The 138,435-nt window shown below is 46.6% G+C and overlaps 1 protein-coding gene and 2 pseudogenes across 4 annotated transcripts; 2 read left to right on the forward strand and 1 right to left on the reverse strand.

Moving 5' to 3' along the window:
- Positions 1-18,747: 18,747 nt before the first annotated feature.
- Positions 18,748-20,616, reverse strand: LOC115320135 (annotated as a pseudogene).
- Positions 20,617-22,783: 2,167 nt separating this feature from the next.
- LOC115320134 lies at positions 22,784-23,576 on the forward strand (annotated as a pseudogene).
- Positions 23,577-35,587: 12,011 nt separating this feature from the next.
- On the forward strand, positions 35,588-97,145 carry LOC8030956 (pre-mRNA-splicing factor SLU7). 4 transcript variants are annotated; one of them, XM_029980251.4, is made up of 15 exons: positions 35,588-35,718; positions 67,880-68,081; positions 68,165-68,312; positions 68,402-68,482; positions 70,431-70,595; positions 70,682-70,747; positions 74,988-75,122; positions 75,221-75,318; positions 78,110-78,177; positions 86,170-86,366; positions 86,449-86,553; positions 86,674-86,784; positions 92,505-92,672; positions 93,875-94,048; positions 96,621-97,145. In XM_029980251.4, exons 2-15 carry the CDS (start codon positions 67,927-67,929, stop codon positions 96,780-96,782), a joined length of 1,833 nt encoding a protein of 610 aa, XP_029836111.1. In that variant the 5' UTR covers positions 35,588-35,718; positions 67,880-67,926; the 3' UTR covers positions 96,783-97,145. The 4 variants fall into 4 exon arrangements, with proteins under 4 accessions (XP_029836111.1, XP_029836108.1, XP_029836110.1 ...); XM_029980248.3 differs by lacking the exon at positions 35,588-35,718 and adding an exon at positions 67,053-67,158; XM_029980250.4 differs by lacking the exon at positions 35,588-35,718 and adding an exon at positions 67,081-67,154.
- The last annotated feature ends 41,290 nt before the right edge of the window (positions 97,146-138,435 follow it).

Genomic DNA, 138,435 nt, shown 5'->3' on the forward strand with positions numbered 1-138,435 from the left:
AATCACACGCACCCATTCTCCCTATTTCTGTTTACCCAGTCATAGTCGTTCCCTCACGATGCAATACGAGTACAAGTAACGGCAGTTTATGCAATGTTGACGATACACAGCCGTGATCGCACGGTTTTTAGAAGCGCTATAGAACGAGCACAAGCGTCGAATTTCGGTACTCTGATTGATTTCTGTCTTCCCGCCGTGACACCACACGAGAAAAGCGATTTCGTTCTGTCTGTGAAACTAGGAACAAAGAAATCAAGATATAATCCCGTAATAAAACAACGCGAAATGGATCTCTGCAGCCAATACCCAACCGTTCGCGAGGTGACTGGGCAAAAGCATATATTACCTCCGTGCCTTTACCCTCTGCGCACCGCCAGAGAGAGTCATACAAACTCCTTTGTGCTATTATCAACACGATTGCGTTTGCAAGCCGGTAGTTTGACTCGGCTGGGATTCGTCCCTTCTGACTTTCATAGCTCTCTATGAAACCAGAAAGGTAGATACTTTTCTCCACTGGGTTGGTTTGCCCGGGGCCTCCAGTTATTTACGGCCAAAATCACACTAGAGGCGCTTCAGCAATGTTTACTCTGGTCGACACACGTGCTCCTTAAAGATGCCTGTCGTCAACTCTTTCCCAAAAGACACTTGAAGAGCCAATCTTAGAGGCCGACGGATAACGAGGCCTTAGACCTCAAAGAAATTATAACAGAAATTTGGCGTCGTCATTCCCAAACTGGTTGCCGGACGAAATCCAGGGTTGGTAATAGTAACATAAGATACGTACGGCAGAATTCCCTGCCATAAATAAAATGATTTGGCTAACGCCAATGTAACGCGAAATAGGTGCAAAGAGTTTTGCGATAGGAAGCGTAAACCGAAAAAAAAAGGAAAAAAGAAAGAAAGAAAGAAAGAAAGAAAGAAAGAAAGAAAGAAAGAAAGAAAGACCGAAGAAAAGGAGAAATTAGAAAAAAAATCTCTGGTGACTTGGCCAAAAAAAATTCTGTTCATGTGATTTTTCTTGCCACGTGACCAAACAAAAAAAAAAAACAAAAAAAAACGAAAAAAAAAATAACACGAGAAAAAAAACCATCCCCTGCCCGGTTTCGAAGCTAGGCCCTCTTGATCGTGAAACTAGCGCGCTATCCGTTGCGCCAACATAACTTTTTTTTTTTTTTTTTTTTTATTGCAAGTTGCGCCAACATAACTTTGCCAGTAATGCTCACGCATTCCCACATCATAGGCGAAAGCTTAGGTGCCTTCGCAGTTTTTCATGCATGTGTTATTTTTATTTGTGGCAAGGGTTCACGTCCAGAATGCTTTTAGAGTTTTCGACCAAAACGAGTTTTCTTCATCCGAGTCACCTTCTAGAACCAGTAGACCGCACTGGGTCGTCCGGCTAATCAAGCAGCTATTTTCAAATTCTCTGGCGTGCCCGTCCTCGGATCCGAGGTCGCCGTTTGACAAGCTTAACTTTCTTCCACCTGGTAGCCGGAACCACCACGGCCAGCTTTGTTCCGTCTCCACTCCCTCTCGAGAGGATGGCCTCGCCCCGAGGCTAATCCCATTCTCTAAACCTCCTTCCATCCAACGCTTGACCTTTCCCTCCCCGTCCCCCAGCTTCGGGAGAGAAGGTTCTTCTCTGCAGAACGTCCCGTTTGTACAGCGGCTTAAAAGTTCAGAGATTGTCCTGTCTTTATCGTCCCTTTTGTGTCTCCACTTTTTAATGTTTAAAAAGTATCAACACGCTAAAATAGGACAATTTCCGGGATTTCATATTCATCCCCCAAGTGTGATGCGGGAACCGCGCCATAGAGCCACGGTCGTTTCCGCACTTTGTTATCGCTAGGATTTGACAGTGCTCAATCACAATGCAAGACACGCACAGAGCCACGCTCGCTTTTGCAATGCGCCGCATAAAGGAATGTCCAAACAGGACACGACTCCGACAAATCGTGAAAATTGAAGCGGGCTTGAAGCGGGCGCGTCCGCTTCAATTTTCACGATTTGTAGGAGTCGTGCGTTTTGTAGTGTCCAGTTTGGACACCCCTTAATAATGATATACCTTGTTGAGACGTGCGCACATCCGTCTTGCGCAGTGTTAGCTCAATAGCAGCACTTTCTGTAAAGGCGGATTCACACCGGGGATAGCAGTCGCGCGATCCAGCTAAATCGCATCGCAAAAAAAAAAGAAAAAAAAAGTAATTAGTTGGTCAATTTGGCGTGCGCGATGAGCGAGTCCAATGCCTTCGTTGGCGAGTCGCGTCTCAAAAACTCTCGCTCCGAACGCCGTTGGTTGGCTCGGCCTCTCCGCGACTAAAGTGCATCGCAAAACGTCGGGTCAGCAAGCGACTGCTCAAAACCCGTCACTTTTTGCCCGCGATGGTCGCTTTTGCGATGAAAGTTATGGCGCGACTAGATCGCATCGCCGGTGTGAACGCGCCATAATGTCGAACGAGTCTCACGGCGCGTCCCGATATTGGCTTCTGTACCTACGCGCGAGTAAAACATCTGGCACAATTTGCGTTTGCAAAGCCTGCTCCAGCCGCGTCAAAACATTCAGCCAACCTTTGGACTGCAGAAATCAAGAGACAACCAAAATAAGATAAAGTTGCCAGCCGAATAAAACTTGATTTCTATTTAATTAAGATGAAAACCACCCGCGTACATCAAATACCTCATCAGCCGAACTCCAAGGCAGTAAGCCTAGTTCTGGCACTTGTTTGGCACCTTTGGCCCGTCGCTGCCTGATCACAGCCAAACTATCGGGAAGCGAAGCCTAACTTGGGCACTCGCTTGGCGACTTGGGCCCAAAGATGCCAGATCTCAACCGAACTACAAGGTAGTAAGCCTAACTCTGGCACATTTGTGGCGATTTTGGCCCGAATGTGCTAGGTGACAGCCGAACTGTCAAAAAGTGAAGCCTAACTTTGGCATTAGTTTGGCGATTTTGGCCCGAAAATGCCAAAGCTCTGCCGAACTACAAGGTAGTAAGCCTAACTCTGGCACATCTGTGGCGATTTTGGCCCGAATGTGCCTGGTGACAGCCGAACTGTCAAAAAGTGAAGCCTAACTTTGGCATTAGTTTGGCGATTTTGGCCCAAAAATGCCAAAGCTCTGCCGAACTACAAGGTAGTAAGCCTAACTCTGGCACATCTGTGGCGATTTTGGCCCGAATGTGCCAGGTGATAGCCGAACTATCAAAAAGTGAAGCCTAACTTTGGCATTAGTTTGGCGATTTTGGCCCAAAAATGCCAAAGATCTGCCGAACTAACGGGCAGTAACCCTAAATTTGGCATTTGTTAGGCGATTTAGGCCCGAAGATGCCAGATAATAACCGAACTACCCGGGAGCGAAGCCTAAGTTTGGCACTTGTTTGGCGAATTAGGGCCAAGATACCCAGACTGTTGCCAAGGGAGGTCAGGTTTGGCACTACTTTGGCTTCTTCGGGCTTTTTAATGCCCTAAACTGCCAGACGCAAGCCAAGTTTTGGCCCAGAACTCGGTGCTGCCTGGGTGTACTGCAAACAGGCGTCCTTCGCATATGGCAGCGTGACGTTGGGTGCGCAAACGTATCATGATTTGAAACGCTCGTTGAGGCAAGTGACAACATAGCTTCCACTGCATTAATAGGGCGCTTGGTACCGAGGTACGGTGGTAAAGAACGTCGTACGTCACGTGCAAGGAATATAAACAATTAGATATTGTGAGAACCACGTGTTTCCCGTCTCCCTATCTAGGCCTAGCACACGCAGGCCGTGGGAGCGTTATGGCGACGTCATCCCGGATACGGGGGCAAGGCCGCATTCCTCGAAGAGGGCGTGTCTACCCTTGCCCTTTTGGGTGAAAGTGCCTCCGGCGCACCCTTCGGAAATGATTATGGACGCGGCCCATCTGCGGGATAAGCCACACCACCTACCCCGGGCGCGTCCATTTTCCGCTGGCTTGATAAGCGGCCCGCGAGCGGCGGCCGGGCTCTCGTCCGGGGAAGGCTCCGGGCCACGGAGCCTCGTTCTTTTTGGAGCTTTCCCCTTTCCACGAATCTGCCTAATACGGCAGCGTGGGCCCCCTCCAGGTGAATCTGTCTAATGCGGCAGCGCCGACCTTTTTCCGTTCCTTTCTTTTATTAGTTTGGGCGACGGGCATAGCGTGGTGGCACAGCAGCCAAATAAACCCGCTTCTTTAGTATCATTGTGTTTTGGAGTGAATCCTCTCCTCGGGAGTCCACGGCAGCCTCCGGACGGGCCAGGCCGTAGCAGTCCTCAACATCGAGCAACGGAGTGGGATCGACCTCGTGGTGCAGTAAGGCAAGTCGAATCCCACATTTGACGCCCAACGTGGGGCGCCAAATGTGGGATTTCCCCTTTAAGGGTGTACCACCACAAAGAAGGTTCCTTGGGTCCGGATAAAGACATGTTTATTGACTGTAATGCCAACACGCTTCGCTCTTAGACAAGACAAGTCTGGGCGCTGGCTCTTGCCAGTATCACCCGGTCGGTTTCCCGCGCTGCCGCATTAGACAGATTCACGGGAAGTCGGAGGCCCACAAAGAAAAACCGAGCTCCGTAGAGCCAGGGCCTCCGCCGACGAGAGCCCCTGGCCCACATTCGGGGCCAGCTTATGTAGCCTCGGAGAATGGACGCGCCCAGGGAGGCCACTAGCAGTCGCGTCCATTATAACTCTCAAGGGTGTGCCGATGGCGCGTTCACCAAAAGGATCAAGGGAGAACCGGCCCCTTCGGGGAATTCGGCCTCGTGGTTCCTTGTATCCGGGAGGCCGGTGCCAATTGGTGTCAACGACTCCCACGGCCTGCTTGAAGCGAGATAGGGGGAACCTCATGGTTCCCACAATATAAGAAATCCAAACCAGAATAGGAGAGTCGTGCAAGAGAAACGCCATGATCAGTGTCTCAGCGTACAAGGCATTGTGAAGTTTAATGTTATTCCAATCTTAGTAATTCGCTAGAATTGTTCGGTTGTTCGAGGTGATTTTCTATGTAACCATCATCATAATAATACGTTTATTTGAGACCTGCCTTCTGGTCGGTGAACCCCCGCTCTTCGTGGTAGTGAACGCTGTGGTTTTTATATTCATTGCCTATTATTTTATACCTATTCTTTCCCTGTAAGTTGTGTTGAAACATGTAGCGCTTGGACAGTATAATCGAAGGAAGGTCGTCTTTTGCAAAACAACAATTAAGTTGCAGCGCGACGTGTGCAGCGCTTTTGAATCCGAAGGTTGCAACGAGAGAGTGGGTCATTCCAACCCTTTAACTATTTACTGATGTTCGCCTCAAACACATTTTTCTAATAGGATGTTGAACTGAGGTTATAGAGGCGAAAAGCAAATACTAGAAAATCATGAACACTCATTGCCACTGCCCAGTGGTACGCACATAGATTTTTCATCAACGCCGCGCAGCGACGACTAGTGATAGCGTTAGACTGGGATATCCACTGTATAGGCCGATCATCATATACTCGTGGGCAGGTACGTAGCCAGGATTTTGTTTCGGGGGGGGGGGGGGGCGCCCATGACAAAATGCTGTATGGGGGGAGGGGGGAGAGGAGGTCCCAGCAAAATGGAAGATTTCGGGGGGGAGGGGGGGGCCGGGCCCCATGGCCCCCCCCCCCCCCCCCCCCCTGGCTACATGCCTGCTTGTGGGCCACAGTTTTTAACTGTTTACGTCCTCGTGTGAATTATATAAATTAGTAATTACCTTTTTCGGTGCGTATCGGGTCGGTTCAAAACGCTTTATAGCGTCTAAGATTTTGGCATTGCGCAGCGGCTAAGTGCGGCTGAAAGATTTCATTTCCATGCATCCACCGAAAAAGGACACGACCTAGTAAAATCGATGGATGCGTGTTATGTGAGATTAACACACTACATCACAATGATCTCCCGAAATAATAACCTCTAAGTCACGCAAACACAGAGCTCCAGACCAGCTAACAAATTCCTCTTTCCCTGTCGGCTTTTCTTAATATTTCTCCCGAGTTTGTAAACATGTGTCACCTCACCATCCTGCGGGCTCGACGCCGCATGCGCACAAAGCTTTCGCCATCGAAGGCGCCTTGTCAAATTTGGGAGCTCGTAGACTTTCGCGTTTTCTAAAGGCCCTGTCACACTGCGGAAACAGTCGGAGAACTTTGTCCTTCAACACGAGGAAAACATGTTTTCGGGGACCCTGTCACATTGCGGAAACCGCAACAGTCCGGAAACATGTTGCTGTCGTCCGAGAACCATGTTTCCCAACTTGTTCTCCGACACTCGGGGAACATCCTGTCACACCGGGAAAGCGTGTCGGAAGAACACAAATTGCCTCCTCTCCTGCGCGCTGCGCCTCTCTCGCCCTCGTCTGCCCGGCCGGCTCGGTCCAGCTTCGGTCCAGACGCAGCCAAGGCTACAAGCGCGAGCTCCGGGCTTTCAGCATCCCTGCTAAGCACGCGCGCTTGTAGCATCGGCTGCGTCCGGACCGAAGCTGAAACGAAGTATAGGCGGCTAGGCTCAGATCCGCTGGCTCCGCTCGCCCCTTGAATTGTCGCCATTTTGGATCGCCGTCTCATCGCCGTCGCTCTACCGTAGTCGATTCATCAGCCGCGCGAACCATCTCGTGTTCTCTGGATTTGGCGGTTGCGTTCTGCTACAGGGCTATACTCTGTTTCACCTTATGATGTACCGCAGGAAAGGCTACAAGCGCGAGCTCCTTGCTCTGGGGCACATCTCGGCGGCACAAGCTCTCGTGACTTAAAGGGACACTGACAGGGTATTTATGCTCGCCGAGGTTTTTAGTTGTACGTGACATATGAGAGCTCAACTACCCAGAACAGAATTTGCGGCTCGAAATTCGGTTTCTTTCCGCCCGAAAACCGCCGATCAAGAACTGGCCGGTTCGAGTCTCGCTCACTCTCTTTTTCGCGGTCACGGGCCGTTTTCTAAGGTATCGATGCGACCACCAAATTTAATCAAAGTCGTGGGTCACTGAAGGCACACACTTAATATTAAAAATAGAAAAAAATATGAAACCCATTTTTTGTGGCTTCTAAAAAGCTGCAAATACGTTGATTGAAAAAAGAAGTTCCACAGACAACCGGAAGCATTCTGTGCGTTCGTCGTTTCGCGTGTCGTGGGACTCGCGGGGACGGCGAGGGCAGCGGACGACGGGCGTAGGACCTCTCTTTCAGAACTGTCGTTCGCGGTACCGGCGAATTCTGTCTAACTTTAAAAGAGAAATTTGGGACTGATCAAAAGAATTGGTATTCATCCCGTGCGACACGCCCGACCACCAAGCCGATTTGCACGAAGACGTCGCCGAGCCGTCGCTCCCTTCTCGTGGCTGAAGACATCGCTCGCGCAAACGTCAAGCACGACGTGTCTACTTCGAGTTGAATATGCACGCCTACGATTTCTTTATTAGCTGCGAATGTCGCCAATGCGTGGTGCTTCCCGACTTCGACCCGGGAGTGCTTTTGCTAGAGGAAAATCGACAGCAAACTTTCCAACTTACAGTTTACCGGCTGATTTATTACTAAGGAAAGAGATCCGCCAGTAAACAGACGCCCTAGTAGCTCAGTGGGAAAGACGTACGCTTCACACGCGGTAAAACCGGGTTCGATTCCCCGTAAAACTGTTTTTTTTTTTTTTTTTTTCAAACATTTTCCGATGTTTACATATTTCTTTTTTTTTTTTTACAATTATCACTGAAGAAACAAACAAAAAAATAACAAACAAATGTTGTGGACGACACTTCGCTGAATTAAGTGGTATGGGATTTCCTTTTTGACACCTGCGAACTCAATGTAGTCACTTTCCACAAAATGCAAGGAGCATTTAAATCAGGTAGCGTCCGCTTTCCGAGGTGCCCGTAAATGTTCTACAGGAATTGCAGCCAGCCATTGGTCCCGATCCCGTTGATCTTTCGGAAACTTTGTCGCACAATGCCCCTTTTTTTTCGGACGCAGGACATGTGAGCCAGCTCTTCACGCAACACCTTGGGTGTATTCTTTCCGGAGCCGATCATGGAAATTCACCACGGGCACTCACTACTCATCTCCAACTCCTCAATGTACAAAACAACTCATCTTGGAGTACAGAACAACGAGCGGAAAAAAACGTAACTGCAAAAGAATCGCACGACGAGCAGTTCCTGCACGCCGCATCGCACGCCGCATGTCGTGTCGTCTGCTACCGGAGAGGAGAAAAAACAAACAAAAAAACGCACGGTCACGGCATAGCCACGTGACTTCCGCCACTCTCACTCTTCTCTCCACTTCACCGACCTCCGTCGGGTTTCGGTTTCGGTATCGAGCAGTTGCGTCTTTCGACTTTATTAAAAAAATACGCGACTCTGTTGCAAAATATTAATTGGGTAGTCCTCCGACACCATAATAAAGCGCCTGGCAAAAAATGCAAAAAAAATTTTGGGGGGTGTCAGTGTCCCTTTAAGAGCAGCTGCCAACGCTATGAGCTCGCGCTTCTAGCCTTCGCTGCGGTACAACATAAGGTGAAACGAAGTATAGACCCTTGCAGGATGGCATACGCGCCGGCCACAGCAGCAGCTTCTGCTTTGGTGCTTCTTCGTGCCATCGATTCAGATGATTCTGACGATCAGCTGCCGCCGCGCAAGAAGCCGCGTTCAAAATGGACCAGCGAGTGGCTCGCACAAGGTGCCTATGAGAATTTGATGCGGGAGCTGGCTCTGGAAGATTCCGAGGCCTACCGGTGAAGGGTTCGACGGCATCTCGAGCGAAACACTGAACTGATCGAATAAACTCGACCGCTCCGACAAACCATACAGTGCAAGAAGGGATGTGCTAATGCAATAGTGATGGGGCTGCTTAGAAATGGGGAGTTGTCAATTATTGAAGTATTCTCGTGTGATTATCTGTACTGAAAAATATAGATGTTGCCGTGTTGCTTGAAAAAAATTCGCTCAGCCACTGAAATGTGCAACACGTGTCGTCCGACACAAGTTGCCGAGGTTTCCGTTGCCAAAAGCTGTCACACCGAGACAACATTGTCGCTGTCGTCCATGTTGTGTTGCTGTTTCCTCAATGTGACAGGGTTGTCGGGCAACGGAGCCGACAGCCGACATGTTTCCCGACCGTTGAGAAACATGTTTTGTTGATGTTTCCGCCGTGTTTCCTCAATGTGACAGGGCCATAAGCACTCCCAAATCCCCGCTCAAGCTCACCAGTTTCCCCACCCCCTCCCTCTCCTAATGATGGCCTGTTTTGCCCGTGGCCAGAAGCACCGGGGCGCCGCGGATTGTCCCGCCTACCTGTTTTGCCCGTGGACCAGGCCGTGGGCCAGACGCACCATCTTCTGGGCTTCTTGCCTCCACACGGGGGAGGCAGACAAACGCCCGCCGACGTTGTCTTGTCGGGCTCTATTCATTTCTCTCTCCCCTCTTTGCTCGCTCTAAACTTGTCAGTCAGGCTCATAAGTCCTGCCTGTCGTTTTCTTCTGGTTTTGACTTTTCAAGCAAGCCTCTTCGACGCCCCGGCGCTTTTTGGGCTTGGCGGAGGTGAGGAGAGCGGTAGGTCAGCATGTATAGAAGGGTCATTTTCATTTTCATATCGGCTCAGGAGAGACGGGGGTACAGCGGATAGGCCGAAGGCCCATACCAGGTAACCTGCAAACACCCACACTAAAACAAAAACAAAAAAGGAGGGGGGGGGGGGGGTTCGGCAGCTTGGTCTTGAAGACAGGAGCACCCCCCCCCCCCCCCCCCCCTTGCGCTTCCGGAGTTCCTGCGAATACGCATGAAGTCGTGATGTTTAACGGTAGACGGCTCCACGCCAATACATGCGACTCAAGGGTAGGTTGTTTTTTTTTTTGTTTCTTTTTTTTACTTATTTGAAATGTTACTTTTTTTATATATATATATATATATATAAGTGTGTGGTTCTTCTAAAGGATACTGTGCTCTGGGCAATATTTTTTAGGCTTTTAGAGAGCTCAAATTGGTTTCAGATAGAAGTGCATATTATATTTTGTTAATATTTTTTTTTTGTACTTTGAGCTAAAAGTACGCCTCTGTGTATATATTTATTTTGCCTGTACTGTTGTGCATTAGTGCATGTTTGACTGTTGTCGAATGCAAGCTGCCACCTTGGAGCTGGGGCCTCGTCAAGCTGCACTTGTTGCAACTATTTGTCCCAGCTGCCATCTTTCTTGTGAAAGAAAATAAAGTATTGATTGATTGATTGATCGATTGACCTCAAGCACAGTTGACGGATGTTGCACTAATAATGAATAAAACTCGTGCGTGCCTCCTCACAGAATACGAGGCGGGTAAATCACTTAGATCTACAGAGCGCTCCAAGCGAATGACGCAGCCCATAACAGTGTTTAAATTGAAAACGCGCGCAGAAAAATATTTCCTTTTCCTGCGCCTATTCTAAAAAACCGCGCAACATTTGTTGTGCGGCATTTTGACACTTGGTGTTGCAGTAATTGGCTCAAGCTGAAATAAATTCATATTCGAATTCTATGCATCACCTAAACATTTGCCCGCTTCGTACTGCCTGTTCACTCCATCTTATGATATGTGACCATTTTGTGAAAGGCCTCAAGTGTCTATGCAAAGTTAATGGCCAGCAAACATCGAATTCACTTACGTGACATCAAAAGACAAATTATGCACTCACACAGCGTACGGAAGCAGACAAACTCTGATTATTATATCTAAACATGAAAAATAATAGAACTTATAATCATGACCCATATTTGCGTACCTTTTTAATTGTGATAATTTATTATATTGCAGCTTCCAGGAGAAATATACCCTCATCCGACGGTCGTATTCTCTAGAGAGGACGCCTTCTCATCTGCAGCTGTTCAAGTCCAGGTGGAGGACCTGTCGGTGGATACTGGCGACGTCATCCATGGCGTCAGCCTCATGATCGCGATGTATTGGAGTTTTGATAATCAATATGCAACGGGGATCAAGTCCACCTTGGCTCTCTTTGAGCGCACGATTGGGGTGAAAGAAACACCACTGGAAATGGTTGCCCTGAAGCTTCTTGGCAGGCTCCCGGTTTTTCTTACTTACTATTTCTTGGTGTTCTTGACTTGTTCAAGTTTTCGATTTTACAATAAAAACGTGGTTGACATTACTGTTGACTGACATGACTGGCATGACTTTTTTTAGATGTCTAGATTATTTGTTTCTAGAAGTTCTCAGTTAAATTTTGATGCCGGTAAATTGCCAGTGAGTATTATTCTGTTCTCTCTGAAACCTCCTCGAAGTGCCTCCTTAAAGGGATACTTCAACGAAGTTTGAAATATATCCGTCGTGTTCAAAAATAGGTTGAATATGATCCACAATATCCGTAAATGGCAATGACACGTTTGTATTCTGAGCCTGGCGGCTGTATTTTTTGTTATAAACGGCCCAATCTGGCAAGCGCCCGGAGAAGGCCCAGCTTAGAGCACGTGACATCCGACACAATTGTGACGTAGTTCGTCTCGGGACGAGCAAAGCTACGGCGAGGCTGACGTCGAGAGGAGTCGTTCCAGCTACCGAAGCGGCTGCTTTTGTACGAATTTTGAGTGACGGGTTAATCTTTATAATCTTGTAGGGGGACAATAGCGACTTCTGGGTCACACAAAAGGGATTCTCGTGAAGGGGGGAGTTCCACCTTCTCCTCTTCTCTCGTCGGGGCCGGAGGCGAGACACTCACTGTCACTAGCTGTCAAGGTTCCTAGACGGGCATTACAAACGAGGCGTTAGCGACATCCACCAGGTGCTTTTTGCTAATCGTTTAATTCATTTTAAAATTCCTTTTCATGTCTTTTTTAACAAGATATTGGGGTGTCCGATGTGATACTGCTCCTTTGAACACATATAGACCTTAAAATAAGCTCCGAAATTTCGTTGTAGTATCCCTTTAAAGGCCCCATGAAGCGAATTTTGGGTTGGTATAAATGATTTTATATTGGGATTTTACTAATAGCACATCGTTCAGTGGGCCAAAAGAAAAAAAGGGAGAAAGTCAAAAGCCTGACTTTCAGTGCGAAAATTTGAAAGCACAGCGGACTATTTCGTACCTCCTCCCCTTCGTAAGCTCTCTGCCTTTTCACTGTGATACCTCCGCGGTCCCAAAAGCGCGTCATCGGGTCCAAACGCACGTCACACGAAACCGGACCTCACTTATTCCCTTCACCCCTAAGCTGACATTGTGTTAGAACCTACGCGCTTGCCGGACCAATCAGCCGCCTCCCTTTCATCACCTGACCTCATTATCTGTGCGTGGGTGCGAATGCGAATGCGGATTGTGAAATCACGTCGTCGTGGCATTCTTCGGCACCGGTGCGATGACTCATAGCTTCCACCGTGCTTTTTATGCACACCATAGAACTTGTCATTCCCCAGTGACGATAAGTTCCGTCAGGGCACTCATTGGCTACGAACGCGAATCCGAATATTCGTCGACGGATTTATTGTTGACGAGCGCATACGTCCGAGTGACGCAGTTATCATGTCCAATGCGTGAGCTGGGCTCGGCTGACGTCAGGTTGGCACCGCTGACGCGCTTTGGGAACCGCGGATTTATCATAGTGAAAAGGCGGAGAGCTTTCGAAGTAAAAAAGGTACAAAATAGTTCCCTATATTTTCAAATGTTCGTACCGAAAAGCTGGATTTTGACTTTCTACCCTCTTTCTTTTGGCCAACTAAACGATATGCGATTAGTAAAGTCCCAATTTAAAATAATTTTTCCCATCCCAAAATTCGTTTTATGGCCCCTTTAAGGAATTTGACACGCAAAGAATTCAGAACTCTCTCATATGACAGCTGGCCTGAGGAATCGTCGCTCCCAGCATACCTGAACAAGCCAGTTAACTGGGTCTCGGGTTCTGAAAAAGGGCCCTCACCATGTGGAGCTCCGCGAGTCCCATGGTCCCATGGGACTCGCGGATGCTCCGTGAGTCCCATGTACAAAGTCGACCCCAAAAGTGGGGAGTCGCGGGAACCCTCGTGGGTTGTGCATAGTTTCCGACAGCACTCGCAATTATGGGGTTCACGCGAGTTCCTAGTTGTAAAAAAGGACACCAAAAAGCACAAAATTCTGAGGGGACCAGGTGATTCCCTGAGAGTTATAGGCGGAGCTAAATAATGCCTTAATTTACGGGTGTCATGTGAGTACCTGGGTGTAACAAATGGCGTCAAAAAGCACCCTATTTCAAAGGGATCCGTTGACTCCCTGAGAGTTGCAAGTGGTTCCAAATAATTCCTCCAATTAGGGGTGTACCATAAGTACAGTCGGGGACAAAAGTCCCCAGGACGCGCGAGCTGCGACTGAAATGCATTGCTCTGCCATCTGCCGGCGGGTCGCCTGGTTTCGAGATAACACAAAAGCGCATGCGCGTCCTATTGTGCCTTTAAACATGTACGTTTTCCCCGCTCTTCTGCGAATCGGCGCCTAACTCGGAATTGGGCGCGTGGTGCCGCCTCAAAGATAGCGCTTACAGAGCGCTTACTGACATGACACCCACAAAGCAAGAAGTCACGGCAGCTCAACTGAGCGATAAGCTCGACTGGTTATAAAGCAAGATGCGCTGACACGGCGAAATGCGGAGCAATGCCGCAGGCGGTATCTCGAGTTTCGGAACGTGTAGCAGACGCTCGTCAGCCGCAAGCGCAATCTCCGAGGCGGTACCACGCGCCCGATTTTGAGTTAGGCAACGCGCCGCAGAAGAGCGGGAACACACACATGGCTGAGCGATTTAGCTCAGCAATGTTTCGTCGACAACATTCGTTTTTATAAGTGTTAATCGTAAAAAAGAAATGTCATAAATATCGCCAAATGCCTCGACAAAACAAAATGTACGAGAAAAAAAAAAAAGAAGTAAGCCCATGCCGGGGATAGAACCCGGATCTGCTACGTATGAGGCAGACATCTGACCACTAAGTTACGCCATAGAGTTATTACAATGTACGCTTGAGGTTCAACTGGCGCTAGTGTCTATGCGACTTCCGTGACGCAAATTGAAGCAGACAGCAACCAGTCTACTTTTCCAGTCTTCCTGTGTATTCCTATGGGAAAGCGCGCGTGCATTTTGTCTCTTCGCCGGAAAATAACACGGAACACTTTGCTTATTTAGGTCGTACCGAATAGTATGTACCTTGATTAACACTGTAAAAGTGTAATTGCTTTAGTTAGCGCATTTTTCTTCATCAGTGACCGATGTTTAACTTCGCTACATTTCAGTCCCAAACGTGTGTTCCGCAGCAGGTGTGTAGAAACAAGCGACGATTCGAAGCAAAATTACAATCGAAAGGAATGTAGAGTGTCTTCAAGGCTCGCCAGCAATCCGGTGACGCTTATATATTGATAATATGCAAGTCCTGTCACTATATAAAAATGACCCCGTCGTGCATGAGCGGATAAAAACATTCAAAACGTAGAGAATAAAGTCCGTGGGTGTTTTCTCTGCCAGGCAGCTTTTATCGGGCACTTGTTCTCAAAGATTTCGAGCGTGCGAGTGATATTTTGAACGTAGAACAAGCAGCTTCGTTTAGAGCGGAAAGAATAAAACGGAACTTACTTATTTAAAATAGGAATAGATTACGTGGCCTTCAATTAATTCTGATCGTATATGCACGTGTAGTTACTGATCCGGTGTTACTGCGTAGTTCTTGCCGTCTTTCTTAATTTCCAGATGTTCTTCGTTCGTTTGGCACGTATATCCCTCACGCTGAAAAGCTCCGACGTCGTGTTCGCGCTAACAGTGTCCGACAGTGCACATAAATACACGTACGAAGCTGTTTTAGCACCGTTTTTAATGCGATGGATTTGAAAGGAAAACACCGTAACTGACCAATTATTTCGTCGGCCTGACTGAGAAATGTTCCAAGCTACCTAGTACGTATGAATTATTCGGGATATTTGATCTTATGATCGAGCGCCGAGAGAAAGTGCACTCACTTTTTTCCATAGAAATGCATTACCGGAAGTCAATTTTCGACTGGTTGCTGTCTGCTTCAATTTGCGTCAGCAAACTAGCGCCACTTGAACCTCTAGCGTACATTATAATAACTCTATGAGTTACGCTACCGCTTCGGAAACTCGCATTGTAACCGCTGTTTATGTTGACGGCGACAGCGCCTATCTCCACGAACCAGCCATTCCGGCGTGAGCGCCGTTGCTAGGGTTTGTATCGTCTGGGCTTTAAAAATATGCCCCCGGGTGCCGGGAGGCGGTGCCCGTATTGTAATCCTTGGGCGCCTCCGGCCAGTGTTTGCCCTGCCCAGTGGCGGCTGTTTCAGGGGGGGGGGGGGGGGGCAAAACAATACTTTGCCCCCCACTCTGAGAACTGGGGGGGGGGGGGGGGGGCAAGCGCCCCCTTGCCCCCCCCCCCCCCCCCCCCCCCGGTTAATACGCCCATGGTTATATCATATCAATGATCTTTGGACCGCCAGGCATCGAGAAACGTGGTTTCGTTTTCGTGCATGTCTCTTTCACGTGTACTCCTGCGCGAGCGCTGGCCGTTAAAAAAAATATATATATTTTCCTGACACCGCCATAGACGGAAGTCTGTAATGTCATTGTAGTATCTGCCTGATTTGTTTCCTTGTATGCCATTGTTGTCGAATTACTGGCCTAAGCAAGTTGCGTAGGGGCCAGCGTTATCTAATGCGCATTGCTGCTACCTCTCACCGGGCACTAGATAAATACACGGTCTTTTTCTTGAGATGCAATATTCCAGACTGAAGAAATATGTTGAAAACAAGTGCTCTATATATATATGAGCCTCGAAGATCACACCGTTAGACACGTATTGACTGGAAATTTTTAATCATTGCAGGCCGACTATTCTTACTTGACGGTGACAGCGCAGGAAAAATCAATCTCACACCAGACACTCAGGAAGACAAGCACACGCGCTGAACTTACAACTCTTGTGTATTCGGCTACTTCATTTTTTCTCTTCAACGTCTGGGTTGACTTTTCAGAACGTGATAAGTAGAAGAAGTAGCACGAAATACAAAGGAAAATTCTAAAGAGAAGGCAAAAGAATAGTAAAAGAGAAGAGACAAAGAAGAAACGGAAAAAAATATATCAACGAAACATTTTTACAAATCGTCCCTCTACCTCATCGCTATCATTTAGATAGAAACTGGAGCTCGCCCAAGCTTCCATCCTATCGACTATTCTTCTCTTTGAAGAAAAGTGCCGTGCCGATTCGCCTAGACGTGCCATTAGGGAGTTTTAGAATAACGTACGCAATTTTAGCGCACGCTAGCGCTAAATTTAGCGCTTGTATTAGCGCACGCGACGCGAGAGAGTTTTAGAATAGCGTTTCTCCGTCGCGACGCAAAAGCCCAAGCATCTCGCGCTTGCGACGCCACCAAGATACAGTCACAATTTTTATTTCACACACGAAATGCTGTAACTTAAGAAAAAAAAAAGTTTTTGGTCCAGAGTATTATTTTAGATTTGTTTAAACGTGAGAATGCGAAGCGAGCGGTTGACCGGTCGTGTCCGCTTGCGTCGCCTCGGCAGGAGAGGTCTCGTGTACTGACCTTCGCACATCGTACCTTCGCCGAGAAATGTTCGCGCGTCACAAGCATCAAGCTCTCGGTGGTCGTTGGCAAATGGAGTACAATGTTGTCCCGTATTGAAAATCGCAGTTACGAGGATGCCGCCGACGTCGCACTCACGACGTCGCCAAAGCAGCCGCTGACATAATCCTGGAAGCCGCCATTTTTTTTTCAACTCTGCTCGTCTTGGCTTTAGCCAACTTCTCATCACGAATCCTCCTTGGAGAAGCGCAAAGACTCTTTGCGTACGCACGCTATATCCGAGAAATAGCGCACGCTAAAATTGCGCACGCAAAGCGCAAAATCTGGTTTGCGTTCGGAGCATGCGCAGTGGCGACGACGCTATTCTTTGCGCACGCAAAGCTTTAGCGTGCGCTATTCTAAAACTCCCTATTCAGAGTTATCTCCAAAATACACAAAGGATGTCTTTTTGGCGAAGACAGGCACAAGACTCAAGAAAAAAAGGCAACTTCATTGGTCAGTATTGTCGTTGAAATGCATGTATTTGAACAATAGTCAGTCATGTCATGTGTGTCCCATATTCTTAACTTTAAAGATATACATTTTCACTGATGTTGCGGAGAAAATAGCAATATTCTTATATATTGTCAAATCAGCTGATCGTACACGTGGAGGTTACTGAGGGCTACTGATACCGATCGGCAAGGTAAAGAGCCTATACTAATTTCTAAGGGACATCGGATGCAACATTTTATGCACTGACCAATCAAAATTGTGAAGACTTGCTAACTGTGTTTTGAGTTCCAAGAGGATAAATGAACAGTTTTATGAACATTAGTAATGACCTCTTTTCCGAATGATTGGTTTGAATGATTTGTAACAGTTTGCGTGCATGTGCAACAATCCAAATGCAATTTTTTGTCGATCATCATTGCTAAACAATTAATTTATATATATATTTAACTTAATTAATTGTTTAGCAATGATGATCGACGAAAAATTTCATCGATCATCATTGCTAAACAATTAATTAATTTATATATATACATAAATTAATTGATTGTTTAGCAATGATGATCGACAAAAAATTGCATTTGGATTGTTACAGAACGTCAGAAAATATGTCCCGCAGTTGCCGAGAATGTTTCATCATTATAAATGTATAACTCGGTTTTAATGAAGAGTATAATGAGAACATTGGGGAAGCTTGTGAGATTTCAGCTGTCGGAGCACCCTAAAAACAACTGCAGCTGCGCACACGTGAGGCCTGAGAGTTCCATATTCCCAAACACGTGGACTGAAACTCATTATGTGAATTATTAGAAGTGTGCCCATCTTTTAGCCTTTAAACAAATACAACAATTTTAGTGGAATCAGATCAGTAGCTGTTCTAATTTCACACTGTACAACTCCCCTACTAAAATAGTTTTAACTAATAAGTTTCCCATTGATGTAATTGATTGATTAATCAAGCGATCAATATAGCATCATCCGTCAACTGACCAATATATAGCACAAATTGTTTTAGCAATGCATAGCTTTTGCAGTAAATTTTGACTTTTTGGAGGGACATAAACAGGTGAAAATACGTTTCCAGTTTATTCTGTCACTTCTCTTAAGCTTCGACCGTCACGTCTGCTGGTAATTGTTTACCTACAACACAGCCTAATATAAAGCAGTGTGCTGCACATAAAATGTAAAGGAGGAAGTATAATGCGTGTGTCCAACCTTTTGGAGTATTTTAAGTTGAATCAGTATGGTTCTCATACATAGTTGACCAATATAGCTTCCTGCGGAACTCATATTAGCTACGAGCAGACAATAACTACAATTTTACATTGTATGTTTAATTCATCCTAAAGTTAATTAAAGTTATACTTCCATGCATAAAACAAAAACTTGGAACAGTTTCCTTTTTTTTATCTCAGAGTAGAGATCAGAGCTTCGAGTGGACTCACAAGACGTTCAGAAGGAGAAAGACCAAATCGCAGGGCACAAAAAAGAAGGGCTGCGGGGCAGCCATGATTTCCAAGTTTCGAGGTAAGTCGCAAAAAGGTGCTTGTATACTTTTTTAAACTAATTGCTATTTGGGTGATGCTTTTACTATTTTGTTCCTTCAACATATAGTAAATATTTTTTTTTTTTTTTTGATACTGGAAGCTGGAGTAGCTTAGCTATGACCAACACATTTTGTGACGTTAATAATTTTCTGCTTTCTGTAATACCCCCTGTTCACAGGTCGAGGCAAAAGACGGAGCTTCACAGCACCAAATCAAGCGTCTGAAGACAGCTCAACTCGCAAAGCTCTCTGAAGCACTTTCTTCGGGACAAGCACTGAATTCACAAAAAAAAAAAAAAAAAAAAAAAAAAAGATCTTGACAATGTCTAGGAAATCATGCCACACGGAACATGACTTTTCCGAAATCATCAACTTCGGGCAGACTGTGGACGTGAGTGTCAGTCAGCGAATCAGGGACCTGGTGCGTGAAGGCCTCACTTCAGTGCCAGAGGTAAAAAAGTGTCTCCGATATTATGTACGGATGTTCTGTTCGCTGGAAAACAGGATTCCCGGAGAAAAGCTCACCGGAGAAAAGCTCACCGGAGAAAAGCTCACCGGAGAGAAGCTCACCGGAGAGAAGCTCACCGGAGAAAAGCTCACCGGACCAATGGAGAAGGCGGAGAAAAGCTCACCACGCTCAATGAGTGACTCGTCTATTTTCACTTCCACATATTATTTCCGCATTAAAGAGCGAAAGTGATTTTGCACAGAGGAGTCATAAATTGAATGATTTGCGTTTATTTTCTCTCAAACATGAATTATTTTTTTCATACACGCACGTTAGAATCGAATACAATTTCCGACCGCTTCCAGAAGGGCTGGAACTTGTTTGTGCTCAAGATAGTCCAGGCAGATGTTCCTGAGGCGGTCCTGTAGGCGCCTTGTCGCCCTTTTGGTCTTCTTCGTCGGCGGTTCCCCACGGCTTATTTGCAGCAGCATTACCTCCGATAGGGCTTGATCTTGTTGCAAGCAGTCGATCAGCTTCCATATACTGGGCTGGCTGTGCCCGACAAGCTTCTTAAACCCGCTGTTCCATCCTTCGCATGCGTTATTTGTGCGGTCTTCGTTGTTTAATGTGGCTTCCAACACGTTCCACACTGTCGTCGGCGCATCGTTGTGGTTAATGCGCCATCGGCTACTCTCGATGACACTGCTCGGAACGTTCCGTTTACATACGTCGCGTCAAAATAGTCGATGAGGTCATCGAGGTCTGTTGGAGCCTGACCACGGATGTAGTCCAGCCCAACTGGAACAAGGTCGGGAGGGAGGAATGCGAGGCCGTCTAGCATTCATCACATCTTCTTGAACCTGTCGTCCGTCTTGTACCTGCTGATGAGGCCCAGCTCGCGTACCTTGAAAAAGAATAGAACAAAAAGAGATACGATGAGATCCTGATGCGGTTGCATTAATTGAGTTTGACGTAGAGGCTATATCTTGGTACTGGGGAGCTAAGCACTTCAAAATTAGTCAAATGCCTTTTCTTTGTTTTTGATGTCATATCATAGGTTTTATGTTGGTTGGCCATAGATGGTTGGTACTAGAGGCGTCCATATTTCTTTTCAAGATTATTTTGGGAGTAACGTTACCTTGCGGTGGGTACTCTGGCAGAGGTGAAAGAAGCAGCCTTTCGTGGTGACATCTTCTCCGAAGACCGCTTTCGACGCTCTTATGGCGGCCATCTCATAGTCGCTAATGATGATCTCAGGGTATGGAGCATAACCGTTCGCTTCACACGTGTCCAAAATCGCTTGAAAAAGCTCTTCGTATATGGAGAAGGTTTTGCCTGGGAGCAGAGCATAAACGCACGCCACGGTGCTCTCCCCAGCTGTACACCTCATAACGTACAACTGTTTAAACAGTCTTGGGCACACCGAGAATGTTCCATCCATGTACCAGGTTCGGCTTGTTGATAGTGCCCGCAGCTGTTCGTGGCTTGCAAAAACGAGCATGCGGTCTCGCCTCTCCGGCCCGTTGTCATAGATCAAAAACGGTTGCTTTTCCGGCCCTCCGGTCATTGTCCAGGTATCTCGTAATTGAATATCAGCAGTGGTCTGGGGTTCCGGTGGACGCACCTTACTTCTTTGCTGGCGCAGGTCACGACGAATAGTCTCGAGGCTACCGATGCTTTCGCGCACGGATGTTGTTGAATTACTCAAAGCATGAGCAAGCAGACGGCTAGGAGGTTCTGCGGTCTCTACAGCTTTCCTTTTTAGCTGGCTCCTTAGTTTGGTGACATCAGAAAGGCCATGATTGTTTGCATGATTGTGCTCCTGCACTGACCAAAAGCGGGTAATCTGCGTTTAAAAATGACAAAAATTTGTGTCAGCAATAATGTATATGTAACTCTAAATGTAAAAACGAAAGAAGGTTTTACGTAAAAACGCTTGTGCAAATAAAGTGAAACATTACTGCAAAACTTGCACACAAGCGAAAAGTATGATATTTCGTACTTACATCAAGATTGGTGGTGATGGCTCCCTTGCAGCAACCTGTTCGTTGGTACCGGCACTGCCAGCGTATCCAGTCGTTTCTTGTAACTTTCATACAATATTCGTACCCATCTAGAAGCACTTTCTTCTTTCCCTAGTTGGTCAGAATGACCTCCATGACACAAGGAAGGCAAGACTGGTCACTTGATAGGAGGTGCTGTTTATATATGCAATTTCCTTTAGCTCCTCTTGCGTAACCATACAGCTTCTGACCAATAAAAAAGCAGACTGTATTTCTCACAAAGAGAGCGGAGAAATACTTGTTCCCAGAAAAAAAATGGGAAACAATAGGAATGCCCTACAATGTCAAGGTCTTCAGCTACAGCGCCAGTCAGAAGGATGTTATACATAAAAAAGACAGAAGAACCATGTAAGAGAGGGTAAAAGCGCTAAAACGTACAACACAGAGCGCTACTTGCAACTGAAGTTTATTCCCAGGAAACACACATATATACACACCGTGAAATCGCGACATGTACTTTAGAAATGCGACATCACCCCCTCATCGCTCGTCTGTCCGCTATCTATTTTACAAAAGATTTCAAAAACGCCATCTCAGAGCCAAACAGGGCTATAGGTGGGGCGATGTTTGGCTCTGAGATGGCGTTTTTGATGTTTGGCTCTGAGATGGCGTTTTTGAGCGCCCCATCTATAGCCCTGTTTGGCTCTGAGATGGCGTTTTTGAAATCTTTTGTAAAATAGATAGCGGACAGACGAGCGATGAGGGGGTGATGTCGCATTTCTAAAGTACATGTCGCGATTTCACGGTGTGTATATATGTGTGTTTCCTGGGAATAAACTTCAGTTGCAAGTAGCGCTCTGTGTTGTACGTCTCTTTAACTTGTCCGTTGTTTTTAGCGCTTTTACCCTCTCTTACATAAAAACGCAACAAACCAAAAGTTTTTTTGTCGTTTCATTCAGTTTCGGCAAAAAAAAAAAAGAAAACAAGTAGGAATAATTATTATTTCTGGCAGTCTTAGTGAACTTTTTTACTTGCACCAAAATCTAAGTGAGCTTTTCTCCGCATTTGACACTTTTCCGGTGAGCTTTTCTCCGGTGAGCTTTTCTCCGGTGAGCTTATCTCCGGTGAGCTTTTCTCCGCTCCCCGGAAAACAGCCCCCTGTTGTTAGCTGCCGTGCATTCTACCCTACCAATGATGACCTTGTCAATCATATACAACTGGCACTAAGGCAAGAAAGGTGCAGCGACCTCGATCAGGAGAACGCAGCTAAACTTTTTGAGGATCTAAAAAAACAAAACCCCCCTGCAGCGCGGTGTGTCTAGATCGTGGTCTAGATGCTACTAGCAAAACAACAGACTATGCCCTACCGCTGTTCCTTTTAGTCGTTAAGACTCCGTTGTGCTACATGACTGTTGGGTCCTTTATGGTTCAGTTTGAAACAAGTTCCTGCATTGCAGAAGCGTTTGAAATGTTCAGGACATGGAACAAAGAGCTGAATCCAGAATATTTCATGATCGACTGTTGCCAGGCGGAAATAGCTGCAATTAAGTCCGTTTTCCCGCAGAGCAAAATAATGCTATGCGATTTTCACCGCGAGCAGGCATGGGAACGATGGATGCGACGCAAAGAAAATGGTGTTACTGACAGGGAAAGTGCACTTTCACTCTTACGGCGTTTGGCACACGCTACCTCATGCGATGAGTTTGAGGCAGCTTACAGGTCACTGAGAGTGTCTGAGTTCTGGGAAAACCAGCGGCTAAAGGAATACATGCTTACATACTGGATTCCTGTTTCACACATGTGGGTTAAACACTATAAACAACAACTCAGTGTCGTCATAACAACAAATAATGGCACAGAGTCCCAGAACAAGCTGCTGAAACAGTTCTACCTGCAACGAGGTCATGGAAGAGTTAAGAGCTTGACTGGGCTCATTGCTGTCCTGGTGCATCAGTTCTTCCCTGATCGTCATCAGCACTTTTGCCAAGAAAACATTCGGCGGTCATCATGCTATAGGAAATACCATGAAGGTATACCGCACTGCCTCCAAAACAGGCCGCCTTCAGCAGTTAATCACATTATGAACCGATTTGAGGCAGCGTTGTGTTACGGAGAGGGAGACGTGACACGTGGACATGAAACTGGCATTTTCACTGTAAAGTCCAGTGTGCCTGGCAAATTTCACACAGTTGACTTCAACGCCCCGTCTTGTTCCTGCCTAGACTTTGCTCAAACAAAGTCGCCATGCAAGCACTTTTGTGCCGTGTTTCAACATGATACAGCTTTTACATTCGATTCACTGCCCGAAGAGTACAAGTCAGGACCGCTGCTAGCACTGGACGGGTTTGATCTGATTTCAGAAGGGGGGTCGGCCATTCCACCACCAGAATCGGAGGCTGAAACACACCAACTTGATTTCAGCAGCCTTCCAAAAAGGAAAAAACATAGCTTGTCCAAAGTCCGAGGGTCTCTACGGGAGAATGCAGATAACGTGAAAGGAATGGCAATGTATTGCACTGATAAAGATAAGCTAGACAAGGCCTATATATGTCTTATTGAAGCGGAGAAACATTTATTGGAAGGAACGCCTACATCAGGTGGCATTGCCGTACGAGGTTCTCCAGGCTGTTCAGGGGAAAGAAAAAGGAAGTCAAGCGGGCCTTCTACATCATTTTGTATTTTTGCACTAAAAAAACCGAAGGGCACCTCTCTATAACACTGGAAGCAGACTTGTACGTAATCCGTTACAAGTAACGAAATTACTCGTAATCCCTTACATTTATCAGTGATTTATTAACGGAATAATTACATATTTTCTAGTGTAATTTTAAAGTAATTCCCTTACATTTTTTATGTAACGGATTCCTTGTAATCCGTTACATTTTTTTTCAGGACCAACCCCCCCCCCCCCCTTTCTAAAGAAAGGGTTGTTTTTACTTTGGTAAAGTCGAGCGCAGTGACACTGCAAAGGGAGGCTTGGCACTCTTCAGTTTCGCAACGCCTATTTTTTTTTTTTGCAACAACAAGCCCCTGAAACTTTTTTTTTTATTATTATTTTTAGACCCTAACAACAATGTCAAAAAATCCATATAAACATTTAAAAAAAAGGGGGGGGGGGGCAAGTTACATTCGTTTTTTTAGTCCTTTTGTTTTTTCTTTTGCGATCGAAGGCGGGGAGAGGAGGACACCAAGTGATTGTGTGCCTCTTCGAGAAGCTCGAGGCGGTAAGTGCACAGACAAGAATTAACAATGTCCTTCTCGGTTATAGTGACTTCGACCATTTTCATAATGTCACAACACGAGACAACGCTCTGTTTACCCTAAAATCCACTGAAAGAGATGTGATAATATGTGAACGTGTTATAGCCACAAGCATCCTCGTTCGTTGCTGCACACTTATCAGCTTCTCTTAAAAAACGGGATGGATTTTATTTTATTGTTTTGCTTCTTTCACCTTATTTGACCGTGTGTTACGAGCTACTTACTTTTTCTTAGTCCAACTTCTAGGGTTGGCCCACTTTATTTGTGAATTTCAGTCAGGTTATCGCACCTCAGTCACCCCTTTTGTGAGTCAGCTCTTTGCGAGCACTTCAAAAATGGTAATAGTCTTCCTTTCTGCTTCTTCCTCTCTTTACCCCAGTAGGACGCATCTTATCTCAAGCAGGTATTTTTACAAATAAAACATAACAGTGGCTGACGTAGACTTGATATTCTGGGCTTGAGGAGAGTGAAACTCGTGAGTGGGGCCATAGCGCAGCTTACTTAGTACTCTGCCCTTCGCTGCCCGTGGCATCAGCGCACGTCTATCTTGAGAACACCTGAATAAACTGCAGTCGGTTCGTGCTCCGTACGTTTTTGAACGGCACCAAGAAAGGTACACACGGCAAACGTGCGTTTAGATTTTCTTGTTTTAACCGACTTACTAATTAATTGTTATGAGTGGCCCTTTTTTTTTCGATTACTTCTATTTACATACTGGAAAATCTTTTTATTCACCAACGTCTCAACCGAGTCTCGACCTGTTCAGAACCAAAGGAAGAAAAAAATCGAGCCAAACCTTATTTATTATTTAACTATCACCTTACTGTGCTTTGCTATTGTCTGGCAATATATGCCGGTATAGAAAAATGGGCATAAATCAATTCTTATTCTAGTTTTGACTAAATGTACGATGACTTCTACAGATTCGCGATTTCGACAATGGAGCATTTTAGTAGATGACTCCGATAACGATATCCGATACTCCGCCGCTGCCTTTGCGCATGCATCATATTGTTATCGGGTACCGTTATCGGAGGTATCGGAGGTATCGGAACGATCTACTAAAACTCTCGAATATCAGGCAACGGCTTCAACGACGAAGCTTTGCCCTATCCTTCGAGGTATATAGTACTTCTATTGATTCGGTGAAAAAGCTCAATGCAGAGCATAAATATTTATGAGGCACAATATGGCACTCCCATACAGTGTCTCAGTTCAGAGGGTGTTCAGCGTAGCAGTCGACATATTGAGTAAGAAATGACGCAAAACGTCTGACGAGACTTTCGAGAGTCAGCTGTTGCTCAAAATACTCAAGGTCATTAAATGGAACAGGTTGCTACAATAAGAACTTCAATAACCCTCTTTAATTGAAGACACTATTATTGAAAGTAACGCCACGAAGATAACGGATTACTTTTTGGGGTAACGGTCACTTACTTTTATGGGAGAGTAATTGTAATTGGAATAAATTACAATTTAGCCTTGAGTAATTGTAAATGTAATTCCTTACTATTTTTCAGTGACGTGTACAAGTCTGACTGGAAGTCACGGGGTAGAGTGGGCATCAAGGCACAAGGAATTCGAGAAGGATTAAACATTGTCCCTTCAGTGTAAGGAGTGTTTGCTTGTGGTATTGTGCGTCTAGCAACTTTTAATTATTTTCTTAAAAGTCATTTCATAGTAGCACTTCATGTCATGAGTCTTTGTTGGTTAATATAAGTTTTAAGGTTAATAATGCTAATGTATTGGTTGGGTTAGTGTCCTAGCAAGTTCAGTGCCTGAACGTGCACCCATTGTTTTGTTTACAAGGTGCATGTGTTTTTTTTTTTTTTTTTTTTAATTTCCCATTAGATGCTGGTTGTGCCTTTATTCCTGCTTGCTGTTTCAGATACTAGTTTTTCTATCAGGCATTTTTGAACAGCCTGTTACATATGTGCTGCTACCCCATTGAGTGTATTTGCGGCACATGAGAGTATATAAAATTCTGTTTAAATTTCGGGCTTTTCTTTGAACAACCCTATGCCCGAGACTGCTAAAGCTTTGTGTTTGGCACCTGTGTATGCGCTAGTCAAGTGGTATATTGAATATGAAATGAAAGTTAAATGTCTTGTTTATAATGATCATGACATTACAGTTGCCAATGCTGGTCACTGGGGCAATAGGTCTTTAATATTAAAAAAGTGAAAGCCGCTTACAACTCCATGTAACGCCGAATTAGAGCGCAGCTCTTGAGGAGGAGGAGGGAAGGGTACTGGGGGGGTTCAACTAACCAGGGGGGGTCACGTGACCTTGGGGTCATGTGACCCCCCCCAATGCCGAAGATGTCATCACTCACGTCACTGATGACGTCATCAGTGACGATGACGATGCGGATACCGATGACGTCATTAGTGACGTCACTGATGACTTCACCAGTGACGATGACGATGCGAATGTCGGTGACGTCATCAGTGACGTAACTGATGACGTCATCAGTGACGTAACTGATGACGTCATCAGTGATGATGACGATGCGGATGCCGGTGACGACATCAGTGACGTCACTGATGACGTCATCAGTGATGATGACGATGCGGATGCCGGTGACGTCATCAGTGATGATGACGATGCGGATGCCGGTGACGTCATCAGTGATGATGACGATGTGGATGCCGGTGACGTCATTAGTGACGTCACTAATGACGTCATCAGTGATGATGACGTCATCAGTGATGATGACGATGGCAATGTTGATGCCGGTGACGTCATCAGTGACGATGACGTCATCGGAGGTCACGCGACATCGGCGGGGGTCACGTGACCCCCCTCGAGGTCACGTGACCTCAGGGGAGTCACGTGACTTCGGGGGGTCACGTGCCCCCCACGAGGTCACGTGACCCCGGTGGGGGGCTCGCGCGGTGCATTATGGGACATTTCCCATAATGCACCGCGCGGTTACGCCGACGGCGACGCCGACGCCGCTCAAGCCGGAAACGGGCCCCTAAGAGCTGCGCTCTAAAATATGTTCCTGTTGTATTGTAAAATAAACCATTATACCAAATACCAAACTGGAGAACTTTCTTTTTGTATGCATGCAGATATGCCCACACTTCACTCACTCGAGAGTTCAATGGGCCACATTATTCATCCCGCGTGCATATTGACCTGGAATAAATAATGGCTTGTGCAAACAGTCAGGTACAATCTCATTTCTCTTAAAACTACTCGGCTTATGTACTTGAGTATCCTTGGCACTCGGGGCCCAGATTGCCAGACTTTATATTTACACAGAAAAATTATTCTCAATCGCACACGCAAGCAAACAAAAAAAAAAAATCTGAGTCGCGAGTCGTGATTAGAGATGAACGTTTGTGCTGCTGCGCCCGGCGGCGGGACGCAGCATACGCATAATGACACATTTCATTTGAGCGCGTTGTTCAAAATTCAGCTTCTAGTGAAAAAATATAAAAACTAAACAGACGCTCCAGTACAGCCCGGACAGTGATGAGAACTCTAAAGCCTGCGTTTGTTGTGACATCCAGTCTCCAAACTTGCGTGAACTTACGAGACAGAAACATGATCAACATCCACCAGCCTGCGGTCAATGTCACGGCAACCGCTGGCCGATGGATATCATCCACCACTTTTGCACACACGCTGTGGAGAGGCAAATCCTGTTCTTTAGCGAATGGCACTGAAACAATAAGACGCCGCGACCGCCGCCTCCCCCCGCCTCTCCCCGCCCCAACACCGGACACAGCAACTTGCAACAAGCACTCCGCTATACGCAACGTTACTGAGACACTCAGTTGGGAAACTCCCATAGAGACAGCTTTGAAAAAGTGGCCCCAATTATATATCCGTCTCCGAGCACCGAGCTCGGAGACATCACGAATCACGAACACAACGCCACCATTTCTCCCGCAGCGGCCACTCGAGGAACTGCACGTGACTTCTATCTTGGCTTTAAGAACAGATACAGCGGTAGACGTTACGGGGTGCCATCCCCGGCGGACGCGCCGCGCCCTACTACCGCAGTTAAAATGCACCTAGAGCGGGACGCGCTACCTGAAAGGCCCGCTGAGGCATGGTTGTATAAAAACAATAGGGAGTTTTCGTAGACCGCGCTGCCCCCTCCGCTAAGCGTTCCGCAACGAAGAAGTTGCTACTGCGCCTGCGCGCCGATAGCCTCGACTGTGGAGTTCCCGCTATTGTAGCGGGTTGCGGAGGGCCTTGCGGGACGCCGAAAACGATCTACGAAAACTCCCTAATATTAATTGTGCCGCAAAACCCTGCAAATTAAAGATTTTAAAAACATAACGCGCCCCTCTTTTTGTACTAAACTCCAATAAATTTCATACGAAACGAGTCTTTCTCGTTTGTTTTTACGCAAAAACAGGCTTTCAAAAAGCTCAAGGTGACCACAGTACAGACAAATGATAAAGAGCGGCGCTGTTGTCGCATTTAGCTCGGTCTCGGTGGACGCCAGCGGCCCAGGTTTCGACGGTGAGTTTCCCAACTGAGTGTTTTAGTAACGTTGGCTATACGTAAAAAAAAAAAAATATATATATATATATATATTTAGTTTTTACGTTTCCGGCAGTGACGTCACGGACGTCGACTGCCCCGTATCGACCTCCGAAAAAGGCGTCCCACAGAAGAGAGTTGCCTCCTGGAACCCTCGCGGCAGACCGCATAAATAAGGGTTATTTATGCGGTCTGCCAATTTCCAGTCAAATAGAAAACATCAAAGAATTGGCGGAGTTCTACCGGTATGTCACAAAACCTCTTTCGGAGCAGAGTAGCGTAGAGTTCCTCGATATGCTCCCCCGAAGGGGGAGCAGAGTTGCGCATTTGTTTTCCCCACGCCGCTATTCGCCGAGATCGATCACGTGAGGAGCAAAGCATCCAGCGCCGTGCAAGAAAGCCACCGCTACGGTCGCTCCGCCGACGTTGCACGCGCCCCGGCGTATGCTCCCGTGGCGCCAATTGCATATATAGTGGCGCTATGTTCCCCTGCTATCGCTAGAGTAGCGCAATCTACAGGGTGATTCAAGGAGAGGCCAGGCTTTTTAAATCGACCGCAAAATTTGGTTTCTTAACCTATCGCGCTACGACTTTGTGCAGCGTTGCCCACAGATGGTGCATTTTTTTTTGTTGTAAAATTTGCAAAGAGCGAACTTACCTGAGGAAAAAGTAAAGAAAGAAAAAGGCTTAGCTCCTATGGAAACGCAGCGACGCCACTGGTCTTCCAACAACACGGCGCCGTTTCGCACGGGAGACAAGAGATGGCGCAACGAACGCCACCAACGAACGAGCATACGGCGCCGAGGACCGGCGTCTTTAGCAGACAATCTTTTCGACTCAAAAGCGGTGCGCGTTCCGCAGGCGGCGACAGTCGCAGAAACAAAAACAGGCGCGGTAACAACAAGGAACTGCAGTTCCTTGTCTGCTAAAGACGCCGGCTCTCGGCGTCGTATGCTCGTTCGTTGGCGGCAGTTGGCGTCGCGACCGCTTGCGCCATCTCTTGTCTCCCGTGCGAAACGGCGCCGTGTTGTTTGAAGACCAGTGGCGTCGGTGCGTTTCCATAGGAGCTAAGCCTTTTTTTTCTTTACTTTTTCCTAGGGTAAGTTCGCTTTTGCAAATTTTACAAAAAAAAAAAAATACACCATCTGTGGGCAAGGCTGCACAAAGTCGTAGCGCGATAGGTTAAGAAACCGAATTTTGCGGTCGATTCAAGGAGCCTGGCCTCTCCTTGTATTGTATTGTATTGTATTGTATTGTATTTATGTGGCGATTCCCTTTGAATCGGGCGTCTACTAAATAGACACGCCAAAAAAATTAATAAAAAGTAAAAAAAAAGGTTAGAAAGCGGAGTGTATCCACTGGTTTCAACAATGTACTGCCCACCAGGCCTCGAGTCTCCGATTCGAGCACTGCACATACGTGTTCTCCTCGGTAAACCCGAGGGCTTGCTCGATGCGAGCGCTGACGTCTGCTGCCGGTGCAAGTGCCGGACACTCAAGTACCAAGTGGTGTATAGTTTCTTCCACTTCCCCACAAGCACTGCATAGGGTGTCGGTCACGTTACTGTCGTATTTTCGTCGGTAGAGGCGTGTACGCAAGGCGCCCCCTCGGGCCTCAGCGAGAAGCCTGCTGCCCAGCGTATTACCCCACCAGAGGATTGGAGCAATGGTGTTCTTGAAAGACGCGTAAAGGTGCATGCTTGAGTGTTCTTGCATGTCTGCTCTCCACCGGTTCACCTCGACGGTCTTAATTTTTTCTCTCACCTTGGCAACCCACTCTTTCTTTGTCGGAGGCTCGTCGGACATTGAGAAAGTCCCGTATTTCGTGCCCAGTCGGATGGTACGGCGTCTCCATGTTGTGTGCGCGCCTCTTAGGTGAATGTACACGAAAATCCGCCGTGCCCAGCGATCTCCATTCATGTGTCGCAATCGGGCGTAGTATTCCAACTTGCTGCTGGCCTCCCGTGCCTCAAAGGAGGACCAGCCAAGGTCTCCTTGGACCAGTTCGTTTGCGACTCTTCCATGGCATCCTAGTGCCTGACGTCCGATTTCCCTTTGGCGCCGCTCAAGGTATTCTCGGATCTCGCTGGGGGCACATGTAACGGCATTGGCGAAAGTCAAGCCTGGCACAGCGACAGCTTTCCAAAGTTCGCGGGTTAATACATACCGATCGCTGCACCAAAGGCTCTTTCGACGTAGCACATTTCGCTTCCTCAGCGCTGACGCCTTGAGAATTTCATGGTGCTCTGCTAGGTAGTCTTCTGCACTGGTCAGGGTCACTCCAAGGTATCTGTAGCGGCTACTAACAGGAAGCGCAGTGTTCTGGATGGTGAGAGATTCAAGGCCCTCGCCCTGCCCGGAGAAAAGCACCACGGCCGACTTGTTGGCATTGAATTGCAGTCGAAGCCGAGCCGCTTCCGCTTCGCAGGCGATCAGCAGTTTCTTCATATCTGAGACGTTGTCGGCCATCAGTACTAGATCATCCGCGAAAGCGAGCGCGGGGAGCCGCCATTCAACCATGTCTCCGTGTTGCATATGTCGCAAAGTAAAGCCAATACCTGTGTGTTCTAGCTCCTTCTCCATGCCGGATGTATAGAGCATGTACAGAACGGGGGATAACCGACAACCCTGACGTAGTCCCCTACGCACCGGAACGTCACCAGAAAAGGCTCCGTTGAACGTTGCCATAACTTGATTTCCATCATAAAGCCGCTTTATTAGCTCCACCCAAGGTTCAGGCATGTCGAGCTGCTGGAGCCGCTTGATCAGCAAGGAATGGGGAACACTGTCGTAAGCCTTAGCAACGTCAAAAAAGCAACAGATAAGGTTCCGCTTTTCCAACCGAGCGATCTCAATGCATTGGGTCAGGGTGAACAAGTTGTCATCCAGTCGACGATCTCTGCGGAATCCATTTTGTAGCTCGGTGAGAGCACCAGCACACTCGGCCCAATATGAGATGCGCCAATTAAGGATGGTTGCAAACACCCTGTAGGCTACAGCTGTTACAGTGAGTGGGCGGTAGTCTCGCAGATGTTGTTTGTTGCCGCCTTTCTTAGGAATGAATGTGACTCGGCCACGCTTCCAGTCCCTTGGGATGGGTTCATCGCCGCAAACTATACGGCTAAACAGGTGCGCCATTTGGGTGCGGGAATCGGGTCTCAAATTCTTCAGCACCTTAGCCGAGATTCCGTCTAAGCCCTGAGAAGTGTTGCCATTCAACCGCGCGAGTGCACGGTCTACATGCACTCGCCCCACTAGGGATACAAATTCATCATTAGATGCTGACAATGGAACGTCCTCTATGATTCGGCTTTGAATTTTCCAGTTTTCTGAGGAAATTTCTACATCCGCAACTCCGAACAGAGTGTAGAGCTGTGTCTCAAGAAGTTGTCCGATATTCTGAACTGGATACCCACTGCCGTAATCTAGCAGTTCTGGAGTACTGTCTTTGCCAGCCAAAGATCCCAAATATCTCCAGAACTTTTCGACGGCCTTTTTTCCTGCATCTTTGATGTCCGCCATCACCTTGCAGTCATGGGCTTGTATTTTTGCTTCCACAGTGTCCTGCGTTTGTATCTTGCACTTGCGGTATTCCTCCCATAATTGCAAGGTCACGGGATGTTTTCCAAGAGTCCTCAGTGCTTGCCTATGTCGCCGATTAGCTTCTTGTCGTACTTGGATGGACCTCTTAATTTCGACATCCCACCATGGGACAAGTTTTCGTTTTCCTCGTGCGCTCTTGACGGTGGAGTGATTAGCGATAATGGTCCTGAGCTCTATTGCAAAGTCGTCGTAGCTTAGTGCGTGCATATGTCGGGTGCTCTCGTCAAAAGTTTGGACGACAGTGGATATGTCGTCTTCGCGTAGGTGAGTTACAGCTTTGCGCTGTGAGCGGCTCGGAGTTCCTCGAACAGTGCCGAAGTGCAGGAAAATGCTGTTGTGATCGCTGCTGACGCTCCACGCACCTTCTTCGTCTACAACCACCTTTTGAAGATTGCTCCCAAGTCTTTTTGACGCGAGCGCATAGTCTATGCACGTCCGGCGGTCTCGCACCATCCAAGTGCGCTGTCCCTCACAATCTTCTCTTAAGTTCAAGATCTCCAGTTCGACGTCCTCCGCCAATTGTCTCATCATGGTTCCGTTATTATCTTCCCGTCCATCCAATTCGACCAGGTGGCCATTAAAATCTCCCATTATCAGCACAGAGAGACCTGTGGGCAGGTTGTGTATATCTCGACGAACACACTCGATGATATTGTTATTCTCTTCTTGGCGGTTGTTTCCCACGGAAAGATAAATGATGCAGACGGCTGTCAGCACGTTACCTATCTTTCCGTGTACCCATAGGTGCTCCCTGCAGTTCTCACATGTCCGAATCCACGCTGATCCGTGACTTGACCAAAGCAGTCCTACGCCTCCCCCTCGCCTCTCTCCTTCAACTCGATTGCACCCAGTCCAGCACCAGGCTGGATCTATAGGTGGTTCTTCCATGTCCCTCAAGTGGGTTTCCGCTACACCGAATATAGAAACGGACTTCGTAAGGAGAGTCGTGTACAATTCAAGCCACTTTCGTTGACGGCGCGCACCATTCATATTCAAAAAACCTACCACAACACTTCCTTGTTTTCGCTTCTTGGTTGTTGATCTTTTCGGAACGTAAGCAGGATCAACTGCGTCTTGTGCTCCCGCTCGCGGCCTTTCTATCACTTCTGATTTTGCATAGCTTCGACCTGCTGCTGGACTACTTGTTGCACGAAGTGTAGCAACTCCTGTGATGGGGGAGCAGGAGGGGGTCGAAGAAAATTCTCGTTGATTGAGAAGCTTGGCCGGAGACCCGGCACTGTCGAAGGTCTGTTGATCTGAGCAGTTGCACGCGGAGCTGGGAAGGACGGAGGAGCTAGGAGGCGGTTGAAGTCTCCGCGGAACAAATTGTTCGGCGAGCTTTCCGACACAGGGGGTGGTCTGTCCCAATAATGAGTGTCCCTGATTGGCGTCATTGTAGAGGCTTGTCTTTGAGGGTGTCCAGGGCATACCGTGCACGCAGGAGAACTCCGCATTTCGAGTCCCGCCAATGGTGGGTATTCCCTCTGGTACTCTGATGCCGATCCTGGGCCGATCAAATGCGGTGCTTGCTTGTGGCCAGGGTCCCCGGGCCGCGTATGTGGTCTCATGGTGTGCAAGGGACGCGGGGTGCCCCAGAAACCAGGTCTGGGCTGCCTTGTTTCACATATTGCGCGCGATGGGCTGGTGCTTGCCTTCTGTGTTGCCTGCTGTTCACTGACGGTCTTATTTGTTGGTTCCTTTGTTGCCGGAACCCTAAAAAACGATTTGCCACAACCCCCAGCCGGTTTTTCACTACATGCACCGCTTGTGAAGAATAGTGAAGACCATCCTTCTCGAATGCACTCGTGTCTTCGAAGTCTCGGGTAAAGTCTAGAAAGCGTGCTTTGATGTTCTTGCAGAGGTTCTTTAATTTGGAATTTAGCATCAAGGTCAGAGCCTGAAGCGCTTTTCCTCTGCTTCGAATCTCCGAAACTGAGCAGATGGCTAAGGCGGCCTTTCGCTTCGTCCACCTCATCCGTAAGCATTCTACTATAGCATCCGGTTCATCACCCTGTAAAATATTGTTCACACCAACATGAATAATATACATTCGTGGAACCGGTCTTGCTCTCTCCTCGTATGTGTCAATCAGGTCGTGAATCTGTTCTACTGTGGCTTTTTTGTTCAATACTATCTCCAGGCTCTGGCGATCACCGACTTCCTCAGAGAGAGCTCGCGCAAAAAGGGCCACATTGCTGTCTCCGGCAACAATAACTTCTCGGTGCACCCCCGTTGGAGGTCGAATTGATTCGTCTGGGATACCCTGCTCTGTAGCGCTACTCGAAGTCTGTGTCATGCGACACGTTAAACTTTCAGCCGACTGAGGAGAGTGATTAAGCCCAGCTTCGTTCTCTTCATCTGCTTGGGTTTCAGCGGACGCCTTCCTGGCTGAGGCGACCTGGCTCGGCGTTCTCTTGGGCAGTGTGTGAGGGCAATTTTTGGAAGCAGACCTATTTTCTTGACATCTTTTTCCCATGTCCGGTTCTTTCACATGCTCTAATGGCTCTGCAATTGTCATGCCCTTTTCCTCCAATAAATTCTCAAGAGGTATGGGCTCCTCGCACGGTACTCGAGATAAAGCCTCCTGGTGACCTTGGGAAGTTTCCGGGGGCGGCACGCGCAAGTTCGTCAACTGCATATCCAGGAGCCTGTTAAGTCTCGTCTCTAGGCCTTCACAGCGGGCCATCAGACCCAGCAGGGCTTCCTGACCTTCCAACCTCTCTCGCTCCTTCGTTTCAAACCTGTCTAGTCTCCCTGATAATTTGGCAATATGTTTCCTATGTATGTCAACTTGGTGCAGTCGTTCTGTGAGTGTGCTTATTTGATTTTCCAGCTCTTGAATACTATTTTGTTGGGATCTTTGCGCACAGTCTACTGAGGAACATATGGGACAGTTACAGCCAGCGCTCTCCTCCAGCTCAACCATGTTCGCATGCGGAACCTCCCCTGGCGTGCTGGCTGGAAACGACATGTTGCAATTGTTATTATCCTGGGTCACTTCATCCACGGGCAGATCCCTAACAGATGTTTTGGATGTGGCCAAACAAACTTCATTCGAGCCGCTGTCCTGGCGCATGGTCGACTTTGTCTTGTCCTGCTGTAATGTAATGTAATGTTTTATTTGCTCAGGAGAGCCGCGGCACCGCAGAAAGGCAAGAGCCCGTACCAAGGAGGCCCGTACCAAGGAGGCTTGCAGCGTTCAGGAGAGGGGTGGTTTCCAACAAAAGCCCAGTGGCCTGGTGTTCCGGCCTACTCTGAGTCTGTGCGGACAGCATGTGGTCGGTCACAGCTCCCTGGTCCTGGAGAACTTGGGACGAAGACGGAAGTCGTAAGGTGAAGTGCACATCAGTGCAATTCATTAACTCTTTCGTGTCGTCCTTCCAAGCCGCCAGGCTCGTCACATTGCTCGCGCAGAACACCTGGTCTTCATTCACCACCGCGTTGTCGCCCTGGTGGTGCTCCACTACAGCAATATCATCCTGTAAACCTGTCAGTAAATTGCTGGGAGCTTCCTTCCGAGATGGCTTGCAGCCGTTCCATAAGCTCGCTCTTATTGCCGGTGGTAGAAAGACCCCTCGATTTCAGCTCCTTTTTCAGGTCTTGCACCTTCATCGCTGCCATCGAGCGGAAAGGTGATCAGGAGAGCACAAAGGGAGCAACCTTGAATCACCCTTGAATCACCCTGTAGAATGCCATCTCTCGGCGATTAGCGGCGAACGCCCGGGGGTTCCAACTCCGGTCTCAAACCAATACTATGTTTCGTTTAAGCTTCGGTTCAGACGCAGCCAAAGCTACAAGCGCGAGCTCCGGGCTTTCAGCATCCCTGCCAAGCACGCGCGCTCGTGCAGTGCAAGCACTGTTCTGGGCCACATGCTCGCGCTTGTAGCATCGGCTGCGTCTGGACCGAAGCTGAAACGAAGTATAGAACACTATATAGCTCCTACGGAGCAGAGTAGAGCAATCCTTTGATCCGCGTGTTTCGCCGACAACATGGCCGACAGAGCAGCTCGGCGCGAGTCACGTGGTACTCAGGGTTCCAGGAGGCGGCCCGCCCTATGGGAGAATACATGGAGATCGACTCCAACACGGCTGATTAAAAAATAAACGCCAAGTTCACACTTTTCAAAACTAGTCTGCCGTGAAGTTGGTAAAACAATAAACACTTTATCAAAGTTTTAATAATATTGGATGCGTGTGAAAATTTTGCGAAGGCAATTTTCAAAGCAATGGCGTTTGAAGCGGACGATTGTTTTATGCAGCGGAGATAGACTTTATGGATTGGCCGGAGCGGGTCACGTGAACGGTGTGACGTCGCCGCGTCGTCTGCTGCATGATGCTGCTCAGGCAATTTTTCAAAAAGAATTAAGTTATTTTATGACGCACAACTTATTTCAAATTATTGTAAACTATTCCCTTATTATGTCAAAAACTATTGTCGTTCCATAGATCGCCAAAATAATCAGGAAGCAGCGATTTACTCCCGTCCCCCATGCCTTTGTGGCCGGAGTTGGAACCCCTGGGCGTTCGCCGCTAGTCGCCGAGAGACGGCGCTCTAGATTGCGGTACTTCTAGAGTTCCTGTATATAGCTACCTACGGTAGCAGAGTTGCTCATTCAGCCTCAGCGAGTGGCCGTAGCGCCGGCTTTCCCGCACGCCCTGGATGCTTTGCTCCTCACGTGACTAAAATTGGCGAATAGCGGCGCCGCGCGCGCCGCCGCGCATGGAAAACAGTAGAGGAGGAAGAGGTGGCGAAAGCAGGGGAACATACGCCGGGGCGCGAGAAACATCGGCGGAGCGACCTTAAAGGTGGCTTTCTTGCATGGCGCCGGATGCTTTGCTCCTCACGTGATGGATCTCGGCGAATAGCGGCGTGGCGGCGCGGGGAAAACAAATGCGCAACTCTGCTCCCCCTTCGGGGGAGCATATCGAGGAAGTCTACGGTGCTCTGCTCCGAAGGAGCTATATAGTGCTCTAACCACTCAAACACCGTTGGTCACAAATGCATGGGCAACGTAAGAAGATTGCTGTTTCTTGAATATTTGGGGATGTACGGAACGACAATAGTTTTTGACACAATAAATGAACAGTTTACAATAATTTGCGCTAAGTTTTGTTCCATGTAATAACTTAATTATTTTTTTCAAAATTGCCTGAGCGGCATCATGCAGCAGACGACGCGGCAACGTCACACCATTCACGTGACCCGCTCCGGCCAATCCATACAGTCCATCTCCGCTGCGTAAAACAACCGTCTGCTTCAAACGCCATTGCCTTGGAAATTGCCTTCTCAAAATTTTCACACCCATCCAGTGCTTTACCAACTTGGTAAAGCACTGGATGACACTGGAACAAAGTGTTCAGTGCTTTACCAACTTCACGACAGGCTAGTTTCGAAAAGTGTAAACTCGGCGTCTATTTTTTTAATAAGCCGTGTTGCGTCGATCTTGATGTATTCTCCCATAGGGCGGGCCGCCTCCTGGATTCTGGAACCATGAGTACCACGTGACTCGCCGAGCTGCTCTATTGGCCATGTTGTTGCATAAGCGCCCCTTCGATTTTGCATTTCGCGCCAGTTGTACGTTGCCGACGCAAAATGGCCGTACGCCGCCGCCGCCGTACGCCGCCGCCGCCCCGGCGCCGGCCAAAAACAACCCCACGCTGCCCACGCTGTCGCCGATATATATCCGGCGCTGCGCCGCCGGTCGAAAAGCGATCGGCGCGCGCGATCAAGTTTTTTAAAAAGCAGCTAAAAAAGAAAAATAGCACACACAGTGAATTGAATAGTGAATTTTAATTTAAAAACAATCTTGTAATCAACGTTGCTTGTAATAAAACAAAAATTATACAAAATACGAAACTACTAAAAATTCCACTTCATTCACTAAACATTACCTATGTCCTTCACACATTGTATTTGTACCCTTTCGCCAGTCTGGACCACGATCAAGAGCAAGAGCCAACTACAAATAATTACTTCTCAATTAGAATTTCAACTATTTACTGAGTTATATTATTTCACTTTTGTGTTTGTATATTGAAAACTAAACGAGGCCCGGTACTATTTCTTTATGCGCACGTTGTAGTACCGTAGTACAAGGCCGGCAGAACACCGGCGACTAGAGAAAACTTCGGCGCGCACTTTATTGGATGAAATTTGGTGACGTCACGACGAATAGGAGCACGGAAACAGACGCGGTCTCCTCAACGCCCGGAGAAACGTCGAAACGTCGGAAACATCGTGCCTGACGAACCGTCGTCGAACGAAAGGTGAGTGGTTTGAGTTTTCCTGTGATGTGATCTCTATGTGTGTTCGTTCCACGCGTCCGAGCTGTTTCTTCGTTTCAGATCTATTTGGCGCCGCTGCCTACATTGTTTCGAGCCTGCGTTCACGATTAAAACAACCATCGCAGAAAGCTGAAAGCCCGCCGAAGAACGGCTGACTTGCGAGCTAAACCTAATTCAACAAAACCATTTGATCCGACAGAATAATGTGCTTGATCTTACATTTCATGTCAACAAAGAACTGCGCTGTCTGTCTTCGTCCCTACATGTTTTATTCTTTCGTGTTTTTCAAATCTTTACCAACCCGCGTCCAATCGAATGCCCCGATCACAACAAATAGTTGGTCGTGCTCCGGTGGCCCTTATCATCAGCCGGTAAGGCAGTTACGTTTATCGTTTCTATATTTTGACCCAAGTAACGTCATATTCTCAAACTGTGAAATTCGATCACCACCTCTAGTTTCACATTCTGGTGCACCGTGCACTTGCAGCTTCCTGCACCCCTGCGAGGTTTCCTGCGATCGTACCCTGTATATTATGGATTTCTCGCCGCACGCGAGTGCTCTCGAAGGCGTGCTATACACTCTGTAACATAGGTTGTGTGCAGAAAAGGCACAGGCCCGAGCACAAAAGCGCCCTTTTTGCACGAGCAGCCGTGCAAAAAGAACATTCTGCGGAGCTACGCCCTCGCACCCGTGCCTCTGCTGCACACAACTTATTAATAACCGAGCCGTTCTCGTTTTTGTTTTGCATATTACTGTGGAAGAAGTGTCATTGTTGTTTTCTTCTCAAACAAAACTCACACGCTAGACAAAAGCAAACAGATAGGAGTCTGCACATTTACACCCTTTTCTCCCTTGTGCGGCAGGTTATAGCTGGTCGCGACTCAACACCGTTTCTTTTGAAGCTGATGGGCACCACAAGGCGTGAAAGAGGTGACTTGCAGCTTTGCCAAGGCAGCAGCAAGACACTACAAGCCTTCGCATTAACTGGCTAGCCAGTGGCGCTCTGTTCTGAACAGCACTGCGTGCCATGCAGAGGGTTTGTGCAAGCTCGCTGGGTGGCGACGCTAGCCACAGTAAGTGCATCCTATGCAGCTTTCTTTAGGGATATATGTGGCTTGCAGGCCATGTCGTGCATGTGCCACCCGAGGGACAGCAGTGCCAGTGGCAAGGCTGTGCTGATGGTAATCACCACTGCACTGTGTTTTCATTCAATAACTACTGAAAAGGAACCAAGTACTTCCGAGAGATTCTCGGTTGTGCTTTGATGAACTCCAGCTCGCTTACGGACTTGATGTCTGTGTTAACAATGCAACGAGACTTCTTTTTAGTTTGGGGCGTTGTTTCTGCTGCGGATGACTAGCGTTGCAGTAGAGAAATATGCAAAATAGTGTAATGCTTGCATTAGTTACCTAAATTAATGGCGGGAATAACTGACCTACATTTCCACCAACTGCCTTTCTCAAGAGGAATAGCCTAGACTAGATAGCTCGCTGCACTATGTCCTTCCTCCTTAGCCTGTACAACTCGGCGTCTTTTCCTGATTGTCTTATGTGGCTGCTTCTGTGTTTGCCTAGGCACTCGGTTGAAATAGTGAAAGCTGTCTGCATCGCACATAACTGCCATGAAAGCCAGTGTGGACGTAGCTGGGGTAGCCCCCAATATGGCTTTTCTAGCTCGACACAAGTAATGTTCCTACCACTGTCGTGTATGATGCCAATCCAAGATTGAAATATACTTGTGCTTTTCATTGCCGTGACGTCACGCAGGAACATAGCCAGGATTTTGTTTTGGGGGCGGGGGGCGGCAGCGGCGGGGCGGGCCGGGCCGGGCCGGGCTCCATGAACCCCCTCTAGTTACGTGCTTGCGTCGCGGGATGACAGGCTCACGGTTGGAGCGGCTGTGTAGAAATGAACTATGCCGAGCATTTGTTTCGTGCTGCTGGGTGGGATTTGGGGCGACCTTCCAAAGCATTCTTTTGACACAATGAAACTGTTTGTGATCAGTTGTGAACAAAGTCTACAGCCCTAAGAGTGAACCTTTGCCTTCCCATGACGACTCAATTTCAATGTTGCCAGTAGACCTTTTCACTTTGAAAAACACAATGATGACCAAAATTGTAAATTCTGTAACTTTGCGAAAAAAAGCTATTTCGGCCAGATATTTCGGTTACTATTTCAGCGATGTTTGTTGATGTGCTTAGCAAGTTTTTAGGCAAATCGGGGACAATGAAGAAAATGCCGGAGTACCCCTTTAAAACATGAAGTGCACGTAGTACACGATGGAGAAGTTGCTCGCCAATCATTCTCTTAGAAGTGTGAGTTGAGCCCCTTCGAGGCAGTTTACTGCCGCAACGTGCACTTTAATCCGCCCGAGAAGAGAAAACGAGATGAATGACGAGTAGGATATCTTTGTTCCAAGGCTTGTAGAGACAGGAAAGGCTAGGGAACCAGTATTGTTGCTTCTTACTACCCGGTACGAGACTCAAACCCGACATGCAAGGAAGTCGAAAGGCCTCTTCATGTGCCCTCTTTCTGCTTCCTTGTGCCTTGAGTTTTAGCTGTGTCTACAATTCACGCTCGCCTGCATGCCTACTCTTTTGGTCTCTTTTTTGTTCACTGTGTTACTGAAGTTTTCTGTCGTTGCTGTCCCAGAAATGCTTTGTGGATGCACAGAAATACAAGGTGCTCGACGCCTGCGGCTAATTGGTATCGCTTTTCCCGGTACCACGGCATGAAGGAGGTGGCCTACTACAAGCACTGGGTTACAACTGCAGCTAGCCCATGGGTACTGTTCTGCATCCTGCACTGAATGTAGTTCCGAGAGCCATGTGAAAAGGCAGGTGTGACCTTTTTAGGCACTGTCACTTTGTTTTGTGCATTTTCTGCCACTTTTTCGGGGCAACTTCTTTTTAAGATTCAAATATTAGAAAACGGACTCAAGTGAGAGAGGGGGTTTTCTGAGAAGACTGGCTTCTTTGCTAAACCATTGGGACTGGTATTATATCTATAGAGTTCATGTACACCTTACGTTATGTACTTTTTCTTTAGTTTTATTTTACTTGGTACTTATACTTTGATGTTACACGACAGCCACTAAAAATGAAGAAAAAACAAAAAAATGTTGACTTGTCGGTTTTTTTGTTTTGTTTTTTTTGCAATATGTTGGAAGAGTCAATGATCTAGTCGGTCATTCATATGATTTTTCCTACACGCATGTCCAGCCTATGTTTACATAAAGCCCCGATTGCCCCTTAGCAACGGAAATAATCTGTGCGACAGACTAGGTGGCAGCATTGTGGACGGAAACTGGCCTGATTATATCTGCCATGTTTAGAAACTACATTTGATGTCAGGTTAATTCAGTGGCAAATTCCCTTCAAAAGAATCTACATCACTCTGCCAGCCAATCGCTGCCGTCAGTTGTCGTGACGTCACGTCCAGCAAAGAAACTGCAAACTAGTATTTTTTTTTTTTAATGGCAGGCCTCTGCTGTTGATGCGACATAGCACGTCAACACTCAAGCAGTTCTTCCGCTCTTGACCTCTCTGGTTTCACCTTACGAAGTCGTGACGGTGTCTGCTTTTGTTTGCGGTATTTCCCATGTGTGGACGTGAGAAGGCAGCGGTTGTATCGCCAAGTAGCAATCAATCTGTGCATTTGCTCCAGCGGCACAGTGTTACAAACAGGACTCTTTCACCAAGGGCAAAGTTTAACGACTGGCCCTACAGTTGCCAGCATCGTGCAGCCGTGAATGCGTAACTTGTCCGAACGCTTTTATGCTTTCGTCTGTGTACAGTGACAAAATGACTCGCTGAATGCGAAATGCCGTACAGCAAACTACAGTAGAGTCTCATTAATTCAAACTCCAGGAAGTCACAGATTTTAGTTTGAATTATCAGAAATTCATCTAAATATGATACTGGACAGCATTATGATTTGTTACATGGATAGCTACTCATACAAAGCAGATTTTTGCCAGTTTCCTCTACATAGGCCTAATTATAAGCAAGTACAGGCATAACACATTAGTGAAAGAGCTGTGACATTGAGTTTATTCATCCGGCAAAAAATTTGTCGATTGTGGACTGTTTAGTCAGCACATACAATCTCAAAATAAAATTTTCAATACCAGCCAATGCAAGTAGCTCTTTACAGGACTCTTCCTTTGCAGACAGAAACTTCCGGAGCTGAGCGATGTGCTCAAAGCTATGGCTGTGACAGTTGGTAGCAAGTCATCCCTTTCTTCATCGTCATCTTCACTCTCACTGCTGCACTGTGCTGGCATTACTTCCTGTACTATGTCCTCTAATGAGTCATCACGACAAACACACACATCATCGTCAAGACTAGCATATTCCGCCTGCTCGGCGTTCACATTATGTGCTTCAAGGCCAGAAGGCATGATGCCAGTGAGCTGGTCCTCATCCTCGATGTCGTCTTGGTCATCATTGCTAGTCTTGAAGCACATAATGTGAACGCTGTTTTCCGCTAATGTGTGCCCGCTTGAGCCCCGTTGAGTGTGCTTCTTTATGAGCACCGGTGCACTGCGGAGAAAGAACACTCATGAAAGCACGCTCCGCAGGTATTGCTTCTCTGCGGTGCACCGGTGCTCGGAGAGAAGCATACTCAACAGGGCTGCGAGTACAAAAGTATGAATTAAAGGAGTCATGAAACGCTTTTCCAACTTTTTCCTGTTTAGCTTTCCTCTTCAACTCATAAATCGCGCATTCTACCAAACAGTTCAAGAAGATGGAAACGGGGCAGTCCCCTCTTGCTCGGACTCTCGTTTGAGCACCGGGACACAGCCATTGTCCCCCTAAAAGATTAGCCCATCGCTCAAAATTTAGACAACAGTTGCTTTCCCCACCTCAATCACCCCGAAGCTGACAGTGCTGCGGAAGCTACGTGCTCGTTGGGCCAGCCACATTTTTGCCACGTGATCACGCTCTCTCGCGCATACCCACGCGCAGAGAATGAGGTCAGGTGATGAAAGGGAGGCGGCTGATTGTCCGGCAAGCACGTAGCTTCCACCACAATGTCAGCTTAGGGGTGAAGGGATTAAGTGAGGTCCGGTGCCGTGTGACGTGCGTTTGGACCTGGTGACGCGCTGGGGGGGGCTTTGCAACGCGCTGCGGGGACTGCGGATGTATCACAGTGAAAAGGCAGAGAGATTATGAAGGAAAGGAGTTACGAAATAGTCCCTTGTGTTTTCGAATTTTCGTACCGAAAGTCAGGCTTTTGACTTTCTACCTTTTTTCTTTAGGCCCACTGAACGATGTGTTATTAGTAAAATCCCAATATAAATTGATTTATTCCAGCCAAAATTTGTCTCATGGGCCCTTTAAGCGAAAACGCCGTTTGAATTAAGTGGCTTATAAATACATTAAAAACATAGCGGGACAACCAAAATTTTCAAGTCTGTTTGAATGAACCGGAAGTACGAAATATCAGTTTGAATTATCACAAACCTATTGTATCAATTACTTTCTGCAGCAACTTTGCGCTTAAAATTGCAATAAAGTGATTTTTAGGCTAAATTCATTTTTCTGGACTGCTCGATTATTCTGAGCTTTGTGCGACCCCTTCATGTTCCGAAATATTGGTCAGTGACTGTAAAACTTAAACACGATGGTTACATACCACAGGTCCTGAGGACCATGACATCAATGAGCTGGCTTTCACCTTGTTCAAGGCAGCAACGGAACACTATGGGCGGGACCCTGGGTCGACGCACCGGCCGGCTCATGGATGCCGTCCCGTACCCTGCACGGCACTGTGTGTGGCTTAACTGGCCAAGCAGAGGGTCATCGCATGGCTTTTATGAGGCGTCGCTAGCCATTGTAAGTATATTTTTTGACACTCATGTCTGGTGATGTACTTTGGTGCTGTACAACGGAACACATTTGGTGGCAGTTCAGTCTTGCCAACTAGGCCATTTTGAAACGGAACACATTTAGTGGTGACTCGGTTTAGGTTTCCTGGCTCGCTTGCAGCAGTGTCTAGACTCAACACAAACCTTTTTGTACTTCATTGTCAGGGATAGTGTAATTTCTGCAATACTGTCGAAGCAACTTCTGCATGCGAACAAGATGCAAGACAAAGCCACATGCTTGTGCCTAGTGTACTTCACGAGTTCATTTCGGCATTGCCACTCCACGCGTCCATGCACTCGCTGCACCTTGAGAGTCAAGTGTGCACCACAAAGCACTCCCGTCATGCAGCACTCAGGAGAGGAACGAGAGCAGACAACTGGGGTTTTTCCGCCATAAGAGACGGGAGAACTGAAAAAAAAAAGGAAGCACGTCCCACGGGCAACAAAATCAGATGCGAGCTCTGCTATTCATTCTGTAAAGCAAGCAATCGATAACCTGTGCTTCATTTGCAAGTTTTTAGTCATTTTGTTGCCAGACAGACGTTGAATTACATCAGCGGATAAAGATAGGTTCAGAACAAATGTCAGCTACCGCGAGATCTGTCGCAATCCGTGCAAGGGTGAAAAGTTGGGACGTTAGTTGACAAACCTTGCCCGCTCCCCTGTCCGTCACCTGACCCCATTCTGTGAATGTGGCTATAAGCGAGGGAGCGTGATCATGTGGCAAAAGATTCTCAAGCGCGACTGGCCCAAAGAGCACATAGTTTCCACAGCACTGTTAGTTTAGGGGTGCACGGAGGATATTTGTGCGTAGTACTGTAGAAGCTACAGGCCGGAGTGAAGGGGGATTGTCAATTTTTGTTCGAATGTTGAGCGAAGAGCATCAAGGGGCTAATTGTCCAAGGGATGAATGGTGATGTGCGGGTACAAAAATAAGGGTCTAAGCACTGTGAGCAAGAGGGGAGTCCTTTCTTTTCCTCCTCTTGAACTGCTAGCCGTATACTACCTTTAGGTCTACCCACTAGTCATTCCAACCAGAGCTCTGTGTTCTGATGTCCACACACATTTTCGTCTCCCCCTCTCCCTCAGTGTTTTGGTGCATACTCAAATGCTCTGCATCATTAGCAGATTTTTTTTTTTTTTAAAGGAGGGGGAGTTGTTTCTTTTTCAGGTTAACTTTTTCTTAATGAAAAATCATCATACCCCAGCTTTTCTTAGGAAGAGATTATTAGTTTTTGGTGACATAACAAATATTAGGTCAACAAAACACATCTGGGCTGCATTTTGCCCGTGAAATAAGTATCTCCTTGCAAACTCCCCCTTCTCCCCTCTCCACCCCACCCAGCCTGACCTATAAATTCGCCCCTGCTCTTCATTGCCCTGCATGTTTCGGTCAGATATGTTCCTGTTGACCTGATGGACTCCTTTGTTCTCTTCATTCATCATAGGTTTCAAACCGTCCTGAATCATGGACCAAGCCTTGCAAGACTTCACTCTTATGCCCTGTCCTTTTTGGTGGATCGGGACTTGCCATCTTCCCCTCTCGTGGCTCCCTGTCGTAATTAAATAAATTGTATTTTTTTCTCATGACAGTGCACACCTACTGGTACACGTCACAAAAAGAGTGTGGTAAATCCATGCCACAGATTACTGTGAAACATGCGAGAAGGTAATTGTCGTGTTCCGAGGCGAGAGGAAGGTCAAGGCCCAGGAGCCGCAAACCAATACCCGTGAGTCCTTTATCGAACCTTAAGCGTATCTGCCAGTCACGCGCATCTCGGACCCTTACGCGTGGCCCAGCTAGCTCACCGTCTCACATGCCGCCAGACTTCGTCTTCTTTATACGACACCTCCCCCTTTCAGCCTCATTGTCCATAGAGTTCCTGTGGTCGTGAAATTCTCCCACTTCGTGTTATGGTTGCTTGAGGATCGTCCTCCCGTTAACCGGCCGGCTGGCTGGCTGTCGCTGTCGGGAATCATAGGCTGGAGATGGTGCCGTGTGCGTCGTATCGTTCCTTGGTCGGTTTCTACAAGGTAAGACTAAAATGGTCCGGCCGCTCCCGCGTGAATCCACACTGCTGCGTGTGGGTGTAGCTCCCTGCCATTTCTTGTACGGTGGCGCCTATTATAGTTAGACGCCTCTCTTGTCTTCCGTTTCCTGTATCATTGCCGATACCTCCTGGAGTGTTGCCAGAGAGGTACTAAGTGCCGTTGGAAGAGTGGAGCGTAACTTCTGCCCCATCAAAAGTTCGGCAGGGGAAAACCCTTTGGGCCCAGGGATGGTTCGGTGGGCCAGAAGAGCTTGTGCTGAATTCAATGTTTTCTTCGCAGTCTGCACCGCTCTCTCCGCTTCTCCGTTACTCTGGGGATAATACGGGCTTGAAGTAACGAGTTCGACTCCCCACTCTCTGGCGAATCACCGGAACTTGGTTGAGCCAAACTGGGGACCGTTGTCGGAGCGGATGACTTCTGGGCAACTGTGTCTAGCGAAGTTCTGGCAGAAAACCTTGATAATGTCCTCTGTGGTTGTTCGAGGTATTTCTTCAAGTTTGAAGGACTTCGAGTAGTAGTCAACGATGACTGTATACTTCTTCCTGAACTGGAAAAGGTCCATTCCAATTTCCTGCCAGAGATGATCGGGTAGTGGAGTCTGAAGAAGGGGTTCTGTATGTGGTCGTCTATATTGCTGACAGGTAGGACGGCGACTCACATAGTCATGTATTTTCGTGCTTAAGCCAGGTCACCAGACAAAGTCTGGCTCTAGCCCAGCATCGGACAACACCCTGATGGCCGCTGTGCAATCGCTCCAAGACTTCTCCTTACAGACTAGGCGGGATCACCAGCCGGTCGTTACGCATTAGTAATCCCTGCACAACCGAAAGGTCTGCGGCGAGACTCGCGAATTTGCTTAAGTTCGGAGGAAGTTTGTTCCTTGCCAGCCATTGTTTTTCACAGTATTCCATAACCCTTGATGTGGTTGGGTCTTTGGAAAGCTCTGCCTTCAGTCTGGACAAAAATGAGGTAGAGGCTGGAAGGAGCTCCACTGTTAGCATTTCATACTCGTGAACCAACGTTTCACTGATCTTCACGGTGTGCCTTGAGTCTGTAGACTGGCGTGTGGTCAGTAGGGGTTTCCTGGAGAAGACATCCGCGGTGAACATCTCTTTGCCCGGTACGTGGGATATCGCAAAGTCATACTCAAAGATGCGCATCCTCAGACGCTGTAGCCTTGGTGTCATTTCGTCAAGACGTTTCGTTGTGAACAGTGGCACCAGAGGCTTGTGGTCTGTTTCGATGTGGAATACCTTTCCTACCAAGTGGGTCCGGAAATGTTCACAGGCCCATACGATGGCCAAAGCCTCCTTTTCAACTTGGGCGTATCTCTGCTCCATTTGTGTCGTGGCTCTCGATGCGTATACCACTGGGCGTCTTTTGCCGTTTTCCTCTTGGAGCAGAACCGCCCCCGACGCAAACGAAGACGCATCCGCCGACAATGTAAGTTGTGCATCCGGTTTATAGAGTGTGAGCACAGGAGTCTTGCATAGGAGATCTTTGATGTTAAGGAATGCTTCTTCCTGAGGCTCGCTCCAGAGCCAGCTAGCATCCTCGTGTAGCAGATCTCGAAGTGGCTTAGTTTTCTTGGCTATGTCGGGAAGAAATTTCCCAAGGTGGTTGACCATCCCCAAGAATGATCGCAGGTCTGCCAAGCCTCCAGGTGCCGACATCTGGACGATCGCTTCCGTTTTCTTGGGGTGTGCCGCAATGCCCCTGCTGTCCAGAAGGTTGCCCAGAAACGTGATGCTCTTTCTGGAGAACGGCTTACCACAAATGCGAACACTAAAATGAGCAACAAGCTAGCGTTGCTATTTCCGATTGTCTTCAAAAACATGCTGCCGAACGAAGATCCGAACAAGGCGCTGTGAGAACGGTGTTCAGGGTCACTCCGGAGTAGTGGAGGCGGCGGAGTACCAACTCAAGATTTTTGTTGTGTTCCCTTTTGTCACGACTGAAAACTAAGATGTCATCCATATGACATACTTGTCCTGGGATTCCCTCTAGGATCCTTAGCATCTCCCGCTGAAAGGCTTCGGGCGCTGTCGCAATGCCAAACGGGAGTCTTTTGAATTGAAACCGTCCCACTGGTGTGATAAAAGTCGTCAGTTCCTTTGACTCTGGGGCTAGTGGTGCTTGCCAGTAGTCGGCATTGGCATCTAATTTGCTGAATACTGTCGCCCCGGCGAGTCTTGCCAAGCTCTCCTCTACGGTTGGCATGATGATCCGCTCTGGCACCAGTTGCGGGTTTAGCTGTGTATAGTCCACGCAGATACGAAGAGAACTGTCTTGCTTTTTAGCCACCACCATGGGTGCGCACCATGCTGTGGCATGGTCGACTCTTTCAATAACGTCCATGTCTTGCATCCGTTGCAATTCCTGTTGAGTGCTGGGTAGCAGAGGTAGAGGTACCCGTCTCGGGTATGTGATTGCGAATGGTCTCGCATCAGGGTGAAGCGCGATCTTGTACTCCACATTCATTTTCCCCAGTCCTTGGAAAAGCAAGGGGTACTTTTTACGGAGGTGGTCATACTCCGGCTTGCTTTCGGCTTTGACTTCGTTCGAGCTAGGTAGCACCTGAAGGGCTTCAATTGCAGGCCGCCCCAGCAGTGGGTGTTTTAGCTGGTCGGACACATAGATGATTTCTCTAGTAGTGCGCCCATTCCAGGTTACCGTCGCCGTGAACTTGCCTAGCGTGTTCAGCGGAGTGTGGCCTGCTCCATAAAGATCCGTCCCTGTTGTCTGCAAAGTTGCAAACGTTGTCGCGTCGCACATATTGGGAGGGATAGCTGTGACGTCCGCCCCCGTGTCCACCTTGAATGTGATGTCTTGGTTGTTTACTTTGGCTGTAATGTACCAGGCTTCCCCTGGTACATTGCCCGTTGCTTGAGTGTACCAACTCGCCGAGGAAGACTTCATTCAGTCCTTGTCTGTGCTCTTGTATACTGAAATTTTCTCGCGTGTGTTTGGAAAAACAGACGCTCTCAAAGTGGCCTAGCTTTTTGCAGGCATTGCACTTCTTGTCTTTTGCGGCACATTGAGACTTGGCGTGTTTCCGTGAACTGCCACACCATCGGCACGTCCATGGCGAATTATTAGACAGGGCTTGGAGAGGCAACATGTTCGGACGTCGAAAGTCCTTGTTCTCGCTTTTTGTTTTCGGCTGTCTTCTGAGTTCTTCAAGAACGTCGCCATCTGTCTTTGTGCTGCGTAGCTCAGTCTGTTGGCGCTTTACCGCCTGATGATCAAGCTGCCGTAGTCGCGCGCTGCAGTGTAAGCTTAGCATCAAGCTGGAGTTTCTCGCTCAGTTTCCTGTCCAGGAGTCCGACGACAATGCAATCCTATATGAGCTCGTCCCGTAAAGGGCCGTAGTCGCAGGTATCCGCCAATCTGTGCAATGCCGTGATAAAGACCTCCACAGGCTCGTCCAGCTCTTGCTTTCTAGAATTTAACTTCGCTCTCTCAAAGATGAAGTCCACCCGTGGAATGAAGTGCCTGTCGAACTTAGCTTTGACTATGTCGTAGTCGTTCAGCTCCTCTTGTGTCATCTCGAGCGAAGAAAGGACATCCTCTGCCCATCGCTTAGATGAAGGTTTTCACCCGAGTCGAAGCATCACAGAGATGAAGCCCCGTGATAATCCGGTAGCGGTTCCACTGAATGATCCATCGCTTCCAGTCGCTCGGATTCCTGAAATCGAGCTTCTCCGGTAGCTCGACCGCAAAGGGGTTGAAGAAGGAAGGTCCTCCGCTGGCTTGGGAGATTGAAGCCCCCGAAGCGTCTGCGTTGCTAGTCATGGCGTAGATCTAGCAGCGACTCGAATCTTCTTTGCTGGCCGTTCGGTCTAACTGCAGAGTTTGGTGCGGCTTCTCAGGTCCCGAGAAACGATGGAGGATTGTTCAGTATCCCACTGCTGCCACCATGTCGTGTTCCGAGGCGAGAGAAAGGTCAAAGCCCGGGGCCGCAAACCAATACCCGTGAGTCCTTTATCGAACCTTAAGTGTATCTGCCAGTCATGCACATCTCGGACCCTCATGCGTGGCCCAGCCAGCTCACCGTCTCACATGCCGCCAGACTTTGTCTTCTTTATACGACAGTAATTATACAAAAGATGAAGCTCCGAAAAGTTTGATGAAAAGAAGATAGCTATCCCCGTTTAATTTTTCTTGCCACCTTAGCATGCTATGTCCGAAGTATTTCAGCTTATCATGGCATTGACTTTTGACCATTCACACTTTCAAGGAAAGGCTATCAGCAAGAAGGGTTCCCAGGTCTGTTCTGTTTGCATTTAATTACTGAGAAAAGGTTTATGCGGAGTGCAGGCTCTTCTGCTTTTTTTTGCAGGGGTTGTAGTGACGTCGAAGTGCCAAGCTCTGATTGAAGGATGGTGGGTACACAATGCTAGCTGCCTTCAGGTCTACCCACTATCCTTCAATCAGAGCTCTGCATCGTGACATCACCACAACCCCTGCAAAAGAAACGGACGAACTTGCACTCCACATAGACATTGCCAAGTGTATTTCAACACGTCTAAATGCCTAAACTTTAGACTATTTTGTCACCATGATTTTAATGAAGTTTTGCTAGGTGAAGTATGTTTTCCAGAGCGTTTGCAGGTGCCATACATAAATTTAAAGCAAAAACATTGACTACATTTGTCCTCGGAGTTTTTACAGAACACACATCGCTATCACCATCACTATTTTTATTTTTCCAAGATGGCCGTTTTGTTACGTGAACGTTTGTGACTTCGGCGATTTACTTGATTTACGAACAGCACTGCCCAATCGGTACGTTAATTTTGGTGGCTATTTATCTCGTAATATTGTGGGTATCTTGTATTTGTACAGAAAGTAGTATTTAAGGTTGAGATTGTTCGTACAGAGCATTAGCACGGTGGGTCGTCTCGTCTGTTCTAATTTGCTTGTGTTTGCCTTTTGTCCACGTTTCTTTCCCTTCCAAACCCATCACACACTCTTGTTCATTTTCCTGTTTTCATTACCTAAAAGTTTGCTAACGACAATCATATTTTGTATGAAACCGGACAAGGAGAAAGTGCCCATGCAGCTCTAGCTGCACCGTTCTGTTTATGTTGCGCAATTGCAAGATAGGCTTTTACTGTTTTGAAAATATTATTTAACGTATGGCGTTCTAAAATATCGCTAGGAAGCCGAGTTATGTTCGTAAAGAACATGTGGTTAAGCAGGGGTGGATAGCGCTTGTGTTGAGATGTTTCCGCATGTCCGGAAAGCATCCTTGCGGGGCAACTGTCAACAATCTATACTTCGTTTCAGCTTCGGTCCAGACGCAGCCGATACAAGCGCGAGCATGTGGCCCAGAACAGTGCTTGCACTGCACGAGCGCGCGTGCTTGGCAGGGATGCTGAAAGCCCGGAGCTCGCGCTTGTAGCTTTGGCTTCGTCTGGACCGAAGCTGAAACGAAGTATAGTGACGAGCCGAAGCGGGACGGTAATGTTGGAGATGTGAAACAGAATAGTACCCAGTGTTAAATATTTATTTGTTTGGTGGTCTGCTAGGCATCACTGAGGTGCTTTGTTTGGCTGTGTGCCTTTATTTTATGCTCACAGAATGTGCTGCACCTACATCTACTGCTCAGTTTCACTCGTGCAGAGGTCTACGACAGTTGACCGAACACAATTCCATAGAAGCATGTTTTCGAGAACGGGACCATTTTATCGAAGCTCAGTTTAGAGCAACATCAGTTATTGAAAAGGGATAGCCATTTAGTGAATCTATTCAATTGGCATAAGCAAATCTGGAAGCCCCTAAATGCTAGCACGAATCACTGAGGCGTGTTTGCCTATGCTTCGAGCACTCAGTCTTCTCTCTTAGGCTGTAAACAAGGCAGAATGTAATTGCAAAAACGGCAGAGTTGTGACATGCACAAAACATGTCTATCATACTCTGAATGTGCTGGCCGCCCAAGCGAGCGATTCGCTGACTGGCTCGGCTTTACCGTCGGCCAAGGCAGAGCAAGCAGTCGAGTTTGCTGAATTGCGTTTTCCTGAATTTGCGAAAAGCAAGTTTGTTGCCATTTTCTCTAAACTGTGTGTCTTTTTGAAAGGATTCAATAAAATGGGGGTTTCTAAACTGGTGCTTGAGAAAATAGGTGCCTCCACTCAGGCCCTACATGCCAATATTCTTAGATCTATCAGTTGACAAGCTCCACAGAAAAGCAGCGTTCGAAAACAGTTCTCTGTTGCTGGCACGCAAGCAGGTATAGGTAGATAACATTCCTAGCGCCACAGCGTCAATGCCTCCATGGTCAACAGAAAACATTTTTTGAACGACGCTCTTTTTGCATTAAGTATTGTGAAGACCTTGTTTATTGTAAGGTATTGTGTTATTGTAATAAAGTCACTTTCCGCCGCAGGTAATGTGCATCCAACGTTTCACCGGATCTGTCCGTATGACGGGCCGATCGTGTAGCAGGTGCCATTAAGCGGATGCGCCGCAAAGAGGCGTCGGGCGTTTTTCGAAGCTTGTCAACTGACCTAGATCTAAGAACATATGTACACACATTTCTACCATTGCCAAGCGGGTCCAGATATTGTTGGAGATCTGCTGTTTGCTAAAAATGTTTTACAACGTTCACACGTTGGTCAATAAAAGCACATCTTTTTTTTTCAGTAATATTGACTAACATTTCAGCAATCAAGGAAGTTGACTCCGAAATGTTGAAAGCAATAAAGAAATTAAAGCTAGGCTGTTTTTGGGTCCAGATTTATCTTCTTTTATTGTTAAGAACAGCACTGATTTCGTTTGCCCCATCGTTGAAGCATGCATATCCCCAGATTTAGAAATTAGTTTCTGCACACTTGAATACACAGTGCCATTTCTTCTTTCTTGGAAGCAAGTCGATATTTATTTTGATTTATAGCAAGCTTTTGATAAGATCAACCAGAAATTGCTTTTGTAAAAACCGTTATTGTATGGTGTAGCATTGCCACATTTAAAATGGTTTAATAACTCTAGCAACTCGCAAGATGAGGACGGTAGGGAGAAGCTTCCTGCTTTTGGCAATGCTTCAAGCCCGGGCATTTGTAAGACATGCCCAGACGTTCTCATTCCGTTAAGGACTATATCTAACATATCGCCCAAATCGTGTTCGGGTGTTGAATAGACTTGTATGTTTTTGTACTGACCTGGAGGACTAAATGTAGGACAACAAGAATTGCAGGGAGGAGCCTCCTACACTCAACAATGCTTTGGCATCTTGCGAGCCTCCAGAACGCACATGCAGACAGAGCATGAGAAAAGGCGACAAGTGCTTGCTGGAGGCTGGGCGCTAAGAGATGCCCTGCGTTTCTCATCTTGTCGGCGACTATTAGCACAGAGATGTTCTGATGGCATCTTTTTTCATTCACAACATCAGAGGCAGTTTGATACTTCAGCACCGTGTTCCAGGTAAGAAAAAAAAAATGTTTTTCATGCAAGGCTTGTCAAAATATTAGGTGCTGGAAAATATCAGCATATTGTCCTTATTGAGAACTCTACTCTATGTTCATGTCCTGCGGCCTTATTGAAAAGCACTGCAAAAGAGCGCAAGCATGTACCTGATCTCGCCACACCAGTCTCCTCCTGGACAATAAATTCTGCTTGCTATGGTCACCAAATGTCAACAGATGCACATGCCAACACAGCGATTGAAGCCAGCTACCGCCACTCCATCTTCCAAATGTAGTCTCCTACCAATGCAACAGTAGCTTGGGCTCCCAAGCTATTCAATCCCCCCTGCAAGTGGTTTTATGGCATCCCTTCAATTTATTTCTAAAATTCTATATTTTTTCACCCCGTCACATGGGTGCTGCCATCTTAAAATCATGTCACATAGCCGCCATAAGGTGGCTTCAAATCGTCGCTCCTCCCTCCCCTTCCCGAACACGTTGCATTCGTTTTTTCGTTGAGTTTACCGCAATTTTACAGCGAGGCTGTATCTGACACGTTGGTATGTTTTCTTTTGTGTCTGTCAACAGAACAGTAGTGGACAGAAAAGCATTGTGCGCTCCTTGTCTTCTATCGTGTAGTTTTGACACTTGTAGTTTTCAATAAGAAAACCACAAGTGTCGGAACCACATGATAGATTAAGCGTGCACAATGCAAAACACATAGTGCTCCCCGCATGCGTCTCTCGGTAAAAATTGCGGTTTCATAAGTTGCCGTGGTAACGGCACCATACAGTCTTTCACATAGGCCCTTTCGCTGTTTACGAACATGAATTGCTGCTTGCGTTCCAAGCGACTTCTGATCGCACAGTCTTTGCAAGTCTGTCGAGCTTGCTTATGTCACCCATGCTAGAAAGGATAAATGCTACACGGACAACAAGGTTGGAGATTTAATGAGGGCATTCGGCTGTACAATCTCTGTGTCTTGGAGGAGGAAAGTTTGTTTACAAAATATTCGAAACTTGTTCACATACTGTAAAGGACTTAAATTTTGCAAACCGCCTACATTTCGTAAAAAATAGGTCACGCGAACGATTCTGGTAAAACGTAAATACATTGGAATCTATATTGAGATTCCACCGCATCGCGAAATTAGAACCCGCGAATTATTCCAAAACTTCAGCTTTAACGTGAATTGCGAAATATGGAGCCCGCAAAAAATAAGTTGTTTACAGCATCTCCCATTTCTTCGTTGTTTTTTTTTTGGCGTTCACCTGAAGAATTGGTGGTTAAACATTTCATCGACATTTCAGGCAGCTGTGTCAAGGTGGGTTTTGTTCATTCTTTCTGTGAATCGGAAGTTCGCTGGGACAACAAACTGGAGCACCGCCTGGTGGCATTTGCAAAGAAAAGGGTCTTTACAAAAAACGTTTTGGTATAGTGCAGTGGGCAGTCGTTGCAGGTGATACCACAGCTTCGCTGGCCAACTAACTGTCTTTACAGTGTGAATAGGAGCCCCAATTTTTTTATTTTGTCTTGCTTTGTGAAGTGTTGTCTGATACTTATATTTACTACCTAACTGCATGCCATCATTATGCGTGCAACTTCTGCACATTATTTTATATATGCACCGTCGGGGAAAGGAATCAGCGTTAGCACTGGCGCACATAGAGTATGGAGAGGTCCCCAAGTCAGACAAGGGTTGAGAGGCCAATTATTTATGACACTGGAAATTTGCTTAAGTGTTAGTTGTGCAATAAGAAGCACAAGGTATATTTACACATTTACGATCTTAAAGAAGACTGCAAATATAAACAATGCAAGTAGTCCCTGTTTCTTGAAAGCATCGTGCTCTGCCTTCATAACGAATCCAAGAGTTACTTTTGCTTATATGGGGGAATCATGATTGTAGTAGAAACATTTGTTTGATCTATTTATGAATTTAAATAAACTACAAATAATTTATTTAGACACACAGGGTTGCCTCCCGGGGTGAAAAACGTGTCGAAGAAAACTTGAGTGCCTGGCAAAAGTGCCCGAGGCACATAATGCACGACGCTGAAAAGATACCATCATCAAGGAAATCGCTCGGGTGCAGCGATGTCGATGCCGGATTTACCTTCGACGCCGCTGAAAGAGCGTACCTGTTAGTTATGCAAAACTATCAATAGTAGCGAAAGTAGCCAGAAATTTGACACGATAGCAAAAAAACTATCGATAGTTGAATATCGAAAAACTAGACACTACTATCAATAGTCGACTGTCGAAAAGCTATGGATAGTACTATCGATAGTCGACTATCGTAAACCTATCGATAGTACTGTCAACGGTTTACTATCGATAGTCTTGCGACACTAGTAGTTTGCGTTGCTGTCTTCTTTTTCTCACTTTATTTTTTCAAATGGGACACCAACTAGCCCAAGCACTTACCATCCCAACTTGGTTCAACTTTCAGTGATGATGAAGACGGGAGTTTGGGCGGAGAGGAGGAAGGGAGGTGAGCGGCGGTGCGGCATCTGTGTTCGCTCTAGTGGTGCAAAACTATCAATAGTATTGATAGTCAATTTATTGATAGTTTTGAATCATTACTACATGTTCAAACGAATAACATCTGTCTACACAAATCCATGAAGGGGTACCTGGCATTTGACTGAGCCAAGCTTGCTGGAGGCCCAATTCTCTTGCACAATTTAATTTTATTTCACAAATTATATACTAGAAGACAAGACTTCGATTGGCGGGTTTGTCTCTTATCGCACATAACACACCCGCAGGCCCGCTGAAACCAAAATCCAACCAAACTAAAGCCATTCTATGGCACCATGTGTGTCAATGCCCCGTGTCCACCAGTCAGGTAACTGCCGAGATGAAAAGGTCTGTAGGAATACCGAGTTTGTGTAAAAGATAGCACACCACGTCCAGTTGAGTTTAGCTCTTACTCACTTGCCGGGCAAGCACGCCGGCAAGCTTGCGCAAAGGTAGCACAAGAGAAACAAGTGATACACACTAGCGTACATAACTTCAAACACAAAGAAAACTTCGTAGCCCTTATTGCCGGTAGCATTTCTTTCCAAGTGTAAATGGGTGAAGACCGATGCCATGATCTTCAGAAAAACTTCAGACATAGCATGCCTAGCAGTTAAAGCGGCGAGAAAAATTAAAAACTGAGGAGATTCATTTCCTTTCTACCAAAATTTTTGTATCTTAACCTTTCAGTAATCACCCGACATATTTCAGAGTAATCTGAACCTTGGATTAACCACACTCTTTGTACAGTGGAATCTCACTAGTTCAAGCCCTCTTAATTCAAACTCGCAAATAATTCAAGCTAACATGCAGGTCCCATCCTATATGTTTCTAGAAAGGAAACTTCCGGTAATTTAAACTCGTACAATGTTTTGGTCCCCCTCGGGTTCAAACTAACAAGATTCGACTGTAAGATGTGGTCGGCAGGCGATGCGCACTGTCTTAAGAAATACCAACAATTTATATGACAGAAAGACCTGAGGGGATGGGGGACAAGACTTGATCCAGGCACTGGGCCTAAAGAGAAGTTCCATCTTGCAAGGCTTGATCTATGATTCAGGGCATTTTCAACCTACGGTGTATGTAGAGAATGAAAGTGCCTACCAGGTGAACAGAAACAGTATGTTATCCGAACATGTAGGGCAACGCAAAGCCGTGTATGTAGAGAGTTTGGTCAATGGGAGGCGCTGGCAGGGTCAGGGCGTGCGGCAGAGTCGGAAAGAGGGCTTGGCATGCTCTCTTGACCAACCAGAAGCCGAAAAGCATCCCCTAGCGGTGGTAGCGGCAAACAGTTATGATCAAAAGTCTATGTTCGTATTGCCGCGCGCGCAGCTGGCCAAGTAGGCAGCGCGCGCGTGGCCTAACGGTTATCGCGCTTGTTTCTCACGCAGAAGGCCAGGGATCGATTCCTGGCAGCGGCTACACATTTTTGTTGAGAGTGTAATTTGATGTTCTGGTGAATTCGAGAACCGTCTTGTTGATTCGCGGTTAGAATGTTCTACGCGCCGAGCCTTCTACGCCGAACGATCCAGAAACCCACGAGGGTACATAAGGGATCCCGCCAGGCGAGCGCAGTCAGTCTCGCCCCAGCGCTCGATCCTGCGGTTTCGCCGACATCGACGCCCGCGACGCTCTGCTGTTTTTTTTTGTACCCTTTTATTTTTGGCACAAGTTCGCCACATTAAACGTTTATTTCTTCCTTTTTATTTCCTGTTTTTTGGTCACCACTTGTGACAGTATATGGTTTTAATAAGCGCGTAAGAGTGAAGTGTAGTAACTCTTCGTGGTTGAAAATAGGGTGCACGTGTTGTTTTGATCATGATCATGCAGAAAGATGTAAGAAACGAATGCGCCGCGAAACTCTGTTTTGCGCGGACAGAGTGTGACCGTTCGGACGGCAGATTCTCGGCCCTGGGTGCTTGGCGTAAAGATTATGTCGATCGTTCCGCTAGTCGCACTCTTACACCATCTTTTTGGATTAACGTGATTGAAACATCACGTGTACCATATTTTCAGCCATTGAGAGTTACTCCAATGCAGTTATCAGGTTTGTTTCTCGCGACCACCGCCAGGGTATTATTTCCGGGTTCTGGTTGGTCACATTCCAATTTCTGAAGACGCCCTGGAACACACCCAGTCCGCTTTCGGCCAATGGCGCCTCCTCATTTGTGTCCTATACTTCCCAAGGAATGGCCAAACTCTCTACATTTAAGGCTCTGGGGCAACGCACAGTAGTCGAGTATACAGTAAACTTTCACTTGAGCGAACGTCAGTTTAAAAAATATTTCGGCACACGGGAAATACAGCAAAAAAATTAAGCAGACACTGTCACGACTTTGCAAGGTAAAACCGGAGAGGCCAAGAGCAGAAGAATAGACCCCTTGCAAAACGTACAGCGCCACGACGGCAGGGAATTTCGGGAACCCTCGGTACAGATCACGCGCTTTCTCGTTGCACCTTTGCGACTGCCCACGTCCCGGCAGCTACTGCCAGCAGCCGTTGCAGCCATCCCGCCCATCCGCCAAGTCGTTTGTCATTGGCGGCGTACTGTATCTGTAACAGCGTAAAGGCATTGTGACAGGTGAGCTTATTTAAATACGTTATTCGTCGTAACTGAAGTGTCACCGAATCCACTTATTTTGCACCGCAAGCAAGCAAGCAAAACTTTACTTAGTGTAAGGGCCTACGTCCTGGTCCGGACGGTCCGTCCGGCGCACGTCTCGCGGATGGATTCCGCAAGGGGACTGGAGTGATTAATTAGTGCTTCTAGTGCGGTGGGTATGTCGGTGCGCATGTGTAGAGCCAGCCATTCCTCCCAAGAAATGATGTGTGAGAGGGTTGGGGGAAGGGTGGGTGGGTTACGAGACCAGTAGGTATCAGGGATGGAAGGGTATTCTCTGCATTTTGGGCAGGTGGGGGAGTCGGGTCGTTTGTAGATGTGGTGGAAGATGTAGTGCGATGGAAGAGAGTTGGTCTGGGCTTGCCTGACGAGGGAGGATTGTTGCCTAGACATGGTCTTTGGAGGGTGAGGGTAAATGGTCCGCTCTTCACGTTGTTCTTTTAACCTCGAATTCCGCAGGGCTCTGCGAGCGTTCCTTGTTGCGCCTACTGAGTAGATAGCTGGCCATGACGAGACGGGACCCGGGGAGTTCTCGAGGGTGAGACGATGGGCTCTCTCATTACCCTCCACGCCTTGGTGGCCAGGCGTCCATACGAGGCGGAACTTTTTGTCCGGGTAGCGGACATGTATTTCACAGACTAGGTTATCCGTTTTAAGTGTAAGGTGTTGTCGATGTAGTTTCGTATTCTTCCAAATCGTCGATCGTTGGGGGTTCTGTGAAGGTTTCGGAGTAATGTGTATTATACCCTAGTTACACGGGCGCTTTGAACTGTCGTTGAGTTCAATCACAGTTATCGGCCCCAACTGTGATTGAACTAAACTGAACTGAGATGGTGCTACACGGCTCTCTAGAACCCAGTTGAAGCTAAAACGAAACTAGTTCTAGTGGCACGTGATCAGTCTAATTATTCAAGTAATCTACTCGGAGAAACATATTTAATTTACTATAAGTATATCGTACATTATGTTCAATACCTTGTTGCTTTTTAGCGGCGTTTACATCAGTGCCAAAGCAGATTCAGGGCTAAGTTGCGCATATTTTACGCTAGGTGGAGCTAGCTACCACCCGCTACGATGGGTGCACCCATTACTATTTGTCCATTCACACAGCTGGTCCCGCCGCCATCTTCGCTCGTTTGGTGGCTTGCCGGCTAGCCGGGATCGTTTTAGCGGCAGCTCGGACGCCTAAAGCTATTCCTTCCCGGATATTTTGCTGCTACGATTCTTTTTAGACGCCTCCCCCTGCATTCCGAAAAACAGTAAGTGCCTCGGAAACGATGGTCGGCGGCAGCGGTCCCGCGGACAGGCGCCATTTTACCTCAGTTGGGGAAGTCCGTTCAGTTGAACTGAGGTAGGGGAGCTCAGTTGAACTCAACTGTCATTAGCGGCTCGATGACAGTTGGCGCCGCCGTGTAACTCCGGCCGATCGCGATTGAGTCAACTGTCGTTGACTCAATGGCAGTTGAAAGCTCCCGTGTAACTAGGGTATTAGTGCGTGTGTTAAAGGGCAACTCCGCTTCATTTTCGATATTTAGAAAACTATGTAGCCCTCTTCAGTATCATATAGGAAGACCCCATGTCAAATATTACGATCTAATTCCGTCTATATATTTATTAAACTGGCCAGCAAACCTTCAAGTGAGCCAAGTGGCCGAAATCTGCCAACTCTAGCATGCGGCGGGAGGCGCAATCATCAGCGCAGTCAATGCCAAGTAAAAAAAGGTTTGTGCCGAGTCTAGACACTGCTGCAAGCGAGCCAGGAAACCTAAACCGAGCCACCACAAAATGTGTTCCGTTTCAAAATGGCCTAATTGGCAAGACTGAACTGCCACCAAATGTGTTCCGTTGTACAGCGCCAAAGTACATCACCAGACATGAGTGTCAAAAAATATACTTACAATGGCTAGCGACGCCTCATAAAAGCCATGCGATGACCCTCTGCTTGGCCAGTTAAGCCACACACAGTGCCGTGCAGGGTACAGGACGGCATCCATGAGCCGGCCGGTGCGTCGACCCAGGGTCCCGCCCATAGTGTTCCATTGCTGCCTTGAACAAGGTGAAAGCCAGCTCATTGATGTCATGGTCCTCAGGACCTGTGGTGTGTAACCATCGTGTTTAAGTTTTACAATCACTGACCAATATTTCGGAACATGAAGGGGTCGCACAAAGCTCAGAATAATCGAGCAGTCCAGAAAAATGAATTTAGCCTAAAAATCACTTTATTGCAATTTTAAGTGCAAAGTTGCTGCAGAGAGTAATTGATACAATAGGTTTGTGATAATTCAAACTGATATTTCGTACTTCCGGTTCATTCAAACAGACTTGAAAATTTTGGTTGTCCCGCTATGTTTTTAATGTATTTATAAGCCACTTAATTCAAACGGCGTTTTCGCTTAAAGGGCCCATGAGACAAAATTTGGCTGGAATAAATCAATTTATATTGGGATTTTACTAATAACACATCGTTCAGTGGGCCTAAAAAAAAAAAGGTAGAAAGTCAAAAGCCTGACTTTCGGTACGAAAATTCGAAAACACAAGGGACTATTTCGTAACTCCTTTCCTTCATAATCTCTCTGCCTTTTCACTGTGATACATCCGCAGTCCCCGTAGCGCGTTGCAAAGCCCCCCCCAGCGCGTCACCAGGTCCAAACGCATGTCACACGGCACCGGACCTCACTTAATCCCTTCACCCCTAAGCTGACATTGTGGTGGAAGCTACGTGCTTGCCGGACAATCAGCCGCCTCCCTTTCATCACCTGACCTCATTCTCTGCGCGTGGGTATGCGCGAGAGAGCGTGATCACGTGGCAAAAATGTGGCTGGCCCAACGAGCACGTAGCTTCCGCAGCACTGTCAGCTTCGGGGTGATTGAGGTGGGGAAAGCAACTGTTGTCTAAATTTTGAGCGATGGGCTATAATCTTTTAGGGGGACAATGGCTGTGTCCCGGTGCTCAAACGAGAGTCCGAGCAAGAGGGGACTGCCCCGTTTCCATCTTCTTGAACTGTTTGGTAGAATGCGCAATTTATGAGTTGAAGAGGAAAGCTAAACAGGAAAAAGTTGGAAAAGCGTTTCATGACTCCTTTAATTCATACTTTTGTACTCGCAGCCCTGTTGAGTATGCTTCTCTCCGAGCACCGGTGCACCGCAGAGAAGCAATACCTGCGGAGCGTGCTTTCATGAGTGTTCTTTCTCCGCAGTGCACCGGTGCTCATAAAGAAGCACACTCAACGGGGCTCAAGCGGGCACACATTAGCGGAAAACAGCGTTCACATTATGTGCTTCAAGACTAGCAATGATGACCAAGACGACATCGAGGATGAGGACCAGCTCACTGGCATCATGCCTTCTGGCCTTGAAGCACATAATGTGAACGCCGAGCAGGCGGAATATGCTAGTCTTGACGATGATGTGTGTGTTTGTCGTGATGACTCGTTAGAGGACATAGTACAGAAAGTAATGCCAGCACAGTGCAGCAGTGAGAGTGAAGATGACGATGAAGAAAGGGATGACTTGCTACCAACTGTCACAGCCATAGCTTTGAGCACATCGCTCAGCTCCGGAAGTTTCTGTCTGCAAAGGAAGAGTCCCGTAAAGAGCTACTTGCATTGGCTGGTATTGAAAATTTTATTTTGAGATTGTATGTGCTGACTAAACAGTCCACAATCGACAAATTTTTTGCCGGATGAATAAACTCAATGTCACAGCTCTTTCACTAATGTGTTATGCCTGTACTTGCTTATAATTAGGCCTATGTAGAGGAAACTGGCAAAAATCTGCTTTGTATGAGTAGCTATCCATGTAACAAATCATAATGCTGTCCAGTATCATATTTAGATGAATTTCTGATAATTCAAACTAAAATCTGTGACTTCCTGGAGTTTGAATTAATGAGACTCTACTGTAGTTTGCTGTACGGCATTTCGCATTCAGCGAGTCATTTTGTCACTGTACACAGACGAAAGCATAAAAGCGTTCGGACAAGTTACGCATTCACGGCTGCACGATGCTGGCAACTGTAGGGCCAGTCGTTAGACTTTGCCCTTGGTGAAAGAGTCCTGTTTGTAACACTGTGCCGCTGGAGCAAATGCACAGATTAATTGCTACTTGGCGATACAACCGCTGCCTTCTCACGTCGACACATGGGAAATACCGCAAACAAAAGCAGACACCGTCACGACTTCGTAAGGTGAAACCGGAGAGGTCAAGAGCGGAAGAATTGCTTGAGTGTTGACGTGCTATGTCGCATCAACAGCAGAGGCCTGCCATTAAAAAAAAAAATACTAGTTTGCAGTTTCTTTGCTGGACGTGACGTCACGACAACTGACGGCAGCGATTGGCTGGCAGAGTGATGTAGATTCTTTTGGGGGGAATTTGCCACTGAATTAACCTGACATCAAATGTAGTTTCTAAACATGGCAGATATAATCAGGCCAGTTTCCGTCCACAATGCTGCCACCTAGTCTGTCGCACAGATTATTTCCGTTGCTAAGGGGCAATTGGGGTTTTATGTAAACATAGGCTGGACATGCGTGTAGGAAAAATAATATGAATGACCGACCAGATCATTGACTCTTCCAACATATTGCAAAAGAAACAAAACAAAAAAACCGACAAGTCTACATTTTTTTGTTTTTTCTTCATTTTTAGTGGCTGTCGTGTAACATCGAAGTATAAGTACCAAGTAAAATAAAACTAAAGAAAAAGTACATAACGTAAGGTGTACATGAACTCTATAGATATAATACCAGTCCCAATGGTTTAGCAAAGAAGCCAGTCTTCTCAGAAAACCCCCTCTCTCACTTGAGTCCGTTTTCTAATATTTGAATCTTAAAAAGAAGTTGCCCCGAAAAAGTGGCAGAAAATGCACAAAACAAAGTGACAGTGCCTAAAAAGGTCACACCTGCCTTTTCACATGGCTCTCGGAACTACATTCAGTGCAGGATGCAGAACAGTACCCATGGGCTAGCTGCAGTTGTAACCCAGTGCTTGTAGTAGGCCACCTCCTTCATGCCGTGGTACCGGGAAAAGCGATACCAATTAGCCGCAGGCGTCGAGCACCTTGTATTTCTGTGCATCCACAAAGCATTTCTGGGACAGCAACGACAGAAAACTTCAGTAACACAGTGAACAAAAAAGAGACCAAAAGAGTAGGCATGCAGGCGAGCGTGAATTGTAGACACAGCTAAAACTCAAGGCACAAGGAAGCAGAAAGAGGGCACATGAAGAGGCCTTTCGACTTCCTTGCATGTCGGGTTTGAGTCTCGTACCGGGTAGCAAGAAGCAACAATACTGGTTCCCTAGCCTTTCCTGTCTCAACAAGCCTTGGAACAAAGATATCCTACTCGTCATTCATCTCGTTTTCTCTTCTCGGGCGGATTAAAGTGCACGTTGCGGCAGTAAACTGCCTCGAAGGGGCTCAACTCACACTTCTAAGAGAATGATTGGCGAGCAACTTCTTCATTGTGTACTACGTGCACTTCATGTTTTAAAGGGGTACTCCGGCATTTTCTTCATTGTCCCCGATTTGCCTAAAAACTTGCTAAGCACATCAACAAACATCGCTGAAATAGTAACCGAAATATCTGGCCGAAATAGCTTTTTTTCGCAAAGTTACAGAATTTACAATTTTGGTCATCATTGTGTTTTTCAAAGTGAAAAGGTCTACTGGCAACATTGAAATTGAGTCGTCATGGGAAGGCAAAGGTTCACTCTTAGGGCTGTAGACTTTGTTCACAACTGATCACAAACAGTTTCATTGTGTCAAAAGAATGCTTTGGAAGGTCGCCCCAAATCCCACCCAGCAGCACGAAACAAATGCTCGGCATAGTTCATTTCTACACAGCCGCTCCAACCGTGAGCCTGTCATCCCGCGACGCAAGCACGTAACTAGAGGGGGTTCATGGAGCCCGGCCCGGCCCGGCCCAGCCCGCCCCGCCGCTGCCGCCCCCCGCCCCCAAAACAAAATCCTGGCTATGTTCCTGCGTGACGTCACGGCAATGAAAAGCACAAGTATATTTCAATCTTGGATTGGCATCATACACGACAGTGGTAGGAACATTACTTGTGTCGAGCTAGAAAAGCCATATTGGGGGCTACCCCAGCTACGTCCACACTGGCTTTCATGGCAGTTATGTGCGATGCAGACAGCTTTCACTATTTCAACCGAGTGCCTAGGCAAACACAGAAGCAGCCACATAAGACAATCAGGAAAAGACGCCGAGTTGTATAGGCTAAGGAGGAAGGACATAGTGCAGCGAGCTATCTAGTCTAGGCTATTCCTCTTGAGAAAGGCAGTTGGTGGAAATGTAGGTCAGTTATTCCCGCCATTAATTTAGGTAACTAATGCAAGCATTACACTATTTTGCATATTTCTCTACTGCAACGCTAGTCATCCGCAGCAGAAACAACGCCCCAAACTAAAAAGAAGTCTCGTTGCATTGTTAACACAGACATCAAGTCCGTAAGCGAGCTGGAGTTCATCAAAGCACAACCGAGAATCTCTCGGAAGTACTTGGTTCCTTTTCAGTAGTTATTGAATGAAAACACAGTGCAGTGGTGATTACCATCAGCACAGCCTTGCCACTGGCACTGCTGTCCCTCGGGTGGCACATGCACGACATGGCCTGCAAGCCACATATATCCCTAAAAGAAAGCTGCATAGGATGCACTTACCGTGGCTAGCGTCGCCACCCAGCGAGCTTGCACAAACCCTCTGCATGGCACGCAGTGCTGTTCAGAACAGAGCGCCACTGGCTAGCCAGTTAATGCGAAGGCTTGTAGTGTCTTGCTGCTGCCTTGGCAAAGCTGCAAGTCACCTCTTTCACGCCTTGTGGTGCCCATCAGCTTCAAAAGAAACGGTGTTGAGTCGCGACCAGCTATAACCTGCCGCACAAGGGAGAAAAGGGTGTAAATGTGCAGACTCCTATCTGTTTGCTTTTGTCTAGCGTGTGAGTTTTGTTTGAGAAGAAAACAACAATGACACTTCTTCCACAGTAATATGCAAAACAAAAACGAGAACGGCTCGGTTATTAATAAGTTGTGTGCAGCAGAGGCACGGGTGCGAGGGCGTAGCTCCGCAGAATGTTCTTTTTGCACGGCTGCTCGTGCAAAAAGGGCGCTTTTGTGCTCGGGCCTGTGCCTTTTCTGCACACAACCTATGTTACAGAGTGTATAGCACGCCTTCGAGAGCACTCGCGTGCGGCGAGAAATCCATAATATACAGGGTACGATCGCAGGAAACCTCGCAGGGGTGCAGGAAGCTGCAAGTGCACGGTGCACCAGAATGTGAAACTAGAGGTGGTGATCGAATTTCACAGTTTGAGAATATGACGTTACTTGGGTCAAAATATAGAAACGATAAACGTAACTGCCTTACCGGCTGATGATAAGGGCCACCGGAGCACGACCAACTATTTGTTGTGATCGGGGCATTCGATTGGACGCGGGTTGGTAAAGATTTGAAAAACACGAAAGAATAAAACATGTAGGGACGAAGACAGACAGCGCAGTTCTTTGTTGACATGAAATGTAAGATCAAGCACATTATTCTGTCGGATCAAATGGTTTTGTTGAATTAGGTTTAGCTCGCAAGTCAGCCGTTCTTCGGCGGGCTTTCAGCTTTCTGCGATGGTTGTTTTAATCGTGAACGCAGGCTCGAAACAATGTAGGCAGCGGCGCCAAATAGATCTGAAACGAAGAAACAGCTCGGACGCGTGGAACGAACACACATAGAGATCACATCACAGGAAAACTCAAACCACTCACCTTTCGTTCGACGACGGTTCGTCAGGCACGATGTTTCCGACGTTTCTCCGGGCGTTGAGGAGACCGCGTCTGTTTCCGTGCTCCTATTGGTCGTGACGTCACCAAATTTCATCCAATAAAGTGCGCGCCGAAGTTTTCTCTAGTCGCCGGTGGCAGAACGGCAGAAGCAATCGGGCAATGGTATCATTCAACCTGCCAGAACCTGCCTAGCTTCTGCACGATTCCGGAGTAGTTGCGTACGGACTGCGTAGGTAATTCATCTTCTCATTTCTTCCTTGTAAACATCGTTTTTGTAGCCGCGTGCATTACTTTATCTACTAACGCTAAGAAACGGAGTGTGCATTACATGATCTACTAGCGCTAAGAAACGGACCGTTTATTGGTAAGGACAACGAACGTCGATAAGTCGCCGCTTTGGAACTGTTTCGTTAATTCCGTGCTTCGTTTCGCGTGTCATTTGCTGCTTCGTGTTCAGTGTTACGAGTGTTTCATGCAGTCTGCGTAATTATACGTTTTCTAGCACGATTCCTACGTGAAACAGACTGTACGGACATTTCTTGTTGGTACGGATCATGGGCTGCTTGCGCGTACTTGTATTTCATCAGTCGAGATTTTGTAAAAGAAAAGAGCGAAATACCGATCTCGTCTGTGGAAAGTGGTGAACGCAGGTATACCTGCTTGCAGAGTTATCAACGGGACCAGATTTGAAACCTTATTGTACAAATGATGTTTCAGAACCGATTAATGCGTCATTAAAAAATACAATCTTACTTTTTGGGGGGAGGGGGCTCGGGAGAGCTACAGTGCCTCTGAAAGGCGAGCGGCGCCGGATCTGATGACCGATGCGATGAATGTTCAAGTGACAGTTATGACTGTTAAAGATGCTGAAGAAACATCACTGCCCGAATATTCGCGACAGCGTGCGTCTCCAATGTCACGGTCTGTTTCGTCCTTCGTTCCTTGTATTGGCAGGTCCCAATGATTTCAGCGGGTTGAGTGGGTCATCGGGCGACGCCAAGATGAACACGACAAACACTCCCGTATCTGAGATAATCAAGAGCAAGGAGGTCGATGAGCCGAAGAAGCAGTCTCGGGAGGACTGGCGAAAAGCAAAGGAGCTCGAAGAAGCCAGAAAAGCTGGCACAGCACCGGCTGCAGTTGATGAGGAGGGAAAGTATGGACTCGGATGAGGTTCATCCTGATAGATGCACTCTCCCTGGTTGCATTTTGTCTTCTAACCGGTATTTTGGTTTTCAGGGACATCAACCCTCACATCCCGCAGTATATATCGTCGGCACCTTGGTATTTTGGCGCCAAGGGCCCAACCCTAAAGCACCAGCGACCACAACCCGAGAAGCAGAGAGAGTTTTCCCAGATAAATGACTACTACTCACGTGGCGAATTTGTAAGCTGTTTGTGTGTGATTTGCAGTTCGATTCCAAGTTTGATTTTCCTCGATTTCTGTTGAGTCTCTTTCTGCATCTCTTTGTTTAGGAAGGGAGAGCGTCCAAGTATCGCAAAGGCGCTTGTGAAAACTGTGGAGCATTGACGCACAAGAAGAAAGACTGCTTGGAGGTAATCCAGCATGTTTGCTTAAAGGGAAGTTGAACAGGCCCTGAAAAAAATGAGTTAGAGGTGAATTCTAGCATATTTTTGTCCTGTAAATTTGAATGTCGTAAGCATTTGACCCGAAGGTATCGATAGACTCAAGAAAAACTGCAGACCCAACCGCTGGGCATGATGTCATATTCAGAGGGTTCAACTACCTTGCGCATGCCTCTTGGGAGGGAACGCATGCAGCACTGTTTACTGCTCAAATAAGGCCTGCGGAAAGCGCGAAAATGTTGAGATTTCTCTATATGATGTCATGACTCCCTCCTTGCACCGAATGTGACGGGAAGGAGGGGCTTCAGCGCTATTTTGAAAGCGCTGTTGCTGCTACTTGGCGCATCAATCCGAAATATAATTTTGATATTCGTGATCCTGGAGGCCAAATGAAGACGATTTAAGTGTATTCTCTTAAATACAGAACCACTTCAGTTTCCCTTTAATGTGTTTTGGGGTATTCAATGCTGTGTGTGTTTAGAGATAATGTAAGAAACCATGTGAAGTCGTATGCCATTTCATGTTTGGTGTGCACGGTGGTCCATTTTCAAATACCAGAGTGTCGTTCACAAATGACTGAGTCTGCACAAATGACCAAGTCTGCTTTGGAGCCAGCTGTGGTTATGGGCTCTTAAAGCTACTGGTGGATCCTTGCAACTTGTATGAAGTCAGGCTATGCTCGGGTGCCTTATTTAGTCATTCTTAAATGTTGTGCAAATCTCTGTTTAGCGTGGTCCACAGTGTCAACACATTGAATCACCATGGCAGATTAACCTTTTTCTTTTAAATGTAATTGTTGTTTGATTCTAAGATCAATTGTTATAATAACTTATGATCAAGCTGCAAATATTTTCGCCATGGTAGCTTGTAAACTAGAATTTATTTGCTAGAAGGTTTTTCCAATATGCGGTGGTACGAGGTAAGCCTTGGCATGGTGCTGTCACTGTATTTTCTATCATAGAAGAATGTTTGGTCTTGTGATGGGAACACAATCGCTGACTAAATTGTGAGACTTCAGATGCAGTCTCTTTTTATTGACAGTTACATTTGCTACGTACCATGCAATTGTTTGTCGGTTTGCCTAGGAACACTACTTGTGCCCACAATAAATGCGGACATCTGACATTGTTATACTCCGTTTCACCTTATGTTGTCCCGCAGAGAAGGCTAGAAGCGTGAGCTCATAGCGTTGGGAGCTGCTCTTGACGCACGAGAGCTTGTGCCGCCGAGATGTGCCCTAGAGCAAGGAGCTCGCGCTTGTAGCCTTTCCTGCGGTACATCATAAGGTGAAGCAGAGTATAGTTGCCTCATAGACTAAACTACCATCAACTCTCAGTCTGCTTTTTTAAAGTTCATTAAGGCCTGTCCGTCCTCTCCCCTTAGTGCTTAATGAATGTTGATGCTGCTTGTTAATGACATCAATATATAAATACCACAACTTGTTTGTAAATTTTTTTTTTTACAACTTTGTATTCTATTAATATTTAAATGCCTTGTATTTTTGTTTATCAGCCTTATCAACATGCTAGACACTGAGCATGACACCATACATCAAAATCAATTCAGTTTGCAAAACTTGATCAAAACACCTAGATTTTTATGTTATAACAGATTCTTAGCCAGCCTCCAGTGAGGGAACATTGCTGGAAGTGGTATATATTAATTGATCCATGTATGTACTGCAAACAGATTTTGGTGCATACTAGTTGGTATGCCCTAAAATCTGCTTGCAGTACACAATCACTGCCATGAACAAACACAAGTAGTATGTGAATGCATCACACATTTTCTAAGTTGACTGGGATTGTGTGGGTAGGAAACTGAATTGCATTTGTTACTTTGACTTTACTAGTTACCAGGTTGTTAGCATAAATACATTCCCAAGATGTAACCGCTGCATTTGTCAACTTCTTTGCAGAGACCGCGTAAAGTGGGTGCAAAGTTCACAAATGACGACATTGCACCTGACGAAAAAGATCTCCCCAGCCTAAAGTTGGACTACGATGGAAAGCGCGACAGGTGGAATGGATTCGACCCTGCCTGTTACCACGGTGTCATAGAAGAGTACAGGAAAGTGGAAGAGGTGAGGGGAGCGGCGTGCTTTGTGCATTCAAAGCATATTGACTTTGCACCTAAAAAGTGGCAGTTGTCATTTGATATTGTTTCCAGGCCAAGCGGCAGCTGAAGGAAGACAGGCTTAAGCACGACATCATGAGCTTGGAAACTACAAGAGAGGTAAGTAACTTGCAGTTCGGAACTAACACTTGGGATTCGCACACCAAGTGCAGCAGTGTGCAACCTATTTTCTGGTGTATAAATTCGGTGCATTGCAAAACAGACAACTGACATAATGGATGATTAAAAAAAAAACGGCGACAACAAATAGTATGTTTTGTGAACATGGGGCGCCAAGGTTAATTGGAAAGCTGATACAGTCAAACACCTTTATAACAAATGTGTCTACTCGAAAACGTCCAGTAGAACTAAAGTCCTGGCCCATATCCTACCGTAAAATACCGGAAGAGCACCCACCCCACTTCCACTAAAGACTGGGTTAATCTAGACACGGGCACCTGTCACAACCCAACTAAAGACAACTGCTTATTTGACATGTGTTAGACCCATCTTAGAGTATGCATGTGCTGTCTGGGACCCAGCCCAAAAAACGTTAATAGATAAGCTGGAAAAAATACAACACAGGGCGACTGGATTCATTCTCGGAAGATATGGGAGGGAAGAAAGCTGCACAGAAATCAAAGAAGTGTTAATCTGGAAACCACTTTCCGCACATTGGGAAAAATTGTGATTAAATTTTCTGTTCAGAATAGTCAAAAATAAAACTGGAATAAATAGTGAGATTTACCTAAAACAACCCTATTACCTATGTATCCGGTTGGAATGATCATAGTCTTAAAATTAAAGTACCACGTTCAGTGATGTGATTGCTGCGCAAACTGCGCCAAGGGGCTAACCCTGTTACATCCTGCTACATTTCGCCAAAATATGGCTAATCTGTGCCAAGCCTGCGCCAAAGAACCAATTTCGGTTGCTTTTCAAAACCGAAACTAAAGAACGTAATTGAGCATGCGTGAGCTAGGTGGCGCAAGTGGCCGCCCGACACAAAGTACCCTGCATCCATCCGGTCTTGCATGGTTTTTGCCGCCGTCTCGCGTTTCGCGCCTCGTCGTCTCGGGAATCTCATCTCGCATCTTTTTTTAACTGTTTCAACGATAGACACGGGCGTGTGCGGACGCTTTGACGCCAGTGTGCTGGGTGCCAGACATGCCGTCATGCTGTGAAACAAAACCACGTTTTTGCGCGACGAGAGTTGCTTTGTGAGCTGAAACGTTGGTCGCACGACGTCGGGTGTTGCCATCCCCACGTCGCTGAAGATATGGTGCTTTCTAAACTTGTTCATCGAGTCCTTGTTTAAATCATACTCTACTATAAAAATCCCTCTTTAAAGGGATACTACAACGAAATTTTGGCACTTATCTCTTTGTCTATTCGTGTTCAAGGGAGCACTATTACATCAGACACATCACTCTCTTGTTGGAAAAGGCACGAAAAGGAATTTTAAAATGAATTAAATGATTAGCAAAGAGCACCTCACCTGTTGTATATTGCTAACGCCTCGTTTGTAATGCCCGTCTAGGAACTTTGGCAGGTAGTGACGATAACTGTTTTGCCTCTGGCCACCACGAGAGAAAAGGGGAAGGAGGAGCTCCCCTCCCCCCGAGAATATCCTTTGTGTCTCCGAGAAGTCGCTATTGTCCCTCTACAAGATTATAGAAGATTAATCCGTCGCTCAAAATTCGTACAAAAGCTGCCGCTTCAGTGGCTGGAACCGTTAAGACATCTTCTCAACATCAGCGTCGCTGAAGCTTTGCTCGTTCCGAGACGAACTATGTCACGATTGCGGCGAATGTCACATGCTCTCCGCTGGCAGCTCTCCGAGCACTTGCCAGAGTGGGCCGTTTAAAACCAAAAATACAGCGATCAGGCTCAAAATACAAACGTGCAATTATCATTTACGGATATTGTGGATCATATTCAACCTATTTCTGAACACGACGGGTGTTTTTCAAGTTTCGTTGAAGTGTGCCTTTAATTCAATGACTGCTCATCTAAATAATGATCACCTAGGTTTCTCGCTGCGGGCTTTTTTTCGAGAGGGACCCCGGTACGTGAAAAGTTTCTGCAAAAGAAAGTTGGTGAAGAGAAGTAAGCTAAAGCAAAGAAGGCAATGTCTGCACGCTGAACCCGCACATCGCGCTTGTTTGTCTCGAGTTCAGTTGTTGCACAAAGTGCTCCAAGAAATTTTTGACCCTGGCTCGCGATATCATGCATCGATGCACACAGCTTCTTTTTTCCACCGTATTTAGCTTGTGCCTCACCTGCCGGTCTGGCAAGCACGCGCCGCTGGAGTGTTGTTTTGTCGTATGCAGGACAGTTACATTTTCCATACTATTTTGGGAACCAGTTGGCGATGGAGCAGAGTGGCATTGTTCCGATTTCGATTGAACTGCCGTTGTCTCCGCTTGCGCGACGAAGCACATACCACTGCAAGCCTGCTGATGTTGCCCTCACATGCATGTGAACATGACTGCACGACAGAGGCACCAGCCGGGACTCTTGCAAAACCTTTGCTTACTTTTGACGAAAATCTGGCACGTCGGGAATAAGTAAAACGGTGGCAAGCATTCTTTTCGGAATCGCTCGGCAACGCCTACAACACTGTACTCTTGTGGGATGTCTCGGCAGTAAAAACACAAAAACCGAGTTCCATCACAACACAGCACAAAGTGCCCTTCGTTTGTCCAGCACTTAAAACAAAAATTTTTTTTCTAAGCATTTTTGTTTTAAAAGTTACTTTGCTGCTCCGAAACACTGTTTTGGCTGCTCCAAAAGCCACGTTTGCTGCTCCAAAGCACTGTTCTGGCTGCTCCAAAACACTGTTTTGGCTGCTCCAAGAGGTGCTCCAAAATGGCTTAGGCCAATCACATCACTGCACGTTAGGACAAGCATGTTTGCCAGAGGATGAACGACGTTACAGAACTTTATGTGAATTCGTTCTTGACATACAATTGAAGCTTATTCACTTCCCAATCAAACAATTAAGAAACAAATATTAAAAGCATTGAGATTCGGGATTATTTACGCATTAGCGTGAAGGAACAAGATGTTATCTACACACTCCGGAGACAACCTTGTCCTTCGCTGTTGAAGCACAAGTCCAGCAGAGCTGAAATTTCGCTCACTACTCGTTCTTGTCGCTGGAATACACGACTCTCCGTGCGATTTGGCTGAGCAAGGGATACTTTTCTGCGTCAGATTTCCACCACTCAGGAAGGTCCCCAATGTCCATTCAACTGTTGTCACCGTCTAAGTAACGTTCCACCTCGGCGTTGCTAGGACGATAGGGCGAGGTTTCTCAGCTTGTGTCTATTTTTCAAAGCCAGTGGGTTTTCCTGCTTTCGGGTTTTTTGCGTGTTCCTCTTCCTTTTCGTCTAATTCACAAAACATCTCTATAAAAAAAAAAAAGGGATCAAGTTTATTATTAGGTTTATTGATGAGCAAGGCTTCCTGGACCCTAGGAATGCCTTTGCAGGGTCCATGAACTCCCATTTGAGAACCACTGAACCTAGACGGTTGTCATAGTTTAGCGGGCTTTGTTTAGAACCCAATGAGTCTCAGCACAATATCGAGGTTGGTGCTTTTTGTGTTAAAACAAACTTTCTGCAATTATTTTGGTTTTCAAAGATAAAATAAATATTTAGCCCAATTCCGAAATATTTGGCAAGGTCGGGCTATCGGGTCCCGATGCTTCCAACTAAGCCTGACCCTAGCCCGACGCAGTTCGGGATAAAGCGGCCCGACTGTCGGGTCGGGCTCGGGCTTTCAGGCTACCCCAAGCCCATGCAGATCTCTAGTACAAGCCACCATAGAGATGGGTAGTCAGCCGGACTGATGAGTGGCAAAACCGCTGCCACCCACCGTGGGTAGAGCCCTGGTGCCTGGCTATATCTGTCTGCTTCTGTGCAAGTCTAAATCTAAGGTCTGCAGTATGACGAGCATGTTCTGATTGAGGTGAGATTTCCCCCTCGTGACACCAAAATCTAACTGAAACTGACGGAATTGTATGGCAAAAATCCCCTATGTTGGGCAGGTGCCACGAAATGCAATGGCTCACGTTCGATTTCTCATGTTTGATTTTTCGCGTTCAACGATTACAATGCAACAAACTTTTTGCCAGTCCCACGGACTTCATTGTAAAAGCATTTGACTGTTCCGCAATGGAAAACATTTTGACTTGGAAGGGATGCACAGCTTTAGAAGACTGTTGCAGATAGACAGAACATTTGTTTGCTGCAATTGGTTCTGAGGATGGGCAAGTGCATATTGCAACTATATGTCCATTTGGCTGCATAGATATTCATGATCAGTGTTTCCATGTAATTTGATTGCTTTGTAGAGGGACGACAGCGAGGACGAAGTGGATGGTGACGAAGACAAGTATGCCGACAATGCAGACATGCCCGGCACAAAGGTGGACAGCAAGCAGCGCATCACAGTGCGCAACCTTCGTATCCGTGAAGACGTGGCCAAGGTTTGTGTCCTGTAGCTGTAGCGTTGCTGGTTCTAAAGTACCAATCCTGCTTTTGCATCGGAAATGAGAGCTCATTTCTCGCTGTCCTTTGGTTCTAGTACCTGAGAAACTTGGACCCCAATTCTGCATACTATGACCCCAAGACACGTTCGATGAGGGACAACCCCTACAAGAACTCCAACAAGACCCCCGAAGAGTAAGTGCCTTGTTGATAGACGATAGAGAATGCTGACCATGATTATGTGGATCTGATTGTGGTGCGTTAAATTGAGAAGGGACATCCACAATTAAGTAAAACAGGAAGAAAGAAGAAAACTGTGTGCGTGTGATTGCTCCCCCCTTGATTCAATGTGCTGCAATTCTATAAATGCAGTCATTGATTTGGTGGTGTGCTTATGTTGTGATGTAAAGAATTGACTCACTCAGCACATGCCACAATAACAAAGGGAATTGGTGATGACATGGTGTGAAACTGCATGCACTTGATTTGCACAGGGGGGTGTCTAACTGCTCTGCCACTGCTTTGTTGCACCCACTGTAAGGTATAGCATCTTTAAAAATTATCAGTTAAGGCGAATAGTTAATCTATAACATGCTTGGTGATACTGTACACAATGATGTATGCAGTGATGTGATTGCTGCGCCAATTGTGCCAGACTGCGCCAAGGGGCTAACCCTGCTACATCCTGCTACATTTTGCCAAAATATGGGTAATCTGCGCCAAGCCTGCGCCAAAGGACCAGTTTTGGTCGCCTTTCAACACCGAAACTAAACTGAGTACCGTAATTGAGCATGCGTGAGCTAGGTGGCGCAAGCGGCCGCCCTACACAAAGTACCCTGCATCAATCGTGACATTGTAACCTTGGAGCCCGGGAAAAGAAGGGACGTAGGACAGGCACAAAACTCCAATGTCAGTATTGAACCAGCTCGCCTGCACCCTTGCTTTAGTTACATCAATCGTCCGTCCGGTCTCGCTTGGTTTTTCCCGCCGTCTTTTCTTTCGCGCTTTCGTCGTCTCGTAAATTTCGTCTCGCGTTTTTTTTTAACGATAGATGCGGGCGTGTGCGGACGCTCCAACGCTAACGTGCTGGGTACCAGCCATGTCGTCACGCTGTGAAAGGAAATTACGTTTTTGCGTGGCGGGAGTTACTTTTTGAGCTTGAAGCACTCGCTTCTGAAAGCAATGGCCAGCCATGGGAAAACTATATTTGGTCCCTGCCTGCCAGTCCGCACATCGCTACAAATATGGAGCTTCCTAAACTGAAATATAAGGACCGCCACATGCTCATCAACATTCCTGTCCTTGTTTAAAACATACGCTACAACAAAAATTCCTTTTTAACTCGAAGACTGCTGTGTGGAAGTATTGATTACCTAGGTTTTTTTTGGTTGGCCTTCTTTCGAGAGGGACCCTGGTACATGAAGAATCTGTCGCACAAGAAAGTTGGTGAAGAGAAGTGAGCTAAAGTAAAGAAGGCAATGCCTACACGCTGAACCCGCACAGCATGCTTGTTTTTCTTGAGTTCAGTCGTTGCACAAAGCGCTCCAAGAACGTTTTGACCCTGACTTGTTCTGCATCGATTCGCTCAGGTTTTTTTTTTTCTCTATGTTCAGCTTGTACCTCGCCTGCCGGCCTTGCAAGCACGCGTCGCTGGACTGTTTTTTGTCACATGCTGGACAGTTACATTTTATATACATTTTTGGAAACCAGTTGGCAACGGAGCGGAGAGGCATGGTTTCGGTTTCGATCGAACAGCCGTCTCCGCTCACGCGACGAAGCATGTGCAGCTGCAAGCCTGCTGAAGTTGCCCTGATGTGCATGCGAACATGATTGCACGAGAGAGGCACCAGCCGGGACGCTTGCAATCCACTGTTTCACATTTACTTTTGACGAAAATCTGGCACGTCGGGAATCAGTAAAACGGTGGCAAGCGGTTTTTCAGAATTGCTCGGCAACGCCTAGAGCACTGTCCACTTGTGGGATGTCTCAATGTCTCTTTGGAGACATTGAAAGTGGACATTCATTACTAGCCGAAGCCAAAGCGAAGCTTGCAGCACCTTTGCAGAAAGTTTTGAAAAGCAAAAAGTACCCATTAGTCGTAATGCACCTTTTTCTTGTGTGTAATTTCGCATTTCACTGCAGTAGCTATGTGTTTCATCAGTCAAGGACTGCTTCCACTTATTATATTGTATCACTAGTCAACCTAATGCTGTGATATTTAGTACTAAGCTGGTCATTTTCAAATAAATTTGAATATGTGAAGTTTGGTTCTTATCTATCTATAGTGGGTACATATATATATATGCATCATTTAACTGAAGCATTGCAAAATTAGTCATGTCATTGACATTTCAGTTACATCTTGAAAGACTCCTAAGTGATCGAACTTGACCATAATTTGTTTATTTCGGCGAGCAAAGTGGCCTTCGTTTGTCCATCACCTAAAACACATATTTTTATTTTTCTAAGAATATCTGCGCCGAAAGCCACTTTTGGTGCTCCGAAACACTGTTTTGGCTGCACCGAGGGGTGCTCCAAGACGGCTTATGTAATCCTGGTCGACATGCAGTGTACAGTTATGCTTAGGTACATTTCAGTGCAAAGCCAGAAAAGAAACTTCTGGGCAGTCATCAAGACAAATGTGCCTTTCTTTGACTCTTAATCCACAATCCACAAGATGACACACCTTGTGGATGTCAAGTGAGCTTGACATGAGAAGAGGGTATTTTGTGTATATGCACACCATAATTTTCATACAATACGAAGCATCTAACCTCTATAGTCGGATACAACGTAAGAAAGAGTGCGAGAGGGAAAAGGGTGGAAACTAGGAAAGCTGAAGGAGAGAGGAGCGAGCTCCTTTCCACAATGGCTTTTCTAGTGCGTGCCCTCTTCCCCCTCGCACTGTCTTACATTGTATCCGACTATTGTGTTACTCATTGTTCCTTCCCATCAACTTGTTCATTGTTTCTTTGTGCCTTTTCAGATTGCATTTTGCAGGAGATAACTTTGTTCGCTACAGTGGTGACACTCAGAAGATAGCAGAAGCCCAATGTGAGTTTTTGGTCTTTGGTCATTTCGGAATACTTCATATCTTTGATCTTGTCGACAGATTGAATAGACCGATGCCACCAAGTGAACTGCGCAGGCACGCGCATTCCGGAAGTATTGCCGCCGCCATGCTACTTGTAGTCATCGCTCTCCGGCTTCCCGGCTGAATAGGGCTGATGTGGGCATACCGTATTTACTCGAGAAATAACCACACTATTTATGCACAAAGCCCTTGTGTCTGTTTTCCTGCAGAGCACATGTACAGGCAATCATCGCGTTGCGCAAAACTAACATAGCGAATAACTAGATTGAGAACACGATTCTCCGCACATATGCAATCTTCACAGATGGTATCTTTTGCGTTAAGACGATATCTCTGTCCTGTAAACCGCTAAAATCATGCTGCTGATTGCAGTGATCGGCAAGCCGCATGCTCCGCGGAAAGGCAAACCCTCAGGTTTTCTTCATAAACAGTGCGGCTATAACTCAAGTAAATACGGTAATCATAGTTTGGGAAGCCCTGGTATTAGCTTGGATTCTCCTGCATGTCTGTACTTCATAAGATTGTGTTGTTTGTGATGCCTTCGTTTGTCATCAAGCTCAGAAAAACAGTTCCAGTCGTCTTATTGCTTTAGAATTGCTTTGTCGTCTGCTTCGTCGGCGGCGGCTTCTTCTTCGTGAACGCGCATGAACCCACTGCGTTCACGCGGTGGTCCCACTGCAGTCGCAGGAAAAACAACGACGCCACTACTCTTTCGAGCACTCCGGCTGCTTCAACATCTCAATGAACTTGGAAACAAGTGAACACCTACTTCATTGTGAAAGAGCACAAAATTCGAGGGACCATCGGCTTGGTGTAGCACCGCGGAACGGCGTCAAATGTGTCGGTGGAATACTGAGCTTCGTAGTGCTCAGGCTAGGGCCTAACTTTTAATCGACAGTGAAGTAAGACGAGCTAAATAGACATTTTCGGGGAGCGATAGTTTTCTAAAACTCGTTTTATTTTGGTTGGCAGCCTTTGCGACAGGGTACAGATGAACTGTGAGGGGAAGCCTGCACACAAAGAAGAAACTATATACGTTGTTACGGCCTGACGCGCTGTAACAACTCGCATTTGTCAAAAAGAAACAACCATGCAAGATACCTGAAAACTTAGGGTTGAGATGAGCTTTTGTGTATAGACCAACACGCGGCCCTGACGTCATGCACCTGCGGTGGCGCTGTCGACAGCACTGCGCATGCGCAGACGCTTCACTTCACGCGAAATCGATTTCTGCGCACGCGCAGTGCCCACACCCGGTGTGGGCAAACGCGCGCTTGTTTGTAAACAGCGTGCCGGTCTATACAGTAAAATTTCGAGAGATAGCCCATTTAACATCAAGAACAAATCGGGTAAAAATATGGAATGGGCTAACTTTCAGTGTACAGTCGAGAAAAGTTATAAAAAATTTGCTATTTTTAGGTTCCGTTTTTTCCAAGCTTGTTATGGTGGCTATGGGCAACGAAGCAAAGATGACTGTACTTCCCAGTCAGCAACGTTTGCTTATATCCCGCCATAGCTAACTCTCCGCATTTACGCCGAGGCCATCATTCATCCCAATACTACTATTACTTGGAGTGGGCTATCTTTCGAGGGTGGGACATCTCTTGGGATTTTACGGTAGTTTCTATTCAGTTTTATTTGGTTTGCGCAAGCTCCGAACGGTAAGAGCTGCCCGACGGTGGATGCTTTTTTCTGCGGTCTCGATTGGTGTTAATACAGGATGGATCGGTAACGCCAGCCAAAATCAGGTTGTGGCGTAATAGCCCACCACAAGGTGGGTCAGGTTCGTTTGCTACGTTTTTGGCGGTAAGGGTTTTACTTCTAAATTGCATTGTGCGATGTTTTCACATTTTGTTAGAAAAAAAAAATTAAGACTGATTTCGAAAAAGTAGTTTTATTTCAAGTTATATATGGGTGTGTTCAGATAAGGACGGTCATGGTGGTGTTATACCTATTTTTTGTTTTCAATTAAATTTTTCTATGAGGTAGCAAAACCTGTCCACACAACAGGACAGACCTTACTTTTGCAAGATACTTCTTTGTATTCGTGAAAAAAAATCACACTCGAGAGGAGGTTGAAAAAACGTTTTTCCCAACTATGCGATGACGCAACTTCGAAGGCCATTGGAATAAAAAATACAGCTTTCTACACCGTCAAAGTTTTTATGTTTAATGCAGGCATATATTTCTGCCCGAAAGAGTTAGTTAAATTATATGAGCATATATTTCAAGCGAAATAAAATGCCAATCTTGGCTTCTGGAGCAAATCTTGCATAATGAGGCATTTTTCGGCGAATTTTTAAGTTGCTTTCAATTTATATAATAACGCTGAAACTTTTTGTGTTGAGCGTTTCTTGCTTTGTTAATTAATTAACAAATTAATTAGCGTTATGCTGTTTAAAGTGTTTTCTGAATTGCACCCGGTAATTTCGTCAAAATCGAAAAAGTCAAACTTGTGATTTTTGTGCGGCAAATAAAAAAATAATCATTCTCGATATTCTTTAGATATTACTCGATGGGCCCTTGATGGCCGGTAATTTCAAATCTGCAAAGACATGTTGCAATATTTTGTTTTAAAATAAAAAAAATAAATGTGTAACCAGGTTGTGGTCGCATTAGTTACCGCAGGAGCGTTTACCGCAGTGGTGCAGGAGCGCAGTGGTACAGGAGCGGCGTATGCCACAGTATCCGTACTTAGTCATATTAATGCCCAGGTGCTATGAAAAGCTGTAAAAATAACACGTGAACTTGTTTTCATCGCTGATGTGGCTGATATTGTCAATGAATACTGAACTTTACAGCGAATCCGATCCTTATTAGTGTGTTATACTTGGCTGGTTAGATTCTCATCGTGCTACGCTTTCAAATTAGTTGTTTAATATCAGTACTTCGCTTACAAAATAATTTAATTCGTCATTCTAGGCACCGCCAGGACTTAGCGATGTTACAGAAGCTTTTGGCCCGACAGATGGAGGGCGTGGCGTGAACGGAAGGTTAAGCCGGTGTTATATTACGTCATTGTTATGCATGGCGTAACTGAACTCTAAGCGAGAGCATAATTGAAGACGGTGCCGGAGGAAAACAAGTGTTTCTTCAGGCAGACTTGCCGAAAAATAAGTAACAGTCCCCCCCCCCCCCCTTCCCCCCCTGTGGCAGAAAGAGGCCGAAGGTTACATCCGCACGCACAGAGGCGATCGTATCTCACCGACTCGCGGCGGCAATACGATACGCGACACCGGCGGCGTCCCTGCACAGTGTAAACACACTGGCCGTGCATGTGGCGACAGTAAACAAACACCATAGTCATTCCTCGTGCGGTGGCAGAACAGCCCCTCCCCACAGAAGAACAAACAAAGAACAGAAAGGGGGGGGGGGGGGGGGGAGGGGCAAGGACTCCTGGAGAGTTTTGCCGGTGCTAGCCGACTGTACGAAGGAATATACGAAACATGTTTGATGCATGGGTCTGTAGTTGTGTCCGCTCCAAAGCACATTGAGGATTTTCCGCCTACGGTCCAAAAGAACATGTTTATGCGCGGAGCTATGCCGCTATTTGCGACAATCTAACTCGTGACTCGGCGCATGCATGCTTAGCCTTGTCAAAAATTAAGTAACACCTCAAGGACGACACATCAATCTACTCTTGCCTCACTTACGATAGCGATGAAGTGACTTCTCATTTAGAGAACCGGTATCAATTTTACGAGTTGCAGTGCAGTGAGCTCCTGACGACTTGGTGGATCGTTTCGGCAACAGGGCAAGGCAAGAATGCATGCGACGGGGTAGGGGGACTTGTAAAACTCTAAGCCACCCTGCAAAATTTTCGGACGCCTGCCACTGACGCCATACAAGGTGCGAGTGGGTTTGTATGGGCACTGGAAGGAAAAATGAAAAACGTCTCCTTGCTTTAAATTGTGGATAGCAAGCTTGAGGCATTTTGAGAACAAAAAAAACTGGAGTGGCAGGACGCCAAGATGGTGCCTAGAATCCAGTCGCTTCACATGTGGAAATATGAAAAATCAGATTAGGAGAATTCCTTGTACGTGGCACGCAGCGTGGACTCTGAGTGGAAGAAACCCTGAGTCCCTTGAACGTGTCCTAGTAGATTGCTTGTGTCACCCTATCCAGCTCCGCCCGGATATATTAAAGACTCCACTCGTTGAATTTCCCGGAGACTGACCCAGGCGTACATCACAGTTTTACAAATTCCTATGCCCTTCAATATAAACAAGACTCCGCAGGACAAACGGTTTGAAAGCCTTCCTGCACCTGATTTGGTATATCTCGCTTACAACCACGCTTTTTTTGTCTCGTATGATATGTGACATGTGTGAAGACGAAATCTGATCTGGACTTCGAGCCGTGAGATTCGATCTGCGAAAAAGCGAATCGAGCCCGGGAAAAGCGACGGTGGCGGGCCACGTCTGCGCTGGGGAAGCCTTCGCAAGAAGTGTGCATGTGTGTGTGTGTGCGGCTGGCCTGATCAAGCTGCCCACTAGCCCACCGTGGAATCCACCGGTACCACCCCCTTCGGACAATGCAAGGGAAGAGGCCGTAACTCCCAGACAGTGACAGATTATTAGACACTCCCTCCACCCGCTAGCTCCTCAGTATTGCAATCTGGTTGGTAGTGATTCAGGATTTTAGGAGTTCAGTTTTCAATTGTCTAGTAATTGTTTTTCTTCTCTGTATCTGCTAGGTATATTCGCATTTTTCTGCTTGCGCACCGGCTGGGTAAAGTGCTAAGACTATTTATTGCCACGTTTCGATACTTGTGAACTCCATTATATTATGTCTCTTCCTAATTAAATGATTGTTTTAATTAAACTCCCATTGTTTAAAAACTTGTGTTACGTCCTCTTTATTGGCAAGACCTCGCCGCGGTGTAGGCCGGTCGTCTAGTCAGCAGATCTTTCTTTCGTTTCTGTTTATAGTAAACCACGAACCTGTACGCGTGTGACGGCTTACGGCACTCGGTGGCGGCGCTGGATGATTCTCAGCAAGAGCGTTCTAATTGCAAATAAACATCTGCAGGTTTTTGCTCTCTATGACCCTCTCAGAATTTTATAAAAATATTTCCCCAGATCGATAACTCTTTTCCCCCCTCAAACCAGTCACAGATCATGACTTTTCTAATCGCGGATGAGGCGTCGCAAGATATCCTGTTGGAGCGCCTTGAGTGGCACCCAAGCGCACACATAGCTCTTGCTTCTGACACTGAACCGCTTACACTACCTAAATCCCCTCTAACTCAACCTTGATTTCCACTCGGAGAGAGAGAGAGATAAGTTCTTTATTATGGAGATGTTGGTATTCTTTAAATGACACCGGCTACTCCAATTTCCACTCATTCGCCATTGTTTTTCAAATATACACTGTTTTTGTTCCACCTAGCCATGCGCGCGATCGGTCGGGGCAGAAGTTTCCGCTATGTCGCTCGTTTAAGCGACGGCTAGAGAAATGAATCAAACTATTTTGTCAGCAAGCTTTCGAGCGGTGCCTAGAAATACGAATCAAATTATTTTGTCGCACTTATATTAAAGTACTAACTTTAAATGGTAGCACAATAAACATCTAACCAGTTAAGTATAACACCCCATTAAGGATCGTACGCGCCGCAACGTTCAGTTTTTATTTGCAATATCAGCCGTATAAGAAATGCAACCAAGTTCACGTGCTATATTTGTAGTGCTCCATGACGTCCGGGCATTAATATGACAAAGTGCGGATACTGTGGCATGCGTCGCTCGTGTACCACTAGTCGTTGAGACAGAAACGCCCCAGCGGTAATTGATGCAACCACGACCTGGTTACACATTTTTGTTTTTTGTTTTAAAACAATAATGCAACATGTCTTTGCATATTTGTAATTACCGGTCATCAAGGACCCATCGGGTAAAATTTAAATAAAATCGAGAATGATTATTTTTTTTAATTGCCGCACAAAAATCGCAAAATGTAGACTTTTTCCATTTTGGCAAAATTTTTGGGTGCAATCCAGAAAACACTTTCAACTGTATAACACTAATTAGGGAGTTTTAGAATAACGTACGCAATTTTAGCAAACGCTAGCGCTAAATTTAGCGCTTGTATTAGCGCACGCGATGCGAGAGAATTTTAGAATAGCGTTCCTCCGTCGCGACGCAAAAGCCCAAGCATCTCGCGCTTGCAATGCCACCAAGATACAGTCACAATTTTTATTTCACACACGAAATGTTGTAACTTTAGAAAAAACAAGTTTTTTGGTTCAGAGTACCATTTTAGATTTGTTTAAACATGAGAATGCGAAGTGAGCGGTTGACCGGTCGTGTCCGCTTGCGTCGCCTCGGCAAGAGAGGTCTCGTGTACTGACCTTCGCATATCGTACCTTCGCTGAGAAATGTTCGCGCGTCACAAGCATCAAGCTGTCGGTGATCGTGGCCAAACCGAGTACAATTTCGTTTCGTATTGAAAATCGCAGTCGCGAGGATGTCGCCGACGTCGCACTCACGACACCGCCAAAGCAGCCGCCGACGTAATCCTGGGAGCCGCCATTTTTTTAACTCTGCTCGTCTTGGCTTAAGCGAACTTCTCATCAAGAATCATCCTTGGAGAAGCGCAAAGACTCTATGCGTACGCACGCTATTTCCAAGAAATAGCGCGCGCTAAAATTGCACACGCAAAGCGCGAAACCTGGTTTGCTTTCGGAGCATGCGCAGTGGCGACGACGCTATTCTTTGCGCACGCAAAGCTTTAGTGTGCGCTATTCTAAAACTTCCTATTAATTTGTCAAAAGTTCACAAGGCATGAGACACTCTACCCTAAAAGTTTCAGCTCTAGAACATAAATTTAAAGCAACTTAAAAGTTCGCCGAAAAATGCCTCATTATGTAAGATTTGCTCCAGAAGCCAAGTTTGGCATTTTATTTCTCTTGAAATATAGGCTGATATAAGTTACTTTAACTAATTCTGGCAGAAACGTATGCTTGAATCAAACATAAAAAATTTGACGGTGTAGAAAGCTGTATGCTTTATTCCTCCGGCCTTCAAAGTTGCATCATCGCGCAGTTGGGAAAAACATTTTTTCAACCTCCTCTCGAATGCAATTTTTCTCACGAATACTATGAAGTATCTTACAAAAGTAAGGCCTGTCCCATTGTGTGGACAGGTTTCGCTACCTCATAAAAAAATTTAATTGAAAACAAAAAATAGGCATGACACCACCATGACCGTCCTTATCTGAACACACCCATATACTAAGAATCGCTGCTCTTTCTTTAGTGATTGTCTTGATCTTTTGGAGCATAGTTGTGCTCAAAACATGTCACAATAACAGTTGCAATGACCAAAATACATTGAGCAAAAATTTGATTAAAAACGGCCGCCACAAGGCAGTGCGGAGGTCCCGATTGAGATAGACCAACGGATATACCGCTATGGAGCGAGTGCTCAGGGAGATTCAAACATACGGAACACTTCGGCACGCCCTACTATGTCTCGTGCCTCGTAATATTACATACAAAACGAAAAACGCTGTTTCCTGCCACTTTTCTCCAGCTCTTTTTACCTTTTTTAGACACTCTTTTCGGGGGCTGCTTTCTTTCGGGAAGACATAAAATCCGATGCCTTTTTGCCTGGTGCTGTTATTGTAGCACTTTGTCACAGAACGGGTGAAGCCACCCATTGAAAATCGTGAGTAAACGCCCAATGAAAAGACTCGTGCTAACCTGAAAATTTCCAAACGCCAGGTGTACAATGCGCTCTGACGCGGCCAGAAAACTGGGGAGAACTACAGGTACCAGAACGCACCGCGAAAGCGGTGGCATCGCGCAACTCCTGGTGAGATTGGTCTATTGAGTGTCGCATAAGACCTGCAATGATATTTCTTTTGGTATACCAGTAAGGTACAGTAATGGTGAACGCCCACAGAAAGGTGGTTTGGGCAACGGCGCAGTTGTGTCTTGTTTCTGGCGACAGTGTTTGCGTGGCAAGCGTACGAAAAGGGTGTGGACGTGCACCTGCAAGCGGAGCCCACAAAGGCCGAACTCCTCAACAAGGAGTTCCTCTCCAAGGAGGACGAGTTCCGACTCTCCATGAAGGACAGCATCCTGGAAAGATACGGCGGGGAAGAGCACCTCCAGGTGCCTCCCAAGGAACTCATCTTTGCTCAGACGGTGAGTCCACATGCCGCATGGTCAGCGGGCAGTGTGGAAGAATGCCGTGTTTCAACCTGCTGCCGCTCTTTGTGCTTCTCAGGAGGACTACGTGGAATACTCGAGGCATGGCGAGGTGATTCGTGGGGGCGAGAAACCCATCATACGATCCAAGTATGAGGAGCATGTGCTGATCAACAACCACACTGTAAGTGTGCAGTTACTGTCGTGCTGTGCAGCTGCAGTTTGGATGGCACTGCATTTTGAATGTGTCATCTTTCTCGGCTCTTCTCTGTTCTGAAGCGAGTCTCTTTGGCATTCATTTCAGTCAGTCTGGGGTTCATTTTGGAAGGACTTCCAGTGGGGGTACAAGTGCTGCCACTCCTTCATCAAGAACTCTTACTGCACGGGTGCCAGTGGAAAGGACATCCAGCTGATGGTATGCACCTTGCTGCTAATCTCGCCGCATAATTGCCAGTGACACGCGAGGAGACCCTACAAATAGCCACTCGGATGAGCAACGGAAAGTAATCTGATGTTTAGGAAGTATGAAGCACGACCTTTTTAAGTATTTACAATTAATAGCTTCTTGCCTTCCTAGTTAAATATGCATCCCATTGGGCCACCGTAACGTAGAGCCGCACATTTACCTAACGATTCCTAGAGCTTATACTTTCCTGAAACGCTATACAGTCGCCGACCGATTTTTCTGACGGGGGGGGGGGGGGGGAGAGAGGAGGAGGAGGAGGAGGAGGAGGAGGAGGAGGAGGAGGAGGAGGAGGAGGAGGAGGGAGGGAGGGAGGGAGGGGAGGAGAACTACAGGTACCAGAATTGTCTGAAAAATCAATTTCGGCCAAAATATCAAATTTCTGCGTATATTCCGATGTGTATTGGCCACTTTCCACTTGCTTGGTGTCGATTTTAAGTTCTCGTGCAACTTCCGCTTTATATTGTTCACTTTTCACTTGTTTGTTGATCTGTTTGTTCACAGTACTGCACTTTGTCGGCACCTTCGTTGGTGCAAACATTGAAGTTGAAATTGGTTCCATTTGGCACTATTTGTAGACAACGTTTAGTCCACCAAGCTTGCTTCAATACTAAGCCTATCGACAAAACTTCGCACTCAAAGACCACAAGAACTGCAGACGGCTACTCTTCTCGCAGTCACACTCGAGAAACACGGACCACGAGGAGAACTGGAAGAGCCATAAGAATGGGCAGACGGCGGCCACGTTGGCTATAGTGGAACCAGAAAACCCGACTATAGTTTCAAACCAGCTTGTTTATTGCCTAAGACGTGTTATCGAGGCTACAGGGCAAAATCAAGTCAACCAAAATTGCAGTGACTAAGGTCACGGCGCTATCGCAGCAGCTGTTTTGTGGCTGTAAACTGAGGAAATCACACAAATTTTGTCAGAAATATCGAGCAATAAGCTTTAGGGCATCCAAAATTTCGGTCAGTGTTATACATTACGGTAAAATACCGGGCAAGCGCCTAATCAAACTTTGGAGATAATCACAAAAAAATGGGGGATGGGCACTTGTCCAGTCATCAATTTTACACATAAATGTACTGTGTGTATTTTTTCAGATCTTACAAATTTGGTAATGGGTGCTTAAGTTGGAATGGGCGGATGTGCGGTATTCTACGGTAACTCTATGGGGTGAGTGACAGTCCGGCGAAAACGTCCGAATAATCGGACATGTTCGGTTTAAGGAATATTTCAGAATAGCAAACTTTAAAAAAAATCCCCAGCGGTCTTCCTTTGCATTCTATGCAAAAATGTTTCAGTTAAACGAAAAATGAATTTTGGAATAGCAAATATTTCAGTTCAACGAACTTGATCGGCGGACCCAGGATTATTTTTGCAATCAGTTCAACATAGTTTTGTGCTCTGCTGTGCTGGCGTAACCGATGCGTGCCGCCCCGCCATTGTTGGCTTTTACAGCGCCGCCGAGGCAAAGCTGCGGTGCACAGACAAAAACGAACCACGTGGTGTGTCTGTTTTTTCTTTGTCATCGGTTTCGTTCGGCCATCTTAGTTTTGGTTAACAACGCCTACTTTTGTAATGCGTATAATGAAACGGAAGTGGTTTTCTCTATCAGACAAGCTCAAAATCCTTCAGCGTCTGGACAACGGTCAAAGGCAAGTGGACGTTGTGAAGCACTGTGGGATTCCACCGTCGACGTTGTCAGCGATAGTGAAGCAAAAGTCGAAGCTTGAATGAGAAACTGCGTTCAATCCCAACAGGAAATAACTCTGCATGGGATATTTCGAGCCAGTGGACAAGGCTGTTGCGGTATGGCTTTGTCACAGCAACAAGCTGTGCCAGAGGAAGTGCAAAAAAACATGGACTCTCTGGACAGCTTTGTTACTTCATGCGCTTTAAGAGCGCCGGTGCAAATGAAAATTTCAGATTTTTTTTCAAAACGAGAAAAGCAGCAACGTGCCGTTGCTGCTTTTCTTCTTTTGAAATGCACTTTGTGTATATCGATGTACAGGACTCCATAAATTGCAATTCACACTTTTGACTCGATGTATGCTGTGCCCTATGCTGTTCCATATTCTAGTGAATTATATTGAGTTTAGTGAACTTTCAGTTAAGTAAACTATTTCCTTGGGACCCTTGGAGTTTGCTCAAGTGAGAGCTTACTGTATACCACACTCTGGTGGGCAACACGTTTCTGACACTAGACCCTTTGATTTCTGAAGCGTACCAATTTGGGGTGGAACGATTACAGCGCACTTGTCCCTTGCATTAAAGGGACTGTGAAGGTGATTTGGAAGCTTTATTTGACAATTGAAATGGTTGTCAGGCAGGTCTCGGACACTGTTGACCAAGTTCTAGCCCGAACAGACGTTTGGGTGCCGCACCAATCAATTAAGCATTTGTGGTAATAATCGCGCCTGGAACAATTGAACTAAAGTGCACTGCGTGACGTTAAAGCATGACGACACCGGACTCCTCGTCAGGTGATTGGTTCAAACGAACGATGCGCTCTTGGTGTCGCAGCAGTGTCGGTGAGTCAGGTTGAGAATCGGGAGGTCGACCGCTCTAAGGTGGCGACCAAAATGTCGGTGGCAAGTTTGGGGCAACCTCTTAAAGCGCCAATCCAGAGGTTCGCGTCCCGAGAAGCATCTCCCGTTCTGTCAGCGTGAGGTCACTGAACGGGAGCTCAAACTCGTCTGCAAGCATGGTGTTGTCGTCCATTTTACCGGTTCACAGACCACCGTGCACTACAGTGAACCGCGGGAACCGCACCGAGCATCCACTAAATCCTACCGAAAACCAACGGTGCTCCCGATCGACGTCACATCTGAATGTTTTTTTCAGTTTAGCAGATTTACTTGCAGGCATAAAAATAAAAGTCGCAAAGCTCTAAAAAAAAAAAAAATTGAGTGGCATGCTAGGATTTCAATGCGTCCGAAAACACCTTCTTTTTAAAAAAATTTTGAAATCGCCTTTGTGTTCCCTTTAACGGAAAATTGCGGGCTATGTTTTTGGGCGCAGAGATTCTGGCCCATCCATGATCCAGTAATTCAGCACCACCCTTTGATGGCACCCTGTGCAGTCACGTGATTGCCCACCCCTAGGGCCGGCCCTGTGCCTGATTTATGTTAAGGGAGGCTGAAACACTTCTTTCATAAAATGAGATGGAGGTTGATTCTAATGTAGTTTCATCCCATGATTCTGAATGTCATGTTTGTTTTCCCCGAAGATGTAACTAAACGTGAGGAAACACGGAAAACCTCCGACCAGTCGTGACGTCATAAGAGGATCTTTCGGCTGCCAAGCGCTTGTCGCTCGAGGGCCGCGCGTGCAATCGCAAGCTTGCCAGTTATCGTTTTTACTCAAGCAATAGCCACGCTATATATGAAAACACCCGTGGGTCCGCTTTCCCGCAGAGCATGAGGATAATGAATCGCCCCGATCGGCAGAAAACTGGCAGCAATTTCGGGACAGAGATAACGTCTTCACGGGAAAGTGCTATCTACTTAGAAGGCATTTTTATGGAGAATCGTGTCCTCGACCTCGTGATTCGCTTCATTGTTTTATGCAGAATGCAATGATTGACTGTATGTGTGTTCTGCAGGAAAGTAGATGGAAGGGCCTTGATCACAAGAAGTGCACAAATATGGTTAGTATTCCTCCGCTCGAGCAAATACGGTATATTTCCCCGGACTGGCACCAGATGTGACTTCTTTTTTTGCCCTTTTTAAAAATAGCAAGAGTGTGTGTGCATACCCAGGCGAAAATTTTCAACTGGGACCAGTTGGTCCCAGTTGCAACTGGTTTATGGAACAATTCCCAGTTGCAACTGGTCCCAGTTGGAGTCGTCCAACTGGGACCAATTGGTCCCAGTTGCAACTGGTTTATGGAACAATTCCCAGTTGGAGTTGGTCCCAGCTGGAATTGGTCCCAGTTACAACTGGTCCCAGTTGGAGTTGGTACCAACTCCAGCAACAATGAAACACGGCACAAAATGGAAGGGTGACAAGACTTAATTGTCAAAAACTTGGAGAATGAAACTAAATAGGTTCGGTGACGTACACGCTCCGGGTTTAGCCACTTGCTTGCGACGGTTGAATCGCTTTTTCAGAGGTGGTATTGATGAGATGAAGGAAGATTGGCCGCTGGCGTCCGTTAGTGAAGACGTCCTCAGCTTCTCTTCCCATCGCGTGAAAAAGGTGCTCACCCGTTATCCTGCGTTGCGCAGGAGAAGTACCGGTAAGATGCGGTAGCGCTCCCACCTTGCAATCTCTGTCACAACAGTCGAACATTTTCGAGGTAGACCTCCCGCCATTTTCGCCATTGTGCTCTCCGCGGCGTGTTCTCTACCGCCCGGTCTTTCCTGGGTGCCCTCCGATCGCTGAACTGCATCTTTCCATCCTCGAAGTTCTTCGCCGCCACCGTGGTGTGTGTACAGTTAGGTCCAAGGAAGCGCAGCTGTAGTTTTGACATTTTCATAACGACGCCAACTTGGGCGATGGCCTGGCGATGGCGACCCTTCTCTACCGCGTCCGCAGCGACCGTCCGACTCCGCCGTCAGCATAGGCAGCGCCATCTGTCGACAGCGCGTACCACTAATCCGCACCCGCGTGCCACGGCTAGCTCTGATTAGTCAAAAGATAAATTTATTTATTAAAAGAAAAAAAAATACTGTAGGTATTTAAATAAATGTTTTAATATATTTTAATAATGCACTAAAAGTGTAAATGTAGGTGAACACATTTTGTCACTAATTATATTTTCCAATTAAAAATTATTTAGTTAATTAAAATTTTTATATTTTTATAAATATATAAATGTACCCCAGTAATTAAAATTCCCTATTTGTATAAATCTAAAAATGTTAGTGTTTTTAGTTTTCTTCATTAGCAAAGGTCAATACACCCCAACTTGTCAAAATTGTTGCCCCGTGTGAACTGGGAACGGGAAAGGCATTTGAAGTTCGACTGGGAATCGCTCCAACCAGTTACTTTTCCCAGTTCACTCCATTCCCAACTGGGAGTCAAACCAGTTGAATCCCAACTGGGAATGGTTCAAACCAGTTGACTCCCAACTGGGAATGGTTAAAACCAGTTGACCCCTTAGCTGGTCCCAGTTGGACTCCTATTGGTCCCAGTTGATTCCCAGTTGGGACCAGTTAGTCCCAGTTGATTCCCAGTTAGTCCCAGTTGAAACCAGTTGAGGTGCCAACTGGTCCCAGTTAGAAATTTTCGCCTGGGTAGCTTTGATAGGTGCCAAAGATTCGTGACAGCGAAGATTCCGAAAACTCCTTTTGTGACGTCACACTCCTGGAAGGAGGGCCTTCGGCGGTACTTTTAAAATGATTTTCTGCAGCCTTGGTGCACCAAATTAAAAAATAATCTCAATATTCGAGATCCTGGAGCTCCAATGAAGATGATTTAAGTGTGTTTCCTCAAGCACCAAATCGCTTCAGCTTCCCTTCAAGACTCGTAGTTGGCAATCGTATTGTTTTTGGATAATGGCTTCCCTGTAGCCGGGATGACGCTAGTCGCCGCAGTTTGAAGGCAGGCTGGCTTCCCGCTGCCTGTGCATCCGTACAGTTCATTTGACTTGGCTCGGTGATACTTGTCAAGGCATTGTTGCGGTGTCACATTTGCGTGCCTGATTTTCTGTTTTCCCTGTTCAGTCTGGCAGCTCCTTGCTGATGCCTGCAACGACAGCGGGAGGTCCCCCGGCAGGGAATCCTGAAGGCGGCGGAGGTGCAGTGGAGGACACTAAAGAGGAGGAGACTGACGGAAGGGGGGCCTCGACGTCTTCCTTGGCAGTGGTGCAGAAGGAGATTGTGTCTGCAACTGTAAGTTGTACAGGGTTGGATTTGGCAACGTAGGCCATCATCTGCTGGCTGCATTTGTGCGACAGTTCTGTAGTCACCCGAGGTCACTTTGCCCAGGTTCTACACACATCACCGAAATAAGTTGCCATGTTTTCGGCATATGTGTTGCTGTCTTTTTCCCAAATTTCCGTTGGTGCATCTTATACAACGGTGCAACTTGTTTGCCTTTTTTTTTTACATACAGGGTGTTTCCCGAAATTGGACAAGTTTGATATTGCGAAAACTGCATCGCAACAAAAAAAGGCTTGTGTTGTTTTGATCCTGGGCCAGGGGCCCATTTAGGAAAATTATTAAAGTCTGAGATAATTTGATTGTTAGTTATTTTTGCATAATTAACTTTTTTAATATTGTGTTTAAGGGCATGGTTTCAATTAGAAAATTGCTCAGCATCATCGAAAAACACTAAATCAACAAATTGCAGAACAATAGATTTTACGGCTTTCTGAAAAACCGCACAAATTCAACTGGTTTCTAAGTTTCGGTTTGCAATCGGAGCGCATCTCGGCCCCGACAGAACCGCGCCCTGTGGAGAAATAGTGATGAGTCTGATAAGCTCAAAATGCCATTACCCACATTTTTATTCTCTCGCTTGGAAAGTGCTGCAGCACAACCGTGTTACTGTAAAAAGGGGAACAAAGTCACCATTTTCAGACGAGGTACCAATACTCTATTCATTTAAAGCTGCCTTAGTCAAACTTTGTAACATGTTTTTGTCAACTTTTCCAGAAGTAGAATGTGGGACTTTCAAAGGAAACATGGCATAGTCATCTCTGCTAGAATGCCCCTTTCAACATTCTTAGATCTATCGGTTGACAAGCTCCATGGAAGAGCGACGTTCGAAATCGGTTCTTTTTTTGAACGCCTCCACGGGCAACGAAGAAAAACAGTTTTCGAACGACGATTTTTTTCCTTTTGACTTTTGTGCAAACATTAATTTATGTTTACCATAAAAACAACTATAGAATCCCTTTCCACCGTAGGTAATGTGCATCTAACGTTCCACCGGTTCTGTCCATTGGGCGGGCTGTAGCAAGTGCCACCAAGCGCATGCGCCACGAAATGGCACCAGGCGTTCTAGGAAGCTTGTCAACCAATTTTGATCTAGTAACGTTAGTCCCTTTTGAACGGGAGGTGACCCCTAGCTTGCCCAACTGTCTTTGTAGGAAGGCGAATTTGTGGAGAAAACAAGTGACAAGAAGAGGAAAAAGAAGAAGAAGGAGAAGAAGAAGAGGAAGAGGGCAGAGAAGAAGGAGAGGGCCAAGAAGGCATCGAGCAGTTCGGACAGTGAGGACACTGATGAGAAAACGGCCAAGGAGAGGCAGGAAAAGATCAAAAAGGTAAGTAAACAGGACCCCCTCAGGCATGCCGGGTAGCTTGGTACCAAGTCAGCAGGGACAAGAGGGAGTTTATTATGACAATCATTGTCTTTTAAGAAAACATGCACCAGGAGAAAACTTTTTTTTTTACGATAATTAAATGTTTACAATTTATAGTGCATGATCTCCTTTCGAACTGCATCCAATTAAAAATTGGACGCAGTTTGAGACTCGCAGAGCCAAAAATTGTAAGTGTGTTCATTTGTGAGGGGAAAAAAAAGACCAAATATTGATACTCATTATTCGAGTAAATATGGTAGCTTGCTTTTTTATGTTCTGGATGCACTACACATGCAAAATAACCATGTTCTTATGCATGTGTGGGGCATGGCTACACACCTTAAGAGCCTAGTAAAAATAAGCCCATTCATTCCTTTTAACCCTTTAACCACTCAACCCGAGCTGTACTCGTCATGGAAGGTTGTACCAATATCGGCGATGACGAGTCACACTCGTCCAGCCAAAATGATGGTTTGCTTTCACTGCCAAACACGAGACAGGTTCGTCCATCAGCTTTAGTTTCAATTTTCAACACTGGAGGGCAGGAGAGGTCGCGCAAATATAGTGTGTTTTGGCCTTTGGTACGTATCTAGCCTTGCAACAGTGATCAGAGATGGCAGCGCGCTTGAGTGATGCCAGTGACGGCCTTCGGAAACGGGCTCTCTCTTGCGGCAGCTCGAACAGTAGTGACGATGAAGACATCGAATTTGTCTCTGAAAGTGAGTCGGACATGACGATGACCTCAGTGACGAATTAGACGATGCGCTGGGTTAGTGTTCGAGTGTGGCAATGCGTAAACGCTGAAAACCCTTCAGCCGCGCCTCCGAGGTTTCCGTTTTGTGCAGTGCCTGAGATTCTGCGGCAACCCACTGACGAAAAAGACATTCTCGGCTGGTTCAAGGTTTTTTGTTGTTTTTTTGATTGGGACCTTCCCAACTTCATTGTGACGGAGACAAATCGCTATGCGGTTCCGCATTTCCCAGCGCGGGGTTCTTGATGGAAACCGGTGGACCGCGAAGAGATGATGGTGTTCCTTGCGCTAATAATTCTGTAAGGAATCATTACTTACGGAACTTTGTTAGCGCTAGTGCGGAGGAACGTCTAGGCACTTGATCTTTCGTTATGGTGCGTATTTTCAAATAAATACTGCGCATTTCAGCATGTGTTATTCTCACTCTTACATGCACTGAGGGAAAGCTTCTATATAAATCAACTTTTTCTTTTAAAATTTTTCTGTAAATACCTATCAGAACCTAATTAAGTAATGTAATTGCAAAATCACAACCACATAAGAAAAATATGTGCAAATGAAAAAAAATTTGGGAAAGTTTGTACATTTTTTTTAAAGATTACTTGGTGGTTAAAGGGTTAAAGCACTGAGTGCAACGAACAACAAAAATAATGTCTGCAAAACCTTTCAATTAAAAAAAAAATTAAAATAACAAAAATGCTATTTGCAAAAAGCTATATATATATATATATATATATATATATATATATATATATATATATATATATATATATATATATATATATATATATATATATATATTTTTTTTTATAAAGATAAAAAATATTCATTCTAATTAGAATGTTTAGGATATGCATTCTAAATCATATGCATGCCAAATTTGCTGGTGATAGGACAATGTTAAGAGAACAAATTCTTGTGTGTCAACTGTGACGAGGCCCCAAAATTACAAAAAGAGAAAAATGTGTTTGAATATTACTACCATAAATGTGTAGCGATACTCTTTCGCGGCAGGAAAAATATATTTTTATTAGTTGTTAGTTGTTTGTGAAACATTGAAGATACAGATGTGACAGAGAAGACGGCTAGGCCTACTTCTCAAAATAAATGTGATGGCAGGCAATGTCACAATTTGAAGAACCGCACACACGAAAATGGCTAAATTCATGCCTTTCTGGGTTGCCGGGTGTTCTTCAAATGCCTCTTTGACTAGTTCCGCGATCGTTTTCGGTCATTAATGTTGTATACATAAAGTATGAAGGTTTAAAGATAATGAAACACAAAATATCCTTTTTTTTTGCTTCTCCCCTAGTAGTTTATGCTTGTCTTGGGCATTTGGTTGGTGCATCATCGTTGTATCACTGTGCTTTCTCATTGCTGCATCTTCCCTTTCTTTTAACTCGGCACGGAGTGGCCGACTATAGAACAAAGATCCAGGCTAACCTCTTTGTCTTTCAATCGCCATCCCTCGGTCAGACTTGGTCGCAGCATAGCCAGCCAGGGAAATCGGGGAAATGTGGGCACCTCTCTGCATGCCTTCACTGGCGCACAATGTGCGAGTCTCCAAACTCCTTCTCTCTAAACGTACCACGTCTGCATCAATCTGTCGAGAGTTGTGCCAATATACCGGAGCATGCTCCAAGCACAAACCAATTTGTTTCTGCCTGGAAGCAGTTGGGGCATTTTCACCAATTTGGTCGTATCTCGCGGACATAGCCCGCCAGCCTCTAGGTAGCGTAGGTCAGACTCGCGGATGCGAGTGTGATTTTTATGTGTTTGCAGGCTATGGAGGAGTTTGATCAGGACCAGAAGCAAGAGACGGACGAACGGAAGCGCAAATACAACAGCATGTACGAGATCAAGGCACCTACTGAGGAGGAGATGGAGGCATATTTCCTAAAGCGAAAGCGGGACGACGACCCCATGGCTTCCTTCCTTCCATAGTGACCTGGTCGTTTCTAAGTGGACATTGAATGAAAAAAAAAATGTAAATAGAATTTCTTGAGTCTGTTCTTCAAATGGCAGATGTCTACCAGTGTACTATTTCACTCACACTTCGTTGCACATTAAAAAAAAAATTTACTGCACTAGGTGCAGTGATGCTCATAAGGCTTCATCTGCATTTTGCTGTTCATCTTTTGTTTTATGCGCTCAGAGTTCACATGAATTTGACTGTAGACTCTTTGGCCCTTGATATATCGAACCCATGAAGACAGGGGTCATGTTTCAAATGTGTATGGAATGCACATTGTGTGAAGTGTGCCATCTGATGTAAACAAGTTGGAAATAAACATTAAAATGTTTTAACGGGCTTGTCATATGAAGCACTCACTACTGCATCCTTTTTTTGCGGGGAAGTACATAGCATCATGCACTGTTGAAACTCTCCTCTTGCAGACATTTTTCCCTTGCAGTTAACTACATCCAGGGATGGGCAGTATTTGAAATACGTATTTCAAATACTTTGTTATTTTGCATTTGTATTTAATTACAAATTGGGTAATGTATTTGACATGTGTATTTAAATACTAAAACGTGGGTATTTCAAATACAATTGTAATTAAATACGATTTTGTGGGCGAAAATACATCCCTCAAATTTATTGTCACTGTCCAGAGCAGGAAGAAAACTATGTTCTGCACCGAATGCAGTGTCTCCCAATCAAGCACAAGCGTTTAGTGACTGATTACGGTTCTAGTCCAGGGCAAGAATAGTGACGAAATCGACGTTCACAGGCAGACTGGCTAAATAAGTGCCTGTGACAACTTGTGGTGCTTTCCAGCCCGATTTCCATCCATATTTTTGCCTGGAACATTGTAAATGTGCGGGTAGTCCAGATGTTCGTAACTGGTGCGAGTTGCAACAATAAAAAATTATCTAGCTAGTGCTGCGCGTCTTGGTCGTCTCGGTTCTTTGTTGGTCTATACCAAAATGTATAATCAACAAAAAAAGCTGCTTGAAGCTCTGTACTTTTTTCAAAACGTCCAAGCTGATTACATTTTTTTGTGATTATATTTTTATTACGTTACTAAAGCCTCGCACACTAACTCCCGAGTGTGCGATGCAAAATTAAAATGAGATACCCAGAAACCCGTTGCAGGTGCCCTGAAGTCGCTGACGCAAATTTTGAGGAATGTATTTGGAAAAGTATTTGGAGGAGACCAAATACATTTGGTTGTATTTGTATCTTGTACTTAAATGCTTTTTTGGAAATGCAATTAGATTTGTAATTAAATACATTTTTAACAAAGTATTTTGTATTTGTATTTAGATACATATTTGCATGTATTTTGCCCATCCCTGACTGTATACCTCTATACGTTTTTTTTTTTTTTAAAGCTTTACAGACCGTTTATAAAAAAGCCGTAAAGCAAAAGCCACACTAATGTGGTCCGTGAAGTGAACTATACGGCCAGGGCGACATATAATGTAGGGAGACAATCGTCGCAATAAGTCGGGTAATTATTTCAGATTTGTGCATTAACGTTTTAATTAGTGAAAATAAACCTATAGTTCGAATAAGAAACTTACTGAGCATCGTCAGAAATCACTAACCCAGTAAATTTTAGAAAGATCTGGAGTGCTTGAGAAGTGCGGTGGTCCACTAAAGGTTTCCACTCGTGCAACAGGTGCAAGGCTGGTGGTGCAAAAATGGGGATGGTGACACCACCATATGCTTATTACCAGTTATTGCGCCACCAGCCTAACACACCACCATGCTATTCATGCGCTCCAAATCTTTTTAAAATTTACCGATTTAGTTGCTTACAATGACGTTCAGGAAGTTTCTAATTGGAACGATATGTTTGTTTTCAGCAGTTAAAACATTATTTCACAAATTTTAATTGTCTTGCTTATCGTGACTATTAGGTCCTATATTATGTCCCTCTGGCCATATAGCTGACCCGCGCAGACCGCGTTAGTGTAACTTTCACAAGTTTTTTAGACATCTGTAAAGCCTAATAAAAAAAAAAACAAAAAAAAAACACCCTGTATATAGGTGATCTGGCCCTAGGTTCAGCGACAGGTTTCACTGAACCTTTCCAAGTCGGGCACCTCGGTCACAACCTTGTGGAAATGGACACCATGCATCTACTCCACTGTGACCCTTCTGTTGCTGTTCAATGTATAGCAGACCCACAATGATTCTGATTGCATTAAGACAGTCCCACCAAACAAAAGAAAAAAAAAAAGCAAATTAGACGTTCGTGTATGGTTAACAAGGTCGGCCCGTCCAAGTTGCAACCCTGGTTACATTGTTGGGTGTCGACGCCCATCCTTGACTCTCTGGTAGCATGACCATCTCGCTGGCGTCCAACTATTACGAACGACGTCCGAGCCAGTCAGTCGGGGAAACAGATCGGGAAAACCCCTGCAATCATATTTAAGCGTCTACCTTTTTTGCGGTTTCCACGTCTCTTGGTGTTCGGGCAAGCCAGCGGGCACGGAAAGGGTAACTAAATATCAGTGTGTTATATTTTAACCGGACGACACGTAAACCTCCTCTACCTACGGGGGCAACCCGCGGTGCCAATAGGTGGTATTCACTGAGCCTGCAGGTTCGATTTTGCCAGGGAGCGCCACCGTCGATCCGCCATTTTCGAGGTCTCGGTTTGACTGGCTTGGGTACGCTACGCGGTCGTCCGCTGCTAGTGTGTGCTAATTTCATATCGTTGAAGCTTCGTAGAACAGAAGAGAGAAGAAAAGTTGGTCTCGGGGGCGGGCCGTTTTCTTTGTTGCCGCCGAGTACCGTGTGTAAAGGCTGAACCGCATGTAAGCAATTTGGCGAGCGACGGGACGAGACGAGCGACAGCGACGAGACAAGCGACGACGACCCGCTTCGCTGTCGCTCGGTCACTCGCGCGACGTGGCAAACCGCATGAAAGCGACGGGAGCAAGCGACCAAGGCGATAAGCGACCCTTTCTAGAAATCCAAAAACCGAGCGACGCGACGACCGACCGCGAGAAATCTCCGTCGCTCGTCGCCGACTCCCTTCGCTGTCGCCATCGCTCGCTAAATCGCTTACATGCGGTTCACGCTTCACTGTCACTCGTCGCGTAGCTCGGTTTTGGGATTTCTAGAAAACTTAGCGCTCATCGCCGTGGTCGTGCGCTCCCTCGCTTTCATGCGGTTTGCCTCGTCGCGCGAGTGACCGAGCGGCAGCGAAGCGGGTCGCCGTCGCTTTGTTCAGTATTTTAGATCAGAAAAGAAGCAGATGCAGTTTATAAAGTATGGAACCAAGAAATGACCCGCGAAGACATACCCGCCACCAAGCAGTGGAAAAGGCGGTGCATACTAGAAAGGGGTAGTGGATCACGCACCGACGAGCGGCGAGCGAAAAAAGGTTCCGGATGTACGCGGCAGCGCTGCGGTCGTATGGGCTCGAGGATCTCCGATTCCGAGCGTTTCGAAGGCCTTCGGCAAGCAGGTTTGGCTTGCGGTTTGGCCGTTTGACGGTATGGCAGCGTGAAGTTGCTCCCGTTCTGAACTGATTGCAGAGCCCGTGTTTGCTGTCGTTTTTGGCCAATGAAGTGTCATGCCGAATTAGTGTTTGATCTCGCAGCAAATGCAATGCGAGCCGCCCTGGCCACCCGCTTCATCCAGCCTATCCAGCACATGCCTTAGTGGCGCCCTCTCGAGCCGTCGACACGGAGTGCGGCAGCCGTGAGCCGCTTGTTAAGTTCACTACCTCTCCCCTAGTTCACGGCCGCTCAAGCCAGGACCAAAGACATCATGAAGGGGGTTATTTTTTGCTTGTTTTTGTCATTTTAATTTGCCTATAACTTTGAAAATAAAGCGAAATTCGAGAAAAGTTTCATTAATACGTTCAGTGCACTCAGGCCCGGTGGAAATTAAAAACCAGTAAAAAAGTCTTTGCAGGGCCCCTTTAACAAGTTCATTCCATAGCGAAATATCAGGTCGAAGACGACCGTCCTGGTTGTCCCTCGAAATGTAGGGGTTTGGAGGTAGAGTTCTTAAGTTTCAGCTCAATTGAAGAAATCGAAGCGGCGAATACAACTGTAATGTTGCTCGTAGTGCAGCGTGTGGACATGACAGCTTCGCGAGCGCGTAGCTTCACGAATGCGCGAGCTCGCGGTGCTCCAACCTACGCGTGTAAATGATCTGTTAGGTACGCAGGAAGCCACACGACCTCACGCTTTAATTAACCTGTCTGTAGCACGTACGCACACATGTGCAACGCATGCTTTATCCAAAGCAACATGCACGCGCTTCAGCTTCTGCTTCACTACAAATCTGCTACCTTACGACTACAGGGTGTTTGAAGAAAGTTTCGACTCTAAAAATTCCCGCAAACACTCGACGTATCAAGTAGAAACTTGTCTCGAATACGTCTTTTACTGGTCAAATTTGCGCATTATAATTTTAAATCTTAATTCAGTAAAAAAAAAAATATATATTTTTTTTTATTTATTTCGTACTTGAAGCAGGGCCGGATAAAGAAATATAGGGGCCCTAAGCTAATGAGCAAAAGAAAAAAAAAAAAAAAAAGGCTTCCTATGAAAACACAGCGAAGCCACCGGCCTTCAAACCGTATGGTTTGAAGAGCGGTGGCTTCGCTGCGTTTCCATAGGAGATAAGCCTTTTTCTTTTTTTTTTTTTACTTCCTCTGGTAAGTTCGCTCTTTGCGAATTTTATAGAAAAAATGCACCACCTGTGGCCAACGCTGTACAAAATCGTAACGCGATAGGTTAAGCAACCGATTTTTGCGGTCGGTTTAAAGAACCTCGCCGCTATTTGGGACACGGGGTACATACCTCGCTCACAATACCCAGATATAGGCCACGTGACCTTCCACGACCCTTCCCTGTACAGGGGGAGAATTGCCGTGGGTCGACTATATGTACGTTGCCGTGTGAACCTAGTGCCGGATCCTTTGGTTCCAACAATTGCTTATATCTGAGCATCACAACCAAGTTTTACCAAACTGAACTGCAAACAATCATGAAAGAAGTGCTGCCCATAATAACGGCACCTTGGCGAGCATTCCAAAATGAGTCAGAAAGAGATACTTTATTTTCTAACAAATGAGAGGAGATTCCTTCTGCCATGTCATGATATTTGCAACATGTTCCTAACACGACTTGAAAGCAGCTTCTGATGGTGTGCAGGTTTTTGTGAGGTAGCATTTTTAATCATGCCATTTCTCTTTTTCAAAACGAAATTTACTTTTGTATGTCCTATTTGTTGGCATGCTTCTGGGGACAATGAACGAGCCAGTCAATTTCTTATTTGCGCAAAATGCCCTTGCAATCAAAAGCCGATGTGCACATTCAACTCAGAATATGCGCCAATTTGTACAGTGATAGTAGATAGAATATGGGCACTAGAGTACTGGTATCCATGTGAACAAAAAAGTAGTGCCAGTACGTGCTAGCTATGATATCCAAGGCGAGCTGGTGCATGTGTGCAATCTAGAGTAGGGAATTCAGATGAGGGACCGCTGTCGCAGAAGACCGTGCACGGCCGGCTCGAAGCAGGTCTGGCATCTGACTTGCAAACGTCTGCTGGACATTTATGCAATCTTGATTGGCATCTATAACCTGCAACCACGGTGGAGAGAAAAGAAAATTCATTTAAAACATGATATGGACTTTTCTACCTTCATTTGTATCAGACCTTTCCTAAAAAATAATCTTGAAAACAATACTGATATTTGGAGTCTCCATCACTCAGAACTTTCAAGGAAAACACCTATTTGTGACTTGAGCATAATCATTCGGTAAGCTTGATTTGTTTTACGTGATGATGGAAACCTGAGACTGGTTTGAAAAAACGGAAACTCGTGAAGGAGTAAGAAAAGCGAGTGCAGGAAAAAATGTTCCCGGTAAAAATGGCCCCGGAAAAGATGGCCCCGGAAAAAAAGTCCCGGGGCAAAATGGCCCCGGAAAAAAAGGCCCCAGTTGGGAAGTAGGAAAAAATGTCTTCAAAGGGGAGGGAGGGGGGGGGGGGGGGGGGGGGGGGGGGGGGATTCTCTGTCACTGCGTTTCCCTGATCCTCAGGGCCTTCGGGCGGTCCGGTTATATGTCCTTGGGGAAAAAGGCACCCTGTGGCAAGCAGAAAAAAGAAATAAAATAAAATAAACTGCCCCAACAAATAAGTAAATATCCGATTCCCCGAGGTACACATCGCGACACAGCGCGAACACGACATCGGCGCATTTTCACATTTTACGTAGAAAAAGTATTAGCGGGAACGAAATTTTACCGTTTCCATTATGCCCCCAAAGGAGCACCTTCAGTACTTATGATAACTTTGATAAAAACCTTTCATTTCTATGAGAAAAAAAAAACGCGATCGCCTGTTCGTGCTAACAGTGTTGCGCTTTGTACCTATTTGGAAATGGTACACAGGTACCTCTCAAATTTCCCCAAACACAGTAATTTGGTTTTGGCTAGAAGTGTTATAAATGTTGATTTAACAATGAAAAAAAAAAAGACAATAGTTTTGTTTTGGCGAGCACATTAATTTGATTTCCCAAATATCCCAAAACAGATTTCTTCGGTTGCTTTGTGTGGCGCCTCCGTTGCGCAGTAGCCAAGTCTGACGCTGCACGAGAGCCGCTTGATAGCGCGTCTTCTTCTCCAGGCTTCCTTTCATTTCAACACGTCTCTCTCTCTCTCTCATTTTGTGCGCATATAGCCGATCTAAGTAGGGATGCCGCGAACTTTTTTCGAATCGAAGTTTCGATGATCGAATCAAGCGGTTCGAAAGATTCGAAAGATTTCGATTTTTCGATTTGTCTATATCGTAAAATTCGACGCAGGTCGAATTTTCGAACTTGTTAAGCTAAGAAGTTCGACGCTTTTCGAGCCGTCGAACTTATTACGCTAAAAAATTCGATCTTTTTCGAACTTTCGAATTTATTGCGCTGCAAGGTTCGATGCTTGTCGAACTTTCGAACTTGACTGACCAAAAAATTCGATGAATTTCGAACTTTCGAACTTATTTATCAAGAGAATTCGAAAAGTTTCGAACTTTCGAATTCTGAAAAGTAAGAAGTTCGACGAACTTCGAACTTTTAGGGTAAAAGTTCGACGTTCGTCGAACTTCGAAAGGCCGGCGGACGGTTTCATTTGATTTCAAGTAGTGGGGTACATTCGTAATTTTTTTTTTCTCGAACTTTTACACGCGGTGCTGCGTTCCTTACGAAAGACAATGTCGTTTATTTCAATGTTCTGGCATGCTTAGGTTTAACGAAATAAATCCCCGAAGGGGCGAGGAAGGACGACGGGTTTTTGACGATTATCGTTTGTGCCAGATTTGAAGCACGCTGCAGCCGGAGCTATTCATGGTAGATAAGTTATACTTTTTTAAGAATGATCTATGTATAGCCTAGGTAAGTGCCGTCTTAAAATGTGATTATTGTTATTCAACGTGAGTTTCGAAGAAATGTCCAAACATGTATCTGCATGCAATTATGACCTAAACTTGATATTTATTTTCGTCTAAGTTGTTTGAGGTATCGCATTTAAATTAACACCACAGACAGTACATATCATTGCCATCTGCAGAATACAAAATAATATATTTATTGTTTTTTCACGTTAAGGATTAAATTAACTCATGGGAGAAGATTTCTAGTAGTGTTCAAGTTTAGCACGTCATTAAAAGAAAACTTTTTTTTTTTTTCGCTTCACGTTCCTGGGACGTGCCTGTACACATTTTGGTAAAAGAAACTTGTTTCGAAGTTCTGAACCTCTAAATATGCAAGAATAGAACACTTCCGACGAATTCCTGATAGTTTTTTTTTTTTTTTCTCCTGCTTTTTATTCCCGCATTTATTCTTTTTTTTTTTTTTTTTTTTTTTTTTGTTACTATCGGCACAGGTGTTTAGGTCGAAAAGACAGCTTTGAACTTCCGAACCACTAAGCATGTGACGAGCAGTGCCTTCTGACAACGAGTTTCTAACAATGACCATCTACGCAACCTTCTATGCAGTGAAGAGCGACATTAGCTATACATATGCATAAATAATTTCAGATTAAAATAAGCTCGACCACGCCCTCTTTCCCCGTATTGTTTTCTTTAACAGTCCGAAATACCTGCAAGGGGGAGAAGGAGGCTGAAGCCCCCCCCCACCCCCCCCCCCCCCCCCCCCCCCGTTGTGTCGGCTTTTGTGCTTTTTGCGAGGCGATTCCTTTGTCCCAGAAAATAAACCTCCGGGACAATTATAAACTTCACCGGATCGGATTACTACCAGCGTGCAAGGGGTGGCGAGCTAGTTTGCCAGGTCGCTTCACGGTTTTTCTGAGCCTCAACCTCCTGCTCGTCCCTGGCCGTTTCGAACTGGAAGAGTCTCGTAAAACAGTGTGTTCGTGCAATCACTACGGCGTGATGCAGGTTAAAGACCCCCCCCCCCCCCCCCCCCCCGCCCCCCCCCCCCCCCCCCCCCCCCGGGGCTGGCGATCGCAATTCTGCACTGGCAAATATTCTAGCACGTCCGGGACACTCGTCGTCTCATTTAATTGCCTGACAAACTTCGCAGAATCTAGATATCACACCCTAACTTTTCTAAACTTGATTTTGTGAAAACCAGTGAGTCGTGAAAACGTTATTTGAAACTGAAACTGTGGAGGAACTTGAAAACCGGACTTCGAACTTTGAAAACTTGGAAAAAAAAAAAAATTCAAAATCTTCGAAATTTTTTTTTTCTTTTTTTTAAATTTAGGGTTAAAAGAGAATCGAAACCTTCGAACTTTTCGAACTTTATGCAAAAAGAAATTCGAAATCTTCGAATTGTTCGAACTTCATGTCTATGAAAATTCGAAGCGTTCGAAGTTTTCGAATTTTTTTTACAAAGAATTTCGAAATCTTCGAATTTATCGAACCTGAAGTAAAAAATATTCGAAATATTCGAATTCGAAATTTTAGAAACCGTGAAAGCTTCGAACTTTTCGAATTCGAAACTCCGCTGTGGACAAAAGTTGCGAATTTTTCGAAATCGAACCTCGGTCGGTACGAAAATATCGAAATTTTTCGAAATCGAACCTCAGTTCGCTTCGCAAATATCGAAACCTTTCGAAATCGAACCTAGAGTGGTTCGCGACATCCCTAGATCTAAGCCACCGAAATTGTTTTCTTACTTTCCACCTGGGGCCTTTTCTTTCGGGGACATATTTTCCGGGAACTTTTTTCCGGGGACATTTTTTCCGGGGACGTTTTTTCCGGGGACATTTCTTCCGGCACCTCGTCAGTCTCAGCTCGCCTGCACTTTAACCGTTTTTTGTTTTTTTTTTGTTTGCTTTTTGTTTTTTATTTGTTCTCAGGATGCAGAGTAAAAGTACTATACTTCGTCTCATCGTTTACGATGGACTAAAGGCCAATACCACGGGCCGCCAGGTCCAATCACGTTCCAGGCTAATTTATAACATGCATAACATTGATTAGGGGTGGGCGAATAATGCTCCGAATCAAAAAGCGCTGCATCATTTCGACACTGCGAAGAGGCTGTATGTCGTGGCTTTCTTTGCAATGTAAAATTGATGAGTCACTCAGGGCTATTCGATTCGAACTTCTGTCCGCCTATCCCCATCAGTGACCCGAGACGCGAGCACCGATACGTGCATCGAAGCGAAAAACCAGGCAATTTTTAAGTGGCTTATGATTGAATCTGGTGAACCCAGCTCTGCCCAGCTCTCAAGTCACCCTTTTCCGGGTTTTCGATTCGAGAGTACAAAACGCACGTGCTGCTAGACCGGATGAGGCTGGGTGGTGTGGAAAACCGGAGGCTTGCGGTTAGAGAAGCTCGTTTTAGCGAATGCCGTTTTATCGAGCCCAGTTTATCGAATAGACGATTTGCAGTTTTCCCAAGCGCCCCGGCCCGCGCGCGAGGAATTGTGGGAAATACTGTCCCTCGCCTGGCCTCTCTCCCTTGAGATTGCCTTGCCTTGTCGCTTGCCTCCTCTTAATCCTCCGTTTTTCGATTCCATTACCTATTTTTATCTATTCCAGTGTATTTTTTATTGCTTCTAAGTATTCTTACTCTCTTCTGCGCGCGATATTTCTTGTATATATATAGTATTTGTGTCTTTATTTTGCCTTTTTCGACGGGAGTGCCGACGGACAACACGCCACTTCGCGCGTCGTTCCCCGGGTGAGTACTACCGTTACTACCGATTCCTATCGCGCTGTTAGCTGTTCATTTTGGTTCATTTTCATTTGACCCGCGTGCAGTCGAGAGGAGCCGTTTATTACTACCCGCGCACATGGCATTGGGATAGACAGAGCTCTGAATCAACAATCCCGACGCGAGAACAGGGTGCGGTGCGATTTAGTTGCCCGCGCTCTATTCGTTGACTCACATTGTAGCGTGTGCCTTCGAGTGCCGCTTAGTTGACCAAGATACAGCACGCCGCCTTGCCGTCGCGAATCATTTGTTCGAATGCCTGCACAACCGCAACACCGTTCGGCATATCCAACGCTGCGGCGCCTGACAACTTCTCGCAGCGGCGCGAGCCCTTACAAAGCGCCGGCGGTTCAACGTCGCGGCTTGTATGCGCCTTTGGCATGCATTCATAATCAGTCTGCTCTGCGGTTGTCACTTGCCAATGCCCTTTTTTAAGTGTAGAGATGTGTTGTCACCCAGGCAGACACCTTGAAACTCGCAGTTCCTTCCAGAATTTTATTTCGCTAGTCAAGATGTCCCCGTACGAAAATGTCAGATTCAGGCCGGAATGAAAAATGCCGGTTCCGCCTAGACCCAAAATTGGGGCACCAGCTTGTATCCAGCCTGGAACCGCGCAGTTCCAGTCCCATTTTTAAACCCAAGACCGTTGCACCGCCGGAATTCCCGCTGCGCTCACCACTGGACTCTACAAAAGAATTTCGTGTTATGCCCTTAGCCGTTACAACCGAGAGATCGTCGTGATTTCAGACCAAGGCGGAGTGGGTCTGCAATCGCGACGATCTCTCGCTTGTAACGGCTAAGGGCATCGCACGGAAGACTTCTGTAGAGTCCAGTGAGCGCAGCGGTAATTATGGCGGCGCACACGGTCGTCCAGACGTCGTCGCGTCGTCATTAAACAGTGCACGGAACACACACACACAGCACGCACAAGCACAGTATCCAGTGTTGAGTGCGTCGGGAAGTTCCGGCGGGCAAGCGGTATCCGAGTTGCCCAAGTATTGTCACCAAGCACACCAGCGCAACCAGATGCCGAGCCAAACTGCAATGGGTCGGCAGCTTCATACTATATATTCAAAGCCGAGGTCAGTGGGTATCCATCCAGGGCAACGATGAGCGCGTCAGTATCCGTGCGCCCGCAGCGCGAACGTCGCCGCCGGCCGGCAGTCCGACGGGAGCGGAGAAGAACCGAAACTGTCGAAGCGCTGCCGCTGACTGCAACAGACAATGAATGCAAGGCGCGCGTCGTCGCCAAACACGGTGCACGGAACACACACACACACAGCACGCACAAGCACAGTATCCAGTGATGGAGTGCATCGGGAAGTTCCGGCGGGCAAGCGGTATCCGAGTTGTCCAAGTATTGTCACCAAGCACACCAGCGCCAAGCGCATCCAGATGCCGAGCCAAAGTGCAATGGGTCGGCAGCTTCACACTGAATAAAGATGCAAAGCCGAGGTCAGTAGGTATCCATCCAGGGGATCCAGGGCAACGATGGGCGCGTCAGTATCCGTGCACCCGCAGCGCGAACGTCGACGCCGGTCGAGCGCCAACCGACCGTGCAACGAGCGCGAAGAACAAAACTAAACTGACTCGCAGACAAAGCCGGGTTGGCCGGGCGCGCGCGCGGAGAACGCCCGCTCGCAGCGCCCGCGTAGGGTATGCAGCGGAGGCGCCTGTCCCTAACTAGTGACACGCGAGAGACCGCGAAAGTGGCGTAAGTTCTCCGCCATCCCCCCCTCCCTCCCCTCCTCCAGTCACGCATATGCGCGCCCACAGTTTGCGCGCCCGCTGGCTGGGAGCCGCTGGCTGGGAGCAGACCCTACTGGAACAAGGGGAGCGGATCAGATTCACCGATCACCGTGCGATTCCAGTGCGTTGCGTCTCACTGGATTCGACTGGTTACGCCCAGAATCGCGCTGATCGGAACTGTCCAGAAGTTCAGAACTCCGCGGACCCGAACTGGGACCGCTCCCATCTGACATTTTCGTACGGGTCAGCTCAAGGTGTACCTTTTAGGTTATTTTGGGCTCAGTCAAAACAACACTAAGACATTAAAAAGCTGTGTTCATCGTGTAACCATACCTCTTTCTAAACGTTTTTTTTTTTTTTGTTTTGTTTTTTTATTTTCGCTTTTTTTTTTTTTTTTTTTGGAGGACTCATGGAGCCACAAGAGCCACCACTTCCAGCCGGCCCTTGGACAAAGCAGCTCAAGGACTTTCCATCCACGTTTTCCGAGACCCACATCAGGGAGCGTGGCCGTGCAGCAGGAGCCCAAAAGCACTTCATCTCTGGGTACAAGATGTTCAAGGCCGAGAAAGTGTTGAACATTTTTCTTCACACTACCAGTGCTTCTGATACCATCATCAAGGCTGATGTCGAGGCTTCATTGAGCCTTGCGAAGCGCTACCTAGTACATGCGGTGATCGGCCAAGATGGGCAAGTAACGAAGGCTTCTTGTGCTTGCAAGGCTGGAAAAGGTGGTGTCTGCAATGCATGTGACAGCTTTACTCTGGCTTATGCTCGACCTGGTCAGAGAAGGACGATCCTTCATCCCAGATGCACTGGCGTGCACGGAGGGAGCAAGACAATGGGGCCCATCCTCGTCGAAAAGAAGTGCAAGCACCACAATCTTCAAGGAGCTGGACTTTGTGAAGCACGACCCCAACAAAAAGTCGAGAGGTGCGACGAACACTGCACAAGTGCATGTGGATGTTTCACAAGCCGCCCTCAAGAGGCTCCATGCAGATTTTGTGGAGAACGACATATTTCCTATGTTTGCGGATGTGATCAAGGAAGCTGCATTTATGGCCTTGCCCAGGAAGGTTCAGGAGCGTCCTTCCCTGGATGACGCAGCTTCTGTGGCAAGAATCAGCCTGCCCATCAAGGAGTGTTGGACCCTCCAGATGCCACCATATGATCCCTGTGTTGTGACACTTGAGCAAGCTCACAGCCTGGAAGAACAGACACGTATTCAAAGCAGAAGCAAGCCGTGGCACTCTGAACGAGGCAAAAGGATCACGGCATCCCATTTCGGGGACATTGTGAAGCGGAAAGCTGCGGTGAATGAAAAGTTTCTACGAAACATCTTCTCTGGCACGCATATGAAGGCAGGGCTGAAGAATGAGGCAGCTGCCCTGCAACGCTACCAGACCAAGAAGAGGGTTCAGGTCTTCAGTGTTGGACTCTGCGTGAACCCCGGCCTTCCCATGCTGGGGGCATCGCCAGACGGCCTCGTTTGGGACGAGGACATCCAAGAGTATGGACTCGTCGAAGTCAAGACTGTGTCCCGGGCAATCGCAGCAGGTCTTCAAACCTTCAAGGAAGTGAAGGGCAGAGGGTTTGCAGACTTTATCAAAGAGGACAAGATAGACAGCAATCATAAGCACTATCACCAAATAACTGGGCAGCTTGCCCAGTCATTTGGTGAAACCCAGTTTAGAGAAAATGGCGATGAGCCTCCTTTTGGCGAGTTCGGCTGACGCTAAGCGGCGTGTACGAATAGGTCAGGTGAGTTACAGTTTTTGTAATGGGCCGCCGCAGACTGCCCCCGCGAAGTGGCATGAACGCAGTGGGGGAATGGGTTAACACGCGCCCCAGCGATACACGCGCGAAGTATAGAAAGCATTTTTTTAAGCCGCGTCCCCTTTTCGATTTATGGCGTTTCTCTAAACTGAGGCTCCTCTTTCTCTAGACCGTGCTTCGATAAAACGCGCCCGTTTCTAAAATGTGTTTCGATGAAATGCCGTTCGATCAACAGTAGTACACTCGTGGAAAACAAGGCTGCCATTTTGCTTGACGCGAGCGCTGCCCTATGATTCTCGGTGTGCTTGAACGATGCCAATGTGCTGTATTGCGTTGGGATGACGGAATCGGCACCTGCCGGGGGAAGGGACAAGTTTTTCTCGGTTTCCTTGGGAAAAATTCGACCTTGATGGAAGAGCGGCGTGGGTTCGCGCGGATCCAGATCATATGAGCGAATGCCGTTTTAGCGAACATTTGAGCGAATTGACGTTTTAGCAAATAACGGGAGCGCGTGTTAACCTTCCCCCCCCCCCCCCCCCCCCCCCCCCTTTCCCTTCCCTTTCGCGCGCTGCGCTTACACCGCTTGCGGTTAGAGAAGCTCGTTTTAGCGAATGCCGTTTTATCGACCCCAGTTTATCGAATAGACGATTTGCAGTTTTCCCAAGCGCCCCGGCCCGCGCGCGAGGAATTGTGGGAAATACTGTCCCTCGCCTGGCCTCTCTCCCTTGAGATTGCCTTGCCTTGTCGCTTGCCTCCTCTTAATCCTCCGTTTTTCGATTCCATTACCTATTTTTATCTATTCCAGTGTATTTTTTATTGCTTCTAAGTATTCTTATTCTCTTCTGCGCGCGATATTTCTTGTATATATATAGTATTTGTGTCTTTATTTTGCCTTTTTCGACGGGAGTGCCGACGGACAACACGCCACTTCGCGCGTCGTTCCCCGGGTGAGTACTACCGTTACTACCGATTCCTATCGCGTTGTTAGCTGTTCATTTTGGTTCATTTTCATTTGACCCACGTGCAGTCGAGAGGAGCCGTTTATTACCACCCGCGCACATGGCATTGGGATAGGCAGAGCTCTGAATCAACAATCGCGACGCGAGAACCGGGTGCGGTGCGATTTAGTTGCCCGCGCTCTATTCGTTGACTCACTCTGTAGCGTGTGCCTTCGAGTGCCGCTCAGTTGACCAAGATACAGCACGCCGCCTTGCCGTCGCGAATCATTTGTTCGAATGCCTGCACAACCGCAACACCGTTCGGCATATCCAACGCTGCGGCGCCTGACAACTTCACGCAGCGGCCCGAGCCCTTACCAAGCGCCGGCGGTTCAACGTCGCGGCTTGTATGCGCCTTTGGCATGCATTCATAATCAGTCTGCTCTGCGGTTGTCACTTGCCAACGCCCTTTTTTAAGTGTAGAGATGTGTTGTCACCCAGGCAGACACCTTGAAACTCGCAGTTCCTTCGAGAATTTTATTTCGCTAGTCAAGATGTCAGCTTAAGGTGTACCTTTTAGGTTATTTTGGGCTCAGTCAAAACAACACTAAGACATTAAAAAGCTGTGTTAATCGTGAAACCATAACTCTTTCTAAACGTTTTTTTTTTAATATAATTTTCGCTCTTTTTTTTTTTGAAGGACTCATGGAGCCACAAGAGCCACCACTTCCAGCCGGCCCTTGGACAAAGCAGCTCAAGGACTTCCCATCCACGTTTTCCGAAACCCACATCAGGGAGCGTGGCCATGCAGCAGGAGCCCAAAAGCACTTCATCTCTGGGTACAAGCATACCTCGGCATTCTCACTCATGAGTGCGATCACTCACGATCACTCACGCTCACCATCAGATTTGAGGTGATCGTGAGTGAGGCCGTGAGTCTCGAAAAATTGTGAGTGTGAGTGTGAGTGTGATCGTGAGTTACGTGAACTTATGAGTGTGAGTGTGAGTGTGAGTCCTGAGAACTGATGAGCGTGAGTCTGATCGCGAGTGTGATCGCGAGTTCTGAGAACTAATGAGTGTGAGTGCGAGTGTGAGCCCTGCGAGCTCATGAGCGTGAGTTTGATCGTGAGTGTGATTGCGAGTTCTTAAAACTCTTTGAGTGTGAGTGCGAGTGTGAGCCCTGCGAACTCATGAACGTGAGTTTGACCGTGAGTGTGATTGTTAGTTCTTAAATCTCTTGAGTGTGAGTGTGAGCTTGAGCGCTAAGTGAAGTACTCATGAGTGTGAGTTTTGAGGTCTCTTGAGTGTGATTGTGAGTTTCGAGGCTCATGAGCATGAGCCTGAATCAGGACGTGAGTCTTTGGGTGGATATGAGTCCGGTGATCGCATTAGTCTGTGTGATGGCGTGAGCCTGAGGACCATGGCCATGATGAGTCGCGGTTCCCGGGCCGTCTTAGTGGGCGAGGAGACTCTCGTTTCGCAACTACTGCGTGGGGTTCCGGCCTTCAGGGTTGGTTTGGGTGTCGCTCGCATGCTCCTTCGCCATGTGAACGCGCCGGTTCCTGTGGAGGGCGGAGGAGGGGGGGGGGGGTGCTTGTTCTTGCAGGCTCCTCCTTGCCAGCGCCCTCCGCAATGTCTCAACCAGGTGTAGAGGGCAGAGGGGGTATGAGGAAGGGGGGGGGGGGGGGGTCGCTTTCGTCTCTCCTCGGCGTTCGCTCTTCGCTTCCCAGCAGACGGCGAGACGCCAACGGTCTGACGGCGCCTCGAGGCGGCGCGGTAACGTCGGAGTTGGGGAAGCGCTGCAAACGGCTAGCGCTCCTCTCTCTGTGGCATAGAAAGGTTCGTGTGTATTTCGGTTCCTGTTGTCAAGTTGGTGTCAGTGGGCACAGACTTTTATGATTGCGTCAACTATAACGTTCGCACAGCTGCAATAACATTAAATGACTCGCATGATCCTCATCAGCATCCGGAATTTTATTTCTCCGCGTACCTCAACGTACCTTTCGCAATGAGTCACCACTCAGGAAGTGCGACAAAGGCGGTGTCATGATCGATCGAAGCTTCGAGTGAGGTCTTTCACATTGTGCGATATCATGCTTTTAAGTGTTGTTTGGGGCAAGATGGCGCAAGTGCATGACAGCCAACCGGCAATGGCCAGGCGGCGCCACGAGAGTGCTGCATTCGGCGCCACAAGCGGAGGGGTTTCTCTTAATGGGTCGGCCAGTGGCTAGTCTGCCCGTCGGGCCGTGGCGAGCGGCGGCGACCCCGATTTCAGCAGTCCTCGTGTGCACGTGCGCGCCTTGTCCCTTTTTATATTATGTGGTTTTTTTAAGACCATCGGGAGCCTTGATAGGTCCAAGTGTTGAGAGCATAATCTCTAGCTGTCATTTGGACACCTGTTTGAACTGTCTTCGTTCGCTTGCGGCGTCGCTCTATAATAATCGCCGCCCGATCGGTCTGTGATTCGCTCGTCTCCCAGGAAGTGACACAACACAACGAGAAGGCAGCGAATGGGTTTACTGTACATCCCGGTTGCCCGTCTTCGAGAGCCGGCAGTCCGGACCCGCCGACCCTGGTTGTCGCCCGTCGTTCATAGCTGGCAGTCGGAGTCCGTGTCCACGCCTGCGGATCGTCCTTCCCACGCACTGCGTACGCTAGCTGTTCCGGGCTATCACAGCCAGAGTTTCGCTGCAGAACCACTCCTGGACCGCAATGGACTAGGCCGATAAGGCCAGGCTCGCCGTTTCCGCCGGTCCTGATCCGAAGCTCGCTGGTGGAACGCTCCGGGGACCGACCTGGGCCGGACCAGCCAGAACGGCTCTATCGTTCATGCCCGGCCCCAGCCTCGTGCAGCACGCTCTTCCTCTTTCCTCGCCGGCTGGCTCCCGCTCGCGCCTCGCTCGACCGTCCTCTTCTTCTCCCGGCGCCCTCACGACACTAGAATAAAATGTCGGTAATTAGAACCAAACTCTCCGTGCTAGAGAACAGTGCACAAGTCTGGCGACAGGCAAAAAAGTGTGCGTGTGAGAAGGATATTTACGCTTCGCATAAGCTTTTTCTAGAAAAAAAAAATTGCATACTCTTTTCTGCACGCCGTCACATTTGTTGCCAGACTCAGCATTAAATTTGGTAGCCGAAACAAACAAAAATTTGTTCTACGAAAATCCACTATTTAAAAACTTGCATGCTTAAAAGGTTTTGGTTGCGACCGCGCGTGCCGAACGGCGCGCGCCGTCGCAACCAAATGCACGCCTACAACTACGAGTGCCGGAACAGGTCGAAGGGCATCTCGCTTGAAGACCTGATCGCCTGATTCTCGACGTCAAAGCGAAGCAACAATCAGCCCGACTTTTCCTACTGTATTTCTCTAAATGGTTGTCTCAGAGACTCGTAAAAAAAGTAGTATAAATACGTTATTTTGCAAAAGGAGTCTTTCAGACCACTTTCCAAGCCTGCACATCTATTTTCGTTCACTTCAGCAATTAATGTAAAATTCACTTACTTGATGCATCGCACTCCAGTAATCCACCTTGTCGCCGTGTCGCTTCCCAAGGTCTTAAAGGGAAGCGGTAAAGTCTGACGCTTGGGTCACCTGCACGACCGTGGCAGTCTTTCACGCAGCAGTAGCGGCGTTTATTTTTGGGGGAAACTCTAGGCTTATGGGAGATGTCACAGGAACCCGGAAAGGTCATAGAGACGTGAAGTTGAGACTTAATTTTATGAAAAAACAGTTCCAAAAAGGCTCACGACTATCCAAAATGCCACGCTCACACGTGGTTTCTAAATGCGCCCGCCGACAGTCCTCGCGACCCAGGCCACCCAGGCCGTCCTGGACTATCCAATTTGTTTTATTTTTCAGTCGCTAGATGGCGCAACGTGTAGTGCCAACTTCCAAGCATTCCAAGCTGCATTGCTGGTTGGGCTGGTTGCCTATGGGCACACTTAGCAAACTGTGGAAGCTACGACTCTGTGGGCCAATTAGAGCGTCGCTTAGAGACAGGTGGCATCTAGAATGAACGCCTGTGAGACGCTGCCATGTGTCTTACTCCAATAAATCTACTGGCTCATCGGGATTCGCCGAATTCGCCGTGTGCCGTGTGCCTTCGATGACGGAGGCGCGCAGTGGCCGCAACGTCGCGGCGCCTGCCCCACGGCCACGGCCGGGTTGCCGGGGCGCCGGCTGGACGCGACTCCGAGGCGCCAATTGCCCGGGTCTCTCGGGCTTCGTGCGTGACGCTGTGCTCCCCTTGGCCGTTGTTTATTCATGTTTCTTTTTTACGTTGTTACGGTCGAATGCATAGGTGCTCAGAGTGAGGCAAGAATTTCTTGTAGAACAAAAATAATATATCTGATAACCAACTTTTTACAATTCAATTCTGAAACACTTCTTATCGTTGGAAGGCATATGACACATATCGCGATGATTCAAGCCCGTAATGAATTTTTACAATGGTGTAGCGGACGGCAAGATTGATCAGCGGGTCGTTGAAGTGCGCTACTGCGTTGAATGAACACTTGTTAACCGAGCGACAGAGAATCTGTCTCGAACCGATGGTTACAGAAAGGCCGCGGGTTTGATAATTATGCAACATAAATTATAATATCTCTTGTGAATGTGCAACTAAATGTCCAGAGAAACCGTTTGTCATCATTTCCGCGAGTTATGAAAAAAGAAAAAAACACTCAACTTCAACTTCCCGAATGTGCTGCTAATTTCCGGGAACTTAATGCGCGAAATAATGCTAAATATTGTATTTAAAAAAAACCGCCAAGTTCGATTTTGATATGGGCGGACATTGTGCCGGGGAAGACACCTTCGATATTTTATTTTACAATTAGAATAGGATTCAGGCAATGTTGACAGAGTCATAACCTGTAGGGACGCTTGTGTGCCGAACAAATCACTTAATACCCCGCCAGTATTTCTACCCGTGGCGACACCTCGAAAAGGCGAGGAGACCGATTTTCCGTGACGTTCAAGCGTACCATCAGAGCAGGCTCGTAAAGGCCGGTTCACACATCTGCGTTCCGAGCTACAGGAACGACAGGAACGACAGGAACGACACGAACGACATGACACCGGGACAACCGTGACACATGATTGCTCGACAAAGCTGCTCATTGCATTATCTGTCACGCTCTGCAATACGAACATAATCGTCCCCTTTGTCATGTCGTTCGTGTTGTTTTTGTCGTTTCTGTCGCTCGAAACGCAGATTTGTGAACCGGGCTTGGGATAATAGACCGACCTCATCGCCAGTTTCGCAATGCCTCCTTTGTCGCCATGAATTGCGGGAACTGTGGTCTTTCCGCACGAGGGTAAACGCCAAGGTAGTGCACGAGACGAGCCGTCTCGTGCACTACCGCTGCCTCTTGTGAAGTACAACTATGGCTGCGTCACGCACGCTCTAGACGGTTGGTGAGATCGGTCTATTGGTCAAAGCCAACGTTGGTCAAAGCGAACGGCGAGCTCTCGTTTTCTTTCTTTATCGGGGGGTGTTTACAGATATTGCGTTTTCCTGGTTGATAACAATAAACTATTGATATGTTGGGCCTGAAATATTCGCTACAGTACTCACGGATGAGCACCATATAAATAGGATTACGCTTCCAGCGAGAGCCCGCGCACGTAGAATCGGTCAGCTGCCTTATGGCAAAGAAGACGACGTAGACGATTGAGGAGTTTCAGCGACGATGTCACCATCCTGGCTGCCGGTCGCCGAAAGAGAAAGAGGGGTACAGGTTAGCTGGGCGTTGGCTTTGTGTAAATGCGTTGGCCACGAACGTAGGCTTATAAACTTCGGCAGCAAGAATATTACGCGGCTCTAGTGTTCCGGTACGAGTAACGGAGCTGACACGATCTGCTACGACTAGCTACGACCACCCGCCGCAGCGATGCAGACGTCGAAGGAGCGCAACCGCAGTCAGTCGCCGTCGCCCGACGCAGATCGTTTGGCATTCACGGCTTTCCGCCCCGGATTCTTCGCTTGTACTTGGAACCGAGTTTTATTTTCTGTGCTTGTGTATGTGCTCAGTGGTTGGATATGGACCTCATAGAGCAGTTCTTCAGACTCAACAGCGACTCAAAGTTGACGGCGGAGGGGCTGGCAGCAACGCTTTCGTTTGGTGCACGGGTGTGACGACTACACGGGTAAAATTTAAGATAGCTGCTAGCATGGCGGGCCATAGTCGCTTTATGTTGACACGATTTTAAGTTTAAGTACTCCGTGCAAAGGCGAATCTATCGCGTTTCTAATCCATCTTTGTTTTTGTTGTTGTTTTTATCACGCACGACCGACTACTGAGCAAATGCTTCTGTACCGATCACGGAGTGAATGTCTTCGGCCTTACATTGCGGAACGCCCAATAAAAAGTAATGCTCGTTCGGCGAGAAAGCTTCCCTTTCGAGGGTCCTTCTTTGATTGATTGATAATTTCTCCCGTATCTAGGTGCTTTAATCAACACGATCGATTAAGTTTGCTTCCCTAGTTAGGACATTTTGCTGCCACACGCGGCACTAATGCTTGGCACGATGTATGCCACTGGTGGTATTGTGAACTGGTTTACTTCCAAAGCTAAAAGTGTAACAGGTGGGACCATTCAATTTGCTAAAAATGTGATGATATGGGAATTTCGTCTACAGCATAAGCTTTCCAGATCTAGAATGGGTGTGCTGGTGGCTACAGCCTCAAGGTTTTTAATGGACCAAATGGGTGATTACACGGCGATAATGCGGTGGAAAACTGCCCATTGACTCGGTGAGTTTTGATTGTGACCATTGGTGTGCTGTTGGCAAATTAGGTAATGGCACACCTTTTCCCTGACCATCTGGCTTTAAGGAACATCGTGTCTAGATGCGCTTAAATATGTTTATTTCAAGGTTCAGTTGACCCCTCTGCATCATTACAGGAAGGCAGTCTCAAGCCGCAACAAACAGTGGTTAATATAATAACAGGCAGTGTCCAGGCGTTTAGTCCGCAGAAGCCAGTTTGAGCCTAAAAATGTTTTTTTTTTAGATAGTTTGCATTTGGTGTATACTCCGCAGGGCCTGGTTTCCGCGACCAGTGCATGGTCCACCAAGCTGGTGCGTTGTGTCTTCGTGCTTTTTTTCCTGGGTGGCATTTTCTTCGCCAGTTCTTAGGCGAATGCTATTGAGCCTGAAGAACTGCTCTTGAGGCCCATATCCAGCCACTGAGCACAGACACAAGCACCGAAAATAACACTTGGTTCCAAGTACAAACGAAGCACCTGAGCGGAAAGCCGTGAATGTCAAACGAGCAGCGTCGGGTGACGGCGACTGACTGCGGTGCACCCCTTCGACGCCTGCATCGCTGCGGTGTGTGGTCGTAGCTAGTCGTAGCGAGATGATCTTCACTTCAAGCAAGAAATCTTGCCATACCCTAGTCATGATATGGGTGCAAGTGTTCGACGACGTGGGCTCTCTCACGTTGGTGCAGTTTTCATCAAAAAAGGTACATATCAACAATGTTTGGCGTTTGAGGCTGAAACTATGACGCATACTTTATCTAAACCTAAATTTATCGGTCTGCGGCTACGAACATTTTCGTTGACGTTGCTTAGATGATGTAACCATTCAGGCCTCGCATTAAATGGTGTTGCGAACTCTTCGGTTGTGTATGAAAACCTATTTTTGCCCTAATAAAATACATTTTCAAAAGGACATGTGCCTTCTGCTGATACATATCTTTCAATTTACAATGCAGAGGCAAAAGAAAATTAACTGTGTACATCTACCACTTAGCATAAGCACCTTTTGCCATTCATTCTTGAGCACACTCAAATATCAGCTTAGGTTGCTCTTGTTTCAGAAGCTTTGCCCTCTTTTGTAAAAAGAAAAAAAAAAGTTTAAAAAACTTTACCTTTGTTTTCCTTCTGGCATTTAATACAGACTTGTTTATTTTGCAGATCACACACAGCAGATATCACCGTGGTACATACAACTCGAACGGCCGAAGAGACTATTGCTATTACAATAAAGCTTTCCACAAGAGCCAAGAGGAGGCTTGTAGAAGTGCACAAGCACATCGAAATGAGATTGGCGCTTCCGGGGCTTGTTTACATTATGCATAAAAACAGGACGATCGGCGACCAGCTGATCGCAATATAACACCAAGGATACCGATGTTTCCATACATAGAAAGCAGGATAAAGACCTCAATCGTCCCTTGTATGCTGTAGCTGTCATACTTTCCATCCAACCGCTTTTTAGCACTATTAACTAGAACAACCGAAGAGTTCGCAACACCGTTTAATGCGAGGCCTGAATGGTTACTTCATCTAAGCAACTTCAGCGAAAATGTTTGTAGCCGCTGTCTGATAAGTTTAGTTTTAGATAAAGTACGCGTCATAGTTTCAACGCGCCAACATTGTTGATGTGCACCTTTCTTTGAACCCAAGTACATTCGGTTCAAATTGATGACAGCTGCACCAGCGTGAGAGCTCAAGTCGAACACTTCCACACATATCTTGACTATGGCAAGATTGCTTGCCTTCGACTGGCTTGAACACTTCATTCGTAGCATCACGGTAAGTCTTGGTTGAAGCGATGATCGTCTCGCACACGTAAACAAACAGAGAACAGCACGCTTTGTTTAATTTATACGCTACCGATCTACGGGCGTCGCAAATCTATCCCCCTCTTTTCCGCCATGTTGGATCGATCGGAGCGCACCCTATATTCGCTCAAACTCCTTATGCTCCGACTCTATAACAATGCAAAAACCTTGTTCATTGGACTTTTAAAGACTACCGAAACCGACAGATTAACCTCTACGTCACTACCTATTTCGGAACACTTGCAAAACGTCAGTTTTGGAATTTCGCGTGCATTACTGGGCACAAAATAAGCCTCACATGACGCTACACAAAATGAGCGGTATACTAAGCCACCACTGCGTCGAGAAAAACTCCTTTTAGAAAAAGTTTGGAATGATTCAGCATCTCGCGAGCGTCAAGTGTGCACGCGGCCAAAAGCACGACAGAAAGCAACAATTACGTCCGACCGTCCGGCTGCCGAGCGCCGAGCCTCAGCTTTCCCCCCCCCCCCCCCCCCCCCCCCCCCCTACTCTATAGGGCACGCTCCTTTCGTAAGCAAATATCCGCTAGACAGGCCGAGCACGCGGCCAAACGGCCATACGTGTGCAAAAGGCCGCCGCGCCGCACGCACCACTCCAGCAACGTAAGCGACGTAAGCGCACAGCCAACACCACGCACAGTACACTGCACTGCATGCGTACAAAGAGTGAGGAGCATTTGCGCTTGCGCCACCTGCGCCCTGTCCGAAGCGGACACCGGTGTGCGCTGCGAACACGCGAAGAACGCATATGACGTCAAGGAGCCAACGCCGCGTCGATGAAAGAGAGAGAGACGTACGAGTAAGACAAAACGAACAAAAAAAATGTCGACGAAATGTAGTAATATGGTGGCTGAGTAATAAGCTCTGTCGAGCATCGAATGTCGAAGAAACGATCTTCGGATGACACATCGATGAAACAAATGTCGAAGAAACGATCTGCCGATGAAACATCGCAGTGTCGATGAAACAATCTGTCTTTGAAACCTTGTTCGACGAACTGATTGCCCATTATAAAACTGCGCGTCAAGAATGACGCGGCTTGCCACATGAAAAGTGGCGCGCCCTACATGATCGAGAGCGCAAGAAAGAACCACATGGGGACGGCCGCAAACCCCCAAACCATTCCAAACCAAACCAAGCAAAGTCATGCCAAAGTCAAACCAATCCAAACGAAATCAATTCAAGGACGGCTGCGTGTATCAAGATAATGAATGCTGACAGTATGTTATAAAGGCCGAGATGACTGAAAAACAATGCCAGCCGATGATTCTCCTTAAATCGCAGCCTACTCCGGCAAGCACGGTCGATGAACAAAATCAGAAGCAACTCAAGTGAGAAGAAAACTCGGCCACCGCGGCCCCTGTTCATAGAATAGCATACGACTGACGGACACCACTGTCAACAGGGATTATGGTGAGATTTCAAACCGTCGTCACGTGCAACCACCCTACCTAATATAACCGTTCTCCCCCCCCCCCCCCCCCCACACACACACAAAACAAAATGGGTCGATGCCCATATGTTTACTATATATACATTCTGCATAAACTTCCGTAGAAGTACCTGTGGGTGGCACAAAAATAGAAACGGAGGTGATATATGTAGTAATTGTTTATCTGCGTACAAATGAGCGAGGTATGCACAGCGAGGCGATGTTCTAATCACTGCGACATTGTCTGTGTAACCTGTCGGAAGGCGCGTTTCTGTTTTCCCCGCCGCCCTTGGCAGCAGGCGAAAGTTAAACGCACCCACTTGAGTCAGCTTGCATTTAGTTTCTTTCGTAATTCATCCAGGTTTACGAAATTTGGTAGAAATGTGCGGAGCTTAAACATTAACATAGTACATTTCTTTCAAATTGGATAAGCGGTTCAGAAGTTTCCCCGCCGCACGACTCACACGAAGACAAACCAAAGGCTTGAGAGAAACAAAAGAAAAGCACAAAGAAAGCAACCGGCAAGCGTGATGACCTGTGAGTGTGAGGACCTGTGAGTGTGATGAGCGTGAAGACCTGTGTGAGGACCGTGAGGACCGTGAGGACCTGTGTGAGTGTGAGAACCGCGAGGACCTGCGAGTGTGAGGACCGTGAGGAGCTGTGAGTGTGAGGACCTGTGAGTGTGATGAGCATGATGACCTGTAAGAGTGAGGACCGTGAGGAGCTGAGAGTGTGAGTGCCGTGAGGACCGTGATGACCTGTGAGTATGAGGACCGTGAGGATCTGTGAGTGTGATGACCTGTGAGTGTGAAGACCGTGAGGAACTGTGAGTGTGATGACCTGTGAGTCTGATGATTCGGGATGACCTGTGAGCGTGATGACCGTGATGATCTGTGAGCGTGACGACCGTGATGATGACGGCGAGTGAGTTTTGGTTTTGCGTTGAGCCGTGAGGGTGAGTCCGGGTGATGATCCTATTTTGAATAAATCGTGATCGTGAGTGGGCGTGAGTTCTGATTGAGGAAAAAATAGTGATCGTGAGTTTGAGTGAGGACAGCTTAAAATGCCGACCTATGGGTACAAGATGTTCAAGGCCGAGAAAGTGTTGAACATTTTTCTTCACACTACCAGTGCTTCTGATACCATCATCAAGGCTGATGTCGAGGCTTCAGTGAGCCTTGCGAAGCGCTACCCAGTACATGCGGTGATCGGCCAAGATGAGCAAGTAACGAAGGCTTCTTGTGCTTGCAAGGCTGGAAAAGGTGGTGTCTGCAATGCATGTGACAGCTTTACTCTGGCATATGCTCGACCTGGTCACAGAAGGACGATCCTTCATCCCAGATGCACTGGCGTGCACGGAGGGAGCAAGACAATGGGGCCCATCCTCGTCGAAAAGAAGTGCAAGCACCACAATCTTCAAGGAGCTGGACTTTGTGAAGCACGACCCGTACAAAAAGTCGAGAGGTGCGACGAACACTGCACAAGTGCATGTGGATGTTTCACAAGCCGCCCTCAAGAGGCTCCATGCAGATTTTGTGGAGAACGACATATTTCCTATGTTTGCGGATGTGATCAAGGAAGCTGCATTTATGGCCTTGCCCAGGAAGGTTCAGGAGCGTCCTTCCCTGGATGACGCAGGTTCTGTGGCAAGAATCAGCCTGCCCATCAAGGAGTGTTGGACCCTCCAGATGCCACCAAATGATCCCTGTGTTGTGACACTTGAGCAAGCTCACAGCCTGGAAGAACAGACACGTAGCCAAAGCAGAAGCAAGCTGTGGCACTCTGAACGAGGCAAAAGGATCACGGCATCCCATTTCGGGGTCATTGTGAAGCGGAAACCTGCGGTGAATGAAAAGTTTCTACGAAACATCTTCTCTGGCACACATGGTGCAACGCACGCATATGAAGGCAGGGCTGAAGAATGAGGCAGCTGCCCTGCAACGCTACCAGACCAAGAAGAGGGTTCAGGTCTTCAGTGTTGGACTCTGCGTGAACCCCGGCCTTCCCATGCTGGGTGCATCGCCAGACGGCCTTGTTTGGGACGAGGACATCCAAGAGTATGGACTCGTCGAAGTCAAGACTGTGTCCCGGGCAATCGCAGCAGGTCTTCAAACCTTCAAGGAAGTGAAGGGCAGAGGGTTTGCAGACTTTATCAAAGAGGACAAGATAGACAGCAATCATAAGCACTATCACCAAATAACTGGGCAGCTTGCCCAGTCATTTGGTGAAACCCAGTTTAGAGAAAATGGCGATGAGCCTCCTTTTGGCGAGTTCGGCTGACGCTAAGCGGCGTGTACGAATAGGTCAGGTGAGTTACATTTTTGTAATGGGCCGCCGCAGACTGCCCCCGCGAAGTGGCATGAACGCAGTGGGGGGATGGGTTAACACGCGCCCCAGCGATACACGCGCGAAGTATAGAAAGCATTTTTTTAAGCCGCGTCCCCTTTTCGATTTATGGCGTTTCTCTAAACTGAGGCTCCTCTTTCTCTAGACCGTGCTTCGATAAAACGCGCCCGTTTCTAAAATGTGCTTCGATGAAATGCCGTTCGATCAACAGTAGTACACTCGTGGAAAACAAGGCTGCCATTTTGCTTGACGCGAGCGCTGCCGTATGATTCTCGGTGTGCTTGAACGATGCCAATGTGCTGTATTGCGTTGGGATGACGGAATCGGCACCTGCCGGGGGAGGGGACAAGTTTTTCTCGGTTTCCTTGGGAAAAATTCGACCTTGATGGAAGAGCGGCGTGGGTTCGCGCGGATCCAGATCATATGAGCGAATGCCGTTTTAGCGAAAATTTGAGCGAATTGACGTTTTAGCAAATAACGAGAGCGCGTGTTAACCCCCCCCCCCCCCCCCCCCCCCCCTTCCCTTCCCTTTCGCGCGCTGCGCTGACACCGCTTCGCGGCGACAGTCTGTGGCGGCTCATTACCAAAATGTTAACCCACTTGGCCCACCCGGAAACGCCGCATCGCGGCGGCCAACTATTAACTAAAGTGTTCGGTGAAATGTCGGCGTTCGCTAAAACGTCACTCGATCAAGTGAGTGCCTCCCGGTTCGCGCAGTGAAGGGGGTTGACCCGTCGGGCCCTTCAAAGGCTTGGGAGGTAAATGAGCATACCCGCCTACTGTAAACGACTTAATTTAGGCAATAACATAATTTTCGCAAATTTTCTCGACTGAAATATTACCGAGAAAAACAAATCCGCAAATATATTACTCTATGGTAAAGAATACATAGCAAACCACTCCTAATCGCAAAATTTTCTGCCCGCGAAATATTTTCGAAATTTGCGAAATACCGAGTCCGCAAAAATAAAGCCAACCACAGTATGCGGAGCTCATTTAGTCACAGGTCGATCGCACCTTAGAGCACGCTAGAATGTTGCAAGATTGTTACATTGCCGCCTTATTAGACAAAAACACCATCGCTGTACAAACATCACCGACTTCGTACCGACTGACTGTGTACGTTGACACGAAGCAAGGACAATCGATCGCTACGAGTAGGTGCCAGGTCACCTCAGGGAAATCAAGTTTGGTGTGACACGTTGCGCCATCATCTAGCTCAAAATCTTTGCAACACTGGGAAGGCTCTTTTGCCAGCCTGCTTGCTCATGGGGCTGTTCATGCATCATTTTGAAGGTGCTGATTCCAACGTGTTTGGTCTTTTATCCTTAACATTGCTATCAGCTGTCGCAGAAGAGCAAACGTCGAAGCTGTAGGCACTGTTGCATACCGGACTGTCGCAACCACGAAAGCCGTGAAGCTCGGCATGGTTCCCGTCGAGGTCGTGAATGCCGTTGGAGATGAATAAATGGCGTAAAACGTGTAAAAAAAGCATTCTGTTCACATTGCGTGACTCGAGATAGATTTCGAAATGTGCTACAGTCATGCCTCGTTAATATGGACCCCATTAATATGGATACCCCGCTATACGGACATCACTTTCGGGGACAAAGTGGGAAAATACATGCATTTTTGTCTCGTTATTATGGACAACTCATATTATGCACGATTCTTTACGGGAACGCAGGTGTCCATATTAACGAGACCTCAGTGTATTTGACTCGGAATGTGGAATTAATGCGCTTGAAGCACGGCGTTGTCTTTGGGCTCGATATAGAGTCAGATCAGTTCTTTTACATTCTCACTGATTTGCTCCGCAGACACTTCCAGTTCAACATGTCCAACCAATTGGCCCAGCTCCACACCTTGTTGCATCTTGATCGAACGAAGTTTTTCGGACATTTGCGGAGTTTGAGCCTAGTTGCCGGAATGAGCGTTTTTTCCGCTTCATGTGGTTGCAGAGCGGAGTGTCGTTTGCGCCTCTAGCGTAATCGCGTAGCTGCCCAAGATGGCTGCACTATTTCGACCCGTGGCTATGCGGTTTTACCTTCGTCCCCGCTGCGAAAAAAAAAACAAAAAAACTGTCTACTTGAGAAAAAGGAAAATGTATGTACCCACGACAAAAGGTTATCCATGCGGCGTTTATCTGTGTTCAAATGTAAAAGGGGGTGCAGAAAAAATATCCCCCCCCCACAAAAAAAAAGGCCCCGGAAAAATTGGCCCCGGAGAAACGGCCCCAAGTGGAAAGTAGGAATAAATGGTCCCAAGTGGTAAAGAAAAAATATGTCCCACGGAAACCATTTTGAAATGGGAAATAACCTCGCCAAGTTCTCGCCAAACTGTAATCCCATTATAGTTCGAAGTTCCGTCCTTTTAATGCGAAAGCATTAACTGTTTCATGGAGCGAGCCGACGTCATCAGTTCGAAGCGCGAAAACGGCACCTTAAATCCTTTCTCCAAGTGTAGCCAGCTCCCACCTATGAAACCGCACGAAAAGCCTAGACACGGCCACCCAGTTTCCCCAATCCCAAAGAAGTAAAGCTGATGAATTTTCGGCTTCGGTCCCATTGGCTGGCGCGCGTCGACAAGGTTCCGATTGGCCGCTGCGCGTCAGTTTCAACGATCCCTAACCCAATGGCGCTGCGTGTCAGTAAGGCAGGGGCTCCACCGTTCCACGCCCAAGGTCAGCGCACCGTACGCCGCAGACGAAAGAAGAGAGCGGAGAGCGGCGCGCGTGCTTTCGCATTCACAACTCATAAGTGTTTAGGTGTACCTCGAGCCTTTTCTTTTTAATTTGAAATAAAAAAACTATGAGATGCACTTCAACACTTTGACGTGAATATTCTAAGTACATGCAGAAACGGTAGGAACGAATGGTATGGGCCGACTGCACGCAGGAAGTCCTCAGCTGTTGTCATCCCCGTGGCATATGATACTCCTCACAGAGGTCTTCGAGACAGCGTTGCTTTTCAACAAGTGCTCGCTCCTCTTCTTGGGAGGAGCGCCGACTGGGTCTTGGCCATCTTTATGGTTCCGGTCGATTCCTCTGAGCGTATAGGGCATCGATGGCCTTCCACACTGTTGGATAGCTCATGGCTGTGACCGACAATGCTTCCAAACCTTCCATTCCACGTTTCACGCCACTGTGCCCAAGTGCATCTACCCTGTTTCGTTTCATTACAAAATAAAAAAATATATATATGGGTGATTTCATCTCAACTCAGGCACGGATTTAGGGTCGAATTTTTAATTTTGACGAAAAAAATATATGTTTTGGGGCAATTCCTACAATAAAAAAAGACGCAAACGGTTATTTCGTCGGATTTTTTGTTCTCAAGTTATGGACCGTTGAAGCGGTCAAGGTGGAAATTGATGTTTTTCCAGCCTATCGGAGGTGCCATATTTCACTCCATTCCTTTTCCCTACTTTTTACGCTACATCAATATAACTTTTTGGGAACACTCTAGACATAGGCTTTTTCATGCTAATTAAGCGTCTAGGTCATAACATTCTTAATGATTTTTTTTTTATTTGTCAAACCGCCTCTCTGTGACGATATTTGACGAAGTTCAGCAAGCTGTGCTGTGTGACCTAATCAACATATTTTTATGATCTTTATATCACCGTAAAGCACCAATTATGCTCTTTCTTTTGAGTATAATTTCAATCTTTTGCCACAAGTATATAATGCGCTACATGTGCCTGAAAAACGAATATTTCGAAAAACTAGCAAGTTTGGAGTCGATTTTCTAAAAAAAAACACTTTTTATTTTTTCATTTTTTATTCACAGATAGTTAATATCGTAGTCTAACAGGAACTACCAACAGAAATTGTAATATATTGTTTTTATGGCCGCTATTAAGACTCGAATCTCGTGCTATGAGCGTTTTGAACGGGACTCGCACAGGCGCTCTGCTGAGCAGAATTTTGGCCTATATAAGGTTTTCTATTTATCGCTAGCAGTTACCTAATATCCAACCATAAACATTAATAAAAATTTTGAGTAGTGCTCTTAGAAAAAAGTTACTTAGAAGTCCGTATTCACAAGTGCAAGCGCATCTTTTTCTCCCAATACGGGGGAATGCAGATCGTTAGAGAAATCCTCTGAGGCCTTTTGCTTACGGCTCCGAAATTTTACAGATGCCACCCTAACACAACCGTGCCACTAATCCGCGGGCACTAAAAGAGACGCCGCTGCTGCGTGGCACTCAAATTACGCGCGAGGCGGAGAGCGAATGTTTAAGTATGGATCGACGGGAAGATTGGGGACCTAAAGGAAGCCGAATCTTCGCACGTCTTCTAACTGATAATAGCCTTCTCGGTCCCTTTCTGGCTCTTTACGTGAATTCATAATCCACGGCGGAAAGCTGGTACTCATTCTACCTCTGTGCTGTCTGAGCTGGGTGAACTTAAAACTGCTCCTGGTTTCAGAAAGCCAGAAGTGTTCGTTACTGCCATGGCTAATACATTATTCAGTTCAGACCGGAAAGTGTGCGCCGACTATTCAAGGAGACACAAGAGAATAGTGTTTTACGGACGCCATTTTCGTCAAGTCTCGGAGCTAAACCTAAGTTGTCTTAAGCAAGTTCTACCGGCTGAGGACGCCCAGCGCGTAAGCCCTGGAGATGTTCTGTGCAATAACTGCTACACAATGTTCTAGGGTCAGATTGAAGAACATAAGCCAGGACAGGAAATGTCATCAAGCTCATCGTCATCATCCCTGAAACCAGCGGACAGATCACTCGTTGACGAGGAAGCCCTGGTCCAAGGAGTGTCTGAAGCAATTGATGCTGCCGAAGTAAGTGTGACACCACTTAAACTCCCTTCTAGCGTGACCCCACGAAGTCGTACCGGCTATGTTAAGCGAAAAAAATCCAAGATAACCGCGGACTTCAAAAAGAAAATTTGTCGTAAAATAAGTGACGTGTATACGGAGAACCTACGGGCACAGACAAAGAAGATCCATGCTCCTCGTGCTCCGACTGGGTCAGCAATTTACGAGCAGCCTACGTCAAGAGTGCGTCGCAGGTAGAACGCTACCGCCTCTTAACTCTCTTTCCATCTGACCTCAAAAAGAAAGATATCCTGAAAGCAATTCCTGAAGTGACGAAGCATGCTTTGGACCAATCAAGAAAGCTGAAAAAAAAAATGGGGGTCTGGGCGTCACCTGACCCCTACCAAGGACATGCTCTCAACGAAAACGATGTCGCTCTTGCGTTGACTTACTACACATCAGATGCGAAAGACTGCTCAAGACAAAGCCCGAACAAGAAGGATGTCGTAAGGCTTTTTATTGATGGTCAGGAAGTCTTCGTCACGAAGCGATTTATGACGAGATCTATTAGGGAAACCTACAAAGAATTCACGGCGGCCAATCCAGAGTCAAAAATGGGCCTAACAAAATTTTATTCTCTTCGGCCCAAGTGGGTTAAGAAATACCCTGTACATGAAGAGTGTGTGTGTGTATGCTGCGCCAACTTCATACTCTGTCTGACATCTCTGTCAAATGCGGCGGGGAAGACCATGACCTTTGAAGACGTCCAGAAAATTTTTCTTTGTCAAAATCCTTCCCAAAACTGCTTCTTGCTGAGGTGTGAAGCCTGTTCGAACCGGAAGGACATATCCCTCGAGATGCTAGGGATGAGCGCTGAAGATGAACTGGAGTTGGCACTGTGGGAATCTGGTGGCGAGTTGGTGAAAAAACATTTGGAGGCCACTGCTTTTCTTAACGAACTCAACAAGTGGACGAAGAAATACAGACCCCACTATTATATTCGGCGCGCACAACAGAGAGCAATATGGCTTGAAAAAGCAAATGTGAAGCCACGTGTCGTATCCTCCAATTTGATTTCGCCGAAAACTGGAGTATTGTGCTCCAACGTGCAGTGCAGGGATACCACTGGAAAACCAAGATGGTGACAATCTTCACCTGCGTTGCGACGACCACGAAGGGAACACTAAGTTTCGGCGTCGTGAGTGACGATACCTGTCATGATTCTGCACACGCGCTCTTTGCGCTCACAATGATTGAAGACAGGTTTGAGGAACTCTTGCCCGTTTTTTTGGAGCTAATCTATGTTTCGGACGGCGCTCCAAGCCATTTCAAAAATCGGCACCAATTACACGAATTTCAGAAGAAGTTTGTTGTCAGCAGGTGGATATACTCGGCGTCAGGGCACGGCAAAAGCGATGGAGTGGGTGGTGTGCTGAAGCATCATGCGTCACTGCATAACTTGAAAACAACTGAGCTGAGCTCCATAACTAACGCGCGTACGTTCGTTGAAGCTCTCGGCCAGAAAATCAACGGGATAACGCTTCTCTTCATCGACGAAGAGGAGCTGTCCCGTTATCGGGAGCTTAAAAGGAAGGGGTGGGAGAAGGTAACCCCATCGAAAGGCACCCAATCTTCTCATGTGTGGAGCAAAGCAATGGGGGAAGGGGGAGTTGATGTGGTCCTAGAAAGAGTTTACCAAACCCCAGAATAGACAGAGGACCGTGAAAAGGCCGGACCGTTTCAACAGTGCGTTCATCCTTGTCCCCCTGTGAGTGCGAGCTGTGTGATCAGACGACGCGCCATAGACTTTGACACTGAACTGACTGCAATTTGGACAAAGCGAAAACTGGCTCAGAATCGCATCAACCTATTGTCTCGAAATGTGCTACGTCGAAAGATGACTATCCCTATCCCAGGAGTCACTGTTTTTGTGTGAGCAGCGCCGTGTAGTATTGAAAAGGTACTGCGTCGTCTATCCGTAAACCAGACGGAATTTGGCGGTGTTCAATTCGTTTTAAAGTTTATACTTGTATTAACTTTGAGTGTATTTTATGTTAATTAGGAGTATATGAGACATTTGGTCAACACATTTTGATATATTTTATGCAATGAACATGTTTAGGCTACAACATGAAATATTACTTCCCTTCTCTGGTTGCGTGTCGCATCTTGAGTTTAAAATTCCGAACTTTATATGTAATTGTCATATTTTCTTATTTCAAACAGATATGCAGTGCATATACATATGTGCGATTTAGTATCTGACGCTTAGGAAGTACGGTCTATTTTGTGCACATACTGGCTCTTTCGTAAAATAACGAGCATTTCGTGGCGTGTAAGGACGAGCATTTCGTGGCGTGTAAGGCTTCAAATGTGTTAGTCATGTGTTTAGGTTTCATTTCCATTTGCAGTGATTCATGCCAGGTTACTTAGACTTTTCCCTCGTGACTTAAGTTTGTCCGTGAGTTTAGATGTTACGTACTTCTCCGTCAATACATAAGGCGAAGCTCACACACCTTTCAAATCACCCCAGTGCCAAGTAAATAAATATTGTAAGGATAAATATTGTTACTTCACTTGCTTTTACGCTCAGATATGTGGTAAGTACTAACATTAAATAGAAAACTTTACATTGGCCAAAATTCTGCTCAGCAAAGCGCCTGTGCGAAGTCCCGTTCAAAACGCTCATAGCACGAGATTCGAGTCTTAATAGCGGCCATACAAACAATATATTACAATTTCTGTTGGTAGTTCCTGATAGACTACTATATTAACTAACTGTGAATAAAAAATGAAAAAAATAAAAAGTGTTTTTTTTTTTTAGAAAATCGACTCCAAACTTGCTAGTTTTTCGAAATATTCGTTTTTCAGGCACATGTAGCGCATTATATACTTGTGGCAAAAGATTGAAATTATGCGCAAAAGAAAGAGCATAATTGGTGCTTTACGGTGATATAAAGATCATAAAAATATGTTGATTAGGTCACACAGCACAGCTTGCTGAACTTCGTCAAATATCGTCACAGAGAGGCGGTTTGACAAATAAAAAAAAAATCATTAAGAATGTTATGACCTAGACGCTTAATTAGCATGAAAAAGCCTATGTCTAGAGTGTTCCCAAAAAGTTATATTGATGTAGCGTAAAAATTAGGGAAAAGGGATGGAGTGAAATATGGCACCTCCGATAGGCTGGAAAAACATCAATTTCCACCTTGACCGCTTCAACGGTCCATAACTTGAGAACAAAAAATCCGACGAAATAACCGTTTGCGTCTTCTTTTATTATAGGAATTGCCCCAAAACATACATTTTTTTCGTCAACATTAAAAATTCGACCCTAAATCCGTGCCTGAGTTGAGATGAAATCACCCATATACATTTACAGCACTTCATACCAGAATGCAGTTACTGTGTTAGGGGCAAGTTTGCGAGGTTATATACACTTTCGTTTCCAAATGGGTTCCGGGGAAAATATTTTTTTTCTCTTCACTCCCTGGGGCCATCTTTTCCTATTTTCCACTGGGGGCCATTTCTTCCGGGGACATTTTTTTCCGGTACCCGTAAAAGAGCCTATATTCAATCGACGAGAGCGAACATCACCTTGCGACAAGCAACTGCGTACGACACCGTCCAAACTACAGTCAGCTAGCACAAAAAAACATATTCCTCGGACATCACAGTCGTCTTCAACACGACGACGAGGGAACGGAAAACGAGCTTGTCCCCAAAATAAGGTGTCAAAGTCTTTGCTTTCTTAATTTTGAAACGCGCAAACAACGTAAGAAAATAAAGTAAACTGTTTTTGTTTACTTGGTTTTACTGAAATTTGCCTTATATTTGGACGTTCAATTTGGTAGTTGCCGTTTTGGGTTGTCCCAACCTATCGAGGAAGGCACCTACTAAAACTCCCTAATGCTAGAACCGCACAACCACACACGCATACGCATTAATATATTTAACGTTTGATGTATTTTAAAAACAGTCGGTACTGTAGTGCGCGACAACACAACGCTCAGAGTTGCTAATAAGGTAATCTCGCGAGGGTACGCTGAGTGTTGCCTTATTTTACCACAGTGGCGCTGATGATCAACCGACGGTGGCGCGCTCTAGCTGAAAGCATGCACAGCACCATGCGGCCCGTGGACCGCGTGTTTGAGACCCCTGCACTAGACCAATTATTACACACGATTCTAACCGGAGACGACGGACGAGAAAGGGGACAATGGACATACACACACAACGTAACATGTGTGTTTGTCCATTGTCCCCTTTTCTCGTCCGTCGTCTCCGGTTCACGCACCGTGGGGTACGTGAACAAAAGCGTTCGAAACAAAACAGACATAGGATCATTCTGTTACTAACGCTTTTGTTTCTGTGTTGTTCCGCAGCGCATGAAAGCGCGTCTCCCGGCCCGAGCTCTTGGCATTGACATGGTACAATAACATTTTGTTTAACGAAAAAATAGTCAAAGTGTAGGACTATTTTAAAATAGTCCTACACAACGGGCGGACTGCCCCGAGTGCAGCGCTTCGGGGGTTGTCGGGACGGGCCGGGGGGGGGGGGGGTCGCCGCGGTCCGCCCCGGCTGCCGCTGACCCTAGTGACGCCACTAGTGTCGTGCATGATGTACCACATTAAAGGTTCTATGCCATTGTCAGTTAGAAGGAACATAATTCACGCCGCTCATAGCGTACTAAGGTATGGCATAACTGTCTTTTTAATTGTTCACTTTCCTGACATTGAAGGATTGACTGAGTTTTAAAAGGAATTCTAAAAAGTGTCACATACAACAGCGAATTCTCATCTAACGCCAACCTCTTTGCTTCACTTGGAGTTGCCGTATTTTTTACTCACTCTTCCTTCAAACTGTCATCTGGAGGCATTTCTGGGAAAGTGATTTCAAACTCGCGTCTAGTCCATATCGTGAACTCAGATCTGTTCCACGTTTCCTCACTCCGAGGGTGAGAACTCACTATGGTGAAAGTTTGCGCACATTTATGTGCCGAAAATTTTTAAATTACCTTCCAGAATCACTGTTTTCCATTAACTTAAACAAAGCGTTGAAAAAACGTCTGAGAAGCATGTTCTCTGATGTGCTGAGTGACATCTGTCTTTTTTTTTTTCCACCTTAGTTTTGTGGGAAGGTTTTCGGTTCACAAAACGTCTATCTTCTTTCTCTCTCTCTCTCTCTCTCTCTCTCTCTCCCCCCCCCCCCCCCCCCCCCCCATTTTTATCTTTTATTTTTAATACGTTTCGAGCGATCACTGAAATCCTGATTGGAAGAAAAATTTGTATCTGCCTACGAAAATGTTTTTTTTTTCTTTTTTTCTTCTTTAGAAAAGTATAAAAAACAATTAAAAGCTTTATTTTTGTGAAAAGTAATCGTGTAAGTAATTTGAAGAGTAAATGTTACTATAAATATATTTGTCTTTTTTTTTCCTTTTGAAAAGTATGAAACGCTTTTTCTTTTCCTTTTTTTTTTTAAGAAAAACAATCCCGTACAAGTGTGTGTGCGTGTTCTTTTTTTTCTTTTTTAACCTTTTTTTTTCCGGTCAGTAAATAAACTGGCCTCGGGCAGTTCGCTCCTGCTTCCGAAGTGACTACGGTCTCTATTCTCTTCTAGATCTACTGTGCACGCGCGCATGTGCACGATTCTTCTTCTGATGAGATTGCGTGTTTTCCCGCTCGTTTTCAAGACGGATAGAAATGTGACCCTGTGCCTTGAGGAGGAGATACCATTGGTTTGTCATTCGTGTGTGCACGTGACAATGTGCAAATTTCTAATATGCTTCGTGCTACTGCTGGGTCTAGTCCCACAAGCCCTTGAGGCTTTCACAAGACTTGGATCTTGCACCTGACTCTAAGGATTAGTTAATAAAGATTATTATTATTATCATTATTATTATTTCTGATTAGAAAAAGAAGTGGCGCACCTCAGCTGTTCTGATTGACACGACTCTTATTTGTTTCTGCTTTTAACAACCAAGCAATCCGACCGCCGTCTTTTACGTGGATGAAGACCACTGGTTATTCCCGCTCCACGGAATGCAGCATCCATTCCACCATGTGGAGGTCTTCTTAGGGACACCAGCAGGCTACGATCTGGTCACACGGCAAGTACCAACCTCCATATCGAGATCTCTCGGCTCGTCACCTCGAGAGAGAGAGAGAGAAGTGTTGAAAAGAAAGGAAGCCTGAAACTTCCTCGCGATTGCTGAACACTGTTGATCTTTCACCGAACTAACTCTCTCTTGTCATTTGGACCCTACAAACACTCCAAGAGAGTGCATTCACTCTACATATGGTACTTACAACCGTGTCGTGGTGCTATTCAGACTGAGGGACTAGGGCGCCTACATGTTCCCGCCGCTCCGCTGTTTAGGGTGGCGACAACGTTTGTGATACCTGTTGCCGACAAACCAGTGTTGCCTACCTCGTTACCATAGCAGCCTCCGCTGTTTCGTCGACCATTTTGTCACACTCGCCAGTCGTGCGCTCGCGCTACTCCGCTAATCCTCGTTAGGGCTAGGGAGCGCCCACCGCTCTCGTTCCGACGGCGAGGTTTCGGCGTGCGATGCCGGTCTGTTGCGTTCCATTTTGTCGAGGGGACTCACGTTTCGATAAACGCAACGCATACTTCCTGCTCGAAACTTCAAAGTATGGAACACGCGAATAAAGAGAGCGACAGCCACGACGACCGCCATCCCGCTGAGCCTCCGACTCGTCCGACTCGTCTTATGAACGGAAACGGAAGTGGCCTCACAGTGTTGCCGGTGTGTCGAAACTACGAAAACTCAACGTTGTGTACGTTTAGCCAAATAAGAAGTGGGTCAAAATGGCGGTGGGAGAGGATCTGGGAAAGGGTAACAAGAAGTTGGCGCCACCCTAAAGCGGAGCGGAAACATGTAGGCACCCTAGGTCCTACATTTGTTCTTCAACCTGGTAGAATTCATCCCTCACGCGCAAAGCTCTCGCGGTGCATTTAGCTTCACCGGTGAACTTGGAACTGTTCTTCTCGAGTTTGATTCTTTTTTAGTTGCTTTTGCTTTGCTCTTTCTTGTGCCTCTTTCTCGTCTTTGTCATAATACCATGGCCGTTGACGAGGGCGGAGTGTTGGGCGAGTTGGTGATTCATAATGGTTAAAAAGCGCAACAGAACAACGGACAGAAAGGAAGAAAAGTGCTGTGTCTGTGTCTTCCTTTCTGTCCCACTCTAAAAAAAAAAAAGGGTATCACCTTGCATCCTCTTGTCCCATATAATGCAGCCCAAAACTTCAGTTCGACGTACAGCGCACTAGAGTCGAACAGACGGTCCCAAATTTTACGACGGGCTTGAGAACGGTGCGATATAATATAACTTATTAAATAGCTAAAGTATGTATCAAAGACCACAGAAAGAAAACACTGAGATTTTGCAGTAGGGACAAGAAAACCCCGATTTTTTTTTTTTTTGCAGTCAGTAAAACGTACATTAGCTATTTTAATAAGTTGTTCCACACGGCTATCAAGCCTCTCTTGAAAGCTAGTACCGTCAGATCGACGTCAGTGCGCTGTACGTCGAACTGAAGTTTTGGGGTGTATTATATGGGACAAAGGGTGCAAGAATACACCCTTGTTTTTAGAGCGCGTTGTCCTGTTGCGCTTTTTAACCATCATGGCCGATGCCTCAATTTGTGGAGCTTGCTCCAACCCTGTGCCAAACGACGGCAGAGGCATGAAATGCGCTGATTGTTCTCGACAGTATCCTCTCGGAAAAAGTGTTTAGGGATAGCTGATAGAATATTTAGGGGTATGTGCGCCGCCAAAGTCGAAAAAGGGCGATGCCTTGCGTGCCGTGGAGGAGCCGGGAAACGTAAACATAATTTAATATCAAACTCCCAATTGTCTCTAGCCGAGCCCTCCGCGCTCTAGGCACAGATATCAGCGGTGAATAAGAAATTCGACCGTCTCCTTTTCTGGAAGGACACCGTGGATAATCTCTAAGATATACACCCCAAGATTGGCTCTCTGTTGTCCATGAAGCTCACGGTGGACACGAGGCGCGTCACCATGACCGAGAGGCAAGAGTCTGACTTTTCTTTCGTTCTCAATGGGATTTCCTTATAAACTCGTTGAAAGTGCAAGAAAAAGAGGTCAAGGAGCTCCAAGTAGAAACAAATGCCAAGTTCGGATATTGATAGCTGACCAATCGCTTTAGATTCAGCAACTAAGAGACGCCCAAAATTACGCTGATCAATCTAATCTGCTGGCAAATCTAGAAATTCATGAAATTCCGTTTTCTGCCTGGGAGAATCTCGAAGGGATCATCACCGACTTAGCAGGGCAATTAAACATCGAGGGTTTTCAGCCGACTCATGTCGAAGATGCACACCGCCCACCTGCAAGGCGTGATTGCATTCCCCCCCTACTGGTCCGTTTTTCGTCCCTTCATTTGAAAGAACGTTGGATGATGTGTCGCTTCCGCTTGAGTTCTTTACCCCGCGTGAAGATTCTCAGCCCAGTATTTACTTTAACGACAACCTCACAGACGCCAACAAACAGCTCTTCTGGTAGGCAAGAACAAGGAGAAGAGAAAAGGGGTACAAATTTGTATGGGCTTGCAAGGGTCAGATTTTTCCAAAGCAAACCGGAAATTCTCCTGCGCTCCGCATCACTATATAACGCGGCTACTTTGGAGCATATTGTGTAGACTGATACTCACCTCCTCTCGATCTAAAGATCTTAAGACTTGCTCACAAAGCTTCCAACCTACACCAGGAACTTCATTTACCTTATTTCATGTTAACGTAAAAAGCCTTCATAAACGCTGCAGTCTAAAAATACACCCCGTGCGTCTACTTTCCCGCACAAACTCGGAGAGACAATCACCGCAACTTACGGAGGCAGCTCAGCGAATGACGATGGCGAAACATATGTATAGACCAGTGGTGGCCAGGCTGACCCGGCCTAAGAGCCGCAACCAAAACCACGAAACTTCCAAGAGCCGCGAGGGGGGGGGGGGGGGGGGGGTGCAAACTTTTGTCCAGAGCAATAAACGAAACTCGAACTACTTTCAATATCTCCGAGTCAAAATTCAGCTCAACTGTACGTAAGGTAGCAGTAGCACAAGACTACCAAACCGCAACCTGTCTTTCAATTTAAAACGCGTTCCATTTCTCTTTTTGGGGAAGTGCTCGTGTGACCGGGAGGGAGGCAGGGAAGGGGGGAGGGGGGCGAGAGTTGCGAGCCGCACTTTAACACGCAAAGAGCCGCATGCGGCTCGCGAGCCGCAGCTTGGCCACCCCTGGTATAGACCAAAAAACGCAGTCTGAGTTGTGACATTAAGCCAGGGTATTGAACCGAACCTTAACAGTGAACCGAAAACCGGAACAAAACGTTATTTGCTCTCGAACCAGAGTTGAACCGGAACGAAATAATTTGTTTCGCTCCGGAGCGGAACCGATATGTTTTCCATGCGGTTTTCGGTTCATACGCGAAGTCAGGTCGCGTGAAAAGTGTGTGGCAAAAAACACTGTAACCTAAAAAAATAAAAAAAAAAGTAAAAAAAAAAAATAATAATAATTTTTGCGCAAACCGGAGAAAGCCGTGCGACTGCGTGTCCAATGTTTTATGCTGATAAAGAAGCTAGGATTGAAAAAAAAAGTGAAAGCCGTTTACAACTCCCTGTAACACCGAATTAGAGCGCAGCTCTTGAGGAGGAGGAGGGAAGGGTACTGGGGGGTGAAGTGACGTGGGGGGGGGTCACGTGACCTTGGGGAGTCACGTGACCATGCCGATGATGTCATCAGTGACGTCACTGATGACGTCATCGGTGACGATGACGATGCGGACTCCGATGACG

This window comes from Ixodes scapularis, unplaced genomic scaffold (assembly GCF_016920785.2).
Source record: "Ixodes scapularis isolate PalLabHiFi unplaced genomic scaffold, ASM1692078v2 PGA_scaffold9__187_contigs__length_104089568, whole genome shotgun sequence".
Classification (NCBI taxonomy): Eukaryota; Metazoa; Arthropoda; class Arachnida; order Ixodida; family Ixodidae; genus Ixodes; species Ixodes scapularis.

Excerpts from the sequence above, each read along its gene's own strand:
- LOC8030956 (XM_029980251.4), top strand. The coding sequence starts at position 67,927 with ATGAACACGACAAACACTCCCGTATCTGAGATAATCAAGAGCAAGGAG. Across the intron at positions 70,596-70,681 it reads AGTACAGGAAAGTGGAAGAG|GCCAAGCGGCAGCTGAAGGA; the intron begins GTGAGGGGAGCG and ends TATTGTTTCCAG. Across the intron at positions 78,178-86,169 it reads GAAGATAGCAGAAGCCCAAT|TGTTTGCGTGGCAAGCGTAC; the intron begins GTGAGTTTTTGG and ends TTCTGGCGACAG.